The 144,179-nt window shown below is 44.3% G+C and overlaps 3 protein-coding genes across 4 annotated transcripts in view; 1 reads left to right on the top strand and 2 right to left on the bottom strand.

The window, feature by feature from the left end:
* Positions 1–3,015: 3,015 nt before the first annotated feature.
* On the top strand, positions 3,016–8,383 carry LOC309360231 (relaxin-3-like). The gene is made up of 2 exons (XM_081894889.1): positions 3,016–3,343; positions 6,980–8,383. The coding sequence occupies exons 1-2, from the start codon at positions 3,103–3,105 to the stop codon at positions 7,345–7,347; spliced, it is 609 nt and encodes a 202-aa protein (XP_081751015.1). The 5' UTR covers positions 3,016–3,102; the 3' UTR covers positions 7,348–8,383.
* Positions 8,384–24,998: 16,615 nt separating this feature from the next.
* On the bottom strand, positions 24,999–120,424 carry JAK2 (Janus kinase 2). 2 transcript variants are annotated; one of them, XM_081893842.1, is made up of 25 exons: positions 120,125–120,424; positions 119,566–119,646; positions 80,340–80,588; positions 69,120–69,243; positions 66,348–66,465; positions 65,872–66,017; positions 64,978–65,299; positions 63,455–63,574; positions 61,892–62,049; positions 60,217–60,328; positions 58,697–58,883; positions 53,763–53,890; positions 51,615–51,749; positions 50,423–50,510; positions 48,453–48,580; positions 46,987–47,125; positions 45,898–46,049; positions 44,799–44,949; positions 42,783–42,919; positions 40,185–40,374; positions 38,814–38,938; positions 37,733–37,905; positions 36,101–36,218; positions 29,052–29,165; positions 24,999–28,069 (listed from the first exon to the last, which is right to left on the bottom strand). In XM_081893842.1, exons 3-25 carry the CDS (start codon positions 80,560–80,562, stop codon positions 27,962–27,964), a joined length of 3,396 nt encoding a protein of 1,131 aa, XP_081749968.1. In that variant the 5' UTR covers positions 80,563–80,588; positions 119,566–119,646; positions 120,125–120,424; the 3' UTR covers positions 24,999–27,961. The 2 variants fall into 2 exon arrangements, with proteins under 2 accessions (XP_081749968.1, XP_081749969.1); XM_081893843.1 differs by lacking the exons at positions 119,566–119,646; positions 120,125–120,424 and adding an exon at positions 84,052–84,204.
* Positions 120,425–128,432: 8,008 nt separating this feature from the next.
* RCL1 (RNA terminal phosphate cyclase like 1) overlaps positions 128,433–144,179 on the bottom strand; it is a 19,586-nt gene continuing 3,839 nt past the window's right edge. The window contains exons 2-9 of the mRNA XM_081894593.1: positions 143,955–144,026; positions 143,097–143,272; positions 142,084–142,158; positions 141,766–141,890; positions 139,392–139,517; positions 137,342–137,498; positions 133,325–133,428; positions 128,433–128,629 (exon numbers count right to left, since the gene is read on the bottom strand). Of these exons, the coding sequence (XP_081750719.1) occupies positions 128,479–128,629; positions 133,325–133,428; positions 137,342–137,498; positions 139,392–139,517; positions 141,766–141,890; positions 142,084–142,158; positions 143,097–143,272; positions 143,955–144,026 (986 nt within the window). The 3' untranslated portion in view covers positions 128,433–128,478. The remainder of the gene's footprint in view (positions 128,630–133,324; positions 133,429–137,341; positions 137,499–139,391; positions 139,518–141,765; positions 141,891–142,083; positions 142,159–143,096; positions 143,273–143,954; positions 144,027–144,179) is intronic.

Raw genomic sequence — 144,179 nt, 5'->3', positions numbered from 1 at the left:
AAAAAACTGAAACTGACACGGGGACAAATAGAAGACGATACCTTCACCCCGGTATGGCTCCCTTTTATCACATACACAGCCCAACAAGACAATGACAATACAGTGGTGCCCCTAACAAGCACGTGATACATGACCTTGTGAACACTTTTGATACGAGGGTCATGTCGCCTTTCAGGGAGGTGCTGAAAAGGCGGATGAAGCAGCAGACCATGGACAGGTTCTTCAGCAAGAAGCAAAGAGTGGAAGAGGAACCTTCTTCGAGTGGTCCCCCAGAGTCTTAGAAAATGTACGGTACACTTTGTTGAATTTTAAATGTTTTTCTGTCATGTTTAGAAACTTAATTTATTGTTCCTTCAATTTTTGAACTGCTCTTTACAGCATGTGTGACTTTAAAGAGCAGTTAATAAACTCTTGCTGTACCAAATTTGGCTTTGTTTGGACTTTTTTTGACCATAGGAATGCATTAATTGAATTTCAATGTATTCCTATGGGATTTCGTGCTTCGCAAGACGAAAAATTCGCTTGATGAAAAAACTTGCAGAACGAATTAATTTCGTCTTGCGAGGCACCACTGTAATCTACCAACAGCATACAAATCAATATGGCTAACCTGATTCAAAAGCACCCACCCCACTTAAAGATGAAAACAAAGTTCAACACAGCCAATCACAAACAAGCAACCGCACCCTAGGCCAACCCCAATTTCTCTCACCACAAAGGAACACAAGCGAATAGGAAAGAGAACCTGCACAAACGATGCTGACACAAAAATCCAGACATACATTAAGCAAAATAGAAATATCGCCTCCCAGCCCCCACCCACCTCTTCTCCCCTTTTTTCTTCCTAATGTAACCCTAATGTCCCAACAAATGAAACTGACCTATGGAAAATGTAACTTGAAAAAAGAGACATTGCGCATACCTTTGTAAACCAAGAAAACTTTAATAAAATATTGTTTAAAAGAAAAGAAAGGACATTCTGACTAAACATCAGGAAGAACTTTCTGACCTTGCCATTCGACTGTGGAACGGATGCCCTCAGAAGGTGGTGGACTCTCCCTCCTTGGAGAATTTTAAGCCAAGACTGGATGGCCGTCTGTCATCAGAGGCGGTTTTTAGGGTAGCGCCACCACAATGCCGAAGAACTGAGTGCGAGAGCCGCCGAATTTTAGCGTTCCACAGGGCACCACTGAAATCCGAGAGCCCAAAGTCTGCCACTGCTGTCCTGGATGTTTTAGTTGAAGAGACCTGTGGCGTGCCTCTACGATTGTCGTCAGGGGTGCCAACTTGAATAAAATGGGGGGGGGGAGAGAAGGTAAGCTCCGCCCTGCAAAATCGATCACAATATGTGGAACGCAAACACCGTTTGAATGAACCCATGAACATTTTTTGCAGGGGGGCAGCTCCCTCAAATATTTTATGGAGGGGGCAAAGGGACCTCAGCTCCTAGGAGTTGGCGCCTGATTCTCATTGTAGCTCAAAAAAAAAAGAGCAATGCTTGACATATACCCTGGGACAGCTCAGCTGGTAGAACATGAGGCCCTTAATCTCTTTTTTAAAATAATGAATTCTATTAAATCTTCCAAATTATTACATAACTCCAGTCATCTATATCGTTTGGGGTTTTTTGTTCCACACTTTCTTGACTTCCATTCCCTCCTTCCCTGATGTTGTCCCCCCCCCCATTCCCTCTTAAGGGCTGCATTAAAACACACCTACATTTATTTTCTAAGCCCTCCAAATCCATTCTCTACATTCTCAAATCCTGCATGTGATTTTGCATAAGAATGGTAATTTGATAGGTAGTATGCCAATGGTTTCTATGAAACTACGACACTCCTAAGGTCAGGGTTGTGGATTCGAGTCCCATTTTGGGCAAAAGATTCCTGCATGGCAGGGGGTTGGACTAGATGACCCTTGTGATCCCTTCCCAACTTTACAAGTCTATGATTCTTGGGGCTCGAGGAGGAGGAGAACTTTGAAGAGTTCCTTGCCAAAGACTGGGCTGGTTTAGATGAAGATGAAGATGCTCATGTGCGGGAAAACAATTGGAATGATGACAACGTGGAAGATGATTTCTTCAATCAGCTAAGAGATGAATTAGAAAAAAACCCATGGCTACAAGATGGAAACCTTACAGCTTTCAGAGATGCTGTGGACTGAAATGGGACTGTATCATAGGTGCCAAATCCCCAGGCCCTGGGTGCCTGAGCACCTACAAAATTCCCCATGAAGGGGCAGAGCACCCACCAATTTCGCTGTCAACTCCCCTCGGCCCTGGGTGCCTGAGCACCTACAAAATTTCTCATGAAGAGACAGGGCACCCACAAATTTCAGTGCCAACTCCCTTGGGACCTGCATGCCTGAGCACCAACAAAATTCCTCATGAAGGGGCAGAGCACCCACAAATTTCGAGGCCAACTCCCCTGGGCCCTGGGTGCCTGAGCACCAACAAAATTCCCCATGAAGGGGCAAAGCACCCACAAATTTCGAGGCCAACTCCCCTGGGCCCTGGGTGCCTGAGCACCAACAGAATTCCCCATGCAGGGGCAGAGCACCCACAAATTTCGGTGCCATGGCCATGCACGCTCTCCTGGCACTCCTGGGATGAACGGACCTCCGGAACGAATTAAGTTCTTAACCAGAGGTACCACTGTATATTGAACAGAAAAATGTTACAGAATGCTAGCTGGAAGCAGAAATACTAGATTGTCCATTATCTAACCCCCCCCCCCCATTGTTTCGTGTCCGGATGTTCACTTTTTGAAATATGGGAACCCTAAAAAAGAAAAGAAAAAGAAGACGTTTCCTTCCTAATGCCCAGTGGCCATCTGGCAGGGGCTTCACTCTAGGAAATTGATAAAGGGAGGTGGGCGAGGAAGCAGAGGACGGAAATGAGAAGTGCTGAAAGTCGTGTGCGTGTGGATGAGTCAGAGGCGGAGGGTCTCCTCTCGCTCTATAAAGCGCGCCTGGCGAAGGTTGCGGCTCAGCGCTCCAGCCGTCAGTCCTCTTCGCGCTCGACGGCGCGTCTCTGCAGGACTCCGAGCCGACAGAAGGGCGGGACGAGGCGGCGGCAAAGGCAGGCGAGGGCGCGCGTTCGCCATGAGGCTCCGCGGGCTGCTGCCCGTCGTGCTGCTGCTGCTGCTGACGACCGAGCTGACCTTCCGGAGCTCCCAGGCGGCCGGAGCCTCGGCATTCCCCCAAGACGGCGAGTACGCCGTGAGGCTGTGCGGGCGAGATTTCATCCGCGCCGTCATCTTCACCTGCGGAGGGTCGCGCTGGAGAAGGGTGGCCGAGCGGACCACGGAGCAGGCACCACTCGACGCAGCCAGGGCGCGCGCTGGTAAGACGCTCGCGAGGCGCCGTCGGGGGAAACGGGGGTCGCGGGGGGTCGGGGGCGTCGCTCGTCTTCCACAGTGGGCGGTCATTATTGTTAATAATAAAAATAATAATAATAAATTAGACTAAACGTTGTGGCTCTTCCCGCTGAAACTTGGTGCCAAACGAACATCTCCAATATCCAACCGCGTCTTCGAGAGACCAGGAAAAGTACAGATCCCCGGGGAAGAGGGGGAGTTTTCTCTGTTCGCCTCACGCGCAAACTTACAAGATGCTCGCTTCTAAAGCAGGATTTAGGTCGCGACCCTGTAGAGTAGACATGTCTGGGGATAGGTCCCCCCCTCCATGGAGCTCGAGAGAACCATTTGGAGACTCGTGCGTAAAGACGCACTGCCAAGTCCGTTCTCCCGAGCTGGATGTAGAACAGCACCCACGAGGGTCATCTAGTCCGACCCCTGCCCCTGCACTGAAGGAATCTTTTGCTCCGCAGTGGGGCTCGAACCCACGACCCTGAGGCGAGGAGGCTGCTGCTCGACGCGAGCTATCCATAGGGCCGCTTCTCAACACAAAACGCATCACCAAAGATCGAAACATCAAGAGCGCCCCGCCACTTTGCTTTCCCTACCCTGTATACAGTGGTACCTCGGGTTACATATGCTTCAGGTTACATACGCTTCAGGTTACAGACTCCACTAACCCAGAAATATTACTTCAGGTTAAGAAGTTTGCTTCAGGATGAGAACAGAAATTGTGCTCTGGCGGCGCAGCAGCAGCAGGAGGCCCCATTAGCTAAAGTGGTGCTTCAGGACCTCCGGAACGAATTAAGTACTTAACCTGAGGTACCACTGTAAAAGCGATGATGGTAATTTTATTATTTCTGTGCCAACCATCGGACTGGGATGGCCCAGGAAAATATCCGTATAAAAACCACAATGAAACCTCAAACATCATAAACTTCGCTATACAGGGCTGCCTTTTAAAAAGTCGTGCAGTTGTTTCTCTCTTTGACATCTGATGAGAGGGCATAGCTGTCAACTTTTCCCTTTTCTTGCGAGGAATCCTATTCGGAATAAGGGAATTTCCCTTAAAAAAAGGGAAACGTTGACAGCTATGTGAGAGGGCATTTCCCAGGCAGGTTCCACAGCACCTCTCAGTATACAGTCTTTACCTCGTTGTTTCTGAGTCGCTAAAGCTTTAGCTCCCCCAAACTGTAAATTGCTTCTGTTGTATTTGTTTGAAAGTGGATCTAGGGAGCATCAATCTCACCTGAAGCCCCTGCATCATGGCAAAAACTGGAAACACAGAGTGGTAGGCAGCTCAGCTGATCTTGTGAATAAGGCGTGACATGTTAAAGGTAAAAGGACCCCTGACCATTAGGTCCAGTCGTGGCCGACTCTGGGGTTGCGGCGCTCATCTCGCTTTATTGGCTGAGGGAGCCAGCGTACAGCTTCTGGGTCATGTGGCCAGCATGACTAAGCCGCTTCTGGCGAACCAGAGCAGCACACGGAAACGCCGTTTACCTTCCCACCGGAGTGGTACCTCTTTATCTACTTGCACTTTGACGTGCTTTCGAACTGCTAGGTTGGCAGGAGCAGGGACCGAGCAACAGGAGCTCACCCCGTTGCAGGGATTCGAACTGCGGACCTTCTGATCGGCAAGTTCTAGGCTCTGTGGTTTAACCCACAGCGCCACCCGTGTCCCGCGTGACATGTTAATTTCCCCCTAAACTTCAAGGAGGCAGATGCAAAAAAGTGATATCCATTTTTAGGCTGCCATTGTGCCTTGCTCTAGTTTAACCTCAGATTAGTCTTCGAAACACTAGCAAGTGTGAATACATACAAAAGCAACTTCTCATTTAAAATAAATGGGGGGGGGGGAGGCAAATGAAATATGTATAATCCAGCCAAAATTAAGTTTTTCAAATGTCTTGCTGATTTCAGTGGTGCTTGTGCATTCTCTTTGTTTGATTTGAAGGAGACTTAAGACTTGTGGGATTTGCATACCCCCCCAACTTGTTTGAATTGCAAATACTCTCTCTCTATGTATGTGTGTGTGTGTGTGCTTGCACCAGACATAACCTATTGACTGCCTGCTGCTCACAGCTTCTCTGATTGACATGCTCAACTGGTTAACTAATTCATAAAGAAATGTCCTAGGCGAGTGCTTGCAGATTATTTTAATACAATATAAAGTGGTAAATGAAAGTATATAGCAGTTCTACTATAAAGCCCCAGCATATGCTATAAATCTTGATTTAGACACTTGGTTTAGACCAGAAGCAATTTGATCAATAAAAGGAACTTAGCATGGGGATTTGCCCCAGTTTGAAGATGAGCACCAAGGAAGGTAATAACAGCTGTTTTAATTAGGACTTCCAATATTCATGTGCCTTTAAATTTCAACTATCCTTTTGAGGAAAAGACTGTAAACTCAAACATCTAAATCGAGGACTTATAAAAAACATTCTACCACATATACTGGCACAATCTCATTTTATATAGCTGTTGCATCTGCAAATGTACATTTTTCTGTTGCACATATCGGAAATGCCATATCAAAATTCAGTTGAAGCATGAATGAGTTACAGAAATTGGGGGGGTTAGAGTTCAAAACTCAGCCGCATCCAACAGCTATCTCTTAGATAAATTCCAAGTTTTAAAATGATGTATTGGGAATTTCCAGTAGTGATGTTTGGCAAAACAGGTGTTCTTTTTTTAAAAGCAAAATACGTTGGATATTCTGCATGATTACCTAGTAAATAGACCTATTGAATTAAATATGGCAATAATAACTCAACCTGTATTATAGAATCAGTGAGCTTTTCGGAAACGTGGTGTGAAAAATCATAAGTGGTCTAAAATGGGGAAGGGTCAGTGCCCTATCTCTAAATCACAACCTTACTACATGCTCAGTATTTCAAGCTGAAGACACTTTAACTATAAGAAAATGATGTGGTTGTGTCTTTTGACGGGGATAATTATACTTTCCTGTTTCCTGTAATATATTTCTATTCTTCAGATCCCTACCTCTTTATAGGAATCACATTTTGAGTCCCAGATTCTAGCAGCGTACTTAGAACATTTGCTCAGCAATTTCTTTTTGTCCTTGAAATGTTTATAGGTAAAAAAACAATTGTTGAATAATAAATCATTGGTATGTTTTGGACTTGTTAAAATAAGATGTATTGTTTAGCCAGGGTTGCCATACACCCAGAATTTCCCATACATAGCCCACAATCAGCCATCGGAAGCAGTGTCCGGGCTGAAATGTCTGGGAAAATTTGGACATACAGCAACCCATGTCAACATTGTCTGGTTTTGCTGTTTTTCCTTCAAAATAGCTCAAAAACTTCATATTTTTTTGAGATTTTGCAAAAGGAAAAAACCTCAACAATTTTGGGTAAAACCAAAAAAACTCAACAACAATATGGCAGCCCTAGTTTAGTTAGCAAAATTTGCATATCACTACTTATTCTTGCAAGCTGCTCCTGAAATATTTTGGTGAACCAGTGGGGTAAAATGTGTATAGGTAAATGAATGAATAATACTCACAATATCACTAACAAATTTCTTCCAGAAAACTCAGTAGACATTTTACAAAGGGTCGCCTTTTGATAGTTTCCTTTGTTTTACCTTAACAGAGTTTCTTCAAACTAGCACGGAGAAAGGACTGGATAATATTAACTTGCAGTCTGTCTTGGATCCTGAACTGGAGCAACTGCAAAGCATCAGTCAACAAGCTGGAAAGCCGTCGCTGAAAGACTTTTTAAATTTATATGATTATTTTAATGAATATGTTCCTACTTCCAGTGAATACAATGAATACATCCGTCAACTGGGAGATGCAGCCCACGAGAGGAGAAGCGAAACTGGGTTTGCCAATTCCATCAGTTCATATAACTTTCCTTTGGTCAAACAGCCTAGAATAAAGCGTGCAACCCCTATGGGGATTGCCGGACTGTGCTGTAATTGGGGATGTACCAGAACTGAGATTAGTATATTGTGTTAAAAATACCTTTATATTTGCACATCCAATTTTTCAGGAACACCCAAAATTCAGTGTTGTTTGTGGTGCTTTTTAATTGAATACTGCCTGTATGGAAAAAAAGATTGCTGATTTGTAATCTATTTTGTCTCCAAATTATTGATGGTGTCCTGGTTTCCTGTAAAAAATGCAAACCACATGAATTGCCATTATAATTATGTTTTGCACTAAATGTATTTGCATTTTGTTATGTGTTCATTTTCCTACTCCAATTCGTCTAAAATTATGCTGATTTCTGTGCCACATTTGCCACACTGAAGAGAGAAACCCAACCTTTAATTAAAGTGTTATATAGTCTACATTAAATGTGCATGTGTGAAATTGGAAGCTAATGGATATAACTCAGCCAGGGATATATTTTCCTATGTGTTCCCAATGTGCCGAAGTTCCATAAACACAAAGCTAAATACAAACAATAAAATGCAGTTATCCTAGATTACCTGGGGCAAGAGTTGTATTGGTTACACATTGCACATAAAAGTGAAGAGGCTCATTCAAATACATAGAGAAACCCAGGCAGGAATTCATCGGCTCAGGGATGGCCACATCAGAATTTCCCTTTAAAACTTTCAATGTACTAAACCGCGGTTTGCAGTTTTTCTGCTAGCATGCCTAGCTGTGGCCAGAGATAAGGTACCCAGGAGCTCTCCAGGACTCTTCATCACAGGTGCACGAGAACACATAAACTGCCCCTGATTTTTTTAGAGGCCACCATTTTCTTTCCAGAACCCGAGACCTGGTTTTCTACCAACCAGGGAGCACCTCTGTCTTGCTTGGATCAGATCTCAGTTGGTTCGCTCACATTAAGCCTCTAGACACTTGCTGAGGGGTTTTCACTGCCTCTTTCTTAAATGCAACTAATCATAACAACATCAAAGCTGTTGAATATATTTCAACATAAGATTAGTTAGACCTGTTGGGTTAAACCAACTGTTAGCTTAGCCTTCTGTTTCCAAATCAATAAATGTTGGGCATGTTAATGTGTTTGGAAACAGGAGTCCCACTTTTATGTGCCTGTGTAGATGGCTGTCTGTCTGTCTGTCTGTCTGTCTGTCTGTCTGTCTGTCTGTCTGTCTGTCTGTCTGTTTGTTTGTGTTTTGCAAAATACTGCAAGGATTCACCTACAAACAATACAGTTGTATGTCTTTGCAGACTCAGGTGGCAACTTGAGTCCTTTAAATATTACAGGACAAGCAACTATAATATATTGCACATACAAAACTAGTTCTAACGCAGATGCCTGTAGTACAAATTCTATATGCTGTCAAAATGCCGTATTTTGCGTTTTACGATTCTTGTTTTATTAAGCACTGCTCCATTTTAGCAGAAACTATTCAATACCATTTTTGGAAGTGTCACTCCTAATAATACATAGTATCGCTGCCAAACTAACCCTGGTAGGAGTAGTTAAGGAAGGATAGTTCTAATGTTAATACTAGTAAATTGCTGAGAAGACGACTCTGGAAACCAGACCACAAGGCAGGGTGTTGGAGGTTTTAAAAAACCAGTGACTCTGCTATTAATTTGTGGACTAAATTATCCCTGATAACCAATTTATCTGGTAAAGCAGGAAAAAGTGTTTGACAATAAATGCTGCAAGTCTACTAAAGAAAGCCTTTTTTTTTTACTAGCAGAGAGTGTGTGTGGTGTCTTTGACCACATAGCAGGCACCGTCATTTGCACGGTAGTCTTCCATTTCTGCCCCGCACCTTTCGAGATGAATTGACGGAGGCCCATTTTCAGATGGGGCTAAAACAAACATAGGAGAGGAGGGATGTTCATATAGTTAAAATGGTTGCACATTTTATAGAACAGCGTCAAACTAGAATGACAGGATTTGCATTTTCAGGTGTGAAATATTACAGCGATAAACATTCACCTTCTTAAATACAAAGGAAGAAACAATGAACTTGTGAAGAATATTTTGGGATATCCACATGATCTCTACCTCCTCACTCATATGCATGATACACACTGAAATAATGTCACCCAGCCGTCGTGCAGTTGAAGGAGCGGTGAAGGAGGTACATTGGCACGCAAAGTCAGCCTCCAGGTGTGGAATCTGTAAAGGTAAAGGGATCCCTGACCATTAGGTCCAGTTGTGACCGACTCCGGGGTTGCGGCGCTCATCTCGCTTTATTGGCCGAGGAAGCCGGCGTACAGCTTCCGGGTCATGTGGCCAGCATGACTAAGCCGCTTCTGGCAAACCAGAGCAGCGCCGGAGTGGTACCTATTTATCTACTTGCACTTTGATGTGCTTTCGAACTGCTAGGTTGGCAGGAGCAGGGACTGAGCAATGGGAGCTCACCCCGTCGCGGGGATTCGAACCGCCAACCTTCTGATCGGCAAGTCCTAGGCTCTGTGGTTTAACCCACAGCACCACCCGCATCCCTGTGTATATATATAGCTCACAATAAATATACTGCACTGAAGAACCTGGAACTCTGAGCATTTCTGCTAAAGCACCGTGAAGAATTCGTGACACTAGCACCTCTGACAGGTGCTGGAGATGCGCAGGCACCCAGTCCCCGCTCCGCCTCACTTACCTCCCCACACTCCCCTCCCCAGACTCTCCTTAGACTCTCCGCCAGGTGCCCTCGAGAGTGTAGCACCCTGGCACCATGCACCACTGGGTAGAGACGGCCCTGTTTTAAAGCATCTGAATGGCTAAGCCCAAAACTCTCTTTCTCAGAACAGCTCTGATCCCAAATCTGTGTGGATATGTAGCCATTGTATCATTGTCTTCCGCGCCAATAACAATCCAGGTTGTCAAGCCGGGGCTCACATGCCATTCACCTTTACCTACTTGGGTGTCAAGGAATGATCCAGGATCAGCTTTGGCCACTAAGCGAACAGGCAGTTGCAGGGCAGCTACCAGAGCTGGTAAATGTACAGCTGGGCAAAAATGATCTGGAAAATAGAGAAGGCCTCAACCTCAGCCTCACAGCCAGGTTGCACAATGACCAGCTGCTGTCCCACTCAAGCTCAGTCACTCTGCTCATCAACAGTGGCCCTTTGAGCTCCTGCTTTCTTAGCCAACAAATGCACACCTTCGCCTCCACCTGCCCAAACTTCACATGATGTCCATGTACTCTGGCTTCTACCTACTTTTTGCCTTATGATCCTCTCCCTCACTGCTTTCTCATTATCATAACATGGGAGATCTTAATGTACAGGAACAGGTGCCTTTGATTTTCAGAATATTTCAGCCCCCACATGCACAAGTACAGGACATCTTTGCTTTCCCTTGAAGGCCTTGTCTTCTTTTTCCAGATCACAAAGTGTTGCACCTTATTTAAAGGCCAGGCAGGTGGAGGCTGAGCTCAGTGTTTGCTGGCTAGGAGAGAGACACCTGGGAGCTCAAAGGCAAACTGAGGGAGAGCAGAGTCAGTGACTGAGTGGAAATGGGCAAGATGAGCTTGGACCACCTCTTGCTATTCCTGTTAGTTACACTGCCAATCGAAGTGCTGCCCCAACGCATAAGAAGACATTGTGCCCGCCATTACTTCAAGGCAGTTGAGTATATCTGTGAAACTTACGATCACGCAAGCTCCCTGCTGGACGATCTACGCTATTCCGGTCCCCCACGCGTTGGTAAGTGATTCAGCCAAAGTTGAGCTACCAGCCAGTCCTTCACCATGTAGCTTGCTGCTCTTTTGTATTCCTGTTCAAGAGAAGTAAGGTGGCTTCTACAGTATAAGGGAGCGCATGGGATTTTCCATATTTCGGGTCAAAGCTCCAGTTTTTAGTTATAATCTGTATAAGTGGGTACAGGAAGAAAAGAAATGGATTAGAAAGCAGTTCGGTTTAATGCACAGTCTGCAGATGGATGTTTTGTTTTGTTTTTAACCCAGTGGCGTAGCGTGGGTTGTCAGCACCCGGGGCAAGGGAAGAAATTTGTGCCCCCTAACCCATGGATTTGCGCCCCCTAACCCTAACCCCAAGATGTTGCGCCTGGTGCAGCCGGGCCCCCCCTGCACCCCCCACGCTACGCCACTGTTTTAACCCAAGTGAAATGATCCATGGTCGGCTTTTGGAGAGAAAATGTTTCTTTTTTCTGCTGCAGTTGACATTGGATTTTGGCTTTTTACGACTCAAAAGACAATATTTGATTCCATTCAGAATTCATCAAGGATATCTAGTCTGACATAGCAGTAGTAGCCTGTGATTGATGCAGCCCAGAACTGCATTGGCTTTTTTAGCTGCCGTGTCACACTGTTGGCTCATGTCAAGTTTGTGGTCAACCAAGACTCCTAGATCCTTTTCACATGTACTGCTCTCAAGCCAGGTGTCACCCATCTTGTATTTGTGCCTCTCATTTTTTCTGCCCAAGTGCAATACTTTACATTTCTCCCTGTTAAAATTCATCTTGTTTGTTTTGGCCCAGTTCTCTAATCTGTCAAGGTGGTTTTGAAGTGTGATCCTGTCCTCTGGGGTGTTAGCCACCCCTCCCAGTTTGGTGTCATCTGCAAATTTGATCAGGATGCCCTTGAGTCCATCATCCAAGTCGTTGATAAAGATGTTGAATAAGACCGGGCCCAAGACAGAACCCTGTGGCACCCCACTACTCACTCTTCTCCAGGATGAAGAGGAACCATTGATGAGCACCCTTTGGGTTCGGTCAGTCAGCCAGTTACAAATCCACTGAGTGGTAGCATAGTCAAGACCGCATTTTACCAGCTTCTTTACAATAATATCATGGGCCACCTTGTCAAATGCCTTGCTGAAATCAAGGTAGGCTACATCCACTGCATTCCCTTCATCTACCAGGCTTGTAATGCTGTCAAAAAATGAGATCAGGTTAGTCTGACATGACTTATTTTTCAGAAATCCATGCTGCCTATTGGTGATCACAGCATTCCTTTCTAGGTGCTCACAGACTGTTTGCTTAATGATCTGCTCCAGAATCTTCCCTGGTATTGATGTCAGACTGACTGGGCGGTAATTATTTGGGTCCTCTCTTTTCCCCTTTTTGAAAATAGGGACAACATTTGCCCTCCTCCAGTCTGCCGGGACTTCACCTGTTCTCCAGGAATTCTCAAAGATGACTGCCAGTGGTTCTGAGATCACATCTGCCAGTTCTTTTAATACTCTTGGATGCAGTTCATCTGGCCCTGGAGACTTGAATACATCTAAACTAGCCAAGTATTCTTGTACTATCTCCTTAGTTATTCTGGGCTGTGTTTCCTCTGCTGAATCATTTGCTCCAAATTCTTCAGGTCGGGCATTGTTTTCTTTATTGGAGAAGACTGAGGCAAAGAAGGCATTGAGGAGTTCAGCCCTTTCTGTGTCCCCTGTTTGCATTTCACCATCTTCTCCTCTGAGTGATCCCACTGTTTCTTTGTTCTTCCTTTTGCTACGAACATACCCATAAAAGCCTTTTTTGTTGCTTTTAACCTCTCTAGCAAGCCTGAGTTCATTCTGTGCTTTAGCTTTTCTGACTTTGTGTCTACACGTGCTGGCTATTTGTTTGAATTCCTCTTTGGTGGTTTCCCCCCTTTTCCATTTTTTGTACACATCCTTTTTTAATCTTAACTCAGTTAAACTTCTTTAGATAGCCACCCTGGCTTCTTTAGGCACCTTCCATGTTTCCGTCTCATTGGTATTGCCTGAAGTTGTGCTTTTACTATCTCCCTCTTAACAAACTCCCAGCCATCATGAACTCCCTTTCCTTTTAGTATTACTGTCCATGGGATCTCACCCAGCACTTCCCTAAGTTTTATGAAGTCGGCTTTCTTAAAGTCAAGAAATTGAGTCCTAGTATGCTTGGCTGCTCCTTTCCGCTGTATAGTAAACTTCAGAAGAGCATGATCACTCGCGCCTAATGATCCTTCCACTTCTACCTCATTAACCAGGCCATCAACATTGGTTAGGACCAGATCTAAAATGGCTGTTCCTCTTGTTGCTTCTCCCACTTTCTGGACAATGAAGTTGTCTGCAAGGCCAGTGAGGAATCTGTTTGACCTTATGCTCTTGGCTGAGTTTGACATCCAACAAATATCCGGGTAATTAAAGTCCCCCATTACTACTATCTCCCTTCCTTTTGCATGCTTGGCCATCTGTTCCAGGAAGGCATCATCACCGTTTGGCTTGGGGATCTATAGTAAACTCCCACAATGAGGTCCCTGTTATTCTTCTCTCCCTTAATTTTGACCTAAATGCTCTCACTTTGGCTTTGAGGTTCTAAATCTTGGATCTCTACACAGGTATACACATCCCTGACATATAACGCCACTCCTCCTTTCTTGTCTGGTCTGTTTCTCTGAAATAGATTGTATCCCTCCATTATTACATTCCAATCGTGGGACTTATCCCACCAGGTTTCAGTGATGCCTATTATGTCATATTTAGTTTGCTGTACCAAGAGCTCAAGCTCATCTTGTTTATTTCCCATGCTTTGCGCATTAGTGTACAGACATTGAAGTCCATTAATCATTCCCCCGTGTCTCTTATTTAAGGATTTTTTCCTCCCACCACTAGGTCTGCATGCTGTTTGCTCCATTTGGTCTATGACATTTGGATGATCATCTTCATCAATTGATAGACTCCTACCTTCAGGAGCACTGTCTCCCTCCCCCCCTTTTCCAGGGAGTCTTCTCTTCTCATGAGGTAGCGAAAGTATTGGAGCCTCAGCTTCAGGATCTGTCCTTCCAGTGAGCCCTCAGGGCTGATTTCCTTCAGAATGGATAGGTTTGATCTTCTTGCAGTCCGTGAGACTCTCAAGAGTCTCCTCCAGCACCATAATTCAAAAGCATCAGTTCTTTGGCAATCAGCCTTCTTTATGGTCCAGCTCTCACTTCCATACATAACTACTGAGAAATCCATAGCTTTAACTATACGGACCTTGGTTGGCATCACCTTGCCAACAAAAGTCTGTTTGTTAATACTAAGAGTCATCTTTCAGTATTGTAGTTCTGTTGAAATGGAAGTATGGAAATCTTTCTAGACTCTTTCGTCAGACCATTTCCTGGTAGGACTTAGGCTTACAACTGCTTCTGCTCTTCACAGGTATTTAAAGTGGGTTCTCCCTGAAGGTTGATGGAATCTGATAGATTCTTAAGGGTCTTTGGGGAGTTTACAGCTAGCATGGCTGGCATTCTCTCAAAGAACTAGTTGCTCCATAAAACAGAGAACTGATTAATTATTTCACCATTACTTGCAAATGCCCTTTCTCACAGGGCACAGAGTCTTGCTGCTAATTTACTAGAGAGCTGGGGTCAATGAAGCAGATAGGGAAATAGCTTGAATCCAAGTGGCAGAAAATATCATGCGGACAGAAACACAAGAGCACATTGGCTCTGCAGAGAATGTATTACGATAAATCATTAAATTTATTTACCGTATTTTTTGCTCCATAAGACACACTTTTTCCTTCCTAAAAAGTAAGGGGAAATGTGTGTGCGTCTTATGGAGCAAATGCAGGCTGCACAGCTATCCCAGAAGCCAGAACAGCAAGAGGGATTGCTGCTTTCACTGCGCAGCAATCCCTCTTGCTGTTCTGGCTTCTGAGATTCAGAATATTTTTTTTCTTGTTTTCCTCCTCCAAAAACTAGGTGCGTCTTGTGGTCTGGTGCATCTTATAGAGTGAAAAATACGGTAGTTCTGAAAATTGTTAGGTGCTCTGTTAAAAGCAAAGATAAAGAAATATTCTGAATAATCAATGAATGTTCCCTGAGATGAGAGCCCAAACTTTGTAACATGCAATGCATTGTTTTCAAATTATTTTAATTCCACTGTTAATCTTTATTTCTAAAAAATGCAATTTGTTGGTACAAACCAGAAAATGGAATGAAGAGGACCAAGCAATGAATGATATTGTGCAGTGTTATCAATACTTGTTTCTCATCAATAGTAGTAGTAGTAGTACAATTTTTTTTTAGAAAAAATTGATTACTTAAACAAACCACCCCAAAATCTATTCCCAGCACCCAATAAAACTAGCATTCCAATATGTCAACAATACTTTTCTTAGTTAAGATGCACGGAGGATTCAGAATTGATAAGGACTTTTGCAAACCAAAGTCAGATAAATTTTATTTAAAGTAACTGAGGCTGCAATCCTGGGCACACTTAGCATGTGAATAGCACACATTAAATAGTACTTACTTCTGTCGGAGAAGGCCCTACAGGATGACGGCAATGGAAAACAAATTTTCTGTTTAACTGCATTTCCTATATGCAATAGCTTCAGAAGATGAGCTGAGAAGCATAATGGTTTTGCCTTTCCTTTTCAGAGTTAGCTGAAGACCACCACCGACCCAATGCAGAGCCATCGCTGGGACATTTCTTTGATTCAAGTAACCCTCGCAAGAATTCTATGGATGCAGCTGAGGAGAATGCTTGGCAGAAGAGAAAATCTCCAATAGGCTTTGCCAGCCGTGTTAGATCAGGTGGAGATTTAGATTTCTGCTGTAGTTGACGTTGGATTTTGGCTTTTTATGACTCAAAAGACAAGATTTGATTCCATTCAGAATTTATCAAGGATATCTAGTCTGACATAGCAGTAGTAGCCTGTGATTTAAATAAATAAAAGATAGTGGTCTTTTGTCAACCATCCTTTTTTTCTTGCAAAAGAAATGTGCATTTGTTTCTCATTTGTTAATACTAAGAGTCATCTTTCAGTATTGTAGTTCTGTTGAAATGGAAGTATGGAAATCTTTCTAGACTCTTTCGTAATGGTCAGACCATTTCCTGGTAGGACTTAGGCTTACAACTGCTTCTGCTCTTCACAGGTATTTAAAGTGGGTTCTCCCTGAAGGTTGATGGAATCTGATAGATTCTTAAGGGTCTTTGGGGAGTTTACAGCTAGCATGGCTGGCATTCTCTCAAAGAACTAGTTGCTCCATAAAATAGAGAACTGATTAATTATTTCACCATTACTTGCAAATGCCCTTTCTCACAGGGCACAGAGTCTTGCTGCTAATTTACTAGAGAGCTGGGGTCAATGAAGCAGATAGGGAAATAGCTTGAATCCAAGTGGCAGAAAATATCATGCGGACAGAAACACAAGAGCACATTGGCTTTGCAGAGAATGTATTACAACAAATCATTAAAGTTATTTAGTTCTGAAAATTGTTGGGCGCTCTGTTAAAAGCAGAGATACAGAAATGTTGTGAAGAATCAATGAATGTTCTCTGAGATGAGAGCCCAAACTTTGTAACGTGCAATGCATTGTTTTCAAATTATTTTAATTCCACTGTGAATCTTTATTTCTAAAAAATACAATTTGTTGGTACAAACCAGAAAATCAAATGAAGAGGACCAAGCAATGAATGATATTGTGCAGTGTTATCAATACTTGTTTCTCATCAATAGTAGTAGTAGTAGTACATTTTTTTAAAAAAATAAAAAATTGATTACTTAAACAAACCACCCCAAAATCTATGCCCAGCACCCAATAAAACTAGCATTCCAATATGTCAACAATACTTTTCTTAGTTAAGATGCACGGAGGATTCAGAATTGATAAGGACTTTTGCAAACCAAAGTCAGATAAATTTTATTTAAAGTAACTGAGGCTGCAGTCCTGGGCACATTTAGCATGTGAGTAGCACACATTTAACAGGACGTACTTCTGTCTGAGAAGGCCCTACAGGATGACGGCAATGGAAACCAAATCTTCTGTTTAACTGCATTTCCTATATGCAATAGCTTCAGAAGATGAGCTGAGAAGCATAATGGTTTTGTCTTTCCTTTTCAGAGTTAGCTGAAGACCACCACCGACCCAATGCAGAGCCATCGCAGGGACATTTCTTTGATTCAAATAACCCTCGCAAGAATTCTATGGATGCAGCTGAGGAGAATGCTTGGCAGAAGAGAAAATCTCTAATAGGCATTGCCAGCCGTGTTAGATCTGGTTTCCCACAAGTCATACGCTTCAAAAGACAAGAGATGTACCTGCCAAGGAAGTGTTGCACAGTGGGATGCAGCGTGGAGGAAATTATTGATGCCCACTGTTAGAAATACTGGTTCAGTTGCAGTGCTGCTTGACCATTGTGTACACAAAGTAGAAGCACAGATGATTTTTAACCCTGTCTTGTATGCAATTAATTGTAGGCTTCTTAGCGCCTTGGAAAAATCTGGGTGGTGTCTTTGCAGTGGCGTAGCGTGGGTTGTCAGCGCCCGGGGCAAGGCAAGTAATTTGCGCCCCCTAACCCGTGGATTTGCGCCCCCTAACCCTAACCCCCAGATGTTGCGCCCGGTGCGGCTGGCCCCCCCTGCACCCCCCATGCTACGCCACTGATTTAAATATACCTTTGTTAAGAAACCGGAGGCCTTCCTCTTGGGCATTGTCGGCCAGAAAGTGTTAAAAAAGGACAGAAGTTTCTTTATGTATGCGACAACAGCAGCAAGAATACTTATTGCAAAGTATTGGAAGACACAAGACTTGCCCACACTGGAAGAGTGGCAGACGCAATTGATGGACTATATGGAATTGGCTGAAATGACTGGCAGAATCCAAGACTTGGGAGAAGAAACAATGGAAGAGGACTGGAAGAAGTTTAAGGACTATTTACAAAAACATTATAAGTTGTATGAATGTTAAGTATTTGCACGATTTAGAAAATATCAGTTCCAGCAAATAGACTTTGTAAAATAGAAAATTAAGTTATAAGTAAGAAAAGGTCGAAATTTAAGGCAACACTACATTTAATTTTAAGGTATGAGCAATTGATAAAAATTGTTTTAAATTTAGAAGTATAATATTTGGAAAGTACAAAATAAGGTATGAAACAAGGTAATAATTTGCTGACATTCTTATTATAAATAATGCAGGGTAAGGAGATGTGAGGAAGTCCAATCAGTTATATAAGAAAAGTTGTACTGAATGGTTGGTTATATTTTTCTCTTTTTTCTTTTTTCTTTTTTCTTTCTTTCTTTCTATATGGCTCTTTGGTATTTTGGTTCTGGCTTTTTGGTGTAGGGATCTTGTATTATGTATTTGAAAATTTAATAAAATATTTATAAAAAAATAAATGAATATTTTTATGGGTGTGGACAATGAGGAGCGTTTCTTATGCTTAATATCTGCAACACATTGAGTGCTCGTCCAGAAAAGTTGAGACTCACCCTCCAGTGCTATGCTCATGAGGCGCTTTCCTTCTCGTTGCTTAGGACTTCGTAGCAGCGGGGGAACCGCCAAAAAAGCCCCTTCGGGCGCACGGGAGGAGCGAGCCGCCCGCTTTCCCGCCCTCGCCGGCCTCCTGGGGCGCACGCAGCGCTCGCGCCCTCCGCAGCCCGCCCAAACGCGCGCCAATGCCGGGCGACGCGCCCCCTCCGGGAAGCGCGACGTAGGCGCCGCTCCTGCACCCGACGGCCTTTTCTGCAGGGCTTCTAGCTGCAAGCGAGTGTGCGCGCAGAAGGCGGTGCCTGGGCTGGGGAGCGCGCAGCCTCGTCCTTTCCTTCGCAGCCAGCACTGTGAGAGAGAGAGTGAGCCACCAGGACCGGGGCAGAGAGCTCCGAGTGCGCCCCCAAAAATGTTGCGCCCGGTGCGGCTGGCACCCCTTGCACCCCCCACGCTACGCCACTGTGTCTTTGCATTGTGACAGCAAACCATAGCAAAATTCTGCGGTGGTTTTGCTGAGATGCATCCACACCCTTTCTCTTCTAGAACTTGTCTTGGATCTCATGCTGAACTTTCCATGGAAATTGTAATGCTTAAGGGAGACTATCCACTGTTAAATAAAGGATTGTGGTTCTTTGACCTCCAGCACCACGGAAATAAAATATTTGGTTGCAGATGGGATTCATAACACACTTGCCATCATGAATGCAATGGGAATTATTGATTCAGATTGCTTTAGCAAACATAGAATTGCTTCTCTCTCGAAATCTCATATTGTTACTGAAATATACTCAGAGTTGAGAGTGGATTTCATGCTCTTTATTCAGCTCATAGTGGTGAGGAGGGAATGAAAGTTTCCCCAAAGTATCTGCTTTATATACATTATTTACACAAAGGGCTGCACGTGATTGGTTAATTCCAGAATTCTCCTGTAGGCCAATCAGGTTGTGGATTCACTTCCATCTGGAGCTGGATTGGGTGGTTCCTGCAGACCAATCAGACTGCTGCATTGTTCTAGGACCAATCAGACTGCTGCATTCTGAATCCTATTGTTCTAGGACCAATCAGGCTGCTGCCTTTTGGATCCTATTGTTCTAGGACCAATCAGACTGCTGCATTTTGGATCCTATTCAACTCAGTACATAACAGTTACCAAAGTTGCACACCCAAGAGGTAGCAAGATTTTGGGGCGGGGTGCAGTTTCTAGGCACTCACCCAGGGTCTGTATTCCTTTGAGAATAAATACATGGTGGTGTCATAAATTTAAGACACCTGAGTTTAGTTGGAAGGAGTCCAGATCTTCAAGTTACAAGAAAGAGGATTCCGATTAAACATCAGGAAGAACTTTCTGACAGTAAGAGCTCTTCAATAGATGAGCAGTCTCCCTCGGGAGGTTGTGAACACCTTTATTTTGTAAGCAGAGGTTGGATGGCTATCTGTCACAGATGCTTTAGCTGAGATTCCTTCATTGCAGGGGGTTGGACTGAATGACCTTTGGGTTCCCTTCCAGCTCTACAATTCTATGATTCCACAGCATTGTGATAATCCTGCTCCTGCTGCTGGCCTTCACAGAAGCTTCACCCTTCTCCCCCCTTCCTCCAGCCTCCCGAATTCCAAAGCTAGATTGTCCTGTAACTTCACACTCAGGTGTGCTAAACCTACAGAGAAGGCCCTCTGCCTGGTACCTTGTAACCTCACTTCTTGCAATGAGGGAACTGCAGGAAGACCCTCAGAGCTGGACCTCAGTGTCTGGACAGAATGATGGGGGTGGAGACGCTCCTTATGGTATGCAGTGCCAAGGTCATTTAGGGCTTTAAAGGTCTCACCAACACTTTGAATTGTGTTCAGAAACGGACTGGTAGCCAATGTAGATCCTTCAGGACAAGGCTTATGTGGTCCTGGTAGCTGCTCTCAGTCACCAGTCTAGCAGCCACATTCTGGATTAGTTGTAGTTTCCGAGTCACCTTCAAAGGTGGCCCAAGTAGAGCGCATTGCAGTAGTCAAAGCAGGAGATAACAAGGGCATGCACCACTCTGGGGAGACAGTTTGCAGGCAGGTGGGGTCTCAGCCAGCGTACCAGATGGAGCTAGTTGACAGCCACCCTGGAAACAGAAATGACTTGTGCCTCCATGGACAGCTGTGAGTCCAAAACGACTCCCAGGCTGTGCACCTGGTCCTTCAGGGGTACTATTACTCCATTCAGAACCAGGGTGTCTCCCCACACCTGCCCGTCTCCTGTCCCCTGGAAACAACACTTCTGTCTTGTTGGGAATTCAATTTCAATGCATTAGCCACCACCCATCTTCCAACCACCTCTAGACATTCACACAGGATGTTCACTGCCTTCACTGGTTCCAATTTAAAGGAGAGGTAGACCTGGGAACCATCCACATACTGGTGAGCGTCCAGCCCAAACTCTGTGATGATTTCTCCCAGTGGCTTCATATGGATGTTGAAAAGCATGGGGGAGAGGATGGATCTCTGAGGGACCCCACAAGTGAGCTCCTAGGGGTCCAAACACTCATCCCCCTACACCACTTTCTGGACACAGCCCAGGATGGAGTGGAGCCACTGCATGGCATTGCCCCCAGCTCCCAACATCCCCTAGATGGTTTAGAAATATACCATGGTCAATGGTATGAAGAACCGCTGAGAGATACAGCAGAACTAGGAAGCAGCTTTCGCTGCTGTCCCTGGTTCACCAGAGATCATCTACCAGTGCAACCAAGGCAGTTTCAGTCCCATGATGGGGCCTGAATCCCAGCTGGAAGGGATCCAAATGGTCTGCATCTTCCAGGCATGCTTGGAGTTGTTCAGTGACTCCCACCCTTGCCCAAGGATGGAAGATTTGGGGCCGGGCAATAATTGGCCATAAGGGCCAAATATGGTTTTTTTAGTTTAATAATCGCTTCTTTAAGTGGATCTGGGAAGACTCCCTTGCAGAGGGAAGCATTCACTACCCTACATAGCCCATTGTCCAGCACTTCCTGGCTCGCTTTTATGAGGTGTAAGCCCTTTTACATGAGGTTAAACACTTTGTAATCTGGAAAAAGACAAGGCCTTTGAGGGAAAGCGAAGACGTCCTGTACTTGTGCATTCTTGCATGTGGGGGCTGAAACAGTCTGAAAATCAAAGGCACCTGTTCCTGTACATTAAGATCTCCCAAGTTATTATAGTGAGAAAGAAGTGAGGGGAGGATCAGAAGGCACAAAGTAGATAGAAGCCAGAGTACATGGACATCATATGAAGTTTGGGCAGGTGGAGGCGAAGGTGTGCATTTGTTGGCTAGGAAAGCAGGAGCTCAAAGGGACACTCTTGGTGAGCAGAGTGACTGAGCTTGAGTGGGACAGCAGCTGGTCATCGTGCAACCTGGCTGTGAGGCTGAGGTTGAGGCCTTCTCTATTTTCCAGATCATTTTTGCCCAGCTGCACATTTACCAGCTCTGGTAGCTGCCCTGCATCTGCCTGTTTGCTTAGTGGCCCAAACTGATCCTGGATCATTCCTTGACACCCAAGTAGGTAAAGGTGAATGGCATGTGAGCCCCGGCTTGACAACCTGGATTGTTATTGGCCTGGAAGACAATGATACTATGGCTACATATCCACACGGATCTGGGATCAGAGCTGTTCTGAGAAGGAGAGGTTTGCACTTGGCCATTCAGATACCTTAAAATACTTACATTTTTTTTTAAATTAAAGATTTTATTGTTTTACAGACGTATGTGTAATATCTCTCGTATTTTTTTCCGTGTAACATTTTTACAAATCAGCTTCATTTGTTGAGACATTAGGGGGGGTTGGAGGGGGGAAGATGGAGGGGTCGGGTGGCAATGTTTCTACTTTGCTTAATGTATGTAGGGTTTGGTGTCAGCTCGTGCAGGTTCTCTGCTGTTCATTTGTGTTTCTTTGGTGGTGTGAGAGGTTGGGGTTGGCCTAGGGTGTGGTGGTTTGTTTGTGATTGGCTGTGGTGATCTTTGTTTTCGTGTGTGAGTGAGGTGGATGGGTGTTTTGGATCAGGATAGCCATATTGATTTGTATGCTGTTGGTGGATTATTGTCATTGTCTTGTTGGGCTGTGTATGTGATAAAAGGGAGCCATACCGAGGTAAAGGCGTCTTCTTCTGTTTGTCCCTGTGTCAGTTTCAGTTTATTGGTTAATTAAAATACTTACATTCTGATCTTTTTTGTTTTTTAAGACACACACACACACACACATTTTAAACAGCTGTCTGAAAGCTCATGAAGTTGTGTGGAAAGAACAAGGGACCAATGAGGAGATTGGTGGGGAAAATGAACTCTTTTTGTTCCAGACATACTCTGCCACGATGTGTCCAGTGGCATAGACAGAAAACAGTGCAACAAAGAAAAACAGATTGAAATTGATCCAGTACAACATGGCTAGTCAGAGTTCTGGTGCTTCCTGGTAGAGATTTCCCAGTTCGCCAAGAATTTGCAAAGGTCATAGACAAAGGTTCTGAGATTACATCCACAAACTCCTTTAGTACCATTTTACCGATCTTGGGTTAAGCACATCTCATTGCCATCACAATCCTGCTAATCTCATAGAGAATATATGGTTTATCAGAGGTATGTGAGCTACAGAAAGTAATTGGTCTCTCTGTTAAAGGGATTTGATAATTATATTGCTTTGGAGAAATATGTATCCAGTTGTGAATGTCAGGTTGCTAAAAAAAAAGGACTTTATTATTATATAAATTTTCTGGGTGGTCCCTTCCAACTATGGGATTCTGTAATTCTATGGTCTTTTGGTTCCATATGTGAGTTTTATTACACTTAAGTCCACAGTTTTCTCATTATATCTTGGGTGCAGAACTGCACCAGTCCATTCACACCACTGTCCTATCCCCCTTCTTCTTTTCGTTTTTCTTTGTTGCACTGTTTTCTGGCTATGCTACGGGACAGTTCATGGCAGAGTATGTCTGGAATGAAAAGGGTTCATCTTCCCCACCAATCTCCTCATGGGTCCCTTGTTCTTTAATACTTACCCAATTAAGGAGGCAGCCCAGTATCTTTGGGAGGGTTTCTCCTCTGGTTTTAGAATTCCTGTATCATTCCCCCCAAATTCAAGAAACCCACTGTGGCATTTGCCTCCTAGGTGGGTCATGTGGAAAGGGTTAAATGCGTGTGATGTGATTGGCCAGAGAGAAACTGAAAGGAGGAGTTAGAGTGAGAGTCGGAGTGTGTGGGTCAGTTGAGAGTTGGGAGTTGGTGAAGGAAGAGGGAGGATATAAGTCTGTGGGTTGGTCGTCTTGTGTGGTGAGAGAGTGAGAGGAATTGTTAGGTGGAGTCAGATAGATAGTTGGAATCATCAGTTTGAAGTTGTTAGGACCGCATAGGACAGTTAAGGAACTAAGATTAAGAAACTGCCAAGAAAAATTAACTGAAACCATAAGCTTGTTCATGCCTATAAATCAACTTGATTATTAGTTAATGTTAACAACTGTCTGGACTCCGTGTGTACCCGAGGGAAACGGGTTGGTGGCAGCGAAAAAGCAATCACAGTGGTGGCACAGGGTCAACAGACAATCAAACGTCTGGGGACCCTGTGTGATCGCCACACCCACCTAACCAAAGTCAGTTAGGGAGATGCCTGAGGTGGCAAGAAAAAAGATAATAAAGGAAATTTCTGCAGGGCGGATGGCTGGCCCCTTTGAAAGTCCCCCTATTCCTAATCTGCACCTCTCACCATTAGGGATCGTATCCTAAAAAGGGGAATTTCACCTTATTCACAACTTATCTTATCCCAAAGGAGGCTCTGTAAATGACGCTATCCTGGCCGAACTGCGCTCTGTGAGATATGCCTCCTTTGACCAGGCCGTTAAGCTCATTAGGAAATTTGGTAGGGGGGCCCTGCTGGAAAAATGTGATGTAGAATCTGCTTTTCGCCTTCTTCTTGTACAACCTCAGGATTTCCAATGGTTGGGTTTTAAATTTGAAGGGGCCTTCTATGTCGACAAGGCAATGCCTATGGATTGCTCAGTGGCTTGCGCCGCCTTTGAAACATTTAGCACCTTTATAGATTGGGCTCTTCACTTCTTCACTGTTCAGTCCGAAGGCCTTGGGTTTTTTTGAGGAAGCTTCAAGGGTCATGTGCCAGTTGTGGGAGGGTTAAAAGCAGAAGTGAATGGAGCAATGGTTGCTATGCACAGCCCTCTCCATCCAGGCAAGCAAGCGCTATTATCCAAGCTCAAGACACATTCCAATCAGAGGAAAAACACATGAATCAGAGACCGTGAGAGGTGTGGCCTGGGGCAGTGGCGTAGCGTGGGTTGTCAGCACCTGGGGCAAGGCAAGTAATTTGCGCCCCCTAACCCTAACCCCCAGATGTTGCGCCCAGTGCGGCCGGCCCCCCTGCACCCCCCACGCTACACCACTGGCCTGGGGACAGAGGTTTTGGCCAGATAAGAGGGCCTGGAGAGTTGCATTTGGCCTCCTGGCCTGAGATTCCCCCCCACTTAGGTTAAACGATTGCAATCACAGAAGTGTTCAAACCATCATCATGAGAATGTAAGTCAATCATACTATACTAGATCAAACAAATACATTTTTATTTACTTAAAAACCACTATGGAAGAACTCTTTGTTGCATTACACAAAATTCCCTGAGGTTTCTTCCTTTTTTTAAAAAAAAAAATGGAATATGAAATCCTTGATCACATAGAATATGTATTTCTGTCATGGTCAGACAGCTGCATCTGTTTATCCGGGTATCTGCTGTCGCTTTCAACCTTATGCTACTATGATTCCGGTTAATACGGAACCTAAACAAAAACAATACACGTAAATAGTCTACAAAAAAGAAAATATATTTCATGTACAACCTGTTTTAAAATCAACTTCAAAGCAATGTACAAATGTGCAATGTATTCGACCAAAAGCAATTTAAAAATATACATTGTGAAACTGTCTCTTAAAATGCAAACATTTCCAGCCATTTAAACATAACGTGCTGTTACAAAACATGGCTACCCACAATTTCAATCCCACGTTCTCCTCCTTCCGCCAATCCCCCGGCAGTTGCTTGCATAACTCTCTACTCTTACAAATAAAATAAATGTCTTTCCCAGAGGAAAAGACGCCGGCGTTTCCCATCTCTACTTACAAACAAGAATTGCTGTTCCGTATGCCCATTGCACGTGTGAAACACCCCTGCTTGTAAGACAGAACGATAATCTCCTGCACGTGTGAAAGGAGAGCTTCACACATACCCAAGAGCCATTAGATCAGCACTTGCCAGAGCACACAGGGGCACAAAATATTGGTAGACTGGAGCTCACCTGCTAAGTAATTGCAACTTTTGGAGGTACTTCTTAGCCTCATGCAAAACTCACATCGCTGCACCCTCCTCCATTTTTTGAGGTAGGTACATAAGTTCATAGCACATCTAAGCACGTTCTGCCATACGCTGAAGTACATTTCAAGTTTTCATTCCATCTCCATAGTGGAAAGCAATAACCTCTTTCAATTGACTTTTTGATTTTAGGAAGCAAACATCTTCTCAGCACCTTCTCCCAAGGAGGATACTTCTATCGCAAGTCACCAAAACAAGGCTTGGTGGGCAACCAGTGAGAGAAGAGGAAATACCCAGTGCCCTTCTGTTAAAGTATTCTGGCCAGCTCCAAAGCCGACAGCCAAATCATTAGGGGCAAGAAAGAGAGTCTGATGCTACTACCTGCTTGTTACTCTCCATGTTCCTAGGCTGGCAAATGCAAATTTGCGCCACTGAGGCTGGTGCGCAAGGAGTTACAGTGGCTTTATATATATTTCACAACTTAGGCTGTTGTGAAAAGAGGTAAGGAAAAATCACATGGCTATCCTTACACAGAGCCAAATTGTTCAGTAACAATTTGAAGAAGACTAGGACGGGCCAGATGGGTGACATTTGTTCTTCATAACATTGGAAGCCTGCTTTTCTATTTCAATCTGACTGGGTCACCCAGTAAAACGTTGAAGAGGGTAGAAAGGAAAAATGCAGCATCTGGGAAAGTTGGCAAGGCTAACAAAGTTTAGCATGGGGAACATATTAAGCTGCTGCCGATGACATGATTTCAAAAAACTGTGCCTTAAGGAAACGTGGTCAGCGCTTGACATATCCACAACATACATAGGAAAATAGACTGCTATATATACTTGTTCATTTAAAAATGCAATTTTCGGCAGGTGTTTGTTTTTTAAAAAAATCTCTTCTTACTTGTTCCCTTTCCTTTGAAGTATTTACAGTACATCACACTGCCTGAACAGACATCTCTTCTCTGGCTGGCTTAGACAGGCACACAGAAGTTGCTTAAACGGCTATTTTTCTCTTTTTTAAAGCCTTTCTTCTACATATTAAAGCCGTGACGCCTTGACAAAGTAAAAAAAGTTTTAAAACTAATAAACAGCAACAAACCCTTTCATAAAACAGAGGCTCTTGTGCAACGCATGGAACAGGAGGCTAAATCGCTCATAGTTCACTGCAGGAAAGTCAAAAAGGTATTCCAGCGGCTGCTTTCTGCTGCTTTCTGCAACTCAGACTTACTCAGCAACGGCTTGCAGGGCACGAAACGCGTCTGCAACTGAGACTCAACTTTGTACTGCTGCCGTGTTTTGAGCGGTTCTTGTGCTAGCACAGCATTGGGCAGTTGTATGACATAAAAGCTATCGCCAGGACCCATCAGCAATCTTCTCTCATCCTGACTGGTGCTTTGTGTTTCTCTGCTACATTTATATTATCCTTTTTATATAAAAAATATCTTTAAGTCTCTCACAGAATTGCATAACTGCACACACCTAAAGAAATGTTCATCTACGCAAAGGAACACACCGTTCCAAGCTACATGAAAGGTAGCCTCACCTGGTATGCCATCTCCTCTTATGTCAGGCAAAAGTGGACGAAGGTAGCAGGGGGAGGGAACAAAATAAGGGGTAGCGAAAAGAGGAACCCATGCACTGGTGATTCCATTAAGTGCAAACATTTGCTCTTTTTCAAAGTAGTGCAGCTGGAAGCGCAAAGTCTTCTGGTAGCTGTGCTACCAGAAACCCTGCAAGTCAACTCCTGCTGAAGAACATAGTCCTATATATAGCTCCTTAGAAGCAAGTCTCATTGGTCAATAGCAATCCACAGGTAAGCAGGCACACGATTGCAACCTAAATCACCCAGTCTTCTTATCTTTCCGTAACTCCCCTGTCTGACATCATCATTTTTTTCTGCAGTTGTCCTATTAGGCAAACCATGGTGATGCTTGCTGATCACGCTGCACTATTCTGCTTCAAAATAAAGGGAAGGGGGGAAGCAATTCCTTTGCTATCAAAGTGCTTTTCATCAATGCATCGCGCTAGTATTCCCGATGAAGAAACTAAGCCGCATCCTTCGTCATCACGGGCGAGGTTGGATGGGATGATTTTGCTGCCGTCTCTGAATGGGTGCGGGATAAGCAACGATCTGCAACGTCCCGAAGAACAGGACACACTTGCTGTGCATGTCGGCAGGTCCCTTTGGGTGAATTCCAGCGTGTTCACCCACCCATGCTCTCCCTTATGAGATCCACTCTCAGAGCAAGATCCCTGAAGGAGGGTCTCAGGCTGGCGCTGTTGTTCCAACACTCCGTCATGATGGCATAGACCTTGGCAAGAGAGAAAACACCAATATGAGATGAGCAGAAATAAGAAGAAGAAGAAGAAGAAGAAGAAGAAGAAGAAGAAGAGGAGGAGGAGGAGGAGGAGGAGGAGTAGTAGTAGTAGTTTGGATTTGATATCCTGCTTTATCACTACCCTAGGGAGTCTCAAAGCGGCTAATATTCTCCTTTCCCTTCCACGCCCACAACAAACACTCTGTGAGGTAAGTGGGGCTGAGAGACTTCAGAGAAGTGTGACTAGCCCAAGGTCACCCAGCAGCTGCATGTGGAGGAGCGGAGACACGAACCCGGTTCACCAGATTACGAGTCTACCACTCTTAACCACTACACCACACTGGCTCTCAGTGCGGTTCGAATAGTCGCACATTTCTTCCATACTGTATGCAAATCCCCTCTCTTAATGGTTTCCACCATATACTAAATAATAATAATAATAATAATAATAATAATAATAATAATAATAATATATTTATACCCCACCCATCTGGCTGAGTTCCCCAGCCACTCTGGGCAGCTCCCAATTGAGTGTTAAAAACAATACAGCATTAAATATTTAAAAACTTCCCTAAACAGGGCTGCCTTCAGATGTCTTTTAAAAATAGGATAGCTGCTTATTTCCTTGACATCTGATGGGAGGGCGTTCCACAGGGCAGGTGCCACTACTGAGAAGGCCCTCTGCCTGGTTCCCTGTAACCTCACTTCTCGCAATGAGGGAACTGCCAGAAGGCCCTCGGCCTTTCTTGTTTCTAAAAAACTAAGTTGCTCATAAATGAGAAAGCCCAAGTTTTTGGTTTTACAACAAAACTTTTGAAGGATGGGAAAACTGCCCTCGCTACTAGGCTTCCAGGTAAACACGGGAGCAAGTATTCTGCTATGGTTGTCTCTGCCACAGGAACAATTCAGAGGCACACCAAGACTGACAGTTACACCAAGCGAGAGAACAGCATGATAAAGTGATACATTCAGGTACCTCATCTGGGCATCCGTCAGGTCTGAGCAGCCTTCCGTTATTCTTCAACAGCTCTATCAAATGGAACACAATCATCTGGTTCTGCTTATCATTCCCAATCATGCGCATGAACTCCTAAAATAAAAATTCCAAGTTGAATTTCCATTAAGGTTAATGACATCAAAGCATCAAAGAATTACCCAGTTTCATAGGAGGAGCTATGCAGAAGGCACACTAGTCTTTGTTGGATAGAATGCAATATGTCACAGAGGCAATCCTTTAAGGCCTATAGAACATCCCTCTTTCAAAAAAGTTTTTTTAAAAAAAGTTCTATGCCAATCTGAAGGTTTTGCAAGCAGAAACTTGCTTTTATTTATTTGGAAAATTTATAGCTTGTTTTTCAACATTTGTTCTTGCAGTAGGTTAAAACTGATTTTTTTAAAAAAACAAAACAGAACTAGAGCAACAATAAAATACTATCAGAGTTAGATTTTTAAAAAGAGAGAGCTGGTGTTAATATATTTAGTTACAGAAGGCTTACTTGTTTAAAAGGGCCAGTCTCTCAGATTTACAGACACAAAACCTGGCAACTAATTCCAAATCTTGGAGCCAGCAACTGAAAAAGAGCTCCTTAACAGGGGGTTGGGAAGACAAGGGAGAAGGTATTTCCTTCTATTATTCTGGGTTCAGACTGTAAAGAGCTTTGCAATCTGTTGGCCTGGAGTCTGCATAGAGCGCTCAACCTCCTTCGGAATGGTTGCTCCAGCCAGAAGAGTACAAAAATGAATGGATGGATAGATGAAGATGGGGAAAAGAGATGAATGAAAGGTGTGTTTGTGTGTGGAGAGAGGAGAGGTCAGAGAGGATGGGGAAAGAGAAAGCCTGTCCCACCCATGTTGCTTTCACCCAGCTCCCCCACTGGTGGCATATTGCCCCTTACCACTTTCTGCCCCAGAAGTAAATCTCAGCACCTTGAATTTAGGCTGGAAACACATCAGCAAACACAGTGCTAGGAATCTTTGCTACAAACTCTGCGGCCATACTCTGGCCCTGCTGACATTTCCAAATGGCCCTTAAGGGCAGTCCCATGCACAGCACATTGTGCTTAGAGCATGCCCCCCCCCCAGATTTTCCCAGGCATTAAGATCTGTCAGGGGTGGGAGTGCCATCACTGGTGGCTTTTGCGAAGCAGCAGGGCAGGGAGGGTCTTCTGCGTGGTGGCCCCCCTCGGTTGTGGAATGCCCTCCCTGCTACAAGACACATCTCCTTGGTCTATAGGAGCTTTGGTTTGGCTGGAAATAATTTTCCAGAAGTTGGTATTGTCTTTTTCTATTGACGCTTTTATGAGGGCCTGCCAGGTGAGAGAGTCTGCGGTTCTTTTTTTGGTTTTTAGTAACTCTTTGTAGTTCTTTTTTTTAAGTTGTAACTCTAATTTAGTGATAGGGTTAGGATTTTGCTGGAAGACCTTAAAGCATTCCCTGAGTATAAGTTTTGCCTGGATGCATTCGCGGTCAAACCATTTTTTGTTGGTAGGGGACGCATTGTGGCTAGATCTCCCGAGTCTTGACAATAGCGGTTGGAGTTTTCGGATTAATGTGTTATAATGGCCAATTGGGGAGGGCTCTTCAGTATCGTTGGAGGTCAGATCAGCCCAGAGGAGTTGACCTTCCATTGATTGTGTCCAAATGCTGAAATTGTTATTAACATAAGGGGACCATTTGATTCTGGATCTGCCTATTTGTTGTAGAACATTAGGATCAGGGGTCTGTGGGGTGAGCCCACATCTAGAGGGTTCCCAAAATTCAGTCCTTTTAAGATTTAGAGGGAGATGGTCACTTTCGGTTCTTATATCTACAGTGAATTCAATATATTCATCAAAGAGTTCTTGGGAGACAAGGATGTAGTCAATAACAGAATGCCTTAAGCCTGACCAATAAGTAAATTGGCCAGGACAGTCTCCCGAGGAGAGGCCGTTTAAAATAACAAGGTTTAATCTAAGTGCCATTAGAAAGAGACATGTACCAGCGAAATTGGTAACTGGGTCAAGTGAATGACGCCTGAATAGGGGCCAGTGTTCGTCATTAGCATTTAGGGGACCCATTCCACTTTCGTTGATTAGTTGTTCGTCTGAATGACCTAGCCTTGCATTAAAGTCCCCACCAATGATTAGGGAGGCAGAGGGAAACTTATTTGAGACAAGGAGAATGCAGTCTTCCAGTTCGTTCCAGATGTTTTTAAGATCAGTTTGTTTCATGAGTGGGGGAATATAAACATTGATGCATATGATCTTAAAGTGGGTAGAGAATATTTTCACAGCCAAAATCCATTTTTTATCGATTTTCAATTGGGTGGGGGAGGTTCCTAGATCTATCGATACGAAGGTGCTCAGACCTCCCGCCGGTCTTCCGCCTTTGGGGCCAATTGAGGCACAGGAGTGGAAAGCAAAATAATTGTGTAGATCGAAAGGATTTTGCATCCAGGTTTCTTGGAGCAGGATGATCTTAAACTGTGATACGTAGCTTAGAACGTCTTTGTCCATTGTTTTCGATTGCCACCCAGCAACGTTCCAGGATAGTAATAGAGGTGAGAGTCATTTTGTCTCTTCAATAGCATCTAGGACTTTCCCGGAGTCGTGGAAGATGCAGCCATTGGGTGGTGAAGGCTCCGGTAATGTGGTTAGGGGCGCCACAGCGATTTCGGCGTGGATTTCAGTTGGGCAGAGTAGGGGGGGGTGTTCTGACGTGACCTGAGGAGATTCATATTCCATTTTTCGCTCCAAGTTAGGTGGAGTGTTTGCCTCTTTTATGGGCGCTAGGTCTTCTGGGTTGCGAAGATAGAGTAATAACTCATCTAGTCTGTCCGTTATCTCTGTTTGTTCGGCTTTTGGGAGATGGGAGAAGGAAACAAGTAACTCCTGCTCCATCGAATTCTCTAGATGAGTAGCCTTTGATAGGAGGGGCATGGGGGTCTCTGTCCAACTAATTAAGTCTGAGGGTGGAGAGGTAGAGCTCGTAGTAGGTGGGGTGCCCTCATTTTTAATTGCTTTCCTTTTAGCTGGAAGGTAGGGTATAAGAGGGCAAATCTTAGTGTTGATAAAAACTCTTGTAATAAAAATTCCAAAATTAGTCAGGGAGCTTCGTAGGGACATCATATAAGTTGGAAACTTTTTAGATTTGAAGGTGAGCAGTATCCTCTGCATGTGTGGCTTGCTGTAAATGTGGACAGTGGATTCTAGATCGATGGAAAGGGGATTTATGCCCAAGAGCTCAGCTAGATGCCTTCTTGCGACATGTATAGACGACCAGTTAACAACCTGACCTTTGAAGGGGAGGATAATTAAACAAAGTCTAGTGGCTTGTAGTGAAAGATTGTAGGAAGATGTGGTGTGTAGATCTTCCATAGTTTGTTCACCTTCAAATTTGCAGCCAGTCTGCGGAGTTGAGCGCAGTAGGGCAGGTACTCTGGGTGTTGGTTCGGCCCTATCCTCCGGTAAAACGTCTACGGGGCTGACATTAACTTTTGGGGATACAAAGGATATGATCTTCTCTAAAGAGCCTTTGATGTCTCTTATGTACTTAAAGATACAGTCCACGGTTTTAGCCACAAGGTCTAGCGTGGTAGAGTGTTCAAGTAGTAATTCAGAGAGATGGTTTTCTTGTTCTCTGATGCAGTCTTCCGCCTGAATAGTTGGAACCTTTTTGGGACCTTTTGGTCTCATGATGGTGTTGTTTAGGGGGTCAGTGGGTTGTTTAGCGGAAAGTTCCTTCGGTGTAGTTTCCTTATCTATTATCTCTGCTAATGGAGAGAAGCTATTCGAGGTTGGAATATTAAAAGTATCCTTTGTTTTTCCATGAAAGAATTCGCTGATTTTGGTTTGCTTGGTGAGGGGCAAACATGCCATTTCCTCTAAATCCTCAGATTCTCTGCAGCGTTTTCCAACCCCCCTCCTTGCTTCAGCAGGGCTGTTGAATTGCTGAGTCATCTCTCCCTTTACCTCGCTCTTCTATCTTCCCTAGGTTTTTCAAAGAGTCGAGGGAGTATTTTCCTTGAAAGTATCCTATTCAAGGAAGAGTAGTGTGCCAAAGGTTATCGGCATAACACTAAATTATGCTCCGTCTGTGCCTCCAAACTTGTGGTGAGAACAGCCCATGAATCTTCCTGTAAACTCTTCGCGGTGAGGTGCTTAAATTTATCTGGGCTCAATGTTCATTAAAATAATCTTTAAAAGGAGTCTTTAAAAGAAATAAGATAGTCTTTAAAATAGTCTTTAAAAGGGGTAAGAGAGAATAAAAAGATAAAAAGATAAAATCAACGGGCTCACATTAGTAGAGTGCCGGTCGCCATCTTGAAGCAAGAAAACCACTATTGATCACTGCTTAGTGTTAGATTATTTTGTCTATAAGTATGTGAAACATTGGAAAAAGTCACTGTATGCAGCCTTTGTGGACCTAAAGGCAGCATTTGATTCTGTATCCAGGGGTAGGCTCTGGGCCAAATTGGCCAATATGGGTATTAACAGAAGGTTATTACTTCTGATGATTAAGCTTCATGAGAACAACACCCTCCAGATAAGACTTGCACAGGACGGCAGACTCTCTAGAGAAATCCCAGTCCAAAGAGGAGTTAGACAAGGATGCCTATTAGCCCCATTTTTATTTAACATCTATGTCAACTCCCTGGTCACATGCTGCCGTGAAATCGAAACCCACCCCCCCGTGTTCTCTAACGGCAGAAAAGTACCAGTTTTAATGTATGCGGATGACGCTGTTCTTCTCTCTCAAACCAAAGTGGGTCTGAAACGTGCCTTAGGAAAGTTTAGTGACCAATGTAACACTGAACTGTTAACAATTAACTTTGCCAAAACCAAAATTGTACATTTTAACCGCTCCTTCAGGAAAGATAATTGGAGCGTAAAGGGAAACGCCATTGAACAGACTAAGACCTTCCAATACTTAGGCATTACTTTCTCTTACAATGCCAAATTGTCAACACACCTGACCACATCAGCTATATCAGCAGGAAGAAGTGCAAATGCCATCCTTAGATTATTCAGAAGGAAAGGAGCTGGCTTTCTACCGATGGCCCTAAAAGTTTTTCAGGCAAAATCTTTAGCCCAACTCCTATATGGCACTCAAATTAGCCCCTCTGTCAACCTTAAGACCCTTGAAACAGTACAATCAAAATTCTTAAGATCACTATTTGCCACCCCAAAGTGTACACCTAATGCAGTCTTAAGGCAAGAGGCAGGACTACCCAGAGTGGAATTAAAAGTCTGGGAGCAAGCAATATCCCTCTGGCTGAAAATCCATTACAATCCTAAGGGACTGTTACCTTGCTTCCTGGCCGCAGTTCCCTATCCTCCTTGGCTTATGCAAATAACTAACAAGATCAAACAAATTGGCCTAAACCCTGAAAATCTCTTTCTTGGAACTCAGAACAAGGCAAAGGCAATTATCACTCAGAGACTTTACGATGTCGAATTACAACAAGAAGACGCCCTACTCCCGGAGACATATAGATGTTTAAAAGCTTGGCCTAACTTTGCAGCTGCCCCTTATTTAACTAACATCACTAACGAAGCTTATAGATGGGCTTTCTCCAGAGCCCGCTTTGAGACAATGCCCTCAGCAGTGCTGTACGGCAAATTCACGCGGGTACCGATGCATGCACGTCTCTGCCCCTGTATGTCTGATAGGGTAGAATCTGTTACACACATCCTTCTGTCCTGCAGATTTTATAGTGAAGAGCGAGCTCGACTTATCTTGCCGCTTTTGTCAAAATTCGTACCCCTACGGCATTATTTGGAATCCTCCCCCAAAATTCTAAGAAAATACCTTCTAGAAGATTCCTCGGGCTCAATATCATATGAGGTGGCCAAATTTTGCGCTTTAGCAATCAGGAAGCGTAGATTTCTGCTGTTGAATGGCACATAGCGAAGTTCCCTTGTGTAATCTTTTTTCTTCTTCTTCTTGATGTTCTTGTGGATCTCCTTTTTGTCTGACCTTGTGATGTTTGGTGTCGCTGGCTTTTGCCGCAACAAAACTTGGTAAACTTGGTAAACCTGGACTTCTGAAGCCCACCCCATATTGCTGTGTTAACCGATCTTTTAATTTTTCTTATAAATTTTTACTCACCCATTATCTATGCCTAATTAAGTATTCTATGTATATGTTTGGTTCTTGCTCTTATTTATTTAATAATTATTCACTTAGATTCATACTGTTATGCTACTTATTTAGATGTTTTGCTTATGCTGGTCTATGACCGTAATAAAGAACTTGACTTGACTTGACTTGACATCTCCTTGGAGGGTGAGATCAGAGTATTACTCCCTCTGCAGTGTTGCTGCCGGTTTTGCTAACTTGTTTTTTTGGCTAACTTGTTTTAGGCTGCTGGTAATCTGAGAACACATGAAGTGTGGGCTACAAAAGCATATATAGTGGTACCTTGGGTTAAGTACTTAATTCGTTCCGAGGTCCGTTCTTAACCTGAAACTGTTCTTAGCATGAAGCACCACTTTAGCTAATGAGGCCTCCTGCTGCCGTCATGCCGCCAGAGCCCGATTTCTGTTCTTATCCTGAAGCAAAGTTCTTAACCTGAAGCACCATTTCTGGGTTAGCGGAGTGTGTAACCTGAAGCGTATGTAACCTGAAGCGTATGTAACCCAAGGTACCACTGTAAATAACTGCAACTTCAGACGGCCCTAAAAGGCAGAAACAAACATTTTCAGGGAAAAGGAGACCCTGCAGTATTTTGTGCTGATCAGCAGCTTGGAGGAAGGAGATTGTGCTCCTCAGCTGACCGCAGCTCAGCAGGAGAGAAGAGAGAAAGTGACAGATTCCTGTTGTTGACCTGTCCATAGAGAAAAAGACAAGTTTGTTTCTCCAAGGGTAGCTTGCTGTGTTTCTGTGCTGCACAGAGAGAAACAAGAATCCCTTTCTCAACGTGCAGCAGAGAAGCAGAGAAGGGACTTTGACTCAACAAAATATGGCCTAAAGGTCCCCCGCCCTCTCCTAAAGGGGATAGTCATAGCCCTAGACCAAGTATACACATGTAGGTTATCTACAAACCGCTGGGGGGCTTTTGTTCTTGTCTATATATGTGAAGAGTTCATAGAGGACCACACCAAAACTCCACATATCAGAAGCCACAGAAAACTTGTTGTCCGTCAGTGATTCTGGAGCATACCTATAGCATAAGAAGCCGGGGAGGGGAGGAGAGAAGAGAAAGGGGACGGGGGGGGGGGAAAGAGATCTATAAAACAAAAACAATCTGACACAACACATTATACCCTTAACAGATCACTTCTGTGTCCAGGGGGGCTGTCTACCAGCTCCATCTGGTACGCCGGCTGAGACCCTACCTGCCTGCGCATTGTCTTGCTAGAGTGGTACATGCTCTGGTTATCTCCTGCTTGGACTACTGCAATGCACTCGACGTGGGGTTACCTTTGAAAGTGACTTGGAAGCTACAACTAATCCAGAATGTGGCTGCCAGACTGGTGACTAGGAATGGCTGCCGAGACCATGTAACTCAGGTCCTGAAAGGTCTACATTGGCTCCCAGTACATTTCCAAGCACAATTCAAAGTGTTGGTGCTGAGCTTTAAAGCCCTAAATGGCCTCGGCTCTGTATACCCGAAGGAATATCTCCACCTCCCTTGTTCAACTCTGAGGGCCTTCTGGCAGTTCCCTCAATGGAAGTAGTGAAGTTACAGGGAACGAGACAGAGGGCTTTCTCAGTAGTGGCGCCTTCCCTGTGGAATGCCCTCCCATTGGATGCCAAGGAGATAAAGAACTATATGACTTTTAGAAGACACATAAAGGTAGCCCTGCTAAGAAAAGTTTTTAATGTTTGGTGTTTTACTATGTTTTTATATGTGTTGGATAATAATAGGTAGGTAGCCGTTTTAGTCTGCCATAGTTGAAACAAATATATATTTTTTTCTTCCAGTAGCACCTAAGAGACCAACTAAGTTTGTTCTTGGTATGAGCTTTCGTGTGCATGCACACTTCTTCAGATACACTGAAACAGAAGTCACCAGACCCTTCTATATAGTGAGAAGGTGGGGAGGGGTATTACTCAGAAGGGTGGTGGGAATGGGTGATTGGCTGATAGGTGTGGTAAACCTGTTGACGACAGCAATTGGTCTTACAGGAAAAAGCAAGGAGTGAGATGGCTAAAAATGGCTTTATCATGTATAATGAGATGAGAATGCAATGTCTCTATTCAGACCAGGTCTCTCCATGGTTTTAAGTTTGGTAACAAGTTGCAATTCAGCAACTTCTCTTTCCAGTCTATTTCTGAAATTCTTTTGTAATAAGACAGCTACTTTGAGATCTTGTATAGAATGTCCTGGGAGATTGAAGTGTTCTCCTACTGGTTTCTCTGTCTTGTGATTCCTGATGTCACATTTATGTCCATTTATCCTTTGGTGTAGGGTTTGGCCACACCTATCAGCCAATCACCCATTCCCACCCGCCTTCTGAGTAATACCCCTCTCCACCCTCTCACTGGTGGTGACTTCTGTTTCAGTGTATCTGAAGAAGTGTGCATGCACACAAAAGCTCATACCAAGAATAATACTCTAGATTAAGTTTTAGATGCATCGCTTTATTATATTCCAAGGGCCAAATAATTTATGCAGTATTGCATTTCCCCCAAATCATTTGCCTTGTAATCAAGCAGCAGAGAGAAACATACCAAAATATGGGACTCTCTCCTGGTTCCTTGACTTTGTAGTATTCTTTGTCCTGAGGCAAAACTTTTGTCAAGCCAAAGTCTCCAATTTTAACTCTGTTTTCATTCTCCACCAAGATATTCCGTGTTGCTAGATCTCTGTGAACATATCTTTTTGATCCCAGATACTCCATACCCTGTGTGTACACAAACGGTGTTATGAAATCAGTGTGGATGGGTTTTAACAAATACTGATGGCAGAAGAGATGATGAGACATGTAATTAATGGCTGCCTGTCAGAATACCCCCCCCCCCCGCAAATGCTTATGAACATCCCACTTATCAACATAATCCTATGCTATTAGGAAACAACAGACGGGGAGGAATCGGCAGCAGCTGTTCCTAAAGTTCACCATACATCTACCAAACTGTGACCCAAGTACCACTAGATGTCACCATTGTGTCTGCTGCAAAGCAACTGTGCAGAACGCTGAACTGCCCAGCAGCATTCTTGACCTTGCTGCATACAGCACCGACATAGACACACAACTATCGTTTTGACCCTGAGAATAGCCTCATCCATTCCACTGATGCTTAGTCCTAGAAATTCTAACTCTTCTCTCTCAGAACCAAACATTTCTTTTTCCTGTTTTCCATCAACGGGGGTGGTTCCCTGCAAAATTGTTCCATTTCTTTACTCCTCCCACATTCATTTCTACAAATTTCGCCTCATGCATTGGGCAAAACTTGGCCAAGAACTGCCCAGTGTGCCAGAAAAGGCTTGTTTATGTGACGGCTAAGCAGGCGAAATGGGAACTCTGGAGCACAACATGACAACATCTGCAGCATAAATCTGCTGTCACCTCTATGCTGTTTGCTGCCTGACATGAGCGAGTGGAAGAGAAGAGGCAACAGTTGTGTTTTCGATTATCTCCAAGTTTCCTCCAACTTTATGGTTCTATGACCCTGCACTGTACTGGGAAGGAGAACTGCACACAATCTGCCTGAGCGTTTATAGAGTTTGCGGCAAACAGATTCGGTTCTCACACCACTTGCTCCCAGAACAGACTTCGGTAGAGTTCAAGATACCAGTAAAATGTATTACCTTACATATCTGAGAGGCATAATGCAGGAGTTTCTTATGATCCAACCTGTCTTTGTGCTTCTGGAGATAGTCTCGCAAACTTCCGTGGGGCAAGTACTCCATTATCAATTTCAGATTTCTCCGGCCTTCCCAAACACATGACAAAAGAAAAAAAAAAGATTCAAAATTATGCTTTACAGAGCTCCCTTCATATAGCACGTTATAAGCAAATGGCACAGACCATCTGCAGCATATATGCAGTGGAAGATTCCATTATGGTATTCTTTTGCCAAAAATCAAATTTAATTAAGCTTGCTGTTTTCCAACTGCGTAGAAAGAAACTCTGAAGATCGTGAAACAGCTAGTTACAGGAGGAAGATGTGTTTGATGAGTAGTAAGCAGAGTTACATGCTGCTACTTTAACACAGGCAACACTAAAAGATAAAGTTCAAAACAATGACAGCCCAAAATGGGCTACCCTGGCAAATGCATTTCTGGAATGAAACGCAGTGGTGTAGCAAGGGTTGACAGTGCCCGGGGCTGCATGGAGTGAGAGGGAGTGAAATGGAAGGAGTATGCATGCGCATTCAACTGCCTAAAGTGTCCATGTCACCCAGGAGATTGCAGTCGCAGAGATTAAAAAAGAAGAGTTGTTCCATTGTTTGGAGAGGTCACTTCCTGGTTCGCACGGAGAACATGTTTTCAATGGAGCCCAGCCAACGGGAGCGCACAGCTGTATTGAAGCAGCACCCAGTGTTACAATTTTGTGCCCCTAACAATTTTGTGACCAGGGCAACTACCCTGTGCCCCCGCCCCCCATGATGAAATGTGACCACTATTGTGTCAGTACAGTGTGTCTGGCCACATTCCCATCAGATATTTAAAGCCCTATGATATGACTTTAAACCATCATGGCTTCTCCCAAAGGATTCTGGGAGCTGTATCTCGTTAAGGATGCTGCAAGTTCTTAGGAGGCCCTATTCACCTTCACAGAGCTACGATTTCCAGAATTCCATGTGAAGAGGGATTTTGACTATTAAAACCATGCAGGGAAATGCAGCTCAGGAAGGGAGCTGTTGCTGTAGTGCACAGCACACTAACAGACAAATGCTGGATTAAAAGCTAAGCCTTAAACGAAGAAGGATGCAATGACATTTACAACATCTCGTTTAGTTGATGTTTTGGAAATCGTTCCAAGTATATGCTAATAATTGCAGAGACTCTGACAGTGCGATTGTGGTCGCCCTTTAAAATGTGAACAGGAAAGGTCATGCTCTAATTTAAAAAGTGACTGTTCAGACATCTGTACGCACTGATTCATGCTAATGGGGAACATCTGATAAGTTATCAAGGGATTGCTAGCTTTCGCTTAACATTAGAAAGTATATGTACCAGCACTGTAGCACACGCCTTTGTACTTCACAATGTTGTCGTGTTGTAGAGATTTAAGAATTTCGATTTCTCTTTCAAAGTCTCGCAGGTGTTCTTCCGTGCTGTGCTGAAGCTTTTTAACAGCCACCACTTCCCCTGTGTTGTCCTGTAGTGGGTCATACCGGCACATCTCCACACTGCCGAAATTCCCCTGCAAGGAATATGAATAGAAACATTTATATATCAAGCCCGGGGGGCAGGGCAGGGGAGGAACCCTGCACTATTGTTTTGACAGCTGATATATTTATTTTTAGGAGCCACCCAACTCATCCTATAGTTGTAACCTGCCCTGGGACTTGATGGGCGACAAAATCCTAGAAATAATTGAAAGAAAATACGACGGGTTGTTTCCCCAGTGCCACACAGCACAATTCATGTCTGCATAATCTAGCTGGTGACACAGCCAGGAATAGGATCCCACTAATGACTCAATAATTGTTCTGTTTTCGCCACCAACTTGGGACTTTGGTAACACTCCAAGTCTAAGATTATTAAGAGTGCACGAAAACATAGTTCTTAGAATATTTAAGAATGATGTAAAACTTTATTGTACAAATAATTCCATATTAGCAGAAACTGAGTGATATTTGTAAAGAAAATGATTAGAGGAATATATACAGAGCAGAAAAGAAATGATATTATACAGTACAAATCTGCGTTAAAAAAGAATGTTTATATTACAGTATAATGAGAAGGATTGTGTCGATGAACACTTATTGTATAAAAAATGTTGTCTTGTCTTTTGATTTTTTTATTTCGTATCTTTGTTGTTATTCCTCCCCCTTTCTTTTCCTCTTTTTTATTCCTTTATAAATTTTCTATTTTCTACCTAATTTTCTTTTTCTTCATATGTAAAGAGATAGCATATAATGTTTGTATAGATATGTAAATTTTTAATCAATAAAGAATAATATTAAAAAAAAGACTGCACAAAAACAGTTCAACAACAACATCTCCTGAAGATGACGGAGGACAAGTAAACTTCACCCATATGACTTCAGGAGCAGCCTGCATAAATATATTTAAATAAAGGGAAGCAGAATTGCACATTTAAGAAGAGGGACAGGAAAGGAACAGGCACTGCCAAGACCTAAAAGCATCCGAAAGCTGCATGAGCCAAAGGAAAAATATTCCTGCACTTGGGTTATGTTTTGACCGCTCAGGTCTGTGAAGTAAACAGATCTGAAGATATGATGTACAAGCAACAACATACAGCCAAAAGGCTCAGGGATAAAGGAGGCAGGTTGAACACAAAGGAAGCCCCTAAATTCCCTGCTCTCTTCACATCCAGTGATTTACTGCAAAGAAGAGTTTGGATTTGATATCCCGCTTTATTACTGCCCGAAGGAGTCTCAAAGCGGCTAACATTCTCCTTTCCCTTCCTCCCCCACAACAAACACTCTGTGAGGTGAGTGGGGCTGAGAGACTTCAGAGAAGTGTGACTAGCCCAAGGTTACCCAGCAGCTGCAGGTGGAGGAGCAGGGAAGCGAACCCGGTTCACCTGATTACAAGTCTACAGCTCTTAACCACTACACCACACTGGCTCGCAAAGAGGGAAGCAGCAAAAGGAGGGCAAAATAGGAAGGGATTCAAGGGAGAAAACCTGAAGGTAAACCAAAAAAAGAGCTGGTTTAAAGTTAAGAGGAAAGATTAAAATTTAGGGACAAAGGAGGTATGGTGTGCACAACAGAGGCTGCAACCATATCTTGTCATTCTTCGTCTTAAAGACGAATGCAAGCCTTCTGATAAAAGGGAGGCAAATATCTTGGGATGGAGGTAGCAGTTCCATACTGCTGTTAGGACTCAGCTACATTAGTCAAAAAACAGTGTTTTGAATGCGTTATAAACATGCAACACCAGATGGTGCCAGAGAGAAGGAAATTTTTATATGCGATTTTCTGTAGGGTTCTTTTTCTTTTGTTATAACAATCTAATTTCTGACTTATTTAGAGCGCCCCCCCATGTGTAGATCCAGCCTTAGAAGTAGAATAGAGTAGGATATTTCTGAACTATCGCCCTCCCCCCAAAAGCTGCACAGATAGGGAGCAGAACAAAAAAAAGTTGCTCTTTCAAAAAGCTGAAACCACTCCGAAAAATTAGGTCCAGTCGTGACCGACTCTGGGGCTGCGGTGCTCATCTCACTTTATTGGCTGAGGGAACCGGCGTACAGCTTCCGGGTCATGTGGCCAGCATGACTGAGCCGTATCTGGCGGACCAGAGCAGCGCATGGAAATGCCGTTTACCTTCCCGCCAGAGCGGTACCTATTTATCTACTTGCACTTCATGCTTTTGAACTTCTAGGTTGGCAGGAGCAGGGACCGAGCAACGGGAGCTCACCCCATTGCGGGGATTCGAACCGCCAACCTTCTGATCGGCAAGTCCTAGGCTCTGTGGTTTAACCCACAGCACCACCCACGTCCCTCTGTTAAAATAAGCACTTCCAAAAATACCATGCAAAGTATGCGAATTATTTCAAATTAGCCATGGTTTTCTACTCTATATCTTATTTCTTTCTAACGGTATCGCATATCCTTGCAATAAGACACCCCATCTTCTTACCTTGCCAAGTTGTTGCAAAAATTTCAGGTGCCGCTCTTCAAAATAAGTTGGGTCCCTGGCTTCGAAAGCACCGGAAAACCCAAGAGCTCCAATTCTCATATTTGGTAACATATCACTTTCTTTCAATAGTTCGTAATCTTGAAGAAAACACACACACACACAAATGAAAATATTATGTTCAGCTAGGCTCCCCTACAGCATCTGAACAGAAACAGATCATCATCAGCAGACAAATTAACTTGTGCAGCCCTAGAAAATATAAATATGCTATCTTAATTTTCAATCATAAAATACTGTCCTGCGTGGGAAGATAACAGTAAAGGTAAAGGTACCCCAGACCGGACGACTCTGGGGTTGCACACTCATTTTGCTCTATAGGCCGAGGGAGCTGACGTTTGTCCGCAGACAGCTTCTGGGTCATGTGGCCAGCATGACTAAGCCACTTCTGGTAAAACCAGAGCAGCGCATGGAAACTCCGTTTACCTTCCCGCCGGAGTGGTACCTATTTATCTACTTGCACTTTGATGTGCTTTTGAACTGCTAGGTGGGCAGGAGCTGGGACTAAGCAGCGGGAGCTCACCCCGTTACGGGGATTCAAACCGCTGACCTTCTGATCAGCAAGCCCAAGAGACTCAGTGGTTTAGGCCACAGCGCCTCCCGCATCCCATGGGAAGATAATAGAAGCAGCCTAATCCCTAGTGCATTTCAAAACTTCCCACACATGGTTCATTTGCTCATTAACTCTACAAGCGCAAACAAATTTTGATACAAGAAGAAAAGTTATGTGTGGAACTCAAATATATCTGCAGACAGACATGTTCTATAGCAGTGGTATGGAATCTCCTGCCTATAGGTCTAATTAATCCCACTATGCCAGAAATTGGCCCATCCAATCATTGGTCAACCATGCTCACCTTTCCCAAGCCTCTGATGTCATACAACATCAGAGGTGGGGATGTTCAAGCTGAAAAAAATCAAATTTGTGTAATGTGCAAAATGGCCCTGCTTAGTTTAACACAACTTTTAATTATTATTTTTTTAAGTACTATGGATCTACAGCCTTGCATTTTCCCTTCCCCAACACACACAAGTTTAAAATATTAGGTTAAATTGGATAATATTTATTAATAGGATTCACTTGCTGTACGGCAAGATTAAGAGAGATTTATCCATGAAGTAAAGTGTTTCAGATAAATAATACATTACAACTCTATAAAGTGAGCCCAATATTGATATTCCCATATTGCAGATGGGCGCTGAAGCTACAAAAGCAGTGATTTGCTTGACAGGGCTCGTGACAGATTAAGGAGCTGAAGCAGGGATTTCTCGATCCATTGTTCTGCCCAGACACTGAGGTCCAGCTCCAAGGTCCTTCTGGTGGATCCCTCACTGCAAGAAGTGAGGTTACAGGGAACCAGGCAGAGGGCCTTCTTGGTGGTGGCGCCTGCCCTGTGGAATGCGCTCCCACCAGATGCCAAGGAAATAAACAACTATCTGACTTTTAGAAGACATTTGAAGGCAACCCTGTTTAGGGAAGTTTTTAATGTTTGATGTTTTATCGTGTTTTTAATATTCTGTTGGGAACCGCCCAGAGTGGACGGGGTATGTATGTATGTATAAATAAATAAATAAATATTATTATTGTATCATCATCATCATCATCATCATCATCATCATCATCATCACCATCATCATTTCTCGATCCATAGCTCAGGCTCTTAGCCACTAGGCCACACCAGGTCTTATGAACACATTCAGAACAACATCCTTCTCCCCTGCAACAGTTTGCCTATGCCAGTGATGGCCAAACTTGGCCCTCCAGCTGTTTTGGGACTACAACTCCCATCATCCCTAGCTAACCAGTGGTCAGGGATGATGGGAACTGTAGTCCCAAAACAGCTGGAGGGCCAAGTTTGGCCATCACTGGCCTATGCAGTAGATTCAGCTCTAACTGCAGATCAAAAAACATATTGCATCTCCCACCAAAATTTAGTTACCTCTTCTCCATTAACATACCTGGAGCGAACAAACTGTTAAGGTCACGTATAACCGCTCTAAAAGAGGGTCTGAAGTCTGGCTCATAATCCATGCAGTTGTTTATAAGGTTTGCTAGTTCTGTCCAATTAGGAGCAGGAAGTTGATGCCTATCCTCATAAAACTGTAACTTCTAGAATTCAAGAAATGACGGTGATTTAGGACAATTCTGAGTAGCTTTTTTTTTGTGGGGAAGAAAAGAGATACATTCAACAGCAAAGGAGATTCTTTTACATGTCCAAGCAAACATCAAATACAACACTTCTTTGTCTCCGACACAAACAACTTCGGTTTAAGAGATGGAGAGGTTCCCTCGTACACACAAATCGTGTCCACATGCTGGTTTTCAAACCATACCATAAAATACAGGGTTTCACTCTCAGGGGACATGTTGCACCTGCCACATGGTGCGTATCCTTTGTGCCACGTGACTTTAAATCACAGCGTGTCTGAATCGCCACCAAGGAAATGTCAGGAAAGTGGGAACATGACAGATTTCACCATAGAGGCCCCAATCTATTTGGAACAAACTCCACACTTACTTTCTGTTTCCCAGAAGAGAAAGAGGAGCAGAAGGAGATTGCCCAAAACTAATTACAGGCTTTATCCAATCGTTGCTTCTGGGGAAAGACTATTGCTTACAAGTTCCCCTGTTTATAGCCAGTGTGGTGTAGTGGTTAAGAGTGATAGACTCGCCATCTGGGGAACCGGGTTTGCGTCTCCACTCCTCCACATGCAGCTGTTGGGTAAACTTGGGCTAGTCACACTTCTCTGAAGTCTCTCAGCCTCACTCACCTCACAGAGTGTTTGTTGTGGGGGAGGAAGGGAAAGGAGAATGTTAGCCGCTTTGAGACTCCTTCGGGTAGTGATAAAGTGGGATGTCAAATCCAAACTCAATCTCAATCTCTCTCGTTTAAATAAACCTGCCTAGCAGGCTAAGGAATCTTTCCTAAACATTAAACCCGATGAGGGGCAGAATCACATGTGGAAGCTGCGTCCAAATACTTTAACCGTGGCTTATGCCCATCGCTGCACAGTATGTTCACCAAGACAAAGATGTTCAACTTCACATGGTACTTACTCTTTGAGAATCCAGCAAACTCAGAGGCTTGTCTCCTCCACTGCAGATTTCCCACAGAGTGGTTCCAAAACTCCACTTGTCCGTTGCCAAACTCAGCTGCTTTGGATTTTCGATACATTCAGGTGGGACCCATGGTATTCTCTCAAGGAGAACTAGGCAATCATGAAAAAACCCCAAGGCAATTTGTTACCAGGATGAATCAGAAAGCATTTGATTTATTTACTTTTTTTGGTAGGATGTTTTAATTGCTGCTCAACTGTATTAGGTAATCTCTGAGGACTTCTGGTGCAAATGTGTACTATAAGTATCTTTAGGGCTTGTAAATGACAACAAACAAGCAAACAAATTTGAAGCTCCATGTCTGCGACCTTTAAGAAATATTTTAGAAATTCTGACATGTAGACTTAAGCATAAGAGGCATGAGCTAAAGCGTGTAAACACACAGAGAGGTTTTGATTCTCTTGGTTCCTTCAGATAAAAATCCTAATCCCAAGGAATTCAATTTGTAAGGAAATAGAGAAAGGGTATCTCACGTTACTCTTCAGGCGAGGCAAAAATGCTTTAAATCCAACAAATGGATCAGGGGCAGTTTGTTTGGTGTCTTCCAGGTGGACTCATCCTGCTGGCTGGGTCTACTGGGAGCTGGAGCTCAGCATCATATAAAATACATTGCACTGGCTACTCCTGAACCAGATTTACTTTTTGCAGAGTGTTGAAGGGGGATTCTCAGTGGGTGAAAGACTAACATTGGCTGCAACTCTTTAAGAACTGAAAGTGAGGGGTCTATTCTGCTGGGTTTTCCATTTCCAGCAGTATTTTCATACCGGTTTCAATAGAATATGCATTGCTCATTTTGCGCAATAGGTGTGCCCGCCGGCATGGAAATAGTTTTAAGTAGCAAAATGATGCCGGCAACAGAAAAACAAACAAAAGCACACCCCACACTTGTGGGAGGTTCATGACTTCCCAAACAAGAACAGCGGTACACAACAAAATGAATTTTAAGTGCAATGAGAGGAGGAGATAATCACTGAACGACATTTTCAAGGTAGCAGGTGAGCTGCTGAACCGGATGAGTCAGAAACTTACTGTCTTTTGGCAAAACTGTAATGCTGATACCAGGATCGCTGAGCTTGATGAAAGGAAGGTTCCCGGATTTCCTATCTTCTTCTCTGATAAGCAAGATGTTTTTTGCACATACATTCCCATGAACAAGGTTTTTATCTTCCTGATAAAGGCAAACAAGTGGTGCTTATTTTTCCTCCTGGGCACAGATCAACCGCCAACTTCCTAACTGCATTTCAAGCTGACACATTTTGACATAAGCAAACACTTCGAGAAATGGACATAAGGAGGAACTGAGGCGCAGTTTTAAATGGCTAATTTACACAGTACAGTGCCTGGCTTGAATTTAGTGGCAGCAGTCCAGCACCTCATTAAATGCAGCGAAGAGGAGCATGGCAAACTTCACCACAGAGGCCCTAATCTATTTGGGACAAACTCCACACTTACTCTCTGTTTCCCAGAAGAGAAAGAAGAGCAGGAGGCGATTACCAAAAACTAATTACAGGCTTTATCCAGTCGTTGCTTCTGGGGAAAGGCTATTGCTTACACAAGTCTGCTTTACTCCTGCTTTCCCCTGTGATAGGAATTTTATGGTCTTAGATATATGGTAATGTTCATAAGTGTACCAACCAAGCACATACACAGATCAGCACAGGAAGGCCAACCTGGAACCATTTTTATTCCTAAACTGAGCAAATGTTTTCTCTGCAAGGTAAAACTGGAAAAGCCTCCCCATTGTCTTTTCCTTCACAAATCCTGTCTTAAGGGTATGTCTGTGTTTGATTAGGGTGTGAGCCTGTGACATGGCCCAGGAACGAAGTATTTATCACTACAAAAGAATGGCCAGGCTCCCCAGGAAATCCAATGAAGTAACCTGCCAGACAGGAGATAAACAAACACAGGAGAAAAACAATATTCAAATTTCTGTTTTAGATTGCGTTTTCTGTGATGTAGGTGTGATGTATTTGAGGGGTGGTCTTAGGTTACACCCCTTCTGTGATGTATGTATGATGTTTCTGGGGGTGGTCTTGATCTACAGGGTGGCAATTTCAAAAGTCTTTATAAGGCCTTGCACACCATTTTTCTGGGTCCTTCCTCTCTCCTGCAAGTGAGGGGAGCACCCTGTTGCAACAGATCAATAAAGGCCAAGCCTACAGGCTGCTGTTTTGCTCCAAGTTATCCTGGTTGGTGTCTTTGTTTTTTGTCCAAGGGAGCCCTTGGATTTTTCCATTAACACCCCCCATAGATAAAGCAGAAGTTTCCTGCATTTGTTTAACAGCACAACTCAGATCATAGTCTTATCACACGTAAGACACCAGATTTTTAAAGGAGTGAGCGTGAAAACAAGACGTGTGTGCAAGCTGTCTGGATCCTACAAAGAGAAACACCAATGAATATGTCTAAAAAATCTTCACCAATATCCACTAGGGGTAGGGGGAGCGAATCCCTGACCTTCGGCATTTTGCTAGGGGGAAATATAAAATACTTACGAAAAAATGCATTGCCATTGCCAGCTGCTTTGCAACTTCCAGCTTCCACAAGATGTTTATAGAATTTTTATTCTTCTTCAAATAAGTATCCAATGACCCAAATTTCACATATTCCTGTACCAGAATATCTAATTTGAAACATAGATGCAGACCATGATCAATAATAATAAGAATAATAATAAATGGAATTTTAAGCCAGCCTTGCTTTCTAGCCACAATTCCTTCCAGCCACATTTGAAAACATCTGTTTCATCCCTGTAGACTGGTTCGTGCTGCAAAATATGGAACTGAGACTCTTTGTTTCCTCAGCAAAATTAACGCTGAGCCATTCTTGGGACTCAAGAGATTGTAGAAATGTTTTCTAGTTTTCACCCCAATCACAAATCACTTAAACGTCAACACAACTTTGTTCAGATATACAGAGAATGCAACCACGAAAAAGCAACACCATGAAGTGAAAGGTAAGATTCTGATGTAAAACTTTTAATTACATACTGTCAATGTATTAGTGCATACTAGCTATAGTTTCTATTATTTCTTTTCAACAACTGTTTGGTTTATTAAGTTTTGGGTTGTTGTTTTTTTAATGGAAAGATCTATACAGTGGTACCTTGTTTTGAGTCTGGGATCCATTCCGGAGCCCTGGACGCTCAACGAAAGGGATGCTCGACAAAGTGCCGTTTGAGCTTCTGCGCATGCGTGAGCGGCAAAACCAGAAGTAATCCATTCCGGTACTTCCAGGTTTGCCGCGGACGTTTGCCGAAATGGATGCTAGACAAGGCAGACGTTCACGAAGGTATTACTGTACCAGACATGTTCAACCAGTCGACCGCGATGTACAGTTAGACCAATGGGGTGTTCCAGATAGATCGCCGGAGTGGTCCTGATCGATTGTGGGATTTAATAAAGTGATCGCTGGGGTGCTCCTGATCGATTGTAGGAAAAAATTAACTGGGCAATGAATGTCGCCGCCCCCTGCCCCTGGTGCAAGGTGCCATCGCTGTGAAAGCTTGTCTTCCCTGTGGCACGGCAGATTAAGTGGCGCGAGAGATTAAGTTTGAGAATTGGGAAACAATATATAACAAGATGAAAAAAATGTTCAGATATTCATTTAGGAAAACACCAGAAGGTTTTCTATTGGGAATAGTACCAGGAAGTCTAAAGGAAGAAGACAATACATTATATTTATACGCAACAGTAGCATCAAGGCTACTGCGAATAAGTGGAAAAGTGGTATTATACCAACAAAAACAGAGTGGCTTGCCAAATTATTGGAGTATTACAATATATCCAAAACAATTGGAGAAATTGGAAGGATCTCAAAAGAGAAGATAGACAGGGACTGGACAGTGTTTAAAGGATACCTGCAAAACCATATTGAAAAATCAGAACTCCTACTAGAATAAACAAGTTCCATTTTAAATATTGAAATAATAAATAAGATGGATAACAATGTGTAATAGAAAAAGAAGCATGCAATTAGGTTAAAGGTGTGTGAAAGAAAGCAATAGAAGTGGAAAAAATTGCAATGGAGTAGATTGGAAGTCTAACACAAAGGTGGGGTGAGGGGTGGTGGAGGTGGTGGATGGCGATGGGAAAAGGAATTATCTGTGGGATTGAGTGTAGGTATGTCTGAACATTTTTAAGAATTGTATGAACTGTATGTTTGTATGCTTGTATATCCACAATATGTGTGTATTAATGCTGAATTATTTTAATAATAAAAACAAAAACAAAAAAAGAATTAAGTTCGAGAACCAAGGTACCACTGTACAGCCGGGAACAAACTGATTACACCAACCTAGGGCATTTGTATCTCTCATTGTTTCACACCGGCACTTGTAGTTCCTTGCCAGACAACATGTACCTGATAAGAAGGCAAATGTGTTCGGAAATAGCTATTTGCATACAGGAAGGTAATAACAGAACTCCAATTAGGGCACACAAAATGGTTAATTGGCTTTACTCACTTTCTTCTCCGTAGACACAAACTCCATAATTTAATACCAAGTGCTTGTAGGATAGTTGGCTCATCATGCTTGCTGCTTCGAAAAAAGACTGCAAGTGATAGGGAACAATAATTAGCAGAGTGAACCCTAATGGGAACTGTTTGGAATAAAACTTAATTAAAAACCGCCTGCACTTTCACATAACTTCAGCTCCCCACCTTCCGCAACGATACGGTGTAATTAATTTGGTGCTGTTGTTCTCTGCAGGCCTGTTTTTAATCATTGTTTCTCACAACGCCTAACTGCTTTAATAGTGAATCATGTCAATTTACTGGCAGTAGGAAAATCCCCCATGAGGATACAAGGACTCTTACATCTGCCCACAGCGGGGGGTGATGATGGTGCTAGTTTTCAATGCATGTAACAATGCATGACAGCTCCAACCGATGAGTAACTGGCAAGCATTTAATTTTCAAAAGACTAAACTCAGGGGGAACTTCTGTCAGCTACTCATTCAATCAGATTGAGCAGGCTTGACCTCACGTTACACAGAGACACTGTGAAAATGTCCATGTTTATCTCATGAACACCTGATTGTGTGAAACAGCAATCATCCCAGACAGGGCCAGATTTAGGTTTGATGAGGCCCTAAGCTACTGAAGGTAATGGGGCCCTTTATATGTCCAGCTGTCCTTTGTCAACAACAAATTGTCACTGTTTTTTGTGTTGAATACAGTGGTACCTCAGGTTACATACGCTTCAGGTTACAGACTCCGCTAACCCAGAAATAGTACCTCAGGTTAAGAACTTTGCTTCAGGATGAGAACAGAAATTGTGTGGTGGTGGCGTGGCAGCAGCGGCAGGCCCCATTAGCTAAAGTGGTGCTTCAGGTTAAGAACAGTTTCAGGTTAAGAATGGACCTCCGGAACAAATTAAGTATGTAACCAGAGGTACCACTGTATATACTATATGGTAACTTATGGACCTTATAGGTTGAGAAAGGCTGCTCTAGGGGACATGGATGTTCTGAAAGGTGGTTTTGATGCCCAAGGATCTTCTGGTAAAGGGCTGTATATAAATTAAACTCATCATCATCATCATCTTAAAAATTAAAGCTGAGATCCCATATTTGCTGAACTCTGCATTCCTGCTCTGCTGAACTAGCCCTGCATATGAACTTTAAGCATATTACCCAAGGAGTGCGAATACAAACCTCAGAATAATTCCTGTGCATTTTATCCAGGACTTTGAGCAGAACTTCAGTCTGATACAACTTGCCATAGTCACCTACTTCTTTCCTCACACCTTTGAAAATTTTAGTGAAGGTGCCCTGGCCAAGGCTTTCGTTCTAAAAAAACACAAATAAACAAAGGGGGGGGAGTCAACCGTCTGCAAAATCCCTTCACACCGATTTTAAACAAACGCATACCTAGTTTCAAGACTAATACAGGCGCTGTCTCAGCTGAAAGGAAACAATCATAATGTAAAAACAGTTTAGCTTAATAACTGAACAGATCAAATGCTTCATTTAATTGCATATTCCGCGAGAGGCTTTGAGACCAATCCTTGTGGGTTCACCCAAATGGAAGCACAACTGAGTTCAGATAAATTATTTCTATTTGACTGCACAAATTTGCTTTGAAGCTATTCACCATTTGCCCTGCAAGGAGCCACCTTGAACGGTGTTGCTGGAATGCAAAAAATGACTTCTCTGAGGGTGAGTGGATAGACTAGGGTAAGCTAAGGGCTTCTCATTTTCCCTCCTAGGGAGAGAACCCCAAGTGATCCTACATGAAGTCATTGGGAGGGAGTTACACCAAGGGAGGCCCTTTCGCTGTTAGACAAGGAAAATTATGTTATTTGCGAGTTTCTCTAATTGCGTTGGCATCCAGGAAATCAACAGCCAGATGTGTGGCTGAATTCCAAATGTCCTTTTAAATCTTTGCTATGGTTTACAACATGGGACGCGGGTGGCGCTGTGGGTTAAACCACAGAGCCTAGGGCTTGTCGATCTGAAGGCCGGCGGTTCGAATCCCTGCGACGAGGTGAGTCCCGTTGCTCTGTCCCTGCTCCTGCCATCCTAGCAGTTCGAAAGCACGTCAAAGTGCAAGTAGATAAATAGGTACCACTCCGGTGGGAAGGTAAACGGCGTTTCTGTGCGCTGCTCTGGTTCGCCAGAAGCGGCTTAGTCATGCTGGCCACATGACCCGGAAGCTGTACGCCGGCTCCCTCGGCCAATAAAGCGAGATGAGCGCCGCAACCCCAAAGTCGGCCACGACTGGACCTCATGCTCACGGTTTACAACAGGGTTGGGAGATATCTTGTTTTCAACATCGTGACATACCACCAGCCCAAAAATGTGATATACAAATAGATCACAATGTCTGAAATTAAGGATGGAGCTATGTAGAAACATCGGCTGGCTTCATGGCTTTTCCCACATTGTGATTTTTGCCAGCGCCTGCTCTTGTGATTCGCTGCCGCCCTACATGAAGCAGGAGAGAGCTGAGCTGGCAGAATTAACAGGAGCTGAAGGAATTGAGAGAAGCCTTGGTTGGCTTTGCAGTTTTCCCCACATTGCTATTTTTGCACAGCACACACCATGATTCGTGTGATATATTGCCAGGTCAAAAACTATGAAACCGGTATCACAATATGGACCTCAGACTGGTTTTGGACAGTATATCGAATATCGATATATCACCCAGCCTCAGTTTACGGCTAAAGAAATAAAATTGTTGCTGCTGCTACTACTACATGGGGTAGTAACTTCCATTTAATTCAAGGGGACTTGAATTTCAGAGGAAAGTGGCCTAGGGTGAAGTTGCCACACAAACATCTCTCTGATATATGCTGGTTGTCTCTCTGTCTCTCCCCTTCCTGGCTGATGCATGCACTATTATTGGTGGAGAGGCTTCAGGAGTGCAATACTCTATTAAGTTAAAAGCCATAAAACTAAATTGGTTAATTTGCTTGAGAACGGACGTTAGGTAGGCTGGAAGGGCTACTGAAAAGAAAATATGATGATTAGGACATCACTCAGTTTAAACTCCCACATTTATCTTAATAAAAAAAGTATGAACCCACATTAAAAAGAAAAACCGCACATGCTGATTTTCAATTAATTTAGTCACACAGCAAATGAATTTATGTAACAGAGTGAACACTTCCAGGTGCACTTATCACAATAAATACCTAGTTTTCTGTAAATACAATTTCCCACCGATATGCACATTATTTCCAGTAACACACACCACTGAAAAACAACTCTGGTGCCTTTAAATTAAGGGGACTTAACTCAAAGGACTGCGCTGAGGATCAGAGTATTACACAAACGAGAAGATACGTCTCATGAACTTACAAAGATCAGGTCCTCATTCCGGATTTTGTGAAAGACCATCTGGTTAACATTATTATGCCTCTGCAAGGTGGGCGATGAGGGCAAGTCAGAAATTCCATTGCTCCTGAAGACAAGGAGGTTGGACTTATCTGTAACGAGAAGGTTAACACAGACAGACTTAATTTCATTTTATTTATTATATTTATATTCCACCTCATCCTCCTCGGAGCTCATGGTTCTCTCCTCCCCATTTTTGACCTCACAACAACCTGGTGATGCAGGTTAGGCTGAGAGACAGTGATTGGTCAAAGGTCCAATGTACACTGGTCACTGCATTGAAAGGGGGCATGTACGCTGGTCACTGTTTTGAAGGGGAGTGAAGAACACACACACACAAAAAGGTAACTTGTTAATTTAACATTTATTTCTATGAGGAGGAGTAATTCTGAGGGGTCAAACAAAGAAATAATAAACTCCTGAATAGTCAAATAACACGACAAGAAATTGAACAAGCCATTCAGAACATGAAGCTGGGCAAATCTCCAGGACCAGATGGCCTGACCTCCAAGTATTATAAGACAATGAGTGACTATTTGACTCAACCTTTGATGGAGGTCAGTAATGAAATTTTGGAGGGAAAGAAGGCACCGGAATCGTGGAAGGAAGCTTTTATCACGTTGATACCAAAATCAGAAACTGAAAAGACACAACTGAAGAACTACCGCCCCATCTCCCTTTTAAATGTGGATTACAAAATATTTGCTGATGTTTTAGCAAGCAGACTTAAAAGAGCTTTGAATGAGGTGATTCATAAGGACCAGGCAGGCTTTCTCCCAGGAAGACATATGTTTGCAAATACAAGGAATATTATAGACACTTTGGAACTTTTGCAAACAAATATAAACACTAAAGCAGTTTTGATTTTCATAGACGCGGAGAAGGCCTTTGACAACATTTCTTGGAAATTTATGAAGGGAAATTTAAAAGAAATGGGAGCGGGGCGGGGTTTTCAAAATGGGATTGACGCAATATATTCAGAGCAAAAAGCCAAATTGATAGTTAACAATGTGGTAACGGAAGAATTTAAAATTGAAAAAGGAACACGACAAGGCTGCCCGATTTCCCCTCTGTTATTTATTTCAGTCCTGGAGGTGCTTTTGAACTTGATTAGAGGTGACCGGCTGGTGCAGGGGATTGAGGTCGGAGCGAAACAATATAAACTTAAAGCTTTTGCAGATGACCTAGTTTTGACATTGCAGGAGCCAGAATCTAGTACGAAAAGAGTTTTACAACTGATACATGATTTTGGACAGGTCGCAGGATTTAAGCTAAATAAACAAAAAACGAAGGTGTTAGGGGAAAATATGACAGATGCAGAGTCAGAACGGTTTCAGAGAGAAACAGAATTATCATTGGTGAAAAAGGTAAAGTACCTAGGGGTTAACATAACAGCTAAGAATCTGAGTCTATTTAAGGATAATTATGAAAAATGCTGGTCTGAAATTAAGAGAGACTTGGAAAGTTGGGCAAAATTGAAACTTTCTTTGTTAGGCCGAATTGCTGCCATTAAGATGAATGTGTTGCCAAAGATGTTGTTTTTGTTTCAAACATTGCAAATTGTGGACAAAACGGAGTGCTTTCGGAGGTGGCAGAGAGATATCTCTAAATTTGTCTGGCAGGGCAAAAAGCCCCGAATTAAGTTTAAGATACTAACAGACGCAAAGGAAAGAGGGGGCTTTGCCCTGCCAGACTTAAGGCTGTATTATGAAGCCGCAGCTTTCTGCTGGCTGAAAGATTGGCTACTTCTTGAAGACACTGACGTGCTAGATTTGGAAGGTTTTAACAAATAAAACTCCAAGGTGGCTTTCACCCTTGGAAGCTAAGGCTTGGAAAAGACCCAATATGGAAGCCTACTGGCCGAAATATTGGGAATTGTTAGAAAAAGATGGGGACAACTGGAAATTGCAGAGTATGGAGAAAATGAAGGATAAAGTGCGAGACTGGTTACATTACGCTCAGATTAAGGAAATTTTTAAAAGTGATAAAAAGCTAGGATTCCAGGTGGAGAAATCGAAGTTGGAGACAGAGCTGTTAGAACCTAAGACTAAGGTACTTTCAAGAATGTATAATTTGCTGCTGAAATGGAATACGCAAGACGAAATGGTTAAGTCGGCTATGATAAAATGGGCACAGGACATTGGGCATAACATTATGTTTGAGGACTGGGAAAGGTTGTGGACCACTGGGTTGAATTTCACTGCATGTAATGCTTTGAAAGAAAATGTAATGAAAATGATATACAGATGGTACATGACCCCAGTTAAACTTGCCAAAATATACCATTCGTCTGATAACAAATGTTGGAAATGTAAAGAAAATGAAGGAACATTCTTTCACCTCTGGTGGACCTGCCCTAAAGTGAAGGCCTTCTGGGAAATGATATATAACGAGTTGAAAAAGGTGTTTAAGTATACCTTTACCAAGAAACCAGAGGCCTTTCTTCTGGGCATTGTAGACCAGAAGGTGCTAAAGAAAGATAGAACATTTTTCATGTATGCAACAACAGCAGCAAGGATACTACTTGCTAAGAACTGGAAAACTCAAGATCTACCCACACTGGAAGAATGGCAGATGCAACTGATGGACTATATGCAACTGGCGGAGATGACTGGCAGAATCCGAGACCTGGGAGAAGAAAGGATTGAAGAAGATTGGAAGAAATTCAAGACCTACCTGCAGAAATATTGTGATTTAGTGGAATGTTAAGAAGGATGCTTGGTTATAAATAAGTGGCCATCATTAAAATAGATTAAGAATTGATATTTAAGCATGGGGTCATAGATTTGGAAATAAGATGATAATTTGCTTGACAAAAATTATTAAAGATGCAAATGGGAGCGGGAGGCGGGAGGAAGCTCAAGAATATTATGAAACTTTGTTAAAACAAAGCAATAATGTTCATTATTATTGTATTTTCTTATTAAAAAACCTTAATAAATATTTATAAAAAAAAAACAAAGAAATAATAAAAAGTGACAAAAAAGTTATTTTTATAATGACGAGTTTTGCGGCTCCCAGTTTTTTTTTCTTCGGAAACGGGTCCAAGTGGCTCTTTTTGTCTTAAAGGTTGCAGACCCCTGCCTCATACCGTTCAAGCAGTATTGCTGTTCCACTTCTGGCCACAAAACAGATTTTTTTTTTAATCGTTCCCTCCACAGACCCAATCCAAATATTATTAAACAATCCTGCCTCATCTGCATTAGCCATGGTTGCACAGGGCATGGCTAGGTCTCGCCCTGACCTAACCAGTCATCCACGCGACGGTCACCTCCAGACTTGATTATTATAACTCACTCTACATGGGGCTGACCTTGAGACTGACCCAGAAACTCCAGTGGGTGCAGAATGCTGCAGCGAGACTCCTTACAGGGTCCTCGCCGCAGGATCACATTCACCCGGTGCTATACCAGCCGCACTGGCTCCCGGTGGAGTACAGGATCAGGTTTAAGGTGCTGGTTTTAACCTTTAAAGCCCAAAACGGCCTAGGACCCTCGTGCCTATGGGATCTCCTCTCCTGGTATATCCCATGGAGGACCTTAAATAAAAATATCTTGGAGATCCTGGGCTACAGGAAGGTTAGGCTGGCCTCAACCAGAGCCAGGGTTTTTCCGGCCGTGGCCCCGATCTGGTGGAATGCTCTGTCACAAGAGACTAGGGCCCTGCGGGTCTTGACATCTTTCCGCAGGTCCTGCAAGACAGAGCTGTTCCACCAGGCCTTTGGCCAAGGCACAGTCTGACCCCCTCTCTCCTTCTGTAATCCTCATAGAACTCTAGCCCAATGGTTGCCATTAATTTGACTCTGAATTGATTTTAGAATATATTTCAATTAATTGATTGTGATTTTATGTAAACTGTGTTATTTTTACTGTTGTTAGCCACTCCGAGCCTGGCTTTGGCTGGGGAGGGCAGGATATAAATAAAATTTTATTATTCTTATTATTACACCAGAGATGGGGAACATTTGCCCCTTCAGATGTCTGATTTCCATCAGGCCTAGCCAGAAAGGGATGCAGAGTTCTAGTACCAACAACATCTGCATAGCACAGGTTCCCTACCCCTAAAACCCTCCAGCTACAAGCAGAATCCTATACTTGGCAAGAGGGCAGCTTCCCACATCTGTAGTTTGTTTTGCAGCCTGCTTTCTTTCCCCTTTCCTCAAATCCACGTCAGTCACCGCAGTTCCTTCGTGGCAGAAAAGGCCCTCTGCAGAATGCTACAAAAGGGGATCGAGGGAAGTCTGTGGCCATGCTGAACCACAGCAGAGAGGGATCTCAGTGCTGGTTGTGACTTCTGCACGGTTACGAGAGCCTGAGCTGCACCTGAATTTGGCCCCAGAGCCAGGAGTGGCTCTGAAACACCTAGCCCCCAGCCCTATGAGTATCTGTACTTCTACAGTACCTTAGCTATCAGGCCATTTATTAAAACCAACCAGATTACAGAATGAATGAATGAAATTAATAAATGGCCTAAAAGAAAAGGAAGTGTCCAAGTTGCCACCACCATGGGCCACAAATCCCTGTTGCTTTTATTACTCATGCCACGTTTTGGAGCTTGAGTGTGTATTAGTTATTGCGTCAAGTAGATTCTATATTGTATATGACACCGTCCATCATAGAAATATATAATATACTGAATGCTATCTATAGTCCACATAGATAAAATAGATTAATCAAGCCACTCTATTAAACTGAGACCCTACTTTCGAAAAGTCTGACTCCAGTTCTCTGACTTTATTGTTTTCATCGCAGAGTTTTGTGTTTTTCTCATTTCAAACCCCCTCCCCCCGGTGCAATGTATTCATGTTTTTGCAAGTCACTCCAGGCATATTACAGAAAGGCAAGGTCTAAAACCAAAAACATTAACACCACCGCTTAAGGGATTTGTGAATCATTTACCTTTTGGCTTTGGAGGGCAACATCTGGTAAACTGAAAAATTATACTGTCTGACCGGACAGTTTCTGTCCGATAACAGTTCAAGAGATCCATGAGGTTTGTAAAACTTCTTCTAGTTCCAGTGAGATTATATTCGCCATTCTCATTTTTTGTGATCAAGCAATGCTTATAGTCCGTGGTACTGTCCCGCTGAAGATTAAGAAACGGTAAGAAAGATGTTGTTTTAAAACCGCTCTTTTGTTTATAATATTTAATTTAAATTAGGAATCATACCTTTGTAGACAAAATGGCGCCATCCATGCATGAGAGGGAGGTACCAGCATAGCAGGCTCAGAGAAACCCCCAAAACTTATAGAACAATAATAAAAACTTCAGTGACACATCCAGCGGATTCATGTGGGAGTTTATTCTGCATTCCTGATGTTCACCTAACTATTAATTTCTGCATTATATTTGAGCCTTTACCTGACAAAAAAGCCACTTCCAGAAATATAGCAGATTATAGCACAAGTTTAGCGCTAATTTCTGTGTTATTTACGAATGTTGTTTTTTTTCCCTGGAAGCAAACATAACAGAAACACGTATTAAATTTGAGCTACGTTTCCAGAAGGGGCCTTTACATTTTGTGGAAACTCAAATATAACACGGAAGTTAACAGAATCAGAAATCAACAGAATCTGATTATCCTGGAAGATGACATGGTTTGCTGGCACTGTGAACAGAAGCATGTTTTGTTGCAGGTTCCACCTGTATCTGTCAATATTTTAACATCACACACTGCATGTCATTTGATAAACAGCAGAAAACCTGCCCTTTGATGGTTAAAGCAAGGATGTAAAACCCCAACCTTATCAGATGCTTTTATCAGACTCTTGAGGCCTTGAAGAGTCTGCTAAGGTTCCCTAATATAGTCTGGCAAATTTGCTCTTTTTAAAAAAAACCAATTTTTAACTAAAGAAGCTGATCATCTTCCAAGGAATAATTAGGAATTGCATTTTGAATACAGCACTTTCATTTGTAGTTAAAACTAACTATGTTATATTAAGCAACTGCACAGATATAAGCAAATAAATCTTTTTTTTTTAAGAGAAGCTAGTGAAAGTACGTAGAAAGCCCATACTCATATGAAAATAGCATCAACCTCTTGTTACTTGTAGCACAAATGATGCCTCATTACCTACTGATTGTGCCGATATGCTAATATTAATACAGGTTTAAGTCACAAATAGAAGATATGACTAAATTCTAACAGTTAAATTACCATTACTCGGTGCCTGAATGAACATGTCAGAAGAAAAGGAAAGTTTTATTTCTTCACTTTTTCCTGATCTTTGCACACTGACATGGGTATGTGCACTGTTCACAAAGCACAGAGATTACTGAGAACTAGAGGTGGCTGAGCTTTTAAAAAATTATTCAAAAGCACAGTGGTTTAACAGGTAACACTTATAATCCAAGTTACTCTGAATCCTCTCTTGTTCACAGCCAAAGTTAACAGCATATTCTGCTCCTCTTTACTAACCTGCACTGCAAAGGTAAGAAAGTATTTCCTGAACTCCTTTGGACTGCAACGAAGAACGTAATAGCCCGTCTGATTGCCAGCTTTCTTCAGTTTATTGATTGCGAAGTCCATGCTATTTTGGAAAAATGAGAGGGAGGGAGCACAAGTGTTAAGAGCGAGCTTTTAAAAGCTAGCAACCTTTGAGCTATGCAGAACATCTAGAGATTATCATATTTCTATCCCTGGTAAAAGTCTGTGACCATCCACTTACAACTGTCTACATGTTACAACATCTGGGCACTTCTGGCAAACTCCTTTGGCAGAGCGAAAGGGAAATGGACTTACTATGAATTTCTGAAGTGCTGCTAGAGAACAGTCTCCCCTCTGAGTACCCCGTTGCTCAGTCCTTGCTCCTGCCAACCTAGCAGTTCAAAAGCACGTCAAAGTGCAAGTAGATAAACAGGTACCACTCTGGTGGGAAGGTAAACGGTGTTTACGTGCACTGCTCTGGTTCGGCAGAAGCGGCTTAGTCATGCTGGCCACATGACCCAGAAGCTGTACCCCGGCTCCCTCAGCCAATAAAGCGAGATGAGCGCCGCAACCCCAGAGTCAGCCACGACTGGACCTAATGGTCAGGGGTCCCTTTACCTTTACCCATGAGCAATCTTCAGATGCTTCCTATAGCTGTATTTCTTCCCAAACCAGGGTGGAGAATAATAATAATAATAAAAAAGAATGGAAAGGACAGAAAGTAGAGCTCAAAAGAGCTCAAAAAAGACAGTCTGCAACTCTTGCCCAACCTGGAGGTGGGGACAATCCTTTGCCTTCCACTAGCAATGTGGTGTTTTCTACCCCTCTGGTTAACAGGCTGAGAAATCCCTATGACGGACTTTTAACTGAAGCGCACAGAGACACTTAGCTCTTCAGAACCAGGTAATAATACACAACAGCACAAAAACAACCCTCACAGCCGGAAATGTTTCTTTTTCCTCAAGCCTACGGAAAAGTTCACAAGAAGAGAACACTTAGCCCAAAAGCAATTTCCTTTGCTAGCAATGTTCTGTGCTCAATTCCAGATATTGATATCTGAATTGCCTTTTCTTCCTCCACAATTTCAAATTCTATTTCTGCCAGATCCTGCAGTGAACCTATTAAGAAGTTCTCTGTCTATGACCGCATATACCATCACCATGGTTATGGCTGGGAGACCTTAAAACTCACTCTTCTCTATTCACTGCATGACACATTCGGAACTGAACTGAGAATGAAAGAAAAAACATCTTAAAACTTTGCATTAAGTGTTGTGGCTGAATAAACATGAATTCATTACAAAAGGAAACACTGAGAGACCTTCCCACATGTTTTTATCAAGGTTTCACAGTATTTCCAGGGGGAGAGAGAGAGATAGGGAAAATATATTATTGTGTATTTAAAAAACCCCAATGGCAGGTACATTTTTTAAGGTGTTCCTGGATGAAGGTGTGTACATCCAGCCACTTCCTGCTGTGCCAAAATGAGAATCACGAGCCAAATAATGCACATATCCAGCTGCACATCTGCACATACCTAAAAGATTTGGCATTAATTATCCTTGATGAACCAGGCAATTGCCTCCCAAGCAAAGTGGAGCATCTCTTTTCTTTCAGGGTTAAAGAAAAAAACCCCTTTACAAAGTCTTATAAAACATGCCACTTACGAAATTGGCCCATGACAGTTGCTCTGAATATTCTCAATGATGGAAGGGGGTGCTACTTCTTTACAGAGGTAATGATGGGCATCTGCGGTTAATCTGTAATATCCATCAATCAATGCCACGAAAGAAAGAGCCTCTCTTAGTGAATGAAATTCAGCTTCCTGCAAAGGCAAGGGAGAAAGATAGTAAGATATTTATTATTTTTCTGGTAACACTAATCGCATGCATATGCTTCCGATGGTTGATCATTTTGTTGCGTTACTCATGAACGCTGAAATGAATAATCCATTCATTTTCCATGACGAGGATTATGAATGGTTTGGTGAATGCATTAAGCCATGGGTAGGCAACCTAAGGCCAGGGGGCCGGATCGGGCCCAATCGCCTTCTAAATCCGGCCCGCAGACGGTCCGGGAATCAGTATGTTTTTACATGAGTAGAATGTGTGCTTTTATTTAAAATGCATCTCTGGGTTATTTGTGGGGCATAGGAATTTGTTCATATTTCCCCCAAAAAATATAGTTTGCAAGCTCTATCATGCCACGAGTGTGTGCAGAAGCGGCACTCTAGTTACGGACTTTTCAGGGTGCGAATGGCACCCCGGAACGGATCAAGTCCGTAACTAGAGGTACCACTTTATATCATTAGACTATTGTATTTTAATATTCTGTTGGAAGCCACCCACAGTGGCTAGGGAAATCCAGCCAGATGGGCGGGGTATAATTAATAAGTTGTTGTTGTTGTTGTTGTTGTTGTTGTTGTTGTTGTTACAGTATTATATTGCCCAAGTATTGCCCAACCCTACAACCTAAGGGGGATTAAAAAAACAAACAAACCACACACATTAGATTTTTAGTAAGGTTTGTCTAACAAATAATGAAGGGGAGGAATGTCTTCCACCCATGTTTCAAAATTGTGTAAATGTGCCATCGTGTGGGCAAAGACAGACAACCATGGGTCTCAGGCTAGATAGAACTGAATAGGACTCCACTACCTCCTTATGTGCAGATATTTCAGGAGAATGTTTCTAAGCCGCATGCTCTGCCACAGCCTTTTACCATGGGCAGAAAACAGGGACTGTGCTACGCAGAGATACCGTGTTCAAATATATGTAAGATCTCCATGTGGAATCATTGCCTTCTCTGTGCCAGGAAGGAGACTGGATTGAGCACGTGAGTTTGAGACGCATTCCCAATCTCAGCGGATGGAGAAGGAGCATCCAAGCTATTATTTGTTGCACATGTGTGTGTATTTACATCGTTCTTCTGTGGTTAATGACTACGGCTAGGAATCTCAAATGAATGGGAGATAAACTCATTGAAGTTTAATTGTTCCCTGTGCAAAATGCATGAGGAAAGGAAAGGCTTACGGTGTGGCCACCTCAAAACTGTGTGTTTTTAAGAACAGACAGATTGCTTTTGCTACGTTCTACGAAAGTCACAGTCTAACTTACTTGCCTAATTGCAGATATGTAGGTATGCAAACAAGGCAGGGCATCAAAAGCCAATTTGTTTAGACAAGTAATGCACAGAAATGTGAGGTAATCAAAAGGGAAAGCCACTCTTACCAAATTCTTGCTGTCTTGCTTGTGAATGGTTACAATTCTATTCTCGCCAGAACCTTCCTGGCTTGCTTGCTTAATACTGACATCGATAATGTCGGGGAAATCGCAATAGGTCTGTATTTCCTGCGAAAAGATGTTGCTTTATTAGGAAACGGGTTATTTGTGAGTGTTTTAGTCAGGCTTCTAGCCATCAACTGAAACAGAGCAATTGTAACATTATTCTCAATAGCCTGATTCTGAAGTAATAAGAAACATCCTTTCCTGCCGGAAAAACAAGTTTGAGCCTGGTGTTTGCCCATTACTTCTCTACTCCCCTTTCACAATATTTATCAATGGCAGCTGAATTCTTGGTTTTTACATCTTTACCTCAAGCTGCGAGCCTTTGAATCAGCCAGACATTCAAGGGAAGAGTTTCCCAAGGGAAAAATCCCTCTCTATGGACTGACGTTCAGAATAAACTGATGAAAGGCTAACCTTGACAACTGCACAGACTGAAGAAACAGAACAGGATTGGGGTCTTATTTCTAAGAAGGCTACCATCTGTGTGCACAGACAGCATTACTCAAGTTGCTTATCTCTGTTTAGATAAGAATCACCATACGCTTTAAGTGATGCTGCCACCACTAACAGGTGAAATTTAAATTACAGAGAAATTAAAATAGCAATGCTCAAGCAGCAAAATCCAAAACACTCAAGAGAACCACCCCCCCCTTTTGCTTAACCCAATCTACAGTCTATAAAGTGTCTAGAAAGGAAATATTTTATCAATTGAGTTAATTGTGTACCACCATGCATTAAAAATAATAATGATCTGTTAATGTATTATCCTCCTATAACACCACTGGGGAACAGAAAATGACAATCTTCACTTCTCAGACACATCTACTGCTAATTCAAATTATTTCCATGACAGTAAGGCTAGTAATCTTAAAAGACTTGGGTGAAATCCCATTCAACGCTAGGAACAAATAAAAACCAATAGGAACTAGAGTCTGCATTGATACTAAGGATTGGGACCCTGCATTGCCCAAGCCACAGAACAGAACTGGGTGCGCACTAAAAACCCACAGAACCTTAAACCAGCCTCCCACTCCTCCCTCACCATTTATATTCTGCGTACCTTTTCCTGCAAAGTACTTGCCAGAATACTTTCAACTGACTACACAATGCTAATTTCTACTTGGCCAGTAAGCATTCTATTGATGGAACCAAATCATTCTGCTTCCAGTGGTATTCTCAAAATAAAAATAAACAAAATACAGAAGTACAGTCGTACCTTGGAAGTCAAACGGAATCCGTTCTGGAAGTCCGTTTGCCTTCCAAAACGTTCGGAAACCAAAGCGCAGCTTCTGATTGGCTGCAGGAAGCTCCTGCAGCCAATCGAAAGCCCCGCTGGACATTCGGCTTCCAAAAATAGTTCACAAACCGCAACAGTCACTTCCAGGTTTGCGGCATTTGGGAGCCAAAGCGTTCGGGAACTAAGCTGTTCGCAAACCAAGGTATGACTGTATGTTATAAGAGATTACCTGTTCTGCCAGTGTCTCACTATCCTTATGTTTCCCTCTTGAGCATTGAATTCCACCATTTCCAGATATAACAATGGTTGCAAAACTTTCTTCACCCGAGGGCTCTCTGCCGGGTTCCTTCACTTCAAACACTTCTGAATAAAAGGCAGACTGGAGGGTCTCCAAATTTATGAGATATTTCAGTTTCAAGTTTCTGGCGGTTGCTTTGCACTGGCCAAACTGTTGGATGAATCTGCGGAATCTGTATCTTATCCTCTTTCGTGTCAGAATGTGATAATCCTGGATTTTTTCCCTGATACATTTTGGCAAAAACATCTTGTAGCTGTGAACACAAAGACAACCAAGTGTGTGGCAAAATATTGATGAGTAGCTCAAAGGGGGCTGGTGGTATTCTTCTACAGAAGGTGCAAGAGCAACTATCAGGTAAGTCCTAAATCCTAAAATCTTTTAACTTATGAGCAAGTGGGACAGAAAACCGGGAGGCGAATTCCACTGGCGATGTCAGGGTTTGCATCCTCAAACTTTCTCTCTGCAACGACCAGAACTAGGAACCACCAGGCTGTATAAAAGAGGAATGTCACATCTGGTGAAATGGAACAGGCCGCAACTTGCTCAGATCTGCAAATGCCTTATCCAACTTCAAACTCTTGCTTTGCTGTGAAGTTGACTGGATCACCTTGAGCCAGGCACTTATCTCTCAGCCTAATCTTAAAATGGGGAGAGCCATGAACTGGAAACAAATTCTTTGGAAAAAGGGGTAAGGCAACAGGCAATCAAAATAATAATGGTTTGGATCCTTATTTCCATTTCGTGCTTTCCTGCTTCCACCTCCCCTTTTACTCCTCCCTTCCCCATTTGCACAGCTGAAGAAGACGACGTCGCAAAGAGAGTTACCTCATAGAATTGTAGATGCCTAGTGGAGTTTGGTCCTTTTCTTTGGCCATCCTCATCATATCAAGAACAGCCATACCAAGACATTCTTCTTGTGTTTCATGAGTGACAGGCATCTTCACCCACCCATGGACAAAGTCTTCCCGCCACTAGAGGCAAAAAACGAAGGCACAGAAATTCTGATGAATTTGGCCTATTGCTCTTTTCATTTATTTTCATCGCAGCTTGAGTTGTCTTCTATTGAATCAACTCGGAACTTAATTTGAACAAAGAAATCAGCTCAGATCTCAAAGGGAAATCAACACCTTGGTGCTGCTCTCAAGGCTGTTGTATTTTTATTTCACAGGATAATTGCATATAATTATTATTATTCCTGTGAAATTATCCATATGTGAATGAAGACATTCATTTCCAGCAGTAAAAACACGGAGAAGAGCCAAATACATCCATACCCAAATAATACGTTGTCAAAATTTTACCTGAGCAAACAAATAAGACATGACAATGTCATCAAGGACAGGACTCTCTGCACCTCGGGAAACACCGTACCGAAATGCCCGTACATTGCTGTTAGAATACCAGTGTGGGAAATAAAACCTGTTAAGAAGCAAAGACGTATTATCAGTGCTTTTGCAGCCAAGACCACACATGTTAGAAACATGTTTTAAATGAAATTCAGGCTGCTTAAAGGGCAAGGGCTTTGAATACTTTCACACAAGTTCACATTGCCACTAAATTATTCCAGCTTGAAATGAGCCATCTCCACTGGAGTTGGTATTTAGCCAGCAAATAACCAAACATCAAAACTCATAGCCAATTTACTGGTCAAATACCACCACACATTTCCCCCGCCCCACCCCTTATGTTTCTATCTCAACTTTCTTCCATCATGAAACCCAGAGTGATGTACAACTGCCCACAGAGACACTGACCAGACCCAGAACTACTTAGCTTCAGCAAAGCAGTGGCCTTTAGACAGTAGTGAATGGGGCATTAGGGTGGCACTGCTTCCCTGGCTTCCTTCCAACCAAGTTGCTCCTGAATACCAGGATGGAGAGTGGGAGAGGCAAGGCAGCAGTGGTGCAAACGCATTGGCAGAGGCAATCTGGTGCTCCTGCTGGCGTGTTTGCACCGCACTGAGTTCTCTGCCTCCTCCCTCCCCCCCCCCCTTATTCTGGTATGCCTCAGATATACTATTGTGGTCTGACTCTGAAGGAGGGAGGTCACAAAAGGAGCACAACTCCCCGGCATTGTCTGCAACTGCCTCTGGGACTTACATGTGTGCGGCGCATTCATGCCTTACAACTGCTACTAAATAATTTGGCTAATTTTTAAAGCCTTGTCTTCTAGAATTTGCAAAGTACTATGTCAGATCACAGAGAGGCAAATACAGCTGGTTCTATGAAAGTCTGGATCCCTGGGCACTTGTGGCCTGTGCTACTGTGATGAGTCAAATTTGGACCTGCTCCTATGTCTTAAGCCATGGCTTCCTGTTTGGGGATACTTGTAGTTCCAACACATTGTCAGAGCAGGCGAGCACAGAAAGTAGGGCTGGTTTTCAACATTGTGATATATCAGCAGCTAAATATCTCAATCTATGGATATATCGTGATGCCTGAAATGTATCTCGGCTGCTTCGTCCTCCCCACCTTAAGCAGCTGAGATACATCACCCAGCCCAACAGTTGAATGAGCCCCCATACTACTCTCGCTTGTGTGAGCCGGGGGGGGGGGGGGAGAGCAGCTTCTTCAAAGGCACACACAGGGGGAAGACAGAGCCCGAGAAGGTGCTCACCTGCTTGCCTCCACCGTCGCCCAATTGGCTGGGCTGCCACTTTCCTCCCTGTCAGTCGCTCCAGGAGTGACCAACCAGGAGGAAGTGGCAGCCCACCTGCCCAGGTGAAACTGGAGGCATAGCTTGCAGGCAAGCATCTTCTCAGGCTCCTGTCTACCTGCCTGTCTGCCTATGCCTTTGCTGCCTCAGGGCAATTTGAGCTGGCAATACATTGCAGAGGTAGCGAGTGTGAAACCAGTATCACGGTTTGAACGTCATACGCCGGTTTCAGACAATTTATCAAAATGTCGCTCAGTGATATCGCTTTAGCAGACTCAGGAATCAAAAGTTTTGTGTCTCTTTTGTGGTAAATGTATTCTTTCTTGGGCATTATGCCATCTCCATTTTAGGAAGCATGGCTTAGTTGGGAGAGGAGAAGCTCTTCTGAGACAATTGTCAGGCATGGTACACACGCTTCTGAACAAAGCCTTTATCTATGTATTTTATGGACTCTGGCAAGCTTCCCGAAACTCCTATCCTTGACACGATGACATAAAGGAAGAGGCTGTTTGGTCTCCCCAGAAACATTATGGCAAAATGGTTTAAAAATCTCCTTTATGTTGGTGATGCAAGTCACACTGTGGTACATTGAACCTTAAGATGGGGGCTACTCAATGGGAATTTTTCTAGACTACAGAAGTACACACACTGATCCGCAGATGTTTTACATTCTGGAAATATATGCAAAATGGTTATATGACTAGAGCAGTGTTTCCCAACCTTGTGCCTCCAGCTGTTTTTGAACTACAACTCCCATCATCCCTGACTAGCAAGACCAGTGGCAAGGGATGATGGGAACTGTAGTCCAAAAACAGCTGGAGGCACAAGGTTGGGAAACACTGGACTAGAGCAATGGGAATGCCTTGGTTGCTAGGACACAGTTGAAATGCAGCCATTGTTCAGACACAACTGCTTATTTAAACAAAATGCTGCAACCTCATACATGCATACCTGGAAGTAAACACCCACATCTACATGCTTAGAATTGTACAGTAATTGCAATACAATCCATTTATAAGTAGAAGAAGAGAACATTCCACTGCAATTATTTTTTATAAATGGGCCCATCAAATAAATTAAATAGCTCTGGGTTTAAATAAAATAGATAATCAAGTTTACTCCAAGGAGGAGCAAAAGTAGTCATCAGGTGATTCCGTCAGCTTTCAGGGGTCTGCCCCTGCCTCCATGTGCATTTGCTATAACCTCCATAAAACAGCACATGGAATAAAACTGACTGTAAAATGTATGGACAAAGAGTGTTATTCTTATTACAAACCCCTCTGATAATTAAATGGAAATAAAAAAGTCGTAGGAAATTAATCAATTATTTCAACCTACATTATAGTCCTTTAGTTTAAAAGAAATCGGATTAAACAAAAACCATTTTGATTTAAACAAAAACAAGCTAAGATATTAACCTTATCCGGTAGAGAACAGTGAGACTGGTTGATCCCTCTACTTGGAAGGTGTGGTTTGGGGGATACCAACATCTGTCTGTCTGATTCATTAGTGCAAACATATTATGGTACACCGGCAAGATACCTAAGGAAAAGAAAAGACAACGATGTTTTATTTGCAAGATCTTTTTCCTGCATTGAAAAGGTGCTGCTAAGCAGTGTTGTACTTGTCACGCCCGCAAGGTTTTAATACTTTCTTTGGGATTTTAGGTATGAAGAGGTTGCCATGGGAAAGCTTATGAAAAGAAAACATTCAGATCACGCTGAATTTGGTTCGGCCAAAGCAACGGATAACGCCAATACAATAAATAGTTATAACATTGCAGAAAGAGGACTGAGATAGGCCTGTTCATCCCTTAACGTGGTACCCATTCCAAGACGTGCTTCAGTAGACAGAACATCTGCTTCTGGAATACTTTTAACAGCTCCAACACCCAACTAGAACAATTCTTTGTTTGCTTGTTTGTTTAAGGTATTTTATACCACTATTCGGATGGTTCTCACAGAGAGGTTTATAAAATGTTATTTATATCCTGTTTTTCTTTTTCCTTTTTTGATATTTTATTTATTTATACTTTTCAAGTTTATGCATTTCACTAGTTTTATACATCTCACTAATTTTACATTCATTTTGACATTTCAAAACTTGACTTCCACTCCCCTCTTTCTGCGGTTCCTTAAATTTGTTTTTAATATTTTCTGCACATCCAAATTAACTTAATTTGCACATTTATTCATCTTCTTTAAATATATATATATACCAAGGCAGGATCTTTACAAGAGGCATTAAAATAAGTTCTAAAAAACCACAGCAAACAATAGCATTTCCCAAACTTGGGTCTCCAGCTGGTTTGTTTTTTTACTACAACGCCCATCATCCCTGACCACTGGTCCTGATAGCTAGTGACGATGGGCATTGTAGTCCAAAACAAGCTGGAGATCCAAGTTTGGAGAAACCTTGCATACAGCTCTATCAACATACAGCCCAGTTCACAGTTTTCCTCACCTGGTTACAGTCATGTGCATTGTGGAAAGGAGGTTGTGAGTGCACACGGGAAGAGCAAAGTGTGAACTAGCCCCACGACAAACCAAGACCAGCAAAATCAGGCAATTGTGCTCAGTGAAGAGAAAGGTTGCTTTTAAGCACCAGTGTTCTGCGGACTGGCTCAGGCAACATGATGAGAGACAACAGTACTTTTGTGTAACTTCTGTCTCCTTGTGTTTTGAAAACTATGGCTCTAGATGGATTAATATATACAAGGTTTAAGACATGGCTAAGGAAAGATACACAACAGAAGATGGGAGAATGTTACCGTGAGAACTCTGCTTGACCTTGTCTGGGGGCAAGAGCAGCTCTTCTTAGGCTAGAAAGCCCCAGATTTCCACCAAAGCAAAGCGAAACATTCAACAGCTTCTGTTTGTATAGAACCAGTCTTCACATATTGCAGCAATCACTTGCTAAGCAAAAGGTGACTCATTTGTGAGTCACTTTGGACATCAATTTGGCAGAACAGCATTCAACCATAACTAGAGGGAGATGAAGCTTTAATGAAGCACCTCTCTCGGTGCCAACGGAATGGCAAAATGAGCCAACATTTGTTTGGACTGGTTTGGCAGCTGGTGGTTTCAAATATATGGAAAGTCCCAGCTTTAAAGCAACATGAGATTGGTTAGCTTAACAGCTTTCCATATGAAACAAAAAGCTTATTTGCCTTCTATAAAAACACCAGAGAACAATGGCCAAGGAACAATTCAGCCTAAACCAGCAATTCATATTTATTAGTTGCAGGAATATGGTGAAATTTCATGTTGTAATAAGCAAGCTGGACTCTTTACAAACCTGATGAAGAAATAATGATTCAGGATGAACGTTTGATGTAATTTCCCGTCATTTCTACAAAGCAGCCCACAGCTATTTGTATAGAAGAGTGTAAAATACAGATATTTGGGGCTATGGAGTGCGTGGGAAAGGCTGGTTTCACACCGGGGATTTTCCATAACCAACACAAAAAGGTGCATTTCTCCTTTCCTTATACACCTTTGTTGCACTCCCATGAACTCCAGCCATTCCGCAGTCATTTCAAAACGTAAGTAGATAATGAATAATCATAAAAACTAATGCACTTCAGAAAGGCTAAAAGCACCAGAATGGAAGGGAACTAATGCAAAACTCTGATCCTCACTGTTTGTCCCAGCCCCTACACTTCTACCATGACATACGGGCGGCGCTGTGATCTAAACCATTGAGCCTCTTGGGCTTGCCAATCAGAAGGTTGGTGGTTCGATTCCCCGCAATGGGGTGAGCTCCTGTTGCTCTGTCCAAGCTTCTGCCAACCTAGCAGTTTGAAAGCACGCCAGTGCAAGTAGATAAATAGGTACCACTGTGGCGGGAAGGTAAACGGCGTTTCCGTGCGCTCTGGTTCCTGTCACGGTGTTCCGTTGTGCCAGAAGCAGTTTAGTCCTGCTGGCCACATGACCCAGAAAGCTGTCTGTGGACAAACGCCAGCTCTCTCGGCCTGAAAGCAAGATGAGCGCCACAACCCCACAGTCACCTTTGACTGGACTTCACTGTCCAGGGGTCCTTTGCCTTTTTTAAACCTAACTTTTTGGATGCTGGGTGACAATCTAGTTTTCAACACTGTGATATATTAGCAACTAAATGCTGCCATGTACTGATATATGGACCATATATATGGACCATAAAGAAGGCTGAAGGCTGATCGCCGAAGAATTGATGCTTTTGAATTATGGTGCGGGAGGAGACTCTTGAGAGTCCCATGGACTGCAAGAAGATCAAACCTATCCATTCTGAAGGAAATCACCCCTGAGTGCTCACTGGAAGGACAGATCCTGAAGCTGAGGCTCCAATACTTTGGCCACCTCATGAGAAGAGAAGACTCCCTGGAAAAGACCCTGATGTTGGGAAAGATGGAGGGCACAAGGAGAAGGGGACAACAGAGGATGAGATGGTTGGACAGTGTTATAGAAGTGACCAGCATGAGTTTGACCAAACTGCAGGAGGCAGTGGAAGACAGGAGTGCCTGGCGTGCTCTGGTCCATGGGGTCACGAAGAGTCGGACATGACTAAACGACTAAACAACAACAACAGCTGATATATCACAATGTCTGAAATTGCCCAGCCGTACCCCATACAGCTCCTGCATGCACAAGCCAGACAGGTCTGGACACTTGCCCAGGTCACGAAGTTGAACAAGCCCCCATGCCATTCTGGCTCCCATGAGCAGCAGCTATGTGTGGACAAGGGCGGGCAGCCTTCTGCTGGCCCCTGAGGCTGCTGGCCCCTCAGAGAAGCAGTTTAAACTAGCTGGCCCCCACTGCAGTTTGCAGGAGGCGGAGGGGGCTTGATCAGCTGAGAAACGGGCTTTCGTAAACTGTTATGTACTGAAGTTCTCACCCTGGGCCAGCAGGGGGATACTGTAGATAGTTATGCAAATGAAGGATTGAAAGTGACGTTCAGTGATTGGATAGTTTATATGCAAATGAAGGATCAAAAGTGACGTTCAGTGATTGGCTAGTTACAGAAAATGGTTACTGTTGCATTCTAGTGGAGCTCTATATAAGCAGGCTGACTGAGCTCCTCAGTTCAGTACTGTTCCAGCTTACAAATAAAGAGCTGCTTTGGAAGAATCGCTGTGTCGTCTGATATGTTCGCCCACAACTTAACATAAACTGTCCACCTCACAGCTGATCAAGGCAACCTGAGCTGGCACTACATCTTGGCTTCCTGGCCACCAGCTGTGGGCCAGCTCAAAAAGTTTGAAACCGGTATCACCGTTTGAACACCATACTGGTTTCAGACAATTAATCATAATATCGCCCAGCTCTACTCTGCAGTGCCTCCTCAAATAACCCGGCATTTTTTTTTTAAGGGCTACCGTTATGCATGCTGGAAGGGCATTGTTTATTAAACTGCAGCAGCATCTGCTAAATACTCTACCTAATCTCAATTAAAACTAGATTTCCTTGCATAAGAAGGTGAGCGATAGGGAGCACGGCACTCTTACTTTGCAGAGATTTCAAGAGGAACCAAATGTGTCTGTAACTTGAGGTTTCTGTGAACAAGAACAAAAACCACTTTAAAAAAAAAGAGCACAGGTTTAGGTGATTTACCATTTTGGCAGCAGGTGTTAACCCAGATAGAAAGGTTAGCGATAGAAAAGCAAGATTTTCCAGCTCTGGCAATTACTGTGGAAAACTGTAAGTGAAACTTTCTGGCTGTGGGAAAAGATGGCAAGAATGCTAGAGGTCACAGACACATCTTAATCCCCTGTCTGACTCGGCTGTCATCCCAGATGGATAATCTTAGCACCAGAATGCATTTCTGCTCTGGGGACTGATAGTCAAATCTAAGCCCTTCTGCAAAAGTGCAGTACAGATTTTGGGCTGGTTGTTTACATACACACACATTGCATACTGTTGAAAACTGGGTGTTATTAGTATTGCAAGCATTTTAAAAAATAACCATTTTTATTAAATCTTCCAAATTATTACGCAACTCCAATCATGTGTATCATTTTTTTGGTTGCACATTTTCTTCTTGACTTCCTGTGCCTCCTTTCACTATTATTTTTCCCTCTTAGTGGCTGAATTAAAACACATCTACAGTCGTACCTTGGTTCTCGAATGGAATCCGTTCGGGAAGTTCGTTCGACTTCCAAAAATGTTTGAAAACCAAAGCACAGCTTCCAATTGGCTGCAGGACCTTCCTGCACTCAATCAGAAGCTGTGGAAGCCTTGTTACATGTTCGGCTTCCAAAAACTGTTCGCAAACCGGAACACTCACGTCCAGGTTTGCGGCGTTCGGGAGCCAAAACGTTTGAATCGCAAGGCATTCAAGAACCAAGGTACAACTGTATATATTTATTTCCTAAGCTTCCAAAGTCCATTCTTTACATTCTTCTGTTGCTCCTATCTCAAATCCTACACATGATTTCACATAAGAATGATAGTTTGATAGGATATAAGAATGATAGTTCGATAGGCATTTCAACCATTTTGTAATAAGGCTTTTGTGCCTTTGCATGACAAGCAGAAAGGAAACGAGTGTGGCTTTCCTCACTAGGAAGGAAAATACTGAATTTACAGTTCCATTAATAAATACTTCTTTCCAATATTGCTGTCATTTCACAGGCTGGGTTGTTACTTACAGTAGCTTAACAAGTTCTAAATAAATTTCAGTGCAGTGGTGATGCTGCTCTTGTCACAGAGCCAAAACATAGGGGAAGATAGATTGATCATATTTATTATTACACTGATGAAGGCTTTCCAGGCTTTCCAGAGAGACTACTAGGGCTGGGCAATATACCAATATATTCTCCAAAACCAGTTTGAATAATAATTTTATTATTTATACCCCGCCCATCTGGCTGGGTTTCCCCAGCCAGTCTTGAAGTCCATATTGAGGTATCGGCTTCATAATTTCTGACCTGCCAATATATCGTGAATCATGGGGGGGGGGTGTATGTGTGTGTCCTACTCAAAAATCACAATGTGAGAAAAAACTGTGAAGCCAGCCAAGGTTTCTCTTGATTCCTGCAGCCCCTGTTAACTCTCCCAGCTCAGCTCTCCCCTGCCTCTTGCAAGGGACAGTGAATCACCAGAGCAGGCACTGGCAAAAAACACAATGGGGGGAAAACCGTGAAACCAGCTAATGCTTCCACATAAAGGTAAAGGGACCCCTGACCATTAGGTCCAGTCATGGCTGACTCTGGGGTTGCGGCGCTCATCTCGCTTTACTGACCGAGGGAGCCGGCGTACAGCTTCTGGGTCATGTGGCCAGCATGACTAAGCCCCTTCTGGCGAACCAGAGCAGTGCATGGAAACACCGTTTACCTTCCCGCCAGAGCGGTACCTATTTATTTACTTGCACTTTGACATGCTTTCGAACTGCTAGGTGAGCAGGTGCTGGGACCGAGCAACGGGAGCTCACCCCGTCGCGGTGATTTGAACCACTGACCTTCCGATCGGCAAGTCCTAGGCTCTGTGGTTTAACCCACAGCGCCACCCGCGTCCCTGATAATGCTTCCACATCCTTATTTCATACATTGTGATCTATTGGTATATTGCAATGTTTAGCTGGTGGTATATCATGATGTTGAAAACCAAATATCATCAAGCCCCATGTGTTCACCTCTTTCATCCTTATTTCAGCCATCATGAGATATCAATATATATTGCAATGTTTAGCTGGCGCTATATAGCGACGTTGAAAACCAAATATTGCCCAGCCCTAGAGACTGCTGCTTATTGGGCCTCAGTCACTCCCCTGCCTCCAATAGTATTGTTTTTCTTCTTGTTATTAGGATTCCTACTGCATTTATATCTCACCTTTCCCCAAAGGAGCTCAAGGTGACAAACGTGGTTCTCCTCCAATTCAATTTTATCATCACAACAGCCCTGTGAGCCAGGTTAAGCTGAGAGACTGCAACTGGTCCAAGATCACTCAAGATGCTTCATGGTTGAGTAGGGATTTGAACCCTGGTCATCCCGGTCCATCACTCTTAACCACTAAACAACACTGGCATATTCTTTTTATGCAATACGGATATGAACCCTGGTCATCCCGGTCCATCACTCTTAACCACTAAACAACACTGGCATATTCTTTTTATGCTATCCATTCAGTTCAGCTAGGGAGAACACTTGCTGCTTAGGTATTTGAATAATTTAAGTTGCTTTCAGTTGTACATTTATGTAACCGAACTAATTTATTTCCAGTACTGCATATTCCAGAATAAGAGACTCACGCATGTATGCAAGTGTAATAAATAGCTTTATACCAGGACTGAAGAAAGCTTCTACTTTGGTTGAGAGGTCCTGGGCATATTTATCTTGGGGATATTTAACTTGCAAGTGGTTCTTTTTCGCAGTTGGAACGCTCTAGCTGAGCTCAGCGGAGGGGACAGCAGTGCAGAACCCGTACTTTATGTACAGAGACAGACAAAAGCCTCCTTGTATTTCAAGCCAACATGTCGGTATGCTGAAGAGCGTTTCAGGTCCTTGCTTGTGCCTGTGCGAAATTTCATGGCTAGCGAGGGCAGTAAACTGAGATTGGGTTTGTCCCTGTTTGCAAAATAATGAGGGCTTTAGAATTTATCTCCTAAGTAACCATGTAATGGACTTGTGCCTCCTTCTGTGCTTAGTAGTTCAACATAAATCATGGTAGTTCTGCTATCCTCGTGTGTTGGCATCTAAGCCGCTGGAGAACAGTTCCTGTAACACCCATTAAAGATCAATCAATCAATCATTCTCAAACCTTTATTAGCATATAGACAACATTCCCAAAGGTTCAGTACAAGAAAACCACTAATCTAACAATTACAATGCTGTTGTATAACATTCATGGATCCTCACTGCTTGTTGCAGAAACCTGGCTACTATCGCTATCCTATGCCCGTCCTGGGTCAACATTAGGAAGGCTACTTTACATTCATCTAAATGCTACTCCCTGCTAATAACCAACTGATTAATGAACTTAAGATGGAATCCTCTGATATGAGAGGCAGTGCAAAAGAACATGCACAATGGATTCTATACAACTCTGTCCATAGGGACATGGTGTCTCTCTGCAAGCGGTGTTTTCTGGAATCTCCCCTGTAGTATTGTCGATGGCAGCACATTCAGTCTCACTAGTGTGTATGCGCTGCATTGATTCGGTTTGGCCAGGTGGTAGAAGTAAGTCGTCATTGGCAGTCCACACTGCAGCATCCCCAAACCTGTGCAGACACTATCCTGATTGGCTACTAATTTCTTGAAATTCGTTGTCTAACCATCTGTGTTTAATTGTCTCAAAAGTGTTTGATAATCTTATTTATATAAGATGCAGGGTACACGAAAAGTACCTACCAACGTGCCAATCTACCACGTTTGGATTTTGCAGCCAACACCGGTTTCCTTCAACCTATGGATTGCTCAAACCCGTCCTGTACTGCCGCTCACTTCTTAGTGGTAAAAGTAGAAGGCCCTCCATTAGCACATTGCCTTTGATGGTAAGGAACCACATTTGCAGATTGCGGGGTGGGGAGGAACGGACTGTGGTTTTCTGCCATGATTGTATGTTGTGTGATATAATAAATTAGGCAGAGGATTTGGGGAGGAGCAGAATACTGGCATATTTCAATCATCATCATCCCAAGAAATCCCTGTTACAGGGATAAGGGCCAGAGAAAGTAACCAATAGCTGAAGGGCCATGACTCTGTAGCACAGCAAGCTTTGCCTGCAGAAGGTCCCAGGTTCAATCCTGTGCATCTCCAGATAGACCAGGGAATGTCACCTGGTGTGAAACATTGGAGAGCAGCTGCCAGTTGGTAGAGAGAATGTGAGCTGGATGGACCAACAGACTCATGTCTGTTGGCCCATCTAGCATCCTACAGCATCATGTCTGTTGGCCCATCTAGCATCCAAACAGCATCCTACGTTCTATGAAATCTGTTTAAACAAAGTCCCCGGATCTTGAATGGTGAGGAACTTTGCTTGAGACCACAGAGATCTGGATTCCATGGAATGGACTGAGTTAGGAAAACTACAGATTATTAGCCAAACCTCTGGTACCCAGGCACAGTTCTGTCTCTTGCACTTGGTCTCTTGCATTTTACTTCCTAGATCAGCGGTTCTCAACCTGTGGGTCCCCAGATGTTGTTAGACTACAACTCCCATCATCCCTGAGCTCTGGCCTTGCTAGCTAGGGGTGATGGGAGTTGTAGTCCAACAACATCTGGGGACCCACAGGTTGAGAAAGGCTGTCCTAGATTTATATGCTGAAGGCCACCCTGAGAGAAGGGAGAGGGGATTGGAATTCTGAATGCAGAATTATTCAGCAGAAGCAGAACCTCTGGACCAAGGAAGGGAGAAAATGAAAAGCCACTTGTTCATATGCTAGCCTACTGTCTAAACAACACACTCCTGAAGAGCCACCTCCTCCCGAACACAAGATAAAGGCTAGGGCGGCAAGGAAGAACAAACACTTAAATAAATAAGTATTCCATGACTCTAATGCATGGAAACGCATGCAAAGCAAAGCTTAATCCAACAGTTCCAGACAAACAGCTCACATGGAGAGCCATAGTCTGATGGATGGTTCTATACCACACCCCAGAAAGGTGAAACACTTAGCACAGAAAGAGAAGTGGACAAATAACATCCTTCACAGAAGCACTGACAGAACAACAGAGTCCTATGTTCATACTTGGAGGTACTAAGAAAATAAGTCAGTAATAGCAAGGAAACTCTTTGCAAGCATGAATATTCATAGACCAGCGGCATGACCAAAGGCCAAACAAAGCTTCCTTAACTATGGTTTGGCATGTGCCCCATAACCTGCTTAAGACCACTTATTCATCTAAAGGGAAAAAGATCATCAATGATCTACTGGAGGCTAAGAATTCAGATTACAAACAGAACTGCACAACTTTTTTTTTGCAGTGCTCACATTCCTTGTCTTCCAAAAGTAAAAAAGCAGAGCATTGTTTTGAATCAGTGTAACTTGGTGGGTTAAATCAAACCTTCGTGAACAAGTATAGATTGGAGATGGTGAAAAAGAAGGAATAAAGTGTTCCATAGTACGTTCTCCTGACGCATCTGTTGACTCCAAGATGGAACTTTGATTTCCCCTAGGTTACATAAAGGCTCTATAAGGGCATCTGAAGGTATCTGGGGTGGGCAGAACAGACATGTTGTCCATTATGTACATTTTAAAGACACAATCTGATCTTGGCAACCTTAAATCATTTCCTGTGGCACCTTTCCCATTCTCCAGGATGACAGAACTTCTGAGACTACACGAGAAAGCTCCTCTACCACCCCAGGATACAACGCATATGGCTTTGCAATTACCTTCCTAGTAATTTTTAAAATTGAGCACTCCGGCTTAAGCACTAACTACAGTATTTAATAATAGAAATACTTGGTAAAGATAAAAAAAGGAACAGCCCATGCAGGAGTTGTTACCAGAAAGTATACACCAGCAGATGCTATTAATCAAATTCCAACAGTTAGCAATAGACAATCTTAGATGACACTAGCAGCTTAAAAATATGGAACCAAACTGTTCTCTAATTCCACAAAACAGACTGATTTCTTTTAATGACATTAATGACACTAAGATTTCTGTTACACTGAACAGTTTTCCTTCCCAAGTCTTCCCAAGAAATATGTGCAGCCTCTGGGCTCTGGTCACATTTTCTCTTAAATGCATGGATGCAAATTCTTAATCGGATGTTTGAAATCCTAAAATTGCCAGAGGAGCGAGAAGGACCGGTGACTATCACCTACACCATCAAGATATCATCCAAGCTTTGGGTCTCTTTTGAAAGCACCTTTTTACCATTTGGTTCATCAAGAGCTTCCTTCGACTAGGCAGAGAATATCAGGGGCAGCTTGAGTGAAGAGGAACCTACGGTTTCAAAAGACAACCGCAGCTTCCGAGACGAACAGGAAGGTGTGAGCACCAGCCGCAGGTTCCGTTCTTTTTCTCACACCAACAAAAGCCTTGTTTAGGTGAAATGTTAAGCTATGGTTGAGCATTATGTGAATGCGCCAGCATTATCTGAAGTATGCTCCCCCTCTAGTCAGAAGGAGACCATATTAACTAACTTCAGGTTTGAGCTATGTCCAAACTGGACAAGCCAGTTAGTCTTAACTATACTTTATTTAGAGCTATGTTTCATGAAGCTGGCTTGTTTCAATAGTAGTTAAGAGTGAGTACAGTTTAATGTTCTGACAATTCTAAACAGCAGTTAATGGGGGGAAGCAGAGAGGGGACCCCAAGACTCATTCGCATGACACTAAACCATGGGTGAACCTCCAGGCTGTGGGTCAAACTTGAGGATGTCAGATGTGGGTAAGGGTGGGGCTGCAAAGGAATAATCTGGAACTTAAACGACTGTTCCTGTGCTGGAGCAAGCACACTCCCATCAAACCACTTCTCCCTCCCAGAATTGCTCTCTGAAGCCTCAGCTGTCAAGGCTTCGAGGTGCAGTACACAGCTGTTCCAACAGCCCCTGGGACACTCCTTCAAACATTTGATTGCAAAGCACTGAAGGAACATTGCTGGGGCTGTCTGAGCCACAAAGTGCCATTCTGATCTGTGTTTTATTGCCAAATCCCAGAAAAGTGAGGCCAAAACAGTTCCGTCGGTCAGAGAACAGGGTGTGTGATCTTACCACAGGCTTTACAAGCAGCAACACAGATCTCTTCTGCAACGTACTCTCCTGCTGGAAACTGTAGATAATCGCCGTCCATCTTTCCTTGGGAATGATACAAGTAAACTCGAAGCAGAGGCTCTGTGTGCGTGGAAACAGCCGCATTCCCAAGGACGCCACCATTCTGGTGAAGAGTAGATGAGGCCGGGCCTTCCATTTCTGTCACCGTAAGGCAAGCCATCATGACATTTTAAGGTTCACAGCTTTGGCCTGAAAGAAATGCACAAAGAAAAAAAATGTCAGTTACATTTTTAAAGAAGATATAGAGTACGCTGCATTGATTTGGAATGACAGTGAAGATTTGGGGGTCCCCCCCCCCCGCCTTTCTCTACAACAAGCTCCAAAACTCCTTCTCCCCCCCCCCCTGGAAGTTTCATCCTCACAACAACCCTGTGAGGTAGGTTAGGAGGAGAAATGGGGACTAGAACAAGGCTTTCTGGCCCCCGGTTGAGCAGCACGCTGGGGCCAGCTGTATTGGCCACACCCTGCAAGGCTCTGGGATGAAAGCACCTCAGCTCCCACAATGAGAGCTGCGGCAGTTTCACCCGGAATATCGCCATGATGTTTGGCTGGCGATACACTGCAATGTTGAAAACCTGACATCACTCACTTGTTTTCAAAAATTCAAGAATTCTGCAAGCAAGCTGAGAGCACCGTTGAAGGCATTGCTTAATACCATCCATTCAAATCCTGAAGTGGCTTTCTGAAACCACTTAGTGGAAACAGTGCCTTCTTTTAGAAACTGTTCTAGAACTCTCATCCCACAATGCTGTGGAAGCAACTTCTGAAAGTCATGGTGGAGAAATGGTAAAACAAACCAAAACAGACCACTGCTGTTTGCTGAAGAGGTGCAGGCTCCGGTCATGCCAACTTGCGGAAAGTTAAGGGAATTCTTATTCTCCACTTCCTGAACTAGCTCGTTCTACTTAACAAAATTTCCAGATTCAGAAGTTTCATTTCTGCATTAAAAAGGTAGCCCAGACAAAAATAGCACCCAGGTTTAGATCCTCTTTGGCTTAACTTCCTCAAATTAGACAACTCTATTGCAAAAACAAACACACACATACCCCGAAAACCCCCCAAAGAACTTTTACAAAACCATTGAAATGTGTTTCTGTATTCTTTATTACTACATACCATACTAAGCTATGCTTTCTGTTGTTTTCAAAGCTGGCAAAATCCTGATTATTTAGTTGTCATTATTATTATTATTATTATTATTATTATTATTATTATTATTATCATTATTATTATTATCATCATCATCACTGTTATTTAATCCTGGGACCAAGGAAACATTTGCCCTTTGATATCACCTTTTCTTATTTCCCTCAGAAAGCACAGAGAAATGATTTGTAGTTTCCTCTCCATAAAACTTCCAAATTCATCTTTCAACAAGAATCTTAATCCTCAAGACGTTAGTTGCGCAAACGTAAAAAGAAAAGAAAAACCCGCAAAAACCGGTTAAAAGCAGATCCTCAGAAAAAGGACATTCAATTAAAGTACTATAACTTGATAAGTGGGTTAAACTAAGATTGCAATGGTGCTCTAGCATTATCTTACATTTTTGTAATTCTTTTGGAGAGTCTATATACCATCCCAAAGGTCAACACATTTCCCTGACTGCTCTTTCTTGAAATCTGGAGATATTTTGTATGTCTAATGGGATAAATCTGTAGGATTCAAAATAAGTGAAACTATCAAAGGGAAATTTAATCCAAACAATTCGAGTAGGGATTTCTGGCAGGCTCACTTTGTCATTTGAACAAAGACCTCCTTCCTTATAAACTACAGAAGCAAGTAGGAAAGGATTAGGCTCCTGCTTTTGTGTTCTTTAAAAAAGTAAATAAGCCGCGTTAAAAACCAGTGTACATCCTTCATTAACTGATATGATACATATATATTGTACTCAAATCTTCCCTTCAATCAGTATTTGAGTTCTCAAAAGAATGGCTAAGCAACTAAACTACATCTGAATAGTCAGATACTGAGCAATCTGCCAAATTTTGAGGCATCTGCAACGTAAACTTCAGGACTTCTATGAAGCTGTGAACCGTAGTAGCATCTCGGTGCTTATAACAGCACGATGATTTAGTGAGCTCACTACAATATTGCCTAAACTATATTTAACGGGGGGGGGGTGTTAGTTCAGTATTTAAGCGGCAGAAACACTGCAAGCACGGAGGTGGGGGCACAACAACACATTCACCAATGTTCCCAAGCATCTCATACTGCCTCAGAATATGGTTCCACTCAGCTATCAGAACTGATGGCAGGGCTTACGTAGGCACAGCAGGGACTGAGTTGTGTGTGCGTGGAGGAGGAGGAGGAGGAGGAGGAGGAGGAGGAGGAAGAAGAAGAAGAAGAAGAAGAAGAAGAAGAAGAAGAAGAAGAAGAAGAAGAAGAAGAAGACTGCCACAAGAAACTAAATAAAAACCAGTCATCCTATTGTAGGAAAAGACCTGCCAATAAAAGTAAAGAACTTATTTATGCATGCTACAACGGCGGCAAGAGTTTTGTTAGCACAACGATGGAAGAACGAGGAAATCCCAACGAAAGACTGTGGCAAGCAAAATTGATGAGTTGTGCGGAATTGGCGAAACTGACATATAAGCTGTGTGAAAAGGACAACGGTGACTTCAAGGAAGAATGGGAGCTTTTTACAAGCTAGCTAAAAAGACAACAAAATGAATTGGACTCTGTGGCAGGTTTTGAATAAACATTCACAAATTTATTAGCTGAACTAAAGTAAGGATACGTACAATTTTACAACATGCAGAAAACAATATATGTAAAGAAATCAGGGAGGGAAGTGGAAGGTGAGGTGGAGAGGGAGGGTTGAAGTGGGAAAGGGGGAAAGAATAATGTAATTTATTAAGAGGATTGACAAATTGTTATGTGAAAATTGGTTAATAAAAATATTTTAAAACGAAACAAAACCAGAGTTATCCTTAAAAAGAACTACTACTTCAGACATAGTCAAAATATCCCTTCCCCTACCTTTCCTTTAAATGGTGGTGAAAATAAATTGCCCAAAGAACTGAAGATTTTTTTTATTTTTTAACTTCACTGGTCAGTAAATTATTGCATATTTTGTTAGTGGCATATTGTCAAATCATAATGAGAAAATATCGTTTCACCACCATGAAGAACCTATGTTCTTGAACAATAAGTTGAAAAACACAAGACTTTTTCATGTTAGTTTATTTTGCTCTGAGTGGCGCTAAGTGTTTTCCGCAGCTACGTACTGTATCTGAAAAAGGCAGATAGTCCGTAAAACAGATATAAGACAACTTGCAGAACGAAGATCGCCTTTATCTCTACCAATGCAGCTTGACAGAAAATGGAAAACCGCAAACACAAGCCAGGGCTCTGAAAGTAAACAGCATGTGAAAAAGGAAGAAGAAAAAAAGGAGGAGGAGGCAGCAGCGAAGAGGGAGCATTCATTGCTAGTGTAAACACTTGGTTTCTTATAAGGATAAGAACACAGCCTGCATTTCACTGAATCGACAGAATGTTAGCAAGCAAGATTTTACTCTTCCTCCTATTACAACTGAACTGAAAAGAAACTGCTAATGCAAAACTATTCCATTCTCCAATTTCAAGTTTATAATATTGTATTTACACGTAACATTTTGTTTTGAAAGAAGAGTACTCATTCCAAAATGTATACCGTATTTTGAAATTTTGCCGGCAGAATCGTCTTTTCAAATCTCCACGAAGAAAGGGTGAATTTAAAAATGATGTCAATTAAATATCGGAGTGCAATCTTAACCTTGAATTTGCATCAGCCGAAGAGTTCTAGGTTCTCGGCAGAAGCTCTGCTACGGCGGCGGAACGCAATATATTCTACCAGCAGATCAGAAGTCTCCAACTTGCTGTAGGCATCAACACAGCTGCTCTGCCAGAGAAAATACAGAGGCAGAGCAGCCAAAATAGGGACGGAGACACGGTCAGAGCACAAATTCTATGCCACGTCAATTCACAACACAACCATGTTCTGCCAGGATACTGGCGAGGTTATGCTGACTGTACACAGCCATGACCTTTCGTTGCCCAGACTGTACGATTTGTATATACAAAAAAACTTGTACACGTGATCTGAGCACACGATCTCAAGGGTAGGGTTGTGGCCTTCTGGTTTTCAAAAGGCAGCAGGTATTACTGCTGCAGTCATCCCAGAAGTCATAAAAGACCTTTCACAGGGAGTTTTGATAAATTAGCTCACAAAGACTTTGGCCAGCTATGCAAAAGTAGTCCAGCCATCTTTGCATCCAAACCAAACAAGCTGTTATTTGCTCATTTATCTTCAGATTATGAATTCGCCTGGAGTTTATTTTGGTAAAGTAAATACACAATGTCAGAATGCAGTCACTGTTTGTTCTTGGTTTTTCTAGTAAACAAACAAAGCTGAGAACAGGTCACTGAGCAGAAAAGTTAATGATTTGGGGTGTCTTTTTCGGGAAGGTTTAAAGTACATTTATAAACTTGCATAGTGCTAAAGTGCTTCATTTAAGCTGTAAACCTAACAATGTCTTGCAGGCCAGGTGAAGCCTATGGAGAAAAAGATAAGATTGCACACAATCTGTTATAATGGAGCAAAAAAAACAACAACAAATAAAGCTCTGCCCATAATCATAAAAAAGCAATTTTAACAAAATACATCATAAGACAGCTCATTCTGCTTAGTGTTTCTACAATTCCCTTCTTTTCTCTCTTCTCAAACATACATTGCATTTGTGATCAAATTGCACTATTTAAAGGCATGGATGTTGCAAGTCAATATCACCAGTAATAGCCTTATCCTAGGAGGCAGGTTAACATATCACCTTGAGCTTATTAGACTCTACAGTACATGTGGGAAAACTTTGGCTTGCAAGTCAAACTGGCAGGGATTTAAACATTGTCAGCAAGGCTGCATTCCCCAAACGATGCTTACCTGCCCCACACCTTTCAGCATATGTGATGCATCTGGTACCGGGCAGGTACAGATGCAGTTGTCATTGCACAATTGGAAGCCTTAAAGTAGATTCCTAACTGTGCATTGGCAAAGGACAACAGGCATTGGCCCTAGCAGATGGATTGGCGGTGCGAAAATGTTCCCCATGGGAACTCTTGGCAACCTCTTAAGTCCTGACTTCTGGTCCAGATCTACTTGTAAAATCTGCCCCCAATGACTAGGGTCTGATAAGGATCCAGCCCACGTAGGCAAAATGTTCCCCTGCACTAAGCAGTGTTCGAAATTAGCCAGGCACCAAGCGCGTTTTGCACCTATCAGCCACTTGAGACCAAGTGAAGATTCCTGGCCTTATATTTTATCTGCACAATCCGAATGAATTTCAGGAACCAAAATGCTTTTTCGAAGCAGGAGCAGTGAATGACATTATAATTCATTGCTGTTGCTTGACTTCACTTACACCACCCCACTGCCCTGCTCACAGTTGCGAAAAATATTCCCATGTAATGAGGTCGGAATAGGCCAGTATATATGTGGACTGTCTCTGCTTCAAGTGACTTTTCTTCTTGAAGTTCTCAAAGCTCTTAAACTAGCTCAAGGTTGTCCTCTGAACTAACCAGATGTTTAGAGAATCAATCCCAGTCATTCATTTGAAAAATAAGACACTGGAGCCATCTTGCCCCAAAATGGCAACTAGACATTCCGTTTGGGTGACTGAAACCTTGGGTTTAAGGAGCCATTTGCCACCTAGCTTAAATATGTGAGTTTCTAACGCGGCTCTAAGGCTTTGAGGAAGAGAAGCATAAAACCAACCAAAGAGCAAGAGTTACGGTGTTACATGCAAATGTATACAAGTCTTGCCAACCATTCCCCCCCCCCCCAGTTAAAAAGCAGTGTCGCGAGATTAAAGGTGGAACACAAACTTGGTGCTGGGACCTGTGTCTCTGCATTTGCTGATTCAAGCTGGAATAGAATTGGGAGAAGATAAATGGACCATGGAGAACAGATCAAGTGGCCAGTCTGCCAACAGCAATCCTGTGCTCAAATCTGCACCCTTCTTGAAGCTGCTTTTATTGAGGAAAAACAAGTCAGGACTTCCTCTCACACTTTAGCATGCAACCAGGAACAGGCCTCCTTAGTACACAGGTGAGGAACCTGGAAAAGGCCTGGAAACGATGCCTTATGAGGAACAGCTAAGGGAGCTGGGCATGTTTAGCCTGGAGAAGAGGAGGTTAAGGGGTGATATGATAGCCATGTTCAAATATATAAAAGGATGTCACATAGAGGAGGGAGAAAGGTTGTTTTCTGCTGCTCCAGAGAAGCAGACACGGAGCAATGGATCCAAACTACAAGAAAGAAGATTCCACCTAAACATTAGGAAGAACTTCCTGACAGTAAGAGCTGTTCGACAGTGGAATTTGCTGCCCAGGAGTGTGGTGGAGTCTCCTTCTTTGGAGGTCTTTAAGCAGAGGCTTGACAACCATATGTCAGGAGTGCTCTGATGGTGTTTCCTGCTTAGCAGGGGGTTGGACTCGATGGCCCTTGTGGTCTCTTCCAACTCTATGATTCTATGAACCTGTGGCCCTCCTAATGTCGCTGGATTACATCTCATCTCATCTCATCTCATTCCAGACCAATAGTCATGCTGGCTGAGCCTGATTGGACTTGTAGTCCAAGAACATTTGAATGGCCACAGGTTCCCCACTCTATCCTTAGCCCTTGCTTTGGAAGACCACATTCAGAAAGAGATTTGTAATACTTGGGTTGGGTAGGGCTGCTGCCTCTTGCAGTAGCAGTGCATGGAGTCTATTCCTTCAGGAACAGAGTAAAAGAGGGCCATTCAGGAGGGGGAAATGCTTTAATCTCCGTGATCATAGATCTCCGAGTTATTTCATAGAAAGCCATGTGCTAAAATGGACACGATTGCTCTGCCTCCACCGGAATAGCTTTGTTGTGCAAACTGAACCATTCCTTCTTCAGCTCTGCAACAAAATTACAACAGCAAATCAAAACCACAAGGTCCAGTTTCTGCAATCCCCTGAACAGTAACTTTGGTCACTCTTAGATGTTCAGTCACAAGAGACTGTTTATTTTGCAGCTTCAGATCAACTCCTACTTTAAAACACTACGGCCAAAAAGCAGCAAACAGACTTGAAAGCCGTAAAATAATCCCCAGCAAAACTTGCCTCATCACCACCAGATGCTTGAGATGCTTCCAGCACAATGTCAATCACACCATCCATTTCGGAAGAGCTCCTGTACATTCCTATTATCAGGGGTCTGCCGGGACTTGTGGCTATAAGAAGCCTCAATTCAGTGTCTTTCTAAGGTGCTGAACCAAAGCTAAAGATGAGGTGGAGGGAGAACTGAGGGAAGACTGGGAAAATGAGAAACTAAAATTGAAACCAAAAATGGCTGAGCACTGCTCTCTGAGCCTTGGGGTGGTGGATTTCCTCCCCTGCCCTGCTTTCTCTCTCATACACCCCCAAAAGCTCTCATTACCCTTTTCCCTAACTTCCTCTTTCTGCCTGCATCTGTGCAAAAAAACTCCTTTTGCATTGTTCCCATACTTAGCATCATGCTTCACTCTTAGGGCCCAGTTCCCACCAACATTAACCTGCGTCTTGGGCCAAACCACTTCAGGGTGCAGAGCATGAATCACACCCAAATAAGTAAAAATCCATTCTGCTCACACACAGGAAGCATTGGAAACAATCCTAAATCGCCTCGAATAAATATTTTGGAAGTTGAGAACACATCTTAAATTACACCGGTATTCCATGACCATTGTCCAATTCTGTCTAAATATATTAAACCCCTGTCTTCCTTCTTTCACCCTGAAATAAGTCTGTAAGCTTTGACATGGTTGTGTGTTCAGACATTTCTGTTTCCCATTCTGTTATGAATGGGTTGAAGACTTATCAAGGTTTTGCCTAACACCTCACAGCAACAATTATATAGGACTGGCACGTCCAACTTCCAAGAGACTGCGATCTACTCCCACTATAAAAAAACTGGCAGTGATCTACCCAGTGAACTGGCAGTAATCTAGATCACGATTGACCGGTTGGACATCCCTGATATAGGATATTAGTTCTGTTTGTTGCTAAGGTGCTTTTTGACACTGGCTAATCAGAATAAAACAGGACCTGGAACAAATTGTTTTTCTCTCTATTCTGTTCCTTCTTCGAGACCAAAATTCATTTGCTTTGTTACACGGCAAGTATATTTGGACAGAGTTTCCAGGACTCAAACCACATTGACAATATTTAACATCTTAAGTTTACATTTACTGTATGAAGTATTTCCAGAGCTGTACACCATTTGGCCATCATACTTTATCCGTGAGAGGAAACAAGATTCCAAGTCCATTTCCCTCTCACTGAAGTCTCAGTGGCACAAACCACTTTCTTGATACCTTGCAGTGTAGCTTCAAGCTCACCAATGCCTCAAACCATTTCTGAACAGTGCAGGCAGCTAAGCGCCTCTATTACCACCAACACGGAGATAGCATAAGGGCTGGTAGAAGCCCAAAGTTCTCGTTTGTTTCAGGATGGAGCAGAGCTGGGTCATGCTGTTGGGTTCAATGTCTTTATAAACTATTTGGATGAAGGGATTGAGGGGATGCTCATCAAATTTGCAGATGACACCAAACTAGGAGGGGTAGCTAATGCCACAAAAGGCAAAAATCAGGATTCAAAATCACCTTAACAGATTGGAGAACTGGGCCCAAGCTAACAAAATGAATTTCAATAGGGAATAGGGTTCTGCGCTTAGTCAGGAAGAACCAGATGCACAAATATAGGATGGGGGACATTTGGCTTGCTAGCAGTACATGTGAAAAGGATCTTGGGGTCTTGGTGAACCACGACCTTAACGTGAGTCAACAGTGTGATGCAGCAGTAGCAAAAAAAGTTGTTGCTATTCTAGGCTGCCTCAGCTGGTTTTTATGTTGGACCAACCAAGTGGGAAATCATCCCTTCTCTTTTGCCTTTCTGTGTGCACCTGCTGCCAAAGAGCTATGGTTGGCACCCATCTCTAGAGATGCCAGCTGCCATAGCACTATACTTGCAGCTTTCTCCCTCTCTCAGCAGCCCTTTAGTGGGCAGAAAAGGATGAAGCCATACAGGCAGCCATTGTGATTGTACCAGTGTAGGTCCATGGCAGCTGCCCACACCAGCTCTCACTTTAAAAGTTAAGAAGCAAGGCGTACGTTAATGATCTGTCTTCCAACATCCAAGGGCAAAAAGGCAGCTGTATTGACACACAGAGAGGGCACGGTGCCCGCCCATTCTGAATTTGGGAGGAAAAGAGAGGGGTGGGAGGAAGCAGCAACCAACTCAAAAGGCCACAGTTATCTACTGTGTCACCATGTCCTTCCAGAGGTAAGGAGACTTGGCTTAGACAAAAGTCCGACAAGAGTAAACATCAGCACAGACAACGCCAATCAACATATGGTTGCTCCAGCTTAAAACGAAAGGGCATTGAACTCATTTTGGCTATCTGTCTTTACAAAAGAGATTACCTTCTTTGTGTTGTGAAATAAAACGGCTGTGGCAAGCAGAACATTTTCCAGTTCAGAATTGGCTCATCGACTATACCCAAAAGGGCAGAGCAGAGTTAGCTCATAATCTGGTGGCCCACTCTTCATCAACTAATTTGACATGCAGTTGTACAATACCGCAATAAAACCATACAAACTATCTTTATTGTGGCTTCCATTTGGGCAATATTGCCACAATATTGTATACAATAGAGTGGTACCTCGGGTTAAGTACTTAATTCGTTCTGGAAGTCCGTACTTAACCTGAAACTGTTCTTAACCTGAAGCACCACTTTAGCTAATGGGGCCTCCTGCTGCTGCCGCGCCGCCGCACAGCTGTTTGTTGCAGGAGCCCTTGCTACAAGCTCCACAGGCAAATGGTGCTCTGGCACTGGCCAAGGGGTGCTTCCCAGGCCCCTGTGGGCAATGGGAGAAGGCACTTTTCTTTGGGGCAGGGGGAGGCAGTTCAGAGACCAGGAGTGGCCCCTGTGGCTGCCCAGAGGACTCCCAAGGGGTGAGGAGGCTGAGGGGACACTCCACAAGGGGTGGGTGTTTGAAAAAGGTTGAGAGACTGCCAGTTCTGCGGGCAAAGGGTGACACAACTGGGCTCCTGAGCCCCACAGGGGTGCAGCAGAAAGAATGTAGTTGGTCAAGGGAGCCATGGACCCAAAAAGGTTGAAAACCTCTGGTGTAGGGAAAAGCCATTCATTCCTTGTCCAGCACTGATTTGAGCACAGGATTGCTGTTGGCAGACTGGCCACTTGATCTGTTCTCCATGGTCCAGTTTTCTTCTCCCAATTCTATTCCAGCTTGAATCAGCAAATGCAGAGACACAAGTCTCAACTCCAAGTTTGTGTTGCACCTTTAATCTCGTGACACTGCTTTTTAACTGGGGGGGAAATGGTTGGCAAGACTTGTATACATTTGCATGTAACACCGTAACTCTTGCTCTTTGGTTGGTTTTATGCTTCCCTTCCTCAAAGTCGTAGAGCCAGCGTTAGAAACTCAAGATATGTAAGCTGGGCGCCAAATGGGTCATTAAACCAATCGGTGAAACAGAATGTCTAGTTGCTATTTTGGGGCTCTAAAGTCTTATCTTCCAAATGATGGACTGGCTGTGACTGATTATGAGTTAAACATCCTGCTAGTTCAGAGGACAACCTTAAGCTAGGTTAAGAGCTTTGAGAACTTCAAGAAGAAAAGTCACTTGAAGCAGGGACACTCCACATATACACTGGCCTATTCCGACCTCATCTTCTTAATGGTGATTAACATAACATGAATTCCCCCCCCCCCACAATTGTGAGCAGGGCAGTAGGGTGGGGGAAGTGAAGACAAGCTACAGCAACTAATTATAATGGCATTCACTGCTCCTGCTCAGAAAAAGCCTTTTGGTTCCTGAAATTCATTCGGATTGTGCAGATAAAATCTAACTGACAGAATTCTGCAGGATGTGGTATTAGTGTGTGTGCAAACAGTCCAGGTCCAATGATTCCCCAGGCATGAAACTCCAGATCGTGGACATATTAGGTGCATAGCTGTCAACTTTTCCCTTTTCTTGCGAGGAATCCTATTCGGAATAAGGGAATTTCCCTTTTAAAAAGGGAAAAGTTGACAGCTACGGTTAGGTGCCCTCCTGGAACCTAGACATCTTCACTTGGTTGCAAGCAGCTGATAGCCAGGTGCAAGATGTGCCTGACGACTGGCTAATTTCGAAAACTGCTGTCTAGGCAAGCTGATCTGTACTTGAATTTGTGACTTTAGATTGCACAGTGCAATTCGAAAAAAGAAAGCACACCTACCGAACAAGGTGAAGCAACTTAAGTAAGAGTATTTTCCCAGTTAAAAAGGGAGAGGAAAGAGTATTTGTGCAAGGCAAGTGTTAATGAAGAACATGAACTCTTAACCTAATCTGCCAACCTTATAACCACTGAGTTGAAAGGAAGGGAGAGGTCGCATATGTATCCTTCAACTCTTAACTGTCTTGCATGCATGAAAAGGCCACTGCAGATAGATTCCAGCGAACCCAGTCAAAAGACGTGTATTCCAGTGAAAACAGCAGAAAGTTCTATTTCAAACTAAGCCTACAACTGTATCTTTAGCTACGGTACTGTACCAGAATGATATAGCCTGCAACAGAATGCATCTGGTGGAAGAGAACGACATGACGAAGGTTAGCTATGCAAAGCACGGGGTGTGCACCCACCAAGAGATGCAAAGAGCAGTACAAAAAAATTAATAATACCCATGTGCCCAAGTTGTTAACCAGATTTTTTTAAAAAAGAAATCAGTAGGTTTAAGATTAAAAACATGTGGACCTATGGCAAACAGAATGTATTGTACCCGAAGTAAAAGGTAAAGGACCCCTGGTTGGTTAAGTCCAGTCAAAGGGGTTGCGGCGCACGTCTCACTTTTAGGCCAAGGGAGTTGGTGTTTGTCCACAGACAGCTTTCCGGGTCATGTGGCCAGCAGGACTAAACCGCTTCTGGCACAATGGAACATCATGATGGAAACCAGAGCGCACGGAAACGCTGCTTACCTTCCCGCCACAGTGGTACCTATTTATCTACTTGCACTGGCGTGCCTTAGAACTGCTAAGCCGGCAGGAGCTGGGACAGAGCAACGGGAGCTCACCTGGTTGCCGGGATTTGAACCGCTTGTTGGCATACAACCAAGGAAGCAGGGGCAATTGGCAGCCCCCCAGCTGGCTCCATCCCACCGGCTGGTGTACCGGACAAACTCCAGTCCTTGAATCAGTGACCTGAACTCCAAAAGCTAGGGCACGCTCTACTCAGCAGAGATAACGTGCAAACAGAAGTGGCAGGACAGGCTGTGTGAGCATATTTACAAGCAGTTTATTCAGCACACATCAAGACAGAGGAAACATGTCCAATCTCCTTTGTGTCCAAAGCAAGACAGCCTAAGCAAAAGCTATATACAAATGGAAGTTCCCAGCAAGCTGTGCTGGAGTGCAAACAGGCATGTGACACACAACAATCATGCCTTCTGGCACAATGGAACATCATGATGGAAACCAGAGCGCACGGAAACGCTGCTTACCTTCCCGCCACAGTGGTACCTATTTATCTACTTGCACTGGCGTGCCTTAGAACTGCTAAGCCGGCAGGAGCTGGGACAGAGCAACGGGAGCTCACCTGGTTGCCGGGATTTGAACCGCTTGTTGGCATACAACCAAGGAAGCAGGGGCAATTGGCAGCCCCCCAGCTGGCTCCATCCCACCGGCTGGTGTACCGGACAAACTCCAGTCCTTGAATCAGTGACCTGAACTCCAAAAGCTAGGGCACGCTCTACTCAGCAGAGATAACGTGCAAACAGAAGTGGCAGGACAGGCTGTGTGAGCATATTTACAAGCAGTTTATTCAGCACACATCAAGACAGAGGAAACATGTCCAATCTCCTTTGTGTCCAAAGCAAGACAGCCTAAGCAAAAGCTATATACAAATGGAAGTTCCCAGCAAGCTGTGCTGGAGTGCAAACAGGCATGTGACACACAACAATCATGCCTTAAGGTGGAACGGAACATCCCAACATCTTCCCCCTTTCCGTGTAACCTGTGTCAACATATTTCAACCCAACTGCAACCGCTGTACATAAACCTTAAATTGTTCTGTGTTAACAACCTTAGACAACAGATCTGCAGGAATTTCGTTTCCTGGCATGTAGGACACCTGAATGAGTCCTTTCTGGATACATTCCCTTGCACAATATAACTTTATCTGCAAGTATTTGGTTCTTTGTTTGCAACTCTCTGAGGTTAGCAAAGCCAAACAGGATCTGTTATCTTGAAACACCTGTATAGGACATGTCAACTTGACTCTGACATCCTGAAACAGTTTCATCAATCATTCACAATCCAGGAGTGAAAATGACAGAGCATTGAGTTCTGCTTCACAGGAACTTAGGCTTACTGTCATTGCTTCTTGCACAGCCAGTCAAACAGAAAGTGATTGTACATGTAACACACTCCAGAAGTGCTGGTACCATCAGTGGTGTCACTTCCAAAACTAGCATCTGCAAAAATCTCAAGACCTCCAGTCTTCTGACTCATGAACCTCAGTCTGTAGTGCAAAGTGCCCTTCAGATAGCGTGCTATGCGCTTGAGAGCTTTCCAATCCTGAACAGGATTGTTAGCATGTCTGCTAAGCATATTAGTGCTTACAGCTATATCAGGTCTTGAACATCTAGCAATGAAATTCAGTTTGCCTAGAACGCATCTGTACAGTGTAGTGTCAGAAAATGCCTCTGCAGTACCATCTACCTGGTAACCTGTTACCACTGGTGTGTCCACAGGATTTGCATCAACCAAATTCAGCCTGGTTAGTACATTAGCAATTTTCTGCGTTTGGTGTACCAGAAAATTTCCTGCCTGGTCTTTCTCTACCTGCAGAGAAAGATAGTTGGATACCTCCCCAAGATCCTTCATGTCAAAGTGCTCCTTTAGCTGAGCTAGGGTGCTGTGGTACAAAGCCTGATTCTTCCAGAACTGACCTTCTGAATGGGAAGCCCAAGAGGCTCAGTGGTTTAGACCACAGCATCACCCGCGTCCCTCATGTACCCTAAGTAGGCTTCTGCTGACAAGAGCATCCCCTGAGCAGAATTCCACTCATAAGAGGAGAAGAAGAGGAGGAGTTTGGACTTGATATCCCGCCTTTCACTCCCCTTAAGGAGTCTCAAAGCGGCTAACATTCCCTTCCCTTCCCTTTCCCTTCCCTTCCTCCCCCACAACAAACACTCTGTGAGGTGAGTGGGGCTGAGAGATTCAGAGAAGTCTGACTAGCCCAAGGTCACCCAGCAGCTGCATGTGGAGGAGTGGGGAAGCAAACCCGGTTCACCAGATTACGAGACTACCGCTCTTAACCACTACACCACACTGGCTCTGAGGAGGCTGGGATGACAATCTTCAATGATTCTCCCTTCCCTCTGAAGCCCTTTTTGCTCCATCTTCAGAGGGATAGGGGGCCCTCTGAGCAGGGGAGAAAGAAGAAATTGGAGAAATCTGCCTCTCCTCTTCTACTGTTAGGATCCTACATTGGATCGAAGTAGCTCTTCCATTTGTGGACAATTAGTCAGGCTCCTGGCCACTGAAACCATATAGTACATGTGTCAATTTATAACCACATTACAACTCTCTCTTTCTCCCCCTCTAGTCATCATGTTAACTATGATTATACTGTATAGGATTAATATTCTGATATAAATTGCTTCATGCACACACATAGAGGATTATGCCTCTCGATATGTCACAGTAATTTAAACATCCTTCAGGTTAGGACTAGGGAAAGAAATACCTTACCCATGTCATGAAATAACCGTGTTTAATTTAAAACATAGAACTATATTTATTTTCTTTTTAAATGATTAATAGCTCAAAGTTGTCATGCAGAATCAAGTTTCTAGCAAGCAAAGGTGCATTATTCAGCAGCAAGCATTTGATAAGATCCATGGATTTGTTCAATGCATGAGTCTTGAATGACAGCAGGAATACCACAGCACATGTTAGGAAGAAAGAAGCCGTCAAGCTCTTAACAGGAACGAAAGGAAAGATCATAGAGCAGGGGTCTGCAACCTTTAAGACAAAAAGAGCCACTTGGACCCGTTTCCGAAGGAGAAAAAAAACCTGGGAGCCGCAAAACCAAAACCAAATATATCTCCGGAGCCGCGATCTGACAGCGGGCGGGAAGGTGACGTCGGGACGGTGAGTGACTAACGCACGCACTGCCCCCATGCAACGTCACAGCCAGTACACCGCCCGCCACAGTGGGGAGTGTCGGGGCGCACAATGCGCCTCCTCCCCTTGCTAGTATCCGCCCCGGAGCCGCGGCAAAGGTGTAAAAGAGCCACATGCGGCTCCGGAGCCGCGGGTTGCAGACCCCTGTCATAGAGGCTTCACAAAAATGGAAAGGGCAGATGTTCCCACATATAGAAGCGATGTGGAGCTAGAACACTTCATAGTAACAACTAAATAAAAAGTGACTCTATTATAGTCATTCTTTAAATTTTACATGGAATGAAAAACTCAAGTTTTAAATCTTAAGGAAAATGTGCTTTTATCTTTTTGCAAACAATAAAGTTGCAAAACAGCTAAAAGTTGCAGAGCATTAAATCTTGCTCTGCTCTGAATGGCTGAGTTGTTTAACTTTAAAACATACAAATAAGTTATTTTCAACAAATCAGTTTTCCCCTACCCCACAGGATTCAACTGGCATGTGGATCAGCTTATATTTGTAATGAATAAATTTATGAAAGAGGCATATATTAATGCCAAACAACTCCACAAAATTGCATACCTTAAAGGGGTTAGTGCCCCGGTTTGTCGAATGGCTCATCAAATTCAATTTCTGGCAGTACTGAGCTACCTAACACACACACACACACACACAAAACCTTATCCCTGCCACGAGGGTTAGCCTGTTACATATGAAATAGAAACTCCAATGGCAAAGAGTGTGGCTTAACTATTAACAGTTCATAGTGGGATTTCCCTCACTGTATACTACTGTATTTTTCGCTCTATAAGACTCACTTTTTCCCTCCTAAAAAGTAAGGGGAAATGTGTGTGCGTCTTATGGAGCGAATGCAGGCTGCGCAGCTATCCCAGAAGCCAGAACAGCAAGAGGGATTGCTGCTTTCACTGCACAGCAATCCCTCTTGCTGTTCTGGCTTCTGAGATTCAGAATATTTTTTTTCTTGTTTTCCTCCTCCAAAAACTAGGTGCGTCTTGTGGTCTGGTGCGTCTTATAGAGCGAAAAATACGGTATTTACAATGTGGTTAATTGTTTTAAGTTGCATGTCATTGTAGATATCAATATAGCTTCAGCATTTCTTAAAAACCACCTCTGAATCTATTTCACCGCAAAACCAATCAAATCACAAAAGAATTATGCTCCAGTTTACAGCTCTGGTTCCTGGGTTATGCTGTAGCCTACGACAACCACAGACCTTTTCAGATTTCCACTTGTCAGAACGGCAAACGAATACAAAGCCAGTTTTTGAATTGCTTTTTTATAGAGCCAACATTGTCTGAAAGAATGGTCTTCTGTAGTTTCTTCCTCCAAGGGATATTTTTTAACACTAACTTTGTCTCCTTGATGATGCACCAATAAGCCTGTGCGATGTAGCAGTGCTGCCTGGAACACTTTCAACACTTCTGCTCTCGACAATCCAATTTCAACTCTAAACAGCCAGCTTCAACTCTGAACTGAATTAGACAGCCTTTTATAGAGGCAGCCTATTTCCTTTGCCCACAGCAAGAGTGCGATTCTCTGAGGCACTAATAATATATGTTTTATCTGAGTACATGAACGATGCTGACGGACAGCCTTGTTATCAAGTTTCCCAACCCGATTACCAGCAGCCTTGGTGCAATAGAACAGAAGTTCTTGTTGCTTCCCACTGGCAGTAAAATGTACATTTTTCAAGTTTATCACAACTACGTCAGCCGACCTAGCCAGGCAAACATGCACCAAAATAATCTGCCTTGACCCAATATAATCAGTTACAGCTCACTATGCAACTATCCTAAGTACACTGGCTAAGTCTCTGCAAACAATTAAGAAATGGAATTAGGATTCTCTCCTCTCACTCCCCCCTTGGCAAAGTGGCTATGCCTTAAAACAACCTCCAGGCGAGCAGAAAGCCAAGATCTTAAAAAAATAAAATAAAATAAATCTCCAGTATGCAGAAGCAGGGAAATAAACTAAATCGCTGGAATGATAAAATGGCAGCACTTCCACAGTTCCTTTTTTTCCATTGCATTTCAGTCCGTAAAACCAAAACAGTCACTTTCAGTTCCTTATCTCAGCCTCCTTCTGCTATTTTATGATAAAAACTACACGCCATTAAAGGCGCTTTAATGGTAATTGTGGAAGTCAATTCTGGAGTGTCTTATAAGAGAGTTTGCTTCTTGTGCAATGGAAAGGCTGCAGTGTATTTATTAGGGTAGATTCGAAGCTGCTCTTGCCCTGGGCTGAAGGTGCTTTTTGCTTTGTGCTTCCCTGCTTTTCAACAACCTTATTTCCCTGCTGTAGCCGCCTATACTGCTTTCCACAGCTTTTTAGTGGGCTCAGACAGCAGTAATGGAAAGACGGGTGCAGAAAAGCCCCGTTCAGTAAGTGGAAGAATCCAATCCACTATACAGTGGTACCTCGGGTTACATACACGTCAGGTTACAGATGCTTCAGGTTACAGACTCCGCTAACCCAGAAATAGTACCTTGGGTTAAGAACTTTGCTTCAGGATGAGAACAGAAATTGCCTGGCGGCAGCGGGAGGCCCCATTAGCTAAAGTGGTGCTTCAGGTTAAGAACAGTTTCAGGTTAAGAACGGACCTCCAGAACGAATTAAATTCTTAACCCGAGGTACCACTGTACAGGCTTGGTCTAATGAGAATATGTAATAACTAGGCCTGATAAGACATTGTGAGTTAAGTACAGTATCAAAGAGCTAGATTCATTTCTAACTCTTTCTAACGTTTATCAAATACTAGTGGAACATTCTCCAAAATATTTCAGATGACGTAATGCAACACCCAATTATGAATGTGATATATTTCCATGATTTTTCTCTTTCGTTTCATTAGTTTCCTTTTAAAATATTTTTGTTTTATAAAACTTTAGGGGGGGAATTGTAAACACTTGAAAAATTGTACAAAAATATTTGCACGGAATAAATATATATATATTCCATTCCCATTGTAAGCATACCGATTTCTTATTCTCGACAAGAGAAATATCTGAGAAATTTAAACACTGCTGTAACCTTACGAAGAAATACAGAGAACTGTGTGGTCAGAATGCCATTCCCAGGCCAGCTAAGAATAGGCAATATTGCAAACTTTCTATGACCATATCAATATAATTATATAAATGCATACACTCTTCACCTCCCCACCAAGATCAGCATTGCTCTTATCTTATAAATACAGAGTACAGTACCAAAGAAAATGAGTTCTGTATAGAAAGCAGCACCACTGAAAGGTATTTGACAAAGCAAAAATGCTACATTTGAAGGCTCGCCATCCTCAAGAACAATAAATCACAACACAACACGAGGTCTCAGAGCAAGAGACTGCTATGGTAAATTTATAACTGTAGGATTCTGTAAAATCTCATATCCTAAGAAATGGAACGTTCCAAGACTGCCAGAAAGATCATTTATTGCAAGGAGGAAGAAATGCAGCATTTCTATATATTTTTCAGATTAATTTTAATTGAGTGTCCCCAAAGAGAGGCATGAATGGAGCTAACACTACTAATCTGTGCTCCCAGCTGCCAAGTTTCCATAATTAAAAATAACTTTTTTGTTAGGTACCTTCATGGAACTATGAGGTGCACACACAAAGACATTATTTATACTAGCTTTAACTGTATATATATTTTTTAAATTAAATTTTCTGTTTTACAATTTAGAACGTTCATTTAAACAACCTTAAAATGCCTATGCCTTCTTCTCTTTTCATGGTTGATTTTACATATCATAAATCCCTGCATATTTTACATAAACTAAACCATTCAGAATTCCATTATTTCATCCATCAAAACTTGTTTACACAGTTGGGTTTATCTGAACGCTGCCAACGTTTTCAAGTGTACACGATTTCCCCCCATATATTCAACAAATATTTTCCAATCTTCTTTGAACATATGTTCTTCTTGTTCTCTTATTCTATACTAGCTTTAACTGTAAGCCACTTTTAAGTACCTGCACTACAAAAAGAGGTGGACATAAAATTACAAAAAAAAATATTAGGCATTACAATCCGAAATAGTTCTCCTTTCATACAGTTTTTGTATAGCATTTCCTAATGTCTAAGGCATGGGTAGGCCACCTAAGGCCCAGGGGCCGGATGTGGCCCAATCACCTTCTCAATCCAGCCCATGGACGATCCAGGAATCAGCGTGTTTTTACATGAGTAGAATGTGTGCTTTTATTTAAAATGATCTCTGGGTTATTTGTGAGGCATAGGAATTCGTTTATTTCTTATACATTTATTAAAAAAAAAACCACAGGCCTTTCTCCTTGGAATAATAGGTTCTGAACTGCCCAAAAAAGATGTAAATATTTTTGTATGCCACAACTGCTGCACGGATTTTAATAGCCAAAAAATAGAAAACACAAGAATTACCAATGGTAGAAGCATGGCAGATGAAGGTGATGGACTTTATGGAGCTGGCTGAGCTAACTGGGAGAATCCGCGACCAGAAAGAAGAGGAATATCAAGAAGACTGGAAGAAATTTAAAGACTATTTGAATAAATATTGTAATATTAAAGATTTGTAATTACTTGAAAGAACTAATTAGGCCTAGGATTAAATTAGGATTAAATAAATAAATAAGAAACAGTAGGCTAAGAAAAGTTAGGAAAATTGATTATAACAGGAATATTGTTATATAGAATAATGACATTGGAAACTGCTACATTAAATTAAAAGGAAATTCAGTTGGAAGAGACTGGAAGAAGTCAAGTAATATGTTTATGAAGATGGATTTTAACCAATTAATTAAGTCTTATTGTATTTATGTATGTGGTGGTTTATGTGAGGTCTGTAATACTTTATATTCTCTATTTTCTTTTATTAGTTTTTTTCTTTTTTGTTATGTTAAAGTTATGTCTTTGTATGAAATTTAATAAATATCATGGGGGGGGGAAGGAATTCGTTTATTTCTCCAAAATATATATAGAGAGAGAGAGTCCCGCCCCCCCATAAGGTCTGAGGGACAGTGGACTGGCCCCCTCCTGAAAACGTTTGCTGACCCCTGGTCTAAGAAATAAGCTGCTTCTCAAATTGACCAGGAGTGTGTCTTTTGCAGCAATGAACTGTCACAGCAAAACTAAAGCAAGCTCAAGTAGGTACATTATTTCCTCAGTGTTTGTCTGCCGGCATTGCATCCAAGAGGCCGTAGTGGGGCTAAGGGAGGTCCATTTCATTGTGAACAAGGAGATATACAAATAGCACAAAACTGTTAACCGCCGAAGACTTTAAAAAGAACAGGATAACTTGAGTTGTCTGAAGGAATATGCAACGTAGTAAAAGCACAGGGGTCACTCCTTGAGAAGGCAAAACCCTGGCTGAGGAAGTGACTAATTGTGCCAAAAGGTAATAAAATCCCCTGCTAATTTAAGTTACAAAGTATTGTACCAGGCTATTGCAGTCCTCAGCCACCGCTTCTCTGTTGATTTTGATACAGGAAACGAGCCAAGTAAAAATCCATTAATAGTTCAGGGGCCAGCAAACCTTTTCAGCCATAGGCCAGTCCACTGTCCCTCAGACCCTGCCGGGGGGGGGGGGCGGACAATATTTTGAAAAGGAAAAAATATGAACGAATTCCTATGCCCCACAAATAACCCAGAGATGCATTTTAAATAAAAGGACACATTCTACTCATGTAAAAACACGCTGATTCCCAGACCATCCACAGGCCAGACTGAGAAGGCAATTGGGCCGGATCCGACCCCCAGGTCTTAGTTTGCCTACCCATGGTCCACCCGCACACCACCCAGTCTTTATAAATGCTTATGGTTGGCCACTATTACTGAGCCTCATTTATGTTTGCGGTGACCAATTGAGAACTATTAAAAACATGATTTTAAAAATGTGCCACTGATGTGAATTGCATATTCGTTCATGCATATTGGGGGGGATAAATAAATAGCACTGACACATTGGGAGGAGGGATATGGCGACTAACCATTCTGTTTTGGCGCCTGTACCCCAGTTCCAGGAACCATGTGGCAAATAACTATTCTATCTTGCTACAACCAGTTGGACTTCCCCCTGCCCCCACTTAAAGAGAGTTTTCTGCCCTTGCTTCATGGCATTGGCTACCACTGACTGTGGCAAGGAAACTCAGGGTGGTCATAATGCGTCACATGGCAAATTCTCTTAGAACAGGGGTTCTCGAACTATGGTCTAGGTCTAGGAGCGGCATCAGGTGGTCTGCAGGGCGCCTGTGGATTTGTGGTTGAATACGGGAGGTGGCATGTGGGACGCGGGTGGTGCTGTGGGTTAAACCACAGAGCCTAGGACTTGCCGATCAGAAGGTTGGCAATTCAAATCCCCGCAACAGGGTGAGCTCCCGCTGCTCAGTCCCTGCTCCTGCCAACCTAGCAGTTCAAAAGCATGAAGTGCAAGTAGATAAATAGGTACCGCTTTGGTGGGAAGGTAAAAAGTGTTTCCGTGTGCTGCTCTGGTTTGCCAGAAGTGGCTTAGTCATGCTGGCCACATGACCCGGAAGCTGTACACCGGCTCCCTCGGCCAATAAAGCGAGATGAACCCCAGAGTCGGTCACGACTGGACCTAATGATCAGGGGTCCCTTTACCTTTATGGGAGGTGGCATATCAGTGGCATTAATTGCCACTGATTGCATTTTAATTGCATTTTATTGTTTCTTCTTTTTCTTATCTTGCATTTTTTGGCATTACAATTTGAATTCCACGAATTTCAGGCTTAATACAATAGCATGCAATATATAAGAAATAAAAAAGCAATTTTAAAAGCTTACAGCTTTTAACCCAATGCATTGCCATAGTTACAACAGGCAGAAACATCATGAGTGGTCAGCCAAGTACTCTCAACAATTTTCAAGTGGCCCAGGTGTGTGTGAGAGAGTTTTGGAACCATTGTCCTAGAGATAATATGATAGGGAGAGGTGTAAGTATGACTATTTTATTTCCAACAGCATCCCCTTTGGTGGGAACAAAGTTTAGCTTTGCTCTAAGTCAGTACTAGGAAAACTCAGTGGAACAGAAATGTATTCAGAATGAAGTATTTTGCAATGTTAATACAGGGTCGTTTGAAATATTAGGGACATCCCCAAGTTTGACATTTGAGAGGTACTTTTTCAAGCTACAACTCATACAATTTCCATACCAGCAAGACTATTCCTTTCAAGCAGTATTCTGCTGCATTGTATGACTATACAAGGTGGCTTCCATAAGGGGCGAGAAGAAAATATTGGCTCATGCTCTTGAAAGACACTTGGACTACATGAGAAACCTGTCATTAAGGCAGTGGCAAGTCTTGTTCAAAAGAAGTCTGTTGGGTGGCATCTGGCTAGGTCTCTCTAGTGATGAATCATGCAATTGAGCATGAATATTCCCCCGTTTCCTCTGAATAATGCTACATTAAAATATACACAGGCTGACTCAAAATTAGTTCTGGCACTTTCAGAAGACCACTCCTTATATGCAAAAGGAAGCAAGCCAAAGGAATTGAAAACAACTGAGAGGCAGGATAGAACATACATATGCCGATTTTTAAAAAGCTGGGTTTTTCAAAATTAAAAGAAACTAAATCTGTTTCAATCATTTTGACAATGTTTATGGGACTTTACCTTTACTGTAGACTTTGGGTCTAGAGTTAGAATGAGGAAGGAATTTATAATTCGAAACACATTTCCAGGTCATTAGGTTCATATCATTAGTCACCCGTGACTTTTTCTCTGAAGCTAGTTTCCATTATTATTTCTCCTTTCTCACGATCCTTTTGTATACCCATCCCATCCACAACAGTCTTCCATTTAATCCATCATATAAGCTTTCATGAGTCCAAGGGCTTATTTCAGATGAAATGCAGTCAAAGAATGCCTCGCTTGCATGTATGTTTCTGCCTGATTGTTCCCAAGTCAAAGGCAATAGGATACACATCACAATTCATACATAGTGGATAATGAAGGAATCTTGCAGCTAAGGGGATGGAGAGTAATCTCATTGGCTCTGAGTCTATGCTGGTGCATTAGTCACACGGCACCAAGCCACCAAAGGTAGTGGAGGACCTTGGGGTCACAAATTTCATTGGTATGTTGTTTAGTTGTGTCCGACTCTTCGTGACCCCATGGACCAGAGCACGCCAGGCACTCCTGTCTTCCACTGCCTCCCGCAGTTCGGTCAAACTCATGCTGGTAGCTTCGAGAACACTGTCCAACCATCTTGTCCTCTGTCGTCCTCTTCTCCTTGTGCTCTCCATCTTTCCCAACATCAGGGTCTTTCCCAGGGAGTCTTCTCTTCTCATGAGGTGGCCAAAGTCTTGGAGCCTCACCTTCAGGATCTGTCCTTCCAGCGAGCACTCAGGGCTGATTTCCTTCAGAATGGAGAGGTTGGATCTTCTTGCAGTCCATGGGACTCTCAAGAGTCTCCTCCAGCACCATAATTCAAAAGCATCAATTCTTCGGCGATCAGCCTTCTTTATGGTCTAGCTCTCATTTCCGTACATCACTACTGGGAAAACCATAGCTTTAACTATATGGACCTTTGTTGGCAAGGTGATGTCTCTGCCTTTTAAGATGCTGTCTAGGTTTATAATTGCTTTTCTCTCAAGAAGCAGGCGTCTTTTAATTTTGTAACTGTTGTCACCATCTGCAGTGATCATGGAGCCCAAGAAAGTAAAATCTTTCACTGCCTCCATTTCATTGGTGTGCAACACCCAAATTTCCCCCCCCCCCCTGTGCTCCATCCTAATCATATTTACAGCCCCCCCCCGGCACCCCCAAGGCTTCATGCCCGGTGTGACCAAACCAGTCACTCTCCCCTAAATCTGTCAAAAGCTAGTGTTTGGACACGCTAAAAGTTTATCACCATGTCAACTGCAATTTTCCAGAGTAGCTCTTTGAGACTAGTCTCTTGCAAAGAAGGGGGGGTGTTATTTGATGCTTGACACTATTTTGAATCGAGATAGTGGACGGAGAAATCCACTATTTTGAATCGAGATAGTGGACGGAGAAGTAACTTTGGTGTGTATCCACTCGATTTTTGGTGTGGCAGGTCCAAACTGCCAAATTACACTACAGTGGTACCTCTGATTACGTATTTAATTCTTTCTGGAGGTCCGTTCTTAACATGAAATTGTTCTTAAACTGAAGCACCACTTTAGCTAATGGGGCCTCCCGCTGCTGCCGCGCCGCCACTGCACAATTTCTGTTCTCATCCTGAAGCAAAGTTCTTAACCCGAGGTACTATTTCTGGGTTAGCGGAGTCTGTAACCTGAAGCGTATGTAACCCAAGGTACCACTGAATTTAAAAATCACAATATCTTTGGGTTTCTACGAATTCCCAGGCAGCCCTGGGCATATAACCAGTGCTGATATATAAGCAGTGGCGTTATATATCAGCAAGAGAAAGGGTCACAGCAATATGCAAAGCCACAAACACAGTTTATTGCCAGGTGTTCCTACAAGAACCATGTCTTTTCTCTGTTGCTTCCTGTCACAATAATGAGCATTTTGTCTGTGTTGTTGTAATTGCTAGTCAACTGCATAAACGCTTTTACAGTGAAGCAGTTCTGCACAGCCCTCTCCTACTACAACAACTATACGAAGCAAGTGGATATTTTCCCCATTTTACAAATGCAGAACTAAGGCTGGAAAACTGTGATTTGATCAAGACTGTCTAGTAAGAACAATGATTCATAGAATCTTAGATGGGTGGATTTGTAATTTATATCTCATAGTAGTCCTTAGTTCGTCCACTGAGTACATGTAGATTTTGAACAGAGAAGCGCAGATGCTTTGAGATAAAAGCACTGGTAGAAAAGCAACAAAAATTAGAATTGGTCCCCCTAGTTGAGAGAACAAAGGTTCAATAAATATGCCACGGTTTGATTGAGAAGACATCACCTGCAATGCAAAGTCATAAAACTCTACGTTCTATCAATGCAGTGTCAGAATTCTAGCATTTATATAACTGGTAAAGCTTTCCAAAGAATACAGCAAGGGACATTTAAGCAATTAGTTAGAAGTTCATGATTTGCACTATTCCTCTTAGGTAGGAAGAAAGGGGTGGAGATAGGTAGAACTTTACCAAGATTAGGGATAGGATTTTGAATTCAGGTGCCACAAAGTGACACCCCCCCCCCACTCCTGTGCATTGTTGGCAGAGATGCAGACATTGCTTCCCTGGAAGTTGAATTGTTTTCAGCACCAACCAATATACAATTATAGCTATCTTTTAGGATAAAGACTGAAGATAAAATGTAACCATGAATAAAGTTTTGAGAAGGAAAGAATGTCAACGTATGTTATTTTAGTTCTTTAGATACGTGACATTTCCCATGCAAATATACAATGAGAAAACACACAGTTCCATGATTGCATCCATAGACTAAACAATATTAGTTATATTTGTCTTATCATGTAAATATGGCTTGCCACAAAAAGATAGCAGACTAATGATTAGCTTGTATACTTTCAGTTTTGCATGTTCTGTTTCTGCAAAATATATCTAACATATTCCAGCTAACCTGAGATGCCTGGTTATAAACTCATGCAGCTGTTTAGTGTGAACGAATCTGACAAAGTGTAAACAAAAATTAATCAATACTTATTTTTATAACCAAGAAAGGAACTGCCTTAACAACGGTCTTAGGAAATAACTGTTCCAACGTGCAGCTGTTTAACTGCACAAAAGAGAACCATCACAAGCAAGTTAATAATATGTGTGAATACACTACACCCATCAAAGGTAGCTGGTATTGGCGGCCATGAAATTAGGTATTCACTAATCAAAAAGTCGGGGTACAATGCAATTTGTGTGGCACAGGCATGAAGCCCAGAAGCTATTTAACTTACATCAGTTGCTCTCTCTGACTCAATAAGGCCATCATCCCAAAATCTATTAGAAATGTACAGAATCAAATTATTTCTGATGTCAACTGATGACTGAGCACTAAAGATGCCCAACTAAGATCGGAAGTTTTTGAAACTGCCATTCTAAGGCTATAGCAGGTGCCATTCTACTTCCTGTAAATCTAATTATAGCAGATAATTAGAGGATAGGCACATCAACTGAGTCAAGGATACATTCACAAATCAGAATAAGATTCTGATCCTATTCCCGAACCAGAAAACCACTGATCTATGTGATTCCTTTGTTTTCTAAAATTTGGACCAGATTCAGGAGTGGTTCGGTTGCATTAGTTGAATATCCACATCTGTTGTGAGATAGGCATAAAATTATATTTCCACTTTTTAATTAAAAGAAGTGTTCTCCCCCATCCGTTCGCCTATTACTGTATTGGCCCGAATATACGCCGCACCCCCTCCAAATGCCAACCGTGAAAAGTGTGGCTTAAATTCGCGACCTTACAAAAAATTGGATTTTACTATGTTGCTGCTAAAACACAGACATACGGTAAAATGGAAAGGGTGTGAGTGCCTGCAGAATTTTAAGGGAGTGGCTTATATTCGGGTATTGTCTCCCCTCCCCCCGAATTTTAAAGGTGCAGCTTATACTCGGGCCAATACGGTACTCAGTGACAAGGGGATATATGCAAACCTATGAACCGGATAATGGGACGCAGGTGGCGCTGTGGGTTAAACCACTGAGCCTAGGGCTTGCCGATCAGAAGGTCGGCGGTTCAAATCCCCACCACGGGGTGAGCTCCCGTTGCTCGGTCCCTGTTCCTGCCAACCTAGCAGTTCGAAAGAACGTCAAAGTGCAAGTAGATAAATAGGTACTGCTCCGGCAGGAAGGTAAACGGTGTTTCCGTGCACTGCTCTGGTTCGCCAAAAGCAGCTTAGTCATGCTGGCCACATGACCCGGAAGCTGTACGCCGGCTCCCTCAGCCAATAAAGCGAAATGAGCAACGCAACCCCATAGTCGGTTACGACTGGACCTAATGGTCAGGGGTCCCTTTACCTTTACCTATGAACCAGATATTCACCACTAACATTAAACAGAGTTGCAGTATATGTGTATGTGTTCAAAGACATAGAAAAGCTTGACACAGGTCACAGGACCTGCCCTTTCACATGCAGAATCATCACACCACCTTTCTAGGCCAACATACCAAAGCCCAAAGAACCTCATCAGAAGGCAATTGTTTGACAGATGCTTGGAGCATGCCCATTTCCTAATTGCTCCCTGGTGTAGCAACTGTTGTTGGCACATGACACTCAGAAAGAAGAATGGTGGCATCCATTGTTTTCTATCAAAAGAAGAAACCCTAAATGTTTGATGCCAGCAAAACAAATGGCAGATATTGCTGTCTGCGAGAACTTCCAATGCCAGTATTTTCATTTTATTTATAAGAATGTTTACATGCTGCTAACTTGTGCCGAAAACATCTAAGCAGGATACAGCAAATATAAATATGCTTGTCAAGAGTCTGAACCGTGTTTTGGAATAATGTGCTCCCTGCCATGGAAACAGTTACCAAAAGATATTGCAGCAGAAGCTCTGAACTGTGGCGATGATACAAATGATCCAGATCTTCATGACTCACAACAGACTACACGGCTGTTCCTTGCTGCCTTCATATTCGCTTCCAAGTCTTGTGGCAGGTTTTCTGAATGTTTGCAACACAAGCGTGCAAAGAAGGCAAGGTGGGAGCACCAGGATGGATTTCCAAAGCAGAGACACTGGTGACAGCATTTGTAAAAGTGTTTTCTGTTCCACACAGAGAGACAGTAAATAAGAAAGAACTGTAGCATCTTAAATGGGTGCGATGAGATGGGGCAGGAAGGAGGGTTTGGATCAGCACTGGAAAAAACGTTTTCTGATCAGTGAAATCAGAGTTTTGTGATCAGAGTGAGCATTCATTAGAGTTGAACTCTGCAGAATAACTGATTGTGTGCAAGGAGGATTAACAAAAGAATATGGTATTAGAAGAGGCTATTATTACTGGGAGTAAAATGCATAGCAAATTGGATCCGTGAAACGGCAGATAACATTCAGCAAATATAAAGCAATGCACACTGTGTTGTTTGTTCTGTATATATTGATGTAGACGCCAAATTGGCTCTAACTACATAGTTTAAAGACCTTGCGAGTCACAGTGGAAATCTGATTTTTGCTGATGCACTGAAGGCAGAAAATGCAGTAATCTGGAATGGGGTTGAAAGGGAGGGAGTAGAAGGCATAATCTGTTTGATGTTGGTTCTCCCTTTTTGCAAACATATGGAATCAACACTCAGTTCAACTAAAAACAATACCTAATTCATCCTCAAACAAGACGCACTGAAATCAATGGGTTAACTATGAGTTAGACTACTAACATTTGATATCACCTCTTACATCTTTTCAACTCCCCAACTTAAACAAAATCCACATTTTTTTTTCAAAATATCAAAACAATTTTTTGCCACCATGGTTAACTAGAACGTTCTTATGTAAGTCAGAAGCATCAATTTACAAGAATTTACAGTGGAAGTTTCAGACTATGATACCAATGAGTGTATGTTATAGTACATACTGATACACTATTCAGTACTTTGGGATCTGTTGAGTATATTGAGAGAGTGGAAAATTCTAGTTTGGCATTAGTTAAGACACTGGACACTAGGAATGACGGATTACTCTTAGAGGGGTTTGTTTAACATTGAGGGTGTGTTTGCTGCCCTAGGCTCCTTTGGGAGGAAGAGCAGTGTACAAATTCAATACATAAAACAAATATTTCACAGAACAGCATATTCTGAAAATAAGTGCACTACATCAAATATGCAACCAAGTAAGTCAGACACACACATTTCAAAAATACAGAATTAAACTTATATTCTTAATGTTCTGGTATATTAAAAAGTTGTAGCTGCATAGTTGTAACTCTCAAAGCACCACAGAAGTTGATTTTGGACACTGCCTTTGATATAAAAAGGACCATGCAAAAAGAACTCAGTGACCAGGTTTTAAAAGCACAATAAATGCAGAGCAATTTCCTAAGTTGCCTCTTTCAAGAATATTTAACTCCCAATTGTGAAATACTTTGCCCTTCCCAAAGCTGAATTAACACACACTCACTCCCAATTAATGAAGCTGTTATTAAAAGTAAAATGCCACCTGTCAAAATATACCAAGGCTGATATATAACCCTACAACCAGAATAAGGTAATAATTATGTAATTAACTGGCACTGAACACGAGTAAGCATAGCGTACATGTCACGGCCACCCAGGACGGGTCCCAGCTCACAAGAGACCTCACTCCGTTGCAGTTTATTTACAGGAAAAGTTTATTGAAGATTTCTGCTTCTCGTACAGTTCAGCATCGTGGCCGTACGTCTGTCACGTTAGACCGCTGCACCACCCCTTGTTCTGCTCTCCACCCTTTCCGGCTGAACACCTTGCTCCAACCCCCTTTCTCTGTTCTCTCCTAATCCTGCTCCCTCCGAGAGGCTGACGACTCCACCCCCTTTACTCCGTTCCGGCTGAGACGCCTCTTGCTGCGTCTGTCTTCCACTGGGCTCCTCTCCGCTTCTCCCTTCTCCTCCCTTTTGCTTGATTAAGGTAACCCCCTTTTGAGAATCCTCTGACTCGCTGCTCAGACTCGTGGATTCCCTCAGAATTCCGTCATCTTCTTCCTCATCCTTCTGCCCCTCCTCCCACTCGCTCTCCGTCTCCTCTGTCATCTCCTCCTCTCTCCCAGAAACCCTGACATCCATCCCCCCCTCGAAGCCCCCCCTTCCCCCCTCCCGCTCGCCGGGTGCAGGTTGAGGAAAACGTGGTTCTTCCGGGGTCGGTTCAGGATACAAGTTGTCCACTTCAACGTTCTCCTCTGTCATCTCCGTATATGTGTGTTCGAACTCGGGTTCCCCACCCACAGACCTCACAGTCTCTTCCTCCATCACTGCTTCTCCTGGCGCTGCCTGCCAAGGACCTACCATCCATCTCTGACTCCATGCCTCCCTTGGCTGATCCACCCACCAACAAGGGCCTGTCTCCTCCCCCCCCAGTCTCGGATCCCTGGTCGGGCTTGTTTCGGGCGTATGGCCCTCGGGTGAGGAGAAACCCTCGAACGTGCTGTCTGACAAAGTGGGCGTGAAAAGCCAATCATCAAAATACTCCTCGGGCATGGGCTTGTGCGGAAAAAGTGCATGGAACTCCTCCTTCAACAGGGGTTCGTCCAACGCGTAACCCGGCACCCAGCTATTGGCAGAGGCCGGAGTGCCTTCCCTGGCTAGAAAATATTCAACTCCCTCCTCCCCCCATCTCGAGTCCAGTATCTCTGTGACCTCGTTAAGAGGTTCTGGTCTTGGCGATTCCCCCCCCTCAGGCGCCCTCCTACGTGGCTCTGGGAGTGCTCCTGACTCTTGAAACCTGTGTGGGGTTTTGTAGGGAGTGAGCACCGACCTATGAAAGACCGGGTGCACCCTGGAACCCTCCGGAAGGGCTAGACGAAAAGCCACCGGATTGATCTTAGCCTCAACTTGATATGGCCCTAGCTGCCTGTGTCCTAACTTCTTCTTGGCCAATGACCTGGCCGGCATCGCGTGGGCTGCTAACCACACCCAGTCCCCAATCTGGATGTCCTCTCCCGCCCTCCTGTGCTTATCGGCCTGCACCTTATACGCCTGTTTTGCCAGCTCCAAATGTCTCCGCAGCTCCTCGTGCACCTCTTGCAACTCCGCTGCAAACTGGTCGGCATCTTGAGGCCCCCCCCCTCCTGGTGCCGCAAATCTCGGGAAGGTTCTGGGATGACGGCCATTGTTCGCGAAGAAAGGCGTCACCCCGGTGGATGCGTGTTTCGTGTTGTTGTAGGCGAATTCAGCCATCGGCAGATAGTCCACCCACGCCGCAGGTCGCTGGTTGGCGTAGCACCGCAGGTACTGCTGCATGATCGCGTTGACCCTCTCCGCTTGACCGTTGGTTTGTGGATGCCTCGCCGATGTCAGGTTGATTTTGACGTGCAAGATGCCCAGAAGCTTTCGCCAGAAAGTGGAAACAAACTGGCGCCCCCTGTCGGACAAGACGGACTGCGGAAGTCCATGCACTCTGAAGACGTGATCGATGAAGAGCTTTGCGGTCTGTTCTGCCGTCGCCACCTTGGCACAAGGGATGAAATGCGCCATCTTGGTGAACAAGTCCACCACCACTAACACCGCCGTCTTACCTCTGGAGCTGGGCAGGTCCGTAACAAAGTCCAACGCTACCCTCTCCCACGGTTGCTGCGGTGTCTCCAGCGGTTCTAGCAATCCCGCCTGCTTCTGGTGCACTGGTTTGGACCTCTGGCAGATATCACACCTGGCGACGTAGTCCGCCACCTCTCCTCTCATCTGGGGCCACCAAAAGTCTCTAGCCACCAACTCCATCGTCTTCTCTTTGCCGAAATGGCCTGCACTAGGGGCGTCATGCAATTGTTGCAGAACCTTGGCTCGAAGATCGTCGGTGGGCACGTAAAGGGCACCCTTACGAGTCAAAAGTCCATCTTGCAATTGGAACTCATCGTTGTCTCGCGACCCTCCGCGTAGCTCCTCCATCTTGGACTGTGCAAACTGATCCCTTTGCAACGCGCGTCGCACCGCGTCCAGGTCGACTGCGATGGTAGCGCACGTCCACGCCTGCGGTGCGAAAATGTGCTTTGCTGCGATTGGAGCTGCTTCCTCCAAGTATTGCGGCTTTCGGGACAGCGCGTCTGCAATAACATTGGAGTCTCCTGGGATGTATTCTATTTTGAAGTCGAAATCCGCAAAGAACTCCGCCCAGCGCATGTGTCGCTGGGTCTGTAACTTAGCCGTCCGCCAATACTCTAAGTTCTTGTGATCCGTGCGGACTTGCACCGTGTGCTTGGCTCCTATTAAGAAGTGTCGCCACGCTTTGAAAGCTGCATGAATGGCCAACAACTCCCTGTCCCATATGGTATAATTGCGCTCCGTCTTGCTGAGCTTCCGGGAGTAGAACGCACCCGGTCTCCAGTTGCCTTGTGAATCCTCTTGCAAAAGAACGGCCCCAACCGCTCTGTCTGACGCATCGGTCTCTACCCGCATGGGTCTGCCGGGATTCACGTGGAGCAGCTGCTCTTCGGAGGCGAAAAGACCTTTAAGCGTCCGGAAGGACCGCTCCGCTTGTTCGGTCCAGACGAACTTCTTCTTCTTGGAACTGAGGGTGTCAGTGATAGCCGCCGTCGCGTTCGCAAAACCTTTAATAAACTTGCGGTAAAAATTGGCAAAGCCGATGAACCTCTGGACCTCTTTCCGATTTCGAGGGCTTTTCCAGTCCAACAGCGCTTGAACCTTAGCCCTGTCCATGGCCAGTCCCTCGTCGGACAACTTGTAGCCAAGGAAATCAACCTCTCTGACATCAAACTGGCATTTTTCCAACTTGGCGTACAGCCTGTGGTCCTTCAGCCTCTGCAGGACCTCCCTCACGTCCTTATCGTGATCCTCCGGCGATTCCGAGAAAATCAGGATATCGTCGAGAAAGCAGACACACTTCTTGTAGAGGAGACCTGCTAGCACGTGGTGCATAAATGCTTGAAAAACGTGGCTGCCATTTTGGAGACCGAAAGGCATGACTCTGTATTCGTATGTGCCCAGAGGGGTGAACATGGCGGTCTTCCACTCATCTCCTTTCCGGATGCGGATGAGATTGTAAGCTCCACGTAGGTCCAGCTTGGTGAAAATCTTGCCCCTCCTGACGGTCGCTAAAAGGTCGTCAATCTTGGGCATGGGGAAAGCTTTGGGCCTAGTCAAGCTGTTTATGAACCTGTAATCCACTATAAGCCTTTTTTGGGGCGTGTTTTTCTTCTTCACAAAGAACACAGGGCTGCCACCCGCTGCTTTAGATTCCTGGATGAAACCTCGCTTGAGGTTATGGTCTATGAACTCCCGAAGCTCTTGCATCTCGTCTTCCGACATGGAGTACAGCTTGGCAGCAGGCAGTTGCGCCCCTGGCACTAAATCAATCGCGCAGTCGTAAGGTCTGTGAGGCGGCAACTTGTCAGCTTCCTTCTCACAGAAAACCTCCAAGAAGTCCTGGTACTTGTGAGGCACTGTTTGCACCATACCCAGATGCAACTGCTGCTCGGCTTCTCCTCCCTGATCGGTCTGAAAGCAATGCTGAGCACAATACGATGAACAAAAGGTGATCTGCCGCTGGTACCACGCAACCGCGGGACTGTGCCTCTCCAGCCAACTCATGCCTAACACGATGGGTGTGTCCGATAAGTGGGTGACATTGAAACTAATAAGTTCTCGATGGTTGCCAATCTGCATCATCATGGGAGGGGTTTGCTGCACCACTTGCCCCCCCAGCAACTTCCTGCCGTCTACCGTGACCACGTTTAGAGGCGTCGTTGCAGGCAGGAGCGCCATGTTGTGCTGCTTAACGAACTGCAGTCCCACGAAGTCGGCGTTGCTTCCCGAATCGATCGTTATTGGAACCTCGAGGAGTCTCCCATCAGGCAACTGGAGTGTTGCTGTGAGCAGAACTGCCGGTCTGGGAGGCAAAGGGTCCACGCTCTGCAGTGATGCTGGGGGCTTGTCTACAGATCCGCCTGGCTGAGCCCCAGTAGCTCTGCTTCCAGCCAGGCACTGTCGTTTCCCTGAAGCTGCTCCCCTGGTTGCACCTCTGCTGTTACAGTTGCCAGTGCTGCAGTGTGCTTCTGGAGCCTCTGGGGGCACTCTTTCGCCATATGGTGCGCACTGTCACAGATGTAACACTTCCTGGTTCCTCTAGGAGGCTTCGCTTTGGCTGCACCAGGGACAGGGCTCTGGGATGGCTTCTGAGCCCTAGCACCACCAATCTCCATTGGCTCCTCGCTGTCCTTCCCCATTGGCGAGGGGTGCGCACGGCTGAAATCCCTGTGCACAAAAGGGAGAGTCCTCGCTTGCGCACGCGCTTGGGGCCCGTCCTCCTCGTGCCACGGACGTCCCTCATGTCGAATTCCAATAGCTAAAGCCCGTTGCACCACGTCTTCTAGGGTCTGGGGTCTGTCCCCCCTAGCGATCTCATCCTTGATGGGGGGGCTCAATCCCTCCCAAAAAAGATCTCTGACCGGCTTACTGTCCTTTGGCCAATCTAAGGCGGTGAGCAATGCAAAAAATTTAGAGTGGTATTGGCGCACAGTCGCTTTCCCCTGCCTCAGCCCGTGCATTTGACGGCGCGCAATGTCCACATCCACAGAGGATTGAAAACAAGAATCCATCGCTTTGATGAACGCAGTTGAATTGCGACGGGCCGGTCCATCTTCGCGCCACAGATTGCGTAGCCAAGCCCTGGCCTCCCCATGCAGGTGCGAAACAATGAACCCCACTTTCTCCTCCTCATCTTTAAAATCGTGACGGAGTAAATGCAGTGCATATACGACGTCCGCTCTGAAATTGGGATAGTCTTGCAAGTTGCCATTAAAATGCGGAACCAGGGCACCCCCCCTCCGTCCAAGCGCAATGCCCTCCGCTCTGGAACCTGGGGCCCCCGCCCTGTCCGCGTGTTCCCACCTTGCCTGCAAATCCTGGCACGTCTTCTCCAAGTCGTCATTCTTCTTCTGCGAAGCAATGACTGCCGATGTGAGAGCGGTAACCTGATCCCGCAGTGCAACCAGCTGCTCCTCAGCGCTCATGGCTGCTCCCGTTCGTGAGCTTCGCAAAAAAAATTTTTTGCTTTCTGAGAGGGGACTTACTGTCACGGCCACCCAGGACGGGTCCCAGCTCACAAGAGACCTCACTCCGTTGCAGTTTATTTACAGGAAAAGTTTATTGAAGATTTCTGCTTCTCGTACAGTTCAGCATCGTGGCCGTACGTCTGTCACGTTAGACCGCTGCACCACCCCTTGTTCTGCTCTCCACCCTTTCCGGCTGAACACCTTGCTCCAACCCCCTTTCTCTGTTCTCTCCTAATCCTGCTCCCTCCGAGAGGCTGACGACTCCACCCCCTTTACTCCGTTCCGGCTGAGACGCCTCTTGCTGCGTCTGTCTTCCACTGGGCTCCTCTCCGCTTCTCCCTTCTCCTCCCTTTTGCTTGATTAAGGTAACCCCCTTTTGAGAATCCTCTGACTCGCTGCTCAGACTCGTGGATTCCCTCAGAATTCCGTCATCTTCTTCCTCATCCTTCTGCCCCTCCTCCCACTCGCTCTCCGTCTCCTCTGTCATCTCCTCCTCTCTCCCAGAAACCCTGACAGTACAGTTATACAGTTACACAAGAGACACTCAGTGTCCTTTAGCAATATTCTGTAGCTGAGGACATTTTGCTTCCACTGGGTTAACTTTAAAGAGTTTGCTTCCAAAGCTGTACTTTAACTCCTGCATGACTGGCACTGGCAACGCAATACCAAGTGTTAAGCACCTTGTTTGCCTTTCATTTTCCAGTTGAACAAAGCCTCTGCAGCAGACATAGGCAAACTCGGCCCTCCATATGTTTTTGGGACTACAATTCCCATCATCCCTGACCACTGGTCCTGTTAGCTAGGGATGATGGGAGTTGTAGTCCCAAAATATCTAGTGGGCCGAGTTTGCCTATGCCTGCTCTGCAGCTTCCAAGGCCCTTTGGAAGCTTCCCTTGCTTTTAAACTTCCTCTTTCTGAAAGGCTTCGCTTTTTACAAGACAATCTTGTTTACCATAGGAATGCAACTGTTACAGTAGTTTTTGCCCTCACAGTAAAGCTAAAAAGGGTAAAGGACCCCTGGGCGGTTAAGTCCAGTCAAAGGCAACTATGGGGTTGCAGCACTCCTCTCACCTTCAGGCCGAGGGAGCCGGTGTTTATCCACAGACAGCTTTCCGGGTCATGTGGCCAGCAGGACTAAACCGCTTCTGGCACAACGTAACACCGTGACGAAAGCCAGAGTGCACGGAAACGCCGTTTACCTTCCCACCGCAGTGGTACCTATTTATCTACTTGCACTGGCGTGCTTTCGAACTGCTAGGTTGGCAGGAGCTGGGACCGAGCAACGGGAGCTCACCCCGTCATGTGGATTTGAACTGCCGACCTTCTGACTGGCAAGCCCAAGAGGCTCAGTGGTTTAGACCACAGCACCACCCGCATCCCTCACAGGAAAGCATTCCTGACAGGTCTCTAAAGATGTGAGTATTTGTGACTCAGAGCCAGTGTCATGGAGGAGATGGCCGGATCCTGAGGAGGAAAGGGAGGAGCTCAGGGAGTTGGGAGCTGGGCAACCCTAGGCTGCAGGTATTTGATTCACTGGACCAATTATGGCCAATAGAGCCATTCTGGGAAGACACAGGGGACTTGCATGCCCCCAATTAACTGCCAAATTCCATTAATGCTATCCGGGCAAATCCAAACCTCATGACTGGGGTGGGGGCACTTCAGAAACGGGGCGATGCCATGAAGCTATTGCAGGTTTCATGCGGGGGGGGGGGGTCAGATGCTAAGGAGGAACAGGAGGTGCTCAGGGAGTTGGAGATGTCTGAACTTGGCGAGGAGGAATGGAGAAATGGATCCAAGGCAGGGGCAAAGTGGGTTGCCAGAGGACTGTTCCAGCCCTGTGACATTGGCCAACCCTAGGCAGACGTCTCCTTCTCCTGTCAGTGAGGATGTCCCTCTTTCAGGAAGGAATTAATTTGGAGTTAATTGGGTGCTGACCACTTGCCACGTTAAGAGTTGTGCTTACCCCACTCTTCAAAAGGAAGGTCCAGGGAGCATGTGGCTTATTGGATCAACATTATCTGCTTGCACTTAGCCATGTCTCTATAAAGGGTAAAGGTAAAGGGACCCCTGACCATTAGGTCCAGTTGTGGCCGACTCTGGGGTTGCGGCGCTCATCTTGCTTTATTGGCCGAGGGAGCTGGCGTACAGCTTCCAGGTCATGTGGCCAGCATGACCAAGCCACTTCTGGTGAACCAGAGCAGCGCATGGAAATGCCGTTTACCTTCCTGCCGGAGTGGTACCTATTTATCTACTTGCACTTTGACGTGCTTTCAAACTGCTAGGTTGGCGGGAGCAGGGACCGAGCAACGAAAGCTCACCCCGTGGCGGGGATTCGAACCGCCGACCTTCTGATCGGCAAGTCCTAGGCTCTGTGGTTTAACCCACATCGCCACCCGCATCCCTGGAAGGCAATTAATTTGGAGTTAATTGGGTGCTGACCACTTGCCATGCGAAGAGCTGTGCTTACCCCACTCTTCAAAAGGAAGGTCCAGGGAGCATGTGGCTTATTGGATCAACATTATCTGCTTGCACTTAGCCATATCTCTATACCTAGCCCTTTATACAAGATACCTGCTACATCTTGTAACCTGCGCTTTGCCTATGTACCAATCTGATTTATGCATCAAAACCTTTAGCAGAAACTGTGCAGGGAGTTCCAAGTTCTTCATTCAACATTGAGGGCCACGACAAACAGCCAAGACTCTCATGGAATGTGTACACACATGTGAGGATGTGTTGTTCGTTCACACACATCTCTGCTGTGGGGGGGGGGGCAACAGCAGTGTAACAGTGGCAGAAAACTATGAAGCTCCTCGCTGCTTTGCGTTTAAGAGGGGGCTTTTCGCTCCAACTCGTAATCAAGGTTTTACACTCCTTTGCAACAGCCGACTTGGAGCAGAGGTCCTGTGCTCCTCTTCCAATGTCAGTAAAACGCTACCAGCTGCAGGGTGGAAAAATCAACTATTTGATTTGATGAAAAGGGCAATATTCTTATCTGTTGCCCGTAGCATCAGCCCACAAGGAAATGACACCAAGGAAGGCAGCAGTTGGCCAGGCGACAAAGCAACAAACATTTTACAGGTGTCAGGAAGAGCTCGAAACCTTAACTTTTCACAGCAATATTAATGCTCTTCTTCTTCTTCTTAATGATCTAGTTGAGTTTCCTGCATTGCAGGACTGAACAATTCTATGCTTCTATGATCTAAGCTGAAAAGGTCACTTAAAACCTGCAAATGTTCCAGGGTGAAACCCAGATTTGGGAGCCAAGCTAGCACAGGCTATGGTCATTCCATTCCATTTTCCCTGGCACAGTTGTTGCTTCATGGTAAAGCTTCTTCTTCACAATTCAAGAGCAGTACAAATATTGTCACTATCTTTTCCAAGGAGCAAAGAATAAAGAAGCAGAGACCCATTTGCAAGTCTAAAGAGATCCGAACAGCAATTGCTACCCGCTTTATATTGCTTTTGGACATATGAATTCATAATGTATGAATTGCATATACAACACATGCACATTTGACGAAAAAATAAATTGCAAGTATATAAGGAATGGGTTTGCACAACACAATGAATAACCAAACTAGATGGATCCCAAGCTTCCTCCCACACCCTTCAAACAACTTAAAATTTCTACAGGTACCTATCTTTCCCCCTCCATAGCTATTAGCCAAGACCACATCACAGCTGTTTTTAATCAAAGAAAAGGATGTTGGAAGATACAATCATGTATCTCCCATATAATTCACACCAATTTTGCTGTCTGAAAACCAACAGCTCATATACAGACTCTGTGTTTTGTTTTGTTTTGTTTTGGTTTGGTTTGGTTTTGGTTTGTTAAACAGCAACAGCTTTAAAAAAAATATACGAAATTGCCTGACATGTTTCCTACTGGTATTTTTCATTTCCTTCGCACTGCATTATTTCCCAAAGTTACAACTCAGCAATGTCAAAGGGAATCTGTTTCCTATGTAGACCAGGAAAGTTGGAGTGATCAAGTAAGAGGATGGAGAGCTAAACAGCCTCACTGGCCTCTGTTACTGAAACTGCACGTTTCATTACTCCCTCCCACCCCAGATAAAAAGTTCGCTGCCCCAGATCTCCCCTTCCCCAACAACCCACACAATCTTTCCTTCTTAAGAAGCAGATTAGCAGCTGGAAAACAAGTTCCATGCTGCAAAAGAGAAAGTGCAAAAACAAATCATAACATAATTATATGTACTAGGACTACAATAATTACCCCTTAGCTGAAACACAATAGGCACGTGAGGGAAATCTCCTCAACCTTTTAACTATATTTTGCATTACTTAAACACCGATTCCCACCCCCCAAAAAAGTTTTTTAAAAAATAAAAATACACACCATCGGCAAGGTGGAAGAAAGGCCTCTTCTTGTCCACGAGGAAAGAGTTCACATCTTTCTACCTCAGACTGCAACTACAGCCTAAATAGAGAGTTATTATAATATTTCATTAATATTATTTTAATAGAAGGGGGGGAAATAATGGGGAGGGGGATGGATTACACCCCTGGCCTTCATAACTCTTAATATCCCAAGCGATCCAGCCCGTTTTGATAGGGTTGCACTTTGGTTTCATTCGTATCTGGGAAGGGAATTTCTCTGGGTGGGTGGAAGGAAGCCCAGCCCGCCCGAAGTTTCCTGCGCAAAATTAGTTTTGCTTTTGTGGTTTTAAAAGGAGGGAGTGAGAGAAAGAAAGTAAGAAAGAAAGGGAAAGAAAGAGGCCGGAGTAACAACCCCACCAACGCCTCCTTTAACCCCCAACCCCGCTATCCTTTCCTCCCCACTCCCGCCAGGCAGCAAACCCTCTGCTGCGCTCCAAACTCGCCCCACCGGGGAAGCGAAAGCGCACCAAGGCGCCCGGGCGCAACGCCGCCCCTGGAGAAGGACCGGGAGCTAATACCTCGGGAAACGGGCGCGTGGGGAGCTGGTCACCGACTCTACCCCCCGCGACGGCGGCGCTGCAGAGGAAGCCGAGGTTTCCCTCCGGCTCCCCCCGCTACATCCAGGCAAGGAGGAAGCAGCCGGAGATGAAGCGACGCCCGTCGGGGCGGGCCAGCTGCTTGGCGCACGCCTAGGAGCGCGCCCGGGCGGGTCCGCCTCTCTCTCTCCGCCGCCCGGCTCTTCCCGGTCGCTTCGCCCGGCGGCGCTGGGGAGCGAGGAGAAGAGAGGCGCCTCCTCCGCTCGGAACCGAGACGGCGCGGGACGCGGCGAAGGGCCTGCGCTCGGGACGCGCTCGCCAGCTGCGTCACGACGCACGGGCTCTCCAGGAGAGGCAGGGGCGCACGGCAGCGGCCGCCCCGGGGAGGAGCCGCCGAGCGCCGGGGAGGAGCCGCGCCGCCCACGGCCGACGTCGGAGCCGGGAGAGCGATCCGCTCGGAGAGGCGGCGCCTCGGGTGAAAGGGAACTCGAGGACAGAGCTGGGCAGAGCGACCCGGTGGTCACCTTGCGAGATGCGACCCCGATGCCTCCAAGATTTCTCGGGACGTCCTCTTCTTCTTTTTAAAGTATAATTTTTTTAATTAAAAATTCTTTTCTACAATTTAAAGTACTCATTTTTTTACATCCTTAAGATATCAGTGACTTCCGTTCTTCTCTTGCCATGGTTCATTTTGCGTATCATAAACCCTTGCATGTTTCACAAAAACTATACTATTCAGTATTCTATTATTGATGGTTGGACAGTGTTCTCGAAGCTACAGTGGTACCTCTGGTTGCAAACGGGAACTGTTCCGGAAGCCCGTTCGCAACATGAAAAGAGCGCAACCCGCAGCGGCGCGTCTGCACACGCACGGATCGTGATTCACCACTTCTGCGCATGCGTGTGATGTCATTTTGCACTTCTGCGCATGCACGAGCGGCGAAAACCTGGAAGTAACCGTTTCTGGTACTTCTGGGTCGCCGCGGGATGTAACCTGAAAGAACGTAACACGAAGCGGACGTAACACAAAGCGGACGTTAGTATGACTGTACTATCATGAGTTTGACCAAACTGCGGGAGGCAGTGGAAGACAGGAGTGCCTGGCATGCTCTGGTCCATGGGGCCACAAAGAGTCAGACACGACTAAATGACTAAACAACAACAACAAATTCCATTATTACATCCAGTGCTGGATTTGCATATAAGCTAAACAAGCTATAGCTTTGGGCCCCACTCTCTTGGGGGCCCTCAAAAAATTTAAAAGGAAAAAAACTGGATGTACATTTCCAAAATAAGGATAAAAAACAAAGAAAATAAAAGCTACATACAGGCAAGTGTGTTTTGTGTTGTGTAGGCTCCTATTTGTTACGTGCAAATGGCTTTAGATACTTATTAGGTCCGTAAGCTGCCATATAGCATATATTCAACACAAAAAAAACAGCAACAATTTGTTGTTGACAAAGGACATATAAAGGGCCTCATTCCCTTCAGTAGCTTAGGGCCTCATCAAACCTAAATCTGGCCCTGATTACATCCATCAAAACTTGTTTACACTGTTGAATTCATCTGAAGGCTGCCAGATATTAATGCTACACTTATTTCCTATATATTCAATAAATGTTTTCCAATCTTCTCTAAACTGCATGTTCTTCTTGTTCTCTTATTCTATATCTTCTTGTTCATCATCATAGAATTGTAGAGTTGGAAGGGGGCCACCATGGTCATCTAGTCCAACCCCACCGAAATGCGCCTGAGCATTGGCATAGCTGGGGGGGGGGCGCACTGGGCATCCACTTACCATGGAGACAGTGCTCCTGAGCCACGCATCTCTCTTGGGAGGCGGCAGGCTCCGGTTCCACACAGCGTGGCAGCTTTCCATTTATATACCGGTATATGCTGATATTTGGGCTTTGACATTATGCAGACATTATTCCGCATCCTTTCCCACAAATATTCTGAGTGTCACAAAGCAAAGGCCACCGTTCTGACTTGGGCAAAAAATGCACTTAAGTCTCTGAATTTAAGGGGGGGACGGGGACCCTGCAGTTTCAGAGCTCTAAATGCCAAAGCACTTCTATAGCTAATTCCACACTAAATGAACCTGGAATAAGCGCCCTTGAACACGGTGGGGCTTGCTCCTGAGTAAACATGCACACAATTGCCCTGTTTATATTTTGTTTGCAGGCCCCACATAATCTCAAAACCCATGGTAAAACACTATAGCCTTAGAGGGTTTCCTTAATAAAAAATATATCCCTTTCAGTTTTTTAACAAATTTAAACAGATAAGTTCAAGTGCAAATACAAAGCATACATTTATCATCACTTCCATTCCCTACCCCCCCAATCCATGGTTATTGTTACTGTTGTTATGCTGTACAGTGGTACCTCTGGTTACGTACTTAATTCGTTCCGGAGGTCCGTTCTTAACCTGAAACTGTTCTTAACCTGAAGCACCACTTTAGCTAATGGGGCCTCCCGCTGCTGCCATGCTGCCACTGTGCAATTTCTGTTCTCATCCTGAAGCAAAGTTCTTAACCCGAGGTAGTATTTCTGGGTTAGCGGAGTCTGTAACCTGAAGTGTATGTAACCTGAAGCGTATGTAACCAGAGGTACCACTGTATTGTGTTTTTAATATTCGGTTGGGAGCCGCCCAGAGTGGCTGGGGATACTCAGCCAGATGGGCGAGGTATAAATAAATAAATAAATAAATAAATAATTATTATTATTTCCTTTCTGCTACACAGTCGATTCTCCCCCCTTCTCATTTCCTATCAAAATATTTCTTGCTGAATTTATTCTAACATTGTCAACATTTTAATGTGTTTACAATGATTCTTCAGATATTCTACATATCCTTTCCAGTCATCAGTATACATTCTTTTCATCCTGCTGTCATAGTCTACTCGCCACGAGCCCTGTGAGTGTGCGATACCCAGTGAAGTGTGTGGCCAGCCTGTGGGGAATATGACTGGTAAGGACAATCTTTCTGCCCTGTTGCATGTTCATAAGGAGGAGGGGGGTGTCGTATGAAGCCCTTTACCAGAGCCATTCACATATCAGTCCGCATACCCCTTCTAGAGTTCTTAAAATGGCGATGCCCTCTCTCAGAAAACACGGTGGTGCTCTCTCTCTCTCTCATTACACCAAGTTGAGCAAGACTGATGAGCCAATACTTAGCCAAAGCCAACTTTTGTGTTAACAATGCCTAATGGCGCAGAGGGCAGCGGGTGGGGCTCACGTCAGATAGTTTTAATAGTGGCGATTGGGAAATCCTCCGCTGGCTCGCAAAACTCCTCCATAAAAAGACAGGGAATGCCTTGCCAGAGCGGAAAATTGCAAGAGGCAGAACATGAGCGGCAGGTTGTTTGGAGAAACTTTTGACGCGCGGCAAAGGTGAGCTTACTAGCATGAACGCATCTCGGTCGCCCCCTCCCAAATAGCAAGTGGGGGAGGTGTGAATTGGGAAAACAGTGGTAGGAGAAAGGATTGAATTGATCCCCCATAAATGCTCTTTGGGGGGAAACAGAGAGGCGGAAATGTGTTATGATATAATGCAGTGGTTTCCAACCAGTGTGCTGTGGCACCCTGGGGTGCCTTGAATGATAGTCAGGGGTGCTGTGGGAAACACTGGCCTCTGTCCCTCTTTCCTTCCCTCCCTCCTCTGATGCCCTCTCACATCTCTGCCTCCGAAAGCATTGTGTGGTTGTTTGTTGTAGCAGCCCTGGCTACAAGCACCCCTGGCAAATAGTTGCTCTGGGGCTGGCCAGGGGGTCCTGGTTGCCAGGAGCTGAGGTGGCCTCGGAGTAAGCAAGAAAGGGGGTGAGCCCAGCCAGTCAGCTCCTGCTGTTGGGAATGGACAGACAGACAAGTGGGATGCCAGGCAGGTGCCACATTGGCCTTCCTTGTGCTTGCTGTGTGCAGCAATAATAATAATTTATTATTTATATCACGCCCATCTGGCTGAGTTTCCCCAGCCACTCTGGGCAGCTCCCAGTCAAATGTTAAAAACAGTACAGCATTAAATATTAAAAACTTCCCTGAACAGGGCTGCCTTCAGATTTCTTTTAAAGATAAGATAGCTGCTTATTTCCTTCACATCCTTCACATCTACAGGGTGGGCACCACTACCGAGAAGGCCTTCTGGTCTGGTTCCCTGTAACCTCACTTCTCGCAATGAGGGAACCACCAGAAGGCCCTCGGCGCTGGATCTGTGTCCGGGCTGAACGATGGGGGTGGAGACGCTCCTTCAGTGCCTTGGAGCCGAATGCCTGGTGCCCAAGTGAAGCCCTTCCGCCATGCGGGCCTGGCTACTACTACTACTCTCTCCTAAGGAGAGTAAGGTGCTGGCCTCACGTTCACCTTTGGCCAGTCTCTTGTCGGGCCACTAAGGCTGGGTGCATGTCCCAGGTCCCTCTGGGGTGCTGTGAGGAGCCACCTCTCTCTGAGGCAGGGGAGAGGACAGCTCAGAGACCAGGGGTGGTTGTAGCGGCTGCCTGGAGGACTCCCAAGGAGAGGGGAGAGGAGGTGGCGGCTGAGCGAACACCCCACAACGGAGGGGCGAGGGGCTGCTGGCTTTGCAGGCAAGGGGTGACATAACTAGGCTCCTGAGGCTCGAAGCACATTTCCCCACGGGCGAGCCCCAGGAAGAATGTTCTTGGCCAAGGGAGCCGTGGACTCAAATAGGTTGGAAACCTCCAATATAATAAAATCTTAAGAGTGTCGTCACCCTGCAGTTCACCTGGCCACAGACAGGTGGCACCGTGAAGTACAGCAGGACAACAGCCTTCAGAGAACTGCCAGCCCATCATAGCAGCATCAGAGGGTGGTGGCAGTCAGCCCAGGCAAACTACAGAGGAAGGGCCACAACAGGCTGGGGCAGCTCCAAATAGAATTGGCAAAATTAACTTCAATTATAAGATATCAATCCAATCAAAAGTTAAGAATGGAGTGGAAGTATTTCAAGATTATCTGTCAAAATGTTGTTCTAAAAATGACATGCGAATAGGCGTAGAATAAAAAAATGTAAACAATAACAAAACCAAAAAAGAAGGAAGGAAAAATCAGAATTTAACAAAAATAACGTATTATAGAATGCAAGGGGGAAAGGTAGGAAGAAATATAAAGAAGTTGAATTGCTGTGGAGGGAAGTAGAGGGTGGGTGGTGGGTTTTATAATTAAGTGTATAATTATGCAGCTGTTGTAATTTAGCTATTATATTTTATGTGAGGGAGTCATTGGGAATTTTGGTTATTATGTATATATGTTAAGCTTCAATAAAGATCTTTGGAAAAATAAAATAATAAAATAAAAACCTCCTCTTGGAAAAAAAGAAAAGGGTATATCTCCCTTGTCCACCACTCAACCTGAAACCACCAGTAACTTCTGCACGTGGAAAAAATAAGCATTCCTTTGAGGAAAAACAACACCCATGGGATAAACAATTGCACAGCTTACAGCCAAAAGACAGTTCTACCCTAAGGGCAGGCTGCACAATCCGCTGGGCTTGCCTTTCCCAGCAGCAGTGCAAAGTATTTACTGATGTATTTACCTGCAAAGGAAAATGCAGTCAGTATTTTGACCTAGCTAATCCTTTTGATTGCTTTAGGCTTCCAGAGTTTTGCAATAAAGGTTTTGAGTTATAGCCAGCCAGTTTTGTCTATAGCTAGAATGACAGAAAACAAGCACATACTGTTGTTCAGCCGTTAAAATTTTGTACTCTTGTCCTGCAGCTAAGTGGTGGTTTTCTTTTCATGACACAGTAACCGCCTTGGAATGAAGGCAAGACATGATGGGGGTACATATAACTGCACATGCCTATGAACTTTTAACACTCTCAGACCGGCAGATTGCTACAATATCCCTGTGGGCAATGCATCACAATGTAGTTACAGTGAGCTGGGGTATGATCCAACCATTTCCTCATGTTTTTCAGCTTACCACTGTAACAACCGTAGCCTTTTTCGTATTAAATAGGGGGTGGCAATTTAACTAGGCGAAAGGTACCTCCTTTTCAGTTATCTGATCTGGCCTGCTCCGAACTTCTCATCTTAGAGTGGAACAAAGTTAATGAACTGAGCGGAGAGGATTGTATCCAACTAAGTTCTGCTCAGAGTAGAGCCGTTTAAATTAATGGTTTTCAGCAACAGCAACAAAAAAGTGCTTGTATTAGTGCAACTACAACTGAACAAGTTGCACGTAGCACACAGGTGCATGAACAGTTTTCTGCAGCAGCGATGTCATGCCATGTAACCTGTATGCTTCAGGAAGCGAACAAAATGCTTCTCATCTACAGTGAGAAAAGCTAACAGCAACTTGCGGTGTTAAATAGCAGTGTACTGAAAGAAGCAAAGATCACCAGTGTCAAAGCAATGATTCTTCAACATCAACTTTGTTGAACTGGTCATGTTGTGCGGATGCCCGATTATCGTCTTCCAAAGCAACTACTCTATTCCGAACATTAAAAATGGAAAGCGTAATGCTGGTGGTCAACAAAAGAGGTTTAAAGACTCTCTCAAGGCAAATCTTGAAAAATGTAGTATAAACACCAACAACTGGGAAACACTGGTGTGCAAGCACTCCAGTTGGAGAACAGCCTTTACCAAAGGTGTCATGGGCTTTGAAGACGCTCGAACTCAGGTCGAAAGAGAGAAACGTGCTAAGAGGAAGGCACGATTGGCAAACCCTCACCGTGATCCACTCCAGTTCGGAAACCTATGTCCCCATTGTGGAAGGATGTGTAGATCCAGAATTGGCCTCCACTGTCACTTACGGACTCACTGTTAAAACCGTGTTTGTGGAAGACAATCTTACTCAGCTACAAGCGGTCGAAGAAGAAGATGATGAAGAAGACTCATCTACAGTGAGAAAAGCCAGCAGCAACTTGTGGTATTAAATACCAGGGAAGACTCATCATCCTCATTTGGTGTCAAGCAGGGATACAAGCCACATACAGCAATAAAGAGGACACTGTGCATCCGTTCTGTTTTTTAGAAGGCAAGTTAGCTTTGCATTCCTCCCCAGGATGCATGCGCTAATTTATTTCCTACCGCTCACCCCTTGTAAAACCAGTCTCGCAAGTTTTGGAAATTCTAAAAGCCAGCCTTTTTTCCGGTGATGCAAAATGAAGCAATTGCCTCAGGTGATGGGAGCCAGGAGTACTGGGACTGGAAGCAAGAAGCAAATCTAGGGCGCTTTGTGCCCTTGCCAAGGAACTGTATCAATGCCCCCCTGGAAAAAAAATCATTTTACCACATGCCTTTGTGCCGCGGTGTGAGAAGGAAAGGAAGCTTCTCCTGTGCTGGATCTGACCGTGACGGCGGCACTGCAGCGCCACGCATATACATCGTACAATCCATAGTCTGATATGTGGTTTTTGCATGCCTGACCCTCTAGACCAGTGTCCCCAGCAAAGGCTGGTTTCACCAACCTCATGGCCTAGGACCCTCATACCCACGGGACCGCCTCTCCTGGTATGCCCTATGGAGGACCTTAAGGTCCATATATAGCAACACCCTAGAGGTCCCAGGCCCTAAGGAAGTTAGATTAGCCTCAACCAGAGCCAGGGCCTTCTCAACACTGGCTCCAGCCTGGTGGAATGCTCTGTCTCATGAGACCAGGGCCCTGCGGGATCTGATCTCTTTCCGCAGGGCCTGTAAGACAGAGTTGTTCCACCTGGCCTTTGGCTTAGAATCAGTTTGATTCCCTCCCCCTCTTTCTTTTTCCTTTCTCCTCCTATGAAGAGATTGCTCCCCTAATGTTTTAATGTTGTATCTTAATCTTTTAAATTGTATTTTAATCAACTTGTTTTTATTATTGGTTGTTAGCCGCCCTGAACCTGGTCTTGGCTGGAGAGGGCGGGGTATAAATTATTCTTATTCTTATTATTCTTATTATTAGGTACTCCTCTGACTGGAAGCCTACATCAGATGACGGCTTCCTGTTCTGACTTTTGTGGAAGCCATGAATGTTTCCTGGTTCAAAAGCAACAGGAAGTGTTGTTAACTGGCTTCCTTGTTGTTTCTCCACTTCTACAAAAGGAGACTGGAACGTGGGAAACTGCGGGAAACTGCATCGCATGCAGTCACATTATCAGCTCATTTAGCTCAATGCTGTCTGCACTGGCCGGCAGCCGCTCTCCGGGAATTCAGACGGGGTTTCTTCCAGACTCACCTGAAGTTACTGGGGATTGAACCTTGCAACGTCTGCATCCAAAGCTCCTCTCTACCACTGAGCCATGGCCCTTTCCCAAATTTAATTTGATTCTGCAAACATAGCCGATAACTTCCGTGTTACAAAAAGGGAATTAGTTTAATAATACAAAAATCCACAGCCGCCTCATTTTACCGTCTTGCTAAGATTGGAAAACCCGATGCCCACACATGTCATTAAGACCTTGTCTCCACCTTTGCGTTCTTCGCCCGACGGTTTGCTTTCGATTTTAAACATAACCTGGAAGTAACTTCTCAGATGTCGCAGGAACTCAATTCTAAGAAAGGAAGAAAAGGCAAACGTGAACGTTTTAACCTACGCAAAAGTTAATGTGGGCAACATCTGGATGCCAACAGATACACCTGAAATTTATAACGGGGGGGGGGAGGGGGATACACACAATTTATATAAAAAAATTATTTTCCAAGATTCTATATATTGAGCAAACTGGAAGTCTAGTACACACAGAAAAGTACACATCACAATTAGCATTTGATTTAGTTATGGAAGCAGATGGCTGGAGCTGATAAACTTATATCATAAGCTGTCCTAATATAACCAGCTAACTTATTAAACCTCACGATAATTTCACAATTATCATCTATGTATTTCTAATAGTATAACCAAATCAACAATTTTTGATATAACTGTAAAAACTACTCTGAAAATTTATTATTCCAAAAATGAAACCTTCATCTGGTTGTAAATATTAACATTATACCAGCAAGAATGAGTCTTTCTGTAAAAAAAATAAAAAATGATTTAAATCAAGTCTTACTGACTAGTGATTTAAATCAGGATTTAAATTGATTTCATTTAAACCAAACCCACCCTGCTGACACTGGTGGGTTTCTTTTTATTATTTTTTTTTATATATAAATTTTTATTGGGTTTTCAATTTTTTTCAACAAACAAACACACACATAAAAACAGACACAAAATAAAACATCTATAATTTCATACCCTTACTTTCATTACCTTCTTTCAGTGACTTCCCCACACCCCCCTACCCACCTTCCAATTTCATTGGGTATCCCAGCAAGTTATTTGTTCATATCTCTTGAATATTATTCGTATCTTTTCTTAAAATTTGTCATTTTTCCATTTTTACTTATCCTAATTTTACATATCCCATTTTACACATTAAATCCTTTCTCTAAGGTCGGCCCAATTTCCCTCCCACAAATTCCTCCCTCTTTGTATTAAACCAAAAATCATAATATTTCAGTTCTAAATCCCAGAATTTTACCACCCTGCTCTCCCCCCCCCCCACCCCGGTTTCTGCCCCTTCCCAGATCAATGTCCTCAAAAAAGAAAAACAATTTTAACCCGGATTTCTCACATCAGAGGCCCTTCGGCCCCATTTAGTCTCTCTCCACCAGTTTTGTTGATAGTCCTTTTTGTTGGTCTTCTCCTCTCGAGGAAGTTCTGTCACCAGCCCCTCGTATTTTCCTCCTTCCAAATCACGCAAAAACAGTTTCTGTCCAGGATCAACAAATCTCCTGTGCTCCGGCTTAAAGGAGAAGTCCCCATCATATTTGTTCATTCTTTTGTAGTCCAATATTCCAGTTGTTCCAGGGACTTCCATCTTTCTTTCTTTTTGCAGATTTGTAATCCATTGGTTATCTTCTTTATTTCTTTTGTTCCCAAAAGTTGCAGGCTTTTGATTAATCTTTTGCACCTGAGCTTCCTCTTCTCCTTCTTCTTTTTCCCCCAATTCTGAAGTTATCTCTTCTTCTACAGCTGCAGATTTTTTTCCCATCAACTTAATTCCATCAACAGAGTTGCTTAGTTTAAGATTGAAGGTCACCAGTTGTTTACTCATAGTTGAGCTCTGCTCTTGTAGAGTTCCCACAAGAAAGAACATTTTTTCTATCTCTGCCAGTAATTTTCCTTCAGCAGCCATTGCAGTATCTTTAGTTCCCTCCAGGGGGGTTTCCATCATGGTTCTTTTCCAACAGTCCATTACTTTGTTATTCAGAATTAGTTTGTTTCCAGTCAGTTCAATTGTAATGTAGCGCTTTTAATCCAAAGAGATATTTGTAACACAGTTCCAAACTTTAGCCACCCGTTTGACAGCTCTTTTGACAGCTGTCAAACTCTTTATTCTTTTTCTCGGGCTTACACACAGGGCGCTGCCCGGGTCCGGGGGGGGGGGGGGTCAGCCAAAACAGAAAAACCTCTGAAATTCCTCTCTCTTCCTCTCCAGCACGAATAGCTTCCTAATCCAATTTGTGGAAGTTATCGGTTTAAACACCAGAGTCTTTCCGACCTAGTGCTCCTCTCTTTTGGTGGGGGGGGGGGGAGTGTGGACTTCCTTTTTAACACGTCCCCCGATCGTACTCGAATTTAAAAATAAAGACTTTTAGTGCCAAAATTTCCTTCTACTCACGGGTTGCTTTTTTTCAGTCCCAATTTCAGGAAGAAAGACAGCGCTCTTCGGTCATGGCTCGCGGCTTCGCTCCGCCGAGGTAGCGATGAACTCTCAGCACCGCTCCGCTCCCCAGTCCGCTCCGCAGCCTTTAAAAAGGCTCTTCGCGGGTCGGGGAGGGAGTTTGAGGTGCCCACTGAGTTATCAGGTCCGCAGGCTTCCGCGCCTGCGGTTTTTAAGGGTCCCCGTGTCGCCGGCACGGCAAGACCCGTCCTCGACGGAGCCGATTCCCTCCGGAGCTCGGAGGGAATCCGCCATTACCCGTTCGCGCTGTCCCGGAAGTCCTGGTGGGTTTCTTTTTATTGCTGACCGACACCGGATCCTGACAATTTGCAACTCGGTTTCTCCCACTGGGCGATCTCTGCTCTACCTCTGCTCCTTATATAGGCTCATTGCCAACACAGGAAAGATCACTTGGTCATCTTTGCTACCAAAGGCATCCCCAGCTGATTGTGTACTGCTCCCAAGTGTTATGTCCGAGAGCTTCTGGATTACCAACCATCAGTTGGTAACAGGCTCTCTCTGTTCTTCTTCCACCTCAATCACAAAATCTCCCCTTTGGCTTCCAAGGTCAGAGGCCAAGGTCCAGCAGTAGTTTCCCAGCACAGCACCCATGTCATTGCGATGGCACCATCATTCTTCAGTTATCACAGTACTGTACCTTTCACACATACAGCACCGGTACCATGATAACCGAAAAAGGACAGTTCACAGTCTAGTTGTTCTAACTGTCGGAACCGGGGGATGAAAAGCCAGCTGGCTCAGCCGCAGCTGGAGCGTCTACCCTCTCAGCCTTGCCGCTGAAGAGATCCATCAGTCATCCTTCCCGACATGCAGAGATCCATCAGTCATCCTTCCCGACTCAAGCAGAGCAGGCTTGAGCACACATTACTCAGCAGTGTAAATTGCACAACAGATGAGGCTTGAAGTGTGGACACGATACTTAACTACGCATTTATTATACATAAATCAGGACAAAGAAAACATGGCTTCTCTCCTTGCCGTCTTCTCGGAGAGACTGAAAACAAAAGCAATATAGAGCGGAGGTTCCTCTCACACCAGCAATCTGTGCTGGAATGTAAACAGGCATGTGTCATGTAACAATCCACATATCTGCAGCAAAGGGTGGAATGGAATTCCCAACACTAACAGAATTACAAAATAGATGCAGAAGCCGGCATACAAGGTGAAGAAACCACAGCCAAGCTCTCCACTGGAAATGGTCAATTGCAAAGAAAGCAGGAGCTGCATCTCCCAATATTGGCATCTCCTTCCACCAATATCAAAACGGGTCTTTTCCTTTGCACAGACAGCTTTACGCCAAATGCTGAAACACGTGCATTACTCCTCCCAAACACAAAAGGGGATGCCTGGCAGTTTCTTTTCAATCTTCGCAAATTGAGCCAGAGAAGGTGATTAAATGGTCCAAAATATTAGCTCTTCTATGCCACAGCTAATGGTATAAAGGGTCTCAAGCCCTGTATACCTGAAGGAGCATCTCCTCCTGCATTGTCCAGCCTGGACACTGAAATCCAGCTCTGATGGCTTTCTGGAGGTTCCCTCATTGCAAGAAGTGAGGTTACAGGGAACCAGGCAGAGGGCCTTCTTGGTAGTGGCGCCCACCCTGTGGAACACCCTCCCATCAGATGTCAAGGAAATAAACAACTATCCAACTTTTGGGAGACATCTGAGGGCAGCCCTGTATAGGGACGTTTTTGATGTTTGTCATTTTACTGTGGTGTTTATAAATTGTGGGAAGCCACCCAGAGTGGCTGGGGTAACCCAGTCAGATGAGCAGCATATAAAATCATCATCACCATCACCACCATGGCCCAGAGGTTACCCCAGAAAACAAGCACCCAGCTTGTGTGCCCATTACTTGCTGCAGCATGTTTCAGAGCTCTGGAAATGTGGAGGATTGATGAGCAAGTCATCTGTTGGCTTTTCTAAAATCAGACAACAGGTAATATACTGTAAAAGTAAAGGACCCTTAGCAAAGGGACGCAGGTGGCGCTGTGGTCTAAACAACTAAGCCTCTTGGGCTTGCTGATCGGAAGGTTGGCGGTTCGAATCCCCGCAACGGGGTGAGCTCCTGTTGTTCTATTCCAGCTCCTGCCAACCTAGCAGTTCCAAAGCACACCAGTGCAAGTAGATAAATAGGTACCGCTCCGGCGGGAAGGTAAACAGCGTTTCCGTGCTCTCTGGCTTCCGTCAGTGTCCCGTTTCTCCAGAAGCAGTTTAGACATGCTGGCCACATGACCCGGAAAGCTGCCTGTGGACAAACGCTGGCTCCCTCAGCCTGAAAGCGAGATGAGCACCACAACCCCATGGTCGCCTTTGACTGGACTCAACTGTCCAGGGGTCCTTTACTTTTTATCTTTTTACCTAATATACTGCACTGAGGGCTTTGAAGAAGTTCCTTTCACAGCTACAAATTAAGCATTCAAGGCAGTAACAAAATCTGTTACTCTATGCAATTAGCAAATTGAACAGAGATGGGTGATTCCTTCTCAGGGGGTTGGGGAAAGAGTAAGGACTTACGTGTATGGGGACAGAGGTCCTAGCAGGACTTTGGAGACGTCCTGCTGCCCAAGGGTCATGAGGAGCAGAATGAGGCTTTGGTTTGTTGAATCCACACAGCCGCCCTGCAAACGCAAACCATTTAATAATTAAGCTTTGCACCTAACCGGAAAATATGGGCGAAAAGGGGAAGAGGGAGGGAAAACCACAGAACAGCTACAAACTGCATTTCAAGGGTCAAAAAGATAACACGCATTCAACGAACCCAACGGCAAAAAAGGTGCTTGAAATCAGTATTGGGACCAATTTGTGTGCAAAAGCAGAGGAATTTGTAGGGCCAAAGGAGTCAACTGCCCAATCCCATGTATGCCTACTCAGAAGTAAGCCCCACCACAGTCTAACAGATTCACCTCCGGGAAGTGGGCACAGGAACACGCAGCCCGAGTTAACCAAGTGGAAATAGCTCCATCATATGCTGAGATGAGAGAGTCCTTTCTGCAAGACCAACCCACCAGCCCAATCTGTGGCATGTGTTTTCTTTTTAAAATTTTTAAATTTTTTTTTAATTTTCAATGCAAAATTACAACCAATGAATGAATCCAAAATAAAACAGTACAAACAAGGGGGGGGGGACCACAAGAGCAAAAAGAACAAGAACAAAACTAAACAAAAACCCCACATCTACAAATAAAGCCGTATCATCATTCTAATCGTTACGTACATATACACATATTGACTTCCTTCCTTTGTTCTAAGACCTCGAAATTTTTACTCTTTCTAAATTGTTGTGTCTAATGTAGATTACCTCTATCTTTATACTTTTTGCACCATTTTTCTCTTTCTTTAACCCTGCAAAGCTTCATCCGTTACATACCGATATGCTTACTTCACAACAATGTTTTCTCATATACTCTTTAGCACATCCCCATTCTTTTAATAATTTTTGGTCCGATTGTCCCCTAATGAATGCTGTGAGTCTTGCCAGATGTATATATTCACAAAATTTAATTTGCCATTCTTTTATTGATGGAATTTTTCTCCCTTTCCAATTTTTTGCTATGAGCATCCAGGCAGCTGCTGTCGCGTAGAGGAATACTTTCCTATGATTCTCAGGAATATCATTTGTGATTACAGTGGTAGCTCTGGTTACGTACAGTGGTGCCTCGCAAGACGAAATTAATTCGTTCCGCAAGTCTCTTCGTCTTGCGAGTTTTTCGTCTTGCGATGCACGGTTTTCCATAGGAATGCATTGAAAATCAATTAATGCGTTCCTATGGAAAACGCCTTCCCCCACCTCTTCTGGCGGGCGGCATTTTAAAATCGCCCGGGACAGCGGAGGACTTCTCCGCTGTCCGGGGCGATTTAAAAGCCCCTGGGAAGGCAGGCAGGGGGGACAAAGGCTTTGTCGCCCCGCCGCTCGGCTTCGGGACATCGTTCCGATGCCGGGCGGCGGGGGGAGGCTTTCTCGCCCTGCCGCCCGGCTTCGGGACATCGTTCCGATGCCGGGCGGTGGGGGGAGGCGTTCCTGCCCCACCGCCCGGCATCGGGACGATGCCCCGAAGCCGGGCGGCGGGGGGAGGCGTTCCTGCCCCACCGCCCGGCATCGGGACGATGCCCCGAAGCCGGGCGGCTGGGGGAGGCGTTCCTGCCCCACCGCCCGGCATCGGGACGATGCCCCGAAGCCGGGCGGCTGGGGGAGGCGTTCCTGCCCCGAAGCCGGGCGGCGGGGGGAGGCTTTCCCGCCCGGCCGCCCGGCTTCGGGACGTCGTTCCGATGCCGGGCGGCTGGGGGAGGCGTTCCTGCCCCACCGCCCGGCATCGGGACGATGCCCCGAAGCCGGGCGGCTGGGGGAGGCGTTCCTGCCCCACCGCCCGGCATCGGGACGATGCCCCGAAGCCGGGCGGCGGGGGGAGGCGTTCCTGCCCCACCGCCCGGCATCGGGACGATGCCCCGAAGCCGGGCGGCGGGGGGAGGCGTTCCTGCCCCACCGCCCGGCATCGGGACGATGCCCCGAAGCCGGGCGGCTGGGGGAGGCGTTCCTGCCCCACCGCCCGGCATCGGGACGATGCCCCGAAGCCGGGCGGCGGGGGGAGGCTTTCCCGCCCGGCCGCCCGGCTTCGGGACGTCGTTCCGATGCCGGGCGGCTGGGGGAGGCGTTCCTGCCCCACCGCCCGGCATCGGGACGATGCCCCGAAGCCGGGCGGCTGGGGGAGGCGTTCCTGCCCCACCGCCCGGCATCGGGACGATGCCCCGAAGCCGGGCGGCGGGGGGAGGCGTTCCTGCCCCACCGCCCGGCATCGGGACGATGCCCCGAAGCCGGGCGGCTGGGGGAGGCGTTCCTGCCCGGCCGCCCTGCATCGGGACGATGCCCCGAAGCCGGGCGGCGGGGGGAGGCTTTCCCGCCCCATCGCCCGGCATCGGGACATGGTTCCGATGCCAGGCGGCGGGGGGAGGCTTTCTCGCCCCGTCGCCCGGCATCGGGACGATGCCCCGAAGCCGGGCGGCGGGGGGAGGCTTTCCCGCCCCGTCGCCCGGCATCGGGACATGGTTCTGATGCCGGGCGGCGGGGGAGGCTTTCTCGCCCCGTCGCCCGGCATCGGGACGATGCCCCGAAGCCGGGCGGCGGGGGGAGGCGTTCCTGCCCGGCCGCCCTGCATCGGGACGATGACCCGAAGCCGGGCGGCGGGGGGAGGCTTTCTCGCCCCGTCGCCCGGCATCGGGACATGGTTCCGATGCCAGGCGGCGGGGGGAGGCGTTCCTGCCCCGCCGCCCGGCATCGGGACGATGCCCCGATGCCGGGCGGCGGGGGGAGGCTTCAAAAGCCATCTGGGGGCTTTTAAATCGCCCCGGACAGTCCCGGGGCGATTTAAAAGCCCCCGGTTAGGCAGGCAGGGGGGGCAAAGACTTTTGCCCCCCGCCCGCCTTGGGAAGAGGTCCCTCTTCCCAAGGCGGGCGGGGGGCACCCCTGCCTGCCTTCAAAAGCCGTCCGGGATAGCGGGAAGCGCTTCCCTGCTATCCCGGACCGCTTTTAAAATGCTGGCGGTGGGGAGCAAAGCCTTTCGCCCCCGCCGGCCTTCCTGGACCTCTTCTGAAGTCCGGAGGGGGGAAAAAGGCTTTGCTCCCCACCGCCAGCATTTAAAAAAAGGTCCCCGAGATTTCCCTATGGGCTTTCGTCTTGCGATGCAAGCCCATAGGGAAAATCGTCTAGCGAAGCGTCGCAAAACCCGAAAAACCCTTTCGTCTTGCGGGTTTTTCGTCTTGCGAGGCATTCGTCTTGCGGGGCACCACTGTACTTAATTCGTTCCGGAGGTCCGTTCTTAACCTGAAACTGTTCTTAACCTGCCGCACCACCGCCGCGCAATTTCTGTTCTCATCCTGAAGCAAAGTTCTTAACCAGAGGTACTATATCTGGGTTAGCGGAGTCTGTAACCTGAAGCGTATGTAACCCGAGGTACCACTGTATACCTAAAAGGAATGCCTCCGGTTTTTTACTAAGAGATATTTTAAACATCTTTTTGATTTCTTCATATATTTCACTCCAAAATTGTTTCATAGGTCGGCATTCCCACCTCTGTGGAATGCGTTTTCTTGACCTCAGACGCACTCAGGAAGAGCATAGAAAGAAACATGACCCTGGCTTTCCAACTCCATCCTAAGCCTTACAGTCCATTAGGCAACCATGAATAAGGCCCATCTCTTTCTCCAGCTCTCATTAGGAAGTAAAGTAGTCATTGGCATATCCAATGACTTGAGCTGACCACTAACAGATCAGGAACCCATTTAGCGCAGGGTGCATCAGCAGCAAGAAAAAAAAGAATTCTGCGGCCTACAACCTTCCTAATCAAAGGGGCAAAGTCTTTCGAAACCAGAGAAGGGCTCTAATTGCCTCTTAAAGACGAGTCCTATTTCTGACCAAGATCATTTATACAACCTGGGCAGCATGGAGAGAAAGAGAGTTTCCCTAATGCAAAGATGTAAAACGAAGTTATGAGGCACCACCACAATTCTTCAGGGGGCGAAAACGAAACAGCTACTTACTCTGTGAATCTCTTCAAGTAGCAGCTTTGCACAGTTTATGGCCAGGTCTTCCGGGAGCACAGCCGGGCCCTGTCCTTGGGGGCTGGAGGCCAACTCAGCACTGAGGAAAGTACCATTTATCGTCTCTGCAACCAGAGTGAGGCCGAAACCTGGGGACCTGAAAGACGAAAGCACACAGGACACAGGGGTGGAATGAAAGGAATTGTTTCATTTTAAAATTCCGAGATGAAGGTGCCTGCTTATTGCTTTTAAAAAAAGCAAAGCATAAACTTACATGTAAAAAAAGTAACGTTCTGGTATAAAATAGTCAGTGACATTTACTCCCATCAGCACCTAATTGGGCCTGGTCATTCTCCTTGACCCCTGGACGGTTTTGCACCAGGCCTGTATAACTGAGCCTAGAAATGGCCATGCCAAGGTTTTCCGAAGAGCTCTTCCCTAATGCTGGCCACCAGATCCTTTCAACTAGAAACCCCAGGATCTTCAGCATTCAAATCACTTACTAAGCCACTGAGTTACTATGCCCATCACTGAGTACATGAGAAAATGCATTGCACAGAGTTTAGACTGTTTGTTCCATCAGGTTCAGTACAGTCTGCACAGATGAGCCAGAGTGGGACTGAGTTTGGTCCTAGATCGTAGCTCCAGCTTCTGGAGAAGAAAGCCCACTTGGAGGATGCTGTGAGACAGCAAAGGTCTTTGATACCTGGTTTGATATCAGGGCAATACAGGACCTGAAGGGCAAGTAATTGCAGTCCTATAAAATAAGAGACAGTGAGAGATTTTACTTTCTTGGGCTCCATGATCACTGCAGTTGGTGACAGCAGCCACGAAATTAAAAGACACCTGCTTCTTGGGAGAAAAGAAATGACAAACCTAGACAGCATCTTAAAAAGCAGAGACATTACCTTGCCAACAAAGGTCTATATAGTTAAAGCTATGGTTTTCCCAGTAGTGATGTAGGGAAGTGAGAGCTGGACCATAAAGGCTGATCAGCGAAGAATTGATGTTTTTCATTATGGTGCTGGAGGAGACTCTTGAGAGTCCCACGGACCGCAAGAAGATCAAACCTATCCATTCTTAAGGAAATCAGCCCTGAGTGCTCACTGGAAGGACAAATCCTGAAGCTGAGGCTCCAAGACTTTGGGCACCTCATGAGAAGAGAAGACTCCCAGGAAAAGACCCTGATGTTTGGAAAGATGGAGGGCACAAGGAGGAGGGGACGACAGAGGACGAGATGGTTGGAGAGTGTTCTTGAAGCTACAAACATGAGTCTGACCAAACTGCAGGAGGCAGTGGAAAACAGAAGTTCCTGGCGTGCTCTGGTCCATGGGGTCACAAAGAGTCAGACACAACTAAATGACTAAACAACAACAACAAAAATAAGAAGCGCACTTGGGATGGATGTGTAAAAAGGAGACAGACAGCTTGTGCCAATAAAGGTCAATAACAACAGGAGACAGGCAGAGCTGAATGAGCTGTGCCTTAAGAAATTTCCAAGTCCACTGGATGGCAAACTCTTGAACAACCTGCTGCTAAAGTAAGGGTGAAAATGTAAGAATCCTCTTCCTGAGGGTTGTAGAGTTTGGGAGCAGGGTGGGCAGAGTTCTGGAGGGGTTTCCTTCCTTCCGAAAGCTGGTTGTGATCAAAAAGCACAGAAGGTCAGGTGGATCAGGTGAAGCTCAATGAAAAACTCATGCATTGTCAGAGTGGAAGCCAGGACGGTCCATGGCTCCAATCCCATTTCAGCCACAAATTCAGCAGTTCAGCCTATGACTAGCCTCTGTTCCCCGAACCCCACTAATTCCTCACCTACCGTACAGATAGAACGATATCTCGCAGAACTGTTGCAAAGATTACCGAGACGCTTTGAAAACTGCAAATTGAGCTGTATCAATGCTACAGAATTGTTATTACCAGATTGCCTTCTGCCCCCACCTCCACCCCTTCTCCTTCAAGCAAGCATTATATTAGTAAACCACAAATAAATAGCCTATTTAAAATAATGGGTGGGGGATATATATATATTATTATTATTAGGAAAACTTACTTCCCAGAGCTTGTCCCTTTCATATGGTCTGTGTGAATGTAAATATCCGGTAGGAATTTATTCAGGATGCTCCTTGCAGAATCCACAATTCGGTTTGCAATCTGCGGGGACACTCTAACCGAATAGCTGGTTTATTAAATTAAGGAATTTCTTATAGAAAAAGGCGTTAACACAAAAGCAGGCCAGTACACAGAAGAGGACTTCCTTTTTTATTTTATTTATATTTATTTACCTTTTATACATCCTTTTTATTTTTGACAAATAATCATAAATAAATGAGAATAAAAATGTGCGCCCCGCCACCAAGACCATTCCATTATAACTACCCAACCTCCCAAAATTTCAACACCTCTTGAGATGGTCTGACTCCTATCTGTTTTAACAGTACAAATTCTACAAGCGTATCTCCTCCGAAATCATTTCTCCTGTGTATTCCCCATCTAACCTTAATGGCACATGTTAATTTATCATTAACAGCAATATCCCACACCTCTTTATACCATTCTTCCATTCTATATTCTGCTTGCCCCTTCCACTTCCTAGCTATAATAATTCATGCAGCTGTCAATAAATTTGTGACCAAGTCCTTCATAGCCAGAGGAGGACTTCCAACACATTTCTTGCTTGTGCATTTTGCTTTTTTGTTTTTTAAATAATTTTTATAAATTTCCCATTTAAACAATATATTCACATCATTATTATCCACTTTACTTCTTTGGCTCTTTAGGACCTATCAACTTCCTTCCCTCCCACCTCTTGGCTTTCAAAAGTAACCTGTATAACACAACATTTTATCTATTTTCCAATTCTAATATAACCCACTACAAAATACCTCAAAATTTAAATAAATGTAGAAAGGTAAAAATATTCTCATTACAAGCCTTCGGATAACCCTACTAGTATTGTTAATTGCTTACAATGGTCTTTCAAATATTTGTTATACTCCAGTCCTTTTGGAATACTTGATCGTGCTGGTTTCGGATTTTTCCTGTCAGCTTCGCCAGTTCTGAAAAGTCCATCATTTTCATCTGCCACTCTGCTTGTGCGTTTGGGTGGTTTGCAAGTGTTACTTAACTGTCCATGGTCAAAAGCAGGGGTCAGCAAACTTTTCCAGCAGGGGGCTGGTCCACTGTCCCTCAGACCTTTGAGGGGGGGCGGACTATATTTTGAAAAAAATATATATGAACAAATCCCTATGTCCCGCAAATACAGTGGTGCCTCGCAAGACGAAATTAATCCGTTCCGTGAGGCTCTTCGTATAGCGGTTTTTTCGTCTTGCGAAGCAAGCCCATTGACAGCTTAGCGGATTAGCGCTATTAGCGATTTAGCGGCTTTTAGCGATCAGCTGTTAAGCAGCTTAGCGGCTTAGGAAAAGGGGGGGAGGGAAAAAAACCCGCAGGAACTCGCAATACATTTTTGTCTTGCGAAGCAAGCCCATAGGAAATTCGTTTTGCGAAGCGCCTCCAAAACGGAAAACCCTTTCGTCTAGCGGGTTTTCCGTCTTGCGAGGCGTTCGTCTTGCGGGGCTCCACTGTAACCCAGAGATGTATTTAAAATAAAAGGACACATTCTGCTCATATAAAAACACCAGACAGGCCCCACAAATATCCCAAGAGGTGCATTTTAAATAAAAGGACACTTTCTACTCATGAGAAAACACGCTGATTCTCTGAACCGCCCTAAGACCTCCGAGTATAGGGCAGTGTATAAATTCAGTGAATAAAATAAAGCAAAACTCTATGCCACGTGGCTAAAGAGTTCAGACTGCTCTAGGTAAAGGTAAAGGACCCCTGGACAGTTAAGTCCAATCAAAGGGGACTATGGAGTTGCGCTGCTCATCTCGCTTTCAGACCGAGGGAGCCAGTGTTTGTCCACAGACAGCTTTCCAAGTGATGTGGCCAGCAGGACTAAACTGCTTCTGGTGCAACGGGACACTGTGATGGAAACCAGAGCGCACAGAAACGCCGTTTACCTTCCCGCCACAGCGGTACCTATTCATCTGCTTGCACTGGTGTGCTTTCGAACTGCTACGTTGCCAGAAGCTGGGAGAGAGCAACGGGAGCTCACCCCGTCGCACAGATTCGAACCGCTGACCTTATGATCGGCAAGCACAAAAGGCTCTGGGGTTTGGACCACAGCATCACCCACATCTACCATGGCTCCGCCATCCACATCCTGGCACTGCGCATCAGTTGTGCATACAACACTATGCCTTACTAAGCACACAATCTAATACACAGCTATTTGCAAGGCAGCCACACTGAGTCAATGGGGCTTACTCAGGTCTGTGGATATTCGAATTGCAGCCTATCTCTCTCCCTTACAGTGTAAGGCAAGCAAAGAAATCAGTTTGGAAACCTTTCAAGAAGGATACGCCACACCTCTGATGCGCTTAATTTTGCCAGGATCAACGTACTGAATGGGCATCAATGCCTTCTTAACAGGACAACTGAATATCACTTCGCCACCTCCTTTGGGGGGCATGCCCCTCCTCACGATCTGAAAACAATAAACGATAATTTTAAGCAGTAAGATTTTTAAGAGCTCTGGCTTTTTCATCCAACAACATTTGAAGACAAATTCTAGCGAGGCAGCTGCCACAATGTATAGGAAAGCTCATTGAAATCATGGAGAAAGGTTAGCACACTCAATATGAATAAGAATTCATAGAAACAGTGATTTGAGGTCTTACCTTCAATTCCAATTCTTCGCCATCGATTCCAAATCTTTTCAATAAAGGCAGAGCTGTCGCCTTAAGGCAATCCACCTGAAAGATATTCAGTGAGAAAGCCTCTTGAGTAGAAGACAACTCAAACAATCTTTGCGCCCCAACCAATTAAAAGTTCGTTCTGAGAAGGAGTTTTTAATTCACAATGGGTTGGGGGGGTGGATGTCTGATTAGATTTGCCAAAAGCAACATAGCACCAGAAACTGGTTCAATTACACGTACTTTGGATTCATAATCAACAATTCCTTTTTCAGTTTCTCCATTAAGCAGTTTCAGTTAGAACAGCCTTGAGCTGTGGCTACGGGGCAGCCACAGAACATGGTCTCTTATCCCTGCAGCACTCCCAGTGACAGACTCTCCCTTTCTCCGTGTTAAATGACATGGACACAGTAAAAGGATTTGCCATTATAGACCCAACAAGAGCGGAAGTGTGGGGGCACGACCCCCCCAATCCTCAGGGACCAAATTAAGGGGCCTATGTGGCCACAAATCAATGACTTACCAAGCTCTCTTCCCCCAGACTCCTCCTTGCTCTTGTCGCAGCCACCCTCCACTCTTCCCACCATCTCGCTCCTAATAATTTTATTATTTATTCCCCATCCATCTGGCTGGGTTTCCCCAGCCACTCTGGACGGCTCCCAGCAGAATAGTAAAACACAGTAAAACACCAGACATGAAATACTTCCCTAAAAAGAGCTGCCTTCAGATGTTTTCTGAAAGTCAGATTGTTGTTTATTTCCTTGACATCTGAAGGGACTGTGTTCCACAGGGAGGGTGCCACTACCGAGAAGACCGTCTGCCTGGTTCCCTGTAACTTGGCTTCTCGCAGTGAGGGAACCACCAGAAGGCCCTTGGAGCTGGACCTCAGTGTATACTGGGCCGAGGCCGTTTAGGGCTTTCAAGGGCAGCACCAACACTTTGAACTGTGCTTGGAATCATAAAAACACCATTGACACTTGGGACGATTCACGACTTACCGTAGGATCCACTTGATCATTGGTGGCACCGCGGAGAACAATCCTTAGAGGGTGCTTCATGAATGGCGCTAAGCACAGCAGGCTTTCCAAATAATACCCAATGCTGCGGTTGGGGCTGCAGTCGTGTTCCAGTGAACCCCCGTAGAGCAGACCAGGCTGATAGTATAAAGTGGTACCTTTCAAAGAGCACGGAAAACGTTCTCTGCATTAGTTGTCCATGACTATAACAAGGTTGACATAAGCCAAAAGTTGGGCTTGCCCAACCCTGGAGGTCCTGCTGAAGGAGATGCCTGGTGACCCTTTTAAACCCACTGCAGCCATTGAAATGGGACACGGGTGGCGCTGTGGGTTAAACCGCAGAGCCTAGAACTTGCCGATCAGAAGGTTGGCGGTTCGAATCCCCGCAACGGGGTGAGCTCCCGTTGCTTGGTCCCTGCTCCTGCCAACCTAGCAGTTCAAAAGGACGTCAAAGTGCAACTAGATAAATAGGTATCGCTCCGGCGGGAAGGTAAACGGCGTTTCTGTGCACTGCTCTGGTTCGCCAGAAGCGGCTTAGTCATGCTGGTCACATGACCCGGAAGCTGTACGCCGGCTCCCTCGGCCAAAAAAGCGAGATAAGCACCACAACCCCAGAGTTGGTCACGACTGGACCTAATGGTCAGGGATCCCTTTACCTTTACCAGCCATTGAAACAATTGCAGGAACTTTCCCGGCTTCATGCGTTCCCTCCCCTTTGAGTATCCCGTTTCAAATTTAAGACAGTTAACTTCCGGGAGAAGGGCTATGCTCTCTTGCACTCCGTAAAGTGCTATACATTACACTGTGATGGTGCCAAGTAGGTAACAGATACATAAATACCTGTTTGGTTTATTTCAATCCTAGAGCCATTGGTTATTTTGTCAATCAGCCGGATAAAGTTTGCTTCAAAATCTGTCAGAGAAACATAGATGCTTAGCGTTCAGTCACTATTCTGAGAACCTTAATGAAATCCCAACAACAACGTGCTACAATCAAAACATTTTCCCCATTTAAACTCTTTAAACAGTTTGCCAACCGTGCCATTAAAAGTAGATGGGAGAGAGC

Source organism: Podarcis melisellensis, assembly GCF_964234715.1.
Source record: "Podarcis melisellensis genome assembly, chromosome: 17".
NCBI lineage: Eukaryota > Metazoa > Chordata > Lepidosauria > Squamata > Lacertidae > Podarcis > Podarcis melisellensis.
The sequence above is the reverse complement of the archived record's forward strand: the minus strand, read 5'-3'. Positions and strand labels throughout refer to the sequence as shown.

Excerpts from the sequence above, each read along its gene's own strand:
- LOC309360231 (XM_081894889.1), top strand. The coding sequence starts at position 3,103 with ATGAGGCTCCGCGGGCTGCTGCCCGTCGTGCTGCTGCTGCTGCTGACG. Across the intron at positions 3,344-6,979 it reads CGCAGCCAGGGCGCGCGCTG|AGTTTCTTCAAACTAGCACG; the intron begins GTAAGACGCTCG and ends TTACCTTAACAG.
- JAK2 (XM_081893842.1), bottom strand. The coding sequence starts at position 80,562 with ATGATGGCTTGCCTTACGGTGACAGAAATGGAAGGCCCGGCCTCATCT. Across the intron at positions 62,050-63,454 it reads AGCAAGACAGCAAGAATTTG|GAAGCTGAATTTCATTCACT; the intron begins GTAAGAGTGGCT and ends TTGCCTTTGCAG. Across the intron at positions 48,581-50,422 it reads TTGTGTCTACGGAGAAGAAA|ATATTCTGGTACAGGAATAT; the intron begins GTGAGTAAAGCC and ends GTTTCAAATTAG.